At 37.7% G+C, this 121,896-nt stretch overlaps 1 protein-coding gene and 1 pseudogene across 6 annotated transcripts; both read right to left on the reverse strand.

Annotated features, from left to right (window-relative positions):
- Window positions 1–13,337: 13,337 nt before the first annotated feature.
- On the reverse strand, window positions 13,338–120,633 carry Kidins220 (kinase D interacting substrate 220). Of its 6 annotated transcripts, none has more exons than XM_046441206.2 (30): window positions 120,464–120,633; window positions 112,570–112,713; window positions 105,254–105,352; window positions 104,219–104,317; window positions 101,329–101,427; window positions 100,878–100,976; window positions 95,649–95,747; window positions 93,118–93,315; window positions 91,368–91,466; window positions 88,201–88,299; window positions 86,505–86,603; window positions 84,493–84,670; window positions 81,529–81,693; window positions 80,436–80,615; window positions 79,435–79,600; window positions 76,058–76,209; window positions 75,587–75,876; window positions 73,341–73,481; window positions 72,064–72,307; window positions 71,834–71,922; window positions 70,194–70,338; window positions 63,750–63,912; window positions 37,218–37,396; window positions 35,573–35,799; window positions 33,387–33,500; window positions 32,619–32,675; window positions 21,681–21,812; window positions 20,419–20,517; window positions 18,712–18,948; window positions 13,338–16,411 (listed from the first exon to the last, which is right to left on the reverse strand). In XM_046441206.2, exons 2-30 carry the CDS (start codon window positions 112,675–112,677, stop codon window positions 15,149–15,151), a joined length of 5,319 nt encoding a protein of 1,772 aa, XP_046297162.1. In that variant the 5' UTR covers window positions 112,678–112,713; window positions 120,464–120,633; the 3' UTR covers window positions 13,338–15,148. The 6 variants fall into 6 exon arrangements, with proteins under 6 accessions (XP_046297162.1, XP_046297161.1, XP_046297164.1 ...); XM_046441205.2 differs by having other exon boundaries at window positions 100,878–100,979; XM_046441208.2 differs by lacking the exon at window positions 32,619–32,675.
- On the reverse strand, window positions 43,738–46,700 carry LOC124090805 (ADP-ribosylation factor-like protein 1; annotated as a pseudogene).
- Window positions 120,634–121,896: the final 1,263 nt, after the last annotated feature.

Here is a 121,896-nt window from a genome sequence, read left to right on the forward strand (position 1 = left end):
TGTGCAACCCGCAGGAACAACCAGTAAGTGGAGAGCTTCAGCCGAGGTGTCAGCCTGTACAGGAGTCGGTTGGATTCGGATTCTGCAGGGCCTTGAACAGCTGTGGAGGGTGATTAGATTTGATACTACACAGGACAGTGCTGAGCAGGAGGCTCCTTCCACATTGCTCCCCAGCCTGGAGCCATAGGGGAGAGGCTGGAGGCCAGTGACTTGCTGGCTCACAGCAGGTAGAGGGCTCCCAAGGTGACAGTCTGCAGAGAGGCTGCAGAAAGAAAGCTCCGCGCTTGGCTATTGATGGGCTGAAGGCCTGAGGGAGCAGAGGCAAAGCGAACACCATTTCTGAACCTGGGTAACAGGGATAATCATGGTGCCACGGCAAGGAGGAGGACACAGCCTGGACAGTTGGTCTGAGGTGCGACAAGTTCTCTTTTAGGCAGGCTGTGTGAGGTGACAACCAATGTCCAGGTGGACAAGTTCAGTTGGTGCCAGGGAAGGGGAGGCCTGAGACCCCAGAGTTCTGGGTCTTGCTGAGCACTGGTTTGTCCCAGTCTACCCGTCACAACGTCAATGCCCAAGCCACACTTGTGATCTCCTTGTATCCTTCCAGACTCAAAGTCCTGATTTTGTTCGGTTTCTAAGCAACTTCCCAAGCTCCTACTCACAGTCCTCGTGCTGCCAGCTCCAGGGGCCTGTGTCAGGGTTTTCCAGCTTGGCCTAGTAGAAGGGTAGACTTGTCTGGGAGCCCAGGGAGGCAATCAACCTAAAAGATTTTTTTTTTTGCATATTCCTTCTGATTATAAAAGTACATGTTTCTTGTATATAACTCTAGCCTAGAACTTTGTACATAAAAAATGTAGATCCACACTCTTGCACATGTAAGCACGTAAGCACAGGTAATCACACATTCGTACATCTGGAGATTTGTAAACACATATTCATACAAACATGTCCATGAAAATTGGAAGCAACCTAAATAGCTAATAATGTAAATACATAAATTATAAATATTTATACAGTAGACTATTTTCTGCAATGAAAATTAATGAATCGCAATGACATACATGGTTAGAAATAAGCCTCACAAACAGAGCCTGTGAAAGAGGCAAGTCAGGTTAAGCGAGCAGCATGATTTTATTTACACAAGATCAAAGCCAGGTAACATTGCTCAAGCATAAATATGTAGGTGGTAAAACCATAAAGGAAAGCAAGGAAATGATTATCACAAAAGTCAAGGCAATGGCACTTAAGGGTACTTCCAGAAGAGGCACCTAAGACACTTCCAAGATGCTGGCAGCTTCTGTTTCTTAGCCTTGCTGAAATAGCGTTGATGCTTACCTTATTATTCTGACATAGTAAGAAATATCTACTTGGCCTAGCATTTGCAGCTTGCCCACTATAGGCCATCCTTGGTTCTGTTTCAGCCAACAAACCAATCAAATTTTTAAAGCCTTCAGAACTTCCCAAGCTACAACATTAAATGCAGATCTCTGTTCGGTAAGCTTATGTCAAATAATTTGGCCTGATCCAACTTTATGTCTCTTTACCATTATCCCACACTCTTAACATCCTCCCCATATGGACTTCCCAGATTTCCATCTGTATGAATTAGAAAACTCAAGTAGTTATTTTGTATTGTAGCATATTTTCTCATGGGTCATACTTTGTACCCCACCTTTAGGAACTTCCTGAAATAAACCCTCCTGGGTTTAAAGATCTTGAAGCAAAGAGTAGGGTGGGGTCCTGAGAAGAATCAACACTGTCTTGCATAGCAACTGTCTGGGGGAGGCCTTTATCAATTCCTCAGGCAGTGAAGAGTTAGTCCCATTGGATGTTAGAGTGCATCCGTTCCACAGCAAAGAAGACATCAGAACATAGGTGCTCAGAACCAGGGCTTCATCAGGGTCTTCCCACATGTCTCCATTCCAACTTTCAGGATCCCAACCTCTTGCAATAAATGCCCTCACTTTAACAGCAGACACCCTGAAAGACAGGGAGTTCAATTTGCAGTGCAACTCAGCCAGTTGCAGGGTGAGATTCTGCATTTGATTTTCAGCAATCTCAGCTCTCAAGCTACAGGAGGTATAGCTTTCCTTGAGAGCAACATAGAAGTTTTAGGTCATTTGTGCAGCATTTGAAACTTTTTCTTTCCCCATTTTGTCTGGCGACACTAGGAACAACCAGCCAATTTCATTACAGTTGTCAATTTGTCAAAAATTTTAGGAGGTGTCATATACACACTCACCCAAATCTTACACTTTTTGTAAATGGTTGATTAGGAGCATCCAATGATGATATTTTGCATATCTCTGTTGCCACCATACTATGGACTAGTAGTAGTCTCTTTGCTAATGGAAAGAGCCACAGCATCTTTAAATCTAATAAGATTGGAAAGATAAAACCACACTTGCATGAATTTTTCCCCACCCCAAAACCTATTCAGCACCGTTCAGAAAACTCATCCTTAAAATTATGTTCCTCTGGCTGAGGCTGGGGCTCAGCAGTAGAGCGCTTGCCTAGCATGTGCAAGGTGCTGGGTTTGATCCTCAGCACCACATAAAAATAAAATAAAATAAAGATATAAAAAAATTATGTTCCTCCACTCTCAATACCAAAGTCAGGTTCTTTAGAGAAACAGAACCAATGAGGGGTGTGTGTGGGGGGGAGGGGGTTACTATAATTAATTGACTTGTGTGATTATAGAGGCTGAGAAGTCCCAAGATCTGCAGCTGAGAAGCCTAATAGCCAACAGAGCTGATGTGTAGTTCCTGTCTGAGAACCAGGATTGAAGGGGTATGATTTCCAGTCCAAAAGCTGGACGGCTTCAGACCCAAAAGAAACCAACACTTCAGTCCAAGTCCAAAGGCTAAAGGACACCACTGTCCCAATTCCAGCGGCCAGGCAGCAGGGAGTCCCTCTAACTCAGCCTTTTTGTTCTATTCAGGACTTCAATTGATTGCATCCACCTGACCCAGTCTATCAATTTAGACATAATCTCAACCAAAAACACTTTCACAGACACAAAAATGTTTGACTAAATGGGCAACCCCTGGCCTAGAAGAGCTGACACATGAAATTAACTATCGCACTAAATTTCAGGCAATGTTTTATATTCATTCTTAATTCTGCTAAAGGTGGGGAGCAATGGCAGAAATAACCCAAAAGCCATTTACAAAATATTTGAATTTTGGTCACTTTTACTTTTCAGTTACAATTCTGTGGTGTGCTCTAAAATTTCACAATACACACCAAAGAAAAACCCAAAATGTAAAATGGCATGGTGAAAATGCCCTCTCAGGAGAAGCTATAAAATGATCTTTATTTCCATAATCTATTCTTCAGCTTTCTATTCTCTTTACCATGATTTCCATGCAGTTTATACTTACACGAATTTCCTTAGCACCCCAAATCAATTGATGATTATTTTGTAATTCTGAAACCTAATAGAAGTCATAAAACACACTTGAAGTTCTAAAGTACTTGAATGTTAAAATTATTGTTATGTAAAGAATTTGTTAAAGAAAGCTATGTCTTCTTAGGATTCATGGAGGAACTCACAAAACAGACGATGCAAGTACTGCAGACTTCTCACCAACGCAGCTCTGGAGAGGGCCAGGCGGAGGGCCTTCCCTGCAACAGAAGTGCCCAGGGATCTTCCTGCTGATTATCACCCTGAGGTTCTTCTCCTACCTTACTGGCTCCTGGTCTAGATCCCTCCCTCTTCAGTTTTCTTTTTTTCTTCCTTTTTAAAAACGCTTACATTCTCTTTTCTGTACATGAGTACTGAGCTTTGTATGTTGGAATAAAACTACATGCAAGGCAAGCGTGAGGCCTTGGGTTCGATCCCTAGCACTACATAAAAATAAGCAAATAAAAATAGAGATATTGTGTCCACTACAATTAAAAAAAAATTAAAAATTTAAAAAAAAAAGATTTTGAATCAGGGTAGGTACCCATCAACTGATGAGTGAATAAAGACAATATGGCATATATACACAATGGAGTGTTTTTCAGCCATAAAGAAGAAAGAAACCTCATCATTTACAGGAAAATGGGTGAAACTGAAAGGTGTTATGCTAAGTGAAAAAGCTGGACTCAGAAGCACTAGTGTCATGTGTTTTATCTTGTATGTGGAAACAAACAAAAAGGATGACCTGAAAATAGAGGGAGGATTATTAGGGACTGGGAAAGGCGGGACTGGGGAGAAGGACGGACATGACACAACGTGTGCCTGTATGGAAATGCCACAGGGAGCCCCAGCTATCTGCACAATTAATGTGTGTTAACAATTACAATAAAAATCAGTGTGACTACACTCACGGTTCTCTCTCTGCTCTCCCTGTGCTCCAGTGATCTCTTGCACCACTATCTTACCACCATGGTTGCTGTGGTTTTATATCAAGTCCTGGGATCAGGTAGCATGTGTCCTTCCTGCCTCTGCCTCTGTCCTGCATCTGTTTGTCTCCCTGTTTATGTGTCTTCGTGAAACATTTCCCTCCCTCTCCTTCAACATAAAAAAGTCCATAAAATTCACAATAGTAGATCAAATAATATTTTAAGCAAAGCATTCTAGTTTGTAATAACATGACCAATCTACAACTTCCTCCCTGCTCACAGAAGGGCCGAACCGAGGGACCACTTTTCTTCTCACTCCACTTGTCTGTGACTGTCCCTTGAACACCAAGTAGGGGTCTGAAAACCCGGCCACAGACCTTGTTGGATAGACAGAAAGGCACAGCAAGGGTAGCAGTTCACGGGCCCTTGTGCTGCATGCTGGTTGGGGGTCCCTGCCCTGCTCTGAGTGTCCCTGGCAAAGGCGAGACAGGGAATGTTTGCAAAGTGACTTCTCCTGCTTTGGCACGCTGTGTGAGTGCTGCTTAGGCAGCACCGGTATCACAGAATCACCTCCCCTTCCTCATTTTTATTTTTTGTAGATGAAGGAAGTGAGGCCAACAAACAAGTGACCATTTAATAAATAAGTCAGGCCTGGTCACTCAGCTCTGTGTTCAACCACAATTTATTGGCCAATCGACCCTCTAATTCCATGATGGGTTTGATCAAATCAGTTATCTGGGAAGGCAAAATTTAAACACATACGCAGAGACCCATTTAAAGCTATTCAAGTTAGTTATGTGGGTACCAGTGGGTACCAGCTCAATGGAGGGGACCCTGTCAGCAACGACCATGTAGCCAGAGGGATATGGAGAGAAACTCAGATTCAGGAGGGCCTTGGGTCTGGACTCCCAGCTGTAGGCAGTGAGGCACAGGAGTGGGGGTGTCATCAGGGGAAGCAGAGGATGATGAGAAAGCCCGGCACTGATGCTACCAAAACGAGGACTCCTGTGCGCTCAGTGCTTCCACTAGCCTGGCTCCCAGGGGCACTGTGCAGAGCAGAGCACTGCAGGAGTGGGGGGCGCTGCAGGAGTAAGGGGTGCTGCAGGAGTGGGGAGCATTGTAGCTGGCACCTCAGTCAGCACGGCCAAGTGTGCGGAAGATCCTAACGTCAGGGGTCGCTCTGTTGACTAGCTGGGTGACCTAGGGGAGGGGGATCTTAACTCCTGAATCTTCAGTCTTCTCCCGTATAAAGATGCTGCTGCTGATGGTCATTTAGAGGACAGTCACAGAAATCCAAATGCATTATTATGTAAAAGCTTTCACTTTTGTGCCTCTCTGCAGTCACTCTCCTGTAACTGAGGGTCGTCAGGATACTTAGTTTATGTGGTCACAGGACTTATGAATCCACCCATGTGACAGGCAGCTCTGGCTCAGGGCAAGCACTCAAATGATCAGAAAGCCGATCCTATGAAACTGAAATGTCGCTAGACCATCTCAACCCACTGTCATTGTTGATGTAACTGATGGTTTCTTGGCTTTGGTGACAGTTTTGTCATCAGGAAGGGAAAGGGTACTCATTTTGCCTCTTTTTCTTTCCTTAAACACAGTGACCAAAATCATTAAAAAAAAAACTCTACAATGATTTTTAAGTAGATATTATCTATTAACATTTATTGAGCACTAATATTGTTCAATAGTAAAGCGTAAAGAGAATACATACAGTGACATTTAGGATTATAATCTCACACACCATACTGACAAATGGGCATGATAAAGGGCAGGTGTAGGAGAGCCAGACAACAGTAAGACTGCGTAGACAATAAATATATTCAGCATTATGCACAAACTTTAAATAGTAGTTTAATCCATGAATAATAGTGGGATGAGGGACATAAAAATATAGTCATTACTTTTTTAATCAAAAATTAAATGTTCCAAAATAATTGGTAGGGATAAAGATGTTTGGTGTTAAAAATATCAAGATTCCTTTTCTCTATAAATGTAATTTACATGGCTATAATTTTTTAAAAATATTTATGTTTTAGTTGTAGTTGGACACAGCACCTTTATTTTATTTACTCCTTCTTATGTGGTGCTGAGGCTCAAGCCCAGGGCTTGAGCTCCATCGCTCCATCGCTGAGCCTCAGCCCCAGCCCATGGCTGTAAATTTTTAAGAGACTTTTCTAAAACAACCCTTTGAGAAAACCCAAAGCCTATTTCTATTTTTTCCATATTTTTATTGGTGCATTATAGTTGTACATAATAGTGAGACTTGTTGTTACATCTTCATACATGCACACAATACAGCAATATAGTTTGGCCAATATCATTCTCCAATATTTCCCCTTCCCTCCCCTCCTTTCGCCCCAGTCCAATTCCTTTCCTGATCTCCCTTTGATTTTCATGATATCCTCCCACCCTCACCCCCTGCTTTCTTTTCCTCTCTAGCTTTCACATATGAGAGAAAACGGGATCCTTGACCTTCTGAGTTTGACTTACTTTGCCTAACACAATGTTCTCAAGTTTTATCACTTTACTGCAAAGGACTTAATTTTTCTTTATGGCTGATTAAAACTCCATTGTACAAATATACCACATTTTATTTATCCATTTATGTGTTGATGGTCACCTAGGCTGGTTCCATAGTTTGACTATTGGGAATCGTGCTGCTATAAACATGGTTATGCATGTATCACTGTAGGAAGATGACTTTAATTCTTTAGGATAAGCACCAAGGAGTGACACAGCTGGTGGTTCCACGCTTAGTCTTTTGAGGAACCTCCACACTGATTCCCTAGCGCCTGTCTAATTGACAATTTCATGAACAGTATAAGAGTGCTCCTTTCCCCCACACCCTCTCCAATCCTTATTATTGCCAAACCCTATTTTAAAACAAGTAGATAATGCTGCTGGTGATGTTATAACAAATAAAACTAAAATTCAAATATATCGTGGGAATATGTAAGAATTGACTTTTCCATAACTGGTAAAGAACATTAAGAACAAATATTTTCTCAAGAGTGGGCATTATGTAGCTACACTGCTTGGGCCTGAATCCTGGCTCTACCACTTAGGAGCTGTGTGACTTTGCAAAACCATTTAACCCTCTTTGTGTCTCAGTTTCTCAAAAATGAATTGAGCATAGTCATGACTATTGTTATAAGATTGTCATGAAAACTAAATTAGCACGTATGTATAAATGTCTAAGAATATTGTCAGGCACACAGGTATTTTATTATAATAAACATATAATGATACTTCAAATATCTAAATGAATGCAGAATGACAAATAACTAATAAAATACTTAGCATAAAAAGTTGAATTTGAACGATCAGCTGATCATGAGTCACCATTAACCCATTATATTGCTAAAGATACAACTGAATGTGACCATGCCATACATTAATATCATAATTTATTAAATCCAAGAAAGACACTGTCACATATAGGGTGTCTTATTAATTTAGGGACCATTAAGAAAAATATGCTGCCATTGCTTCTATTGATTGTAAAACACATTCTACTTTCAGACAGGTCAAAATGTAAAAAGAAAACCCCAATGCATCTTAGAATTAAAAGAAATTCTGATACAAAACAAACAAAAAAAACCAACCCTGGGAAGTAGTTCATAGAGTTAGATGGCAGAAGAGTTTGTTTGCAATCAAAAGTGCAGACCGTGCCGGATTGCCCACTGCGGGGTGGGGCTGTATTTCTAGGACAGGAGTGCTCAGTCGAGGAGGGTTTAACTTCTCACTGAGGACCATCCCTGCTTCAGATAGGGATAGGGCAGGCAGCTGGGGTGAAGGCTACCAGATGCACAACTGCTACAGAAGCCACCATGATTCACCATTGCCATTGCTAAGGGCTGGGGAGGGCCAGGGGTTAAAGAATCCATAACAATAGAATGTTTATATTATCAATATTTGTAATTAAATCTCAAAATCAAGCAGATTCTGGGTGGATTTGATTGTCTGAGAGTTCTTTGAATGAAAGGAATTCTAGGGGTTGTGAACATTTAAGAGACATCAACAGAAAGAATTAATTGCCGCTACTGTTTAATACTAGAAGACCACCATGTTTAAAGGCTATGGATAATTCATGTCAACTCTCAGTGCTCACCTGAATGGTCCCCTTCCTCCAGCACACATGGCCACACCCAGCTTCTGAGTCTCCCTTGATGCTCACAGGGGCCGGTGACATAGGAAGCCATGTGGACAGGAGCAGAAAGCATTGGGTGTATCAGGCCAGCCTTGGCCAGCATTAACATCCCTGCCTCCCTCTCTTCTCCTATGGATTGACTGAGCGCAGAAGGTGGGCCACAGGGCTCCACAGCCTTGGAGGATGGCACAGCCACAAGACCAAAGAGCCAGGTCCTTACATCTGGATGTAAACTTAGGTAATACTGAATTTACACAAACAGGAAATAAACTTCAAATGTATTCAATCAATGAGATTTGAGGATTGTTGTTACAGTGGTTTGCCAACCTCAACACGATAGATTTTCAAATACACAGCGGTCCATTCATTATAAAATATTTGATATGGAATCCTAGGTCAAACTTGATCAGTGGTTTGAGATGGGAAATGGCAGAGATGGGTGGGGGTGGTCACTGAAAGTAACAACTAGCCTTAGGTTAGGTTTCAGGTTGAAAAACTGAACTACATAGGGTAAACCTCCATCTCAGACTCTGCACTGGTCCTGATATTAAATATTCTCATTACATATCCCATTTGGGGGCTCAGAGAAAACTTGCCCAACATAGCTAAGTTGAACTTCAACATATTTTAACATGTATTCATATTTCAACATTTGTATTAGAACATATTCTAATGTAAAATACAAAATTGAACCATTTTAGTTTGATTCTACAATTATATTGATTTATAAGGTCAGACTCTCTATGAAGGACCAACCAAAGGGCTTAAGGCACACGAGAGGATTTTCAAATACATCCAGTAGGACACCTCACCTAGCACTTTAAAATGACAAAGCTTATCAAGATGGGCTGTGGAGATCCATCCTGGGAGCCTTTAACACAGCATAGCATTATTTCTTGAAAGTTCACTGGAATCACCAATAGGAAACTTATGACAGGGTGGGTATAAACTGAGAGGGAGGGGCCTATAAAGAAGTAGGGCACAGAGAGTTTTAAGGCATTCACCATCTGGGAACAGAGTCCCCAGCTTTGCTGCCTTGGTTTAGATGTGCTTCATTAAAATTCACTTAAGCATGTGCTGACGTGCACGGGCTCTCTGAATTTTTCTTTTTCTTTTTTTTTTTTTTTGGTGCTGGGGATCGAACCCAGGGCCTTGTGCATGCAAGGTAAGCACTCTATCAACTGAGCTATATCCCTGTGGCTCTCTGAAATCTAGGGTGTGGCCTGAATGCTTGCTGAGGTTTGGCATTCTCCTGTGCTACAGGATGAGCACAAGGCAACTGGGGCAGGGGTGGGGAGACTCCCAACACAAAAAGACTGAACTCAGGTAAAAGAGGGAGAAAAACGCAAAGAACTAAAAAAAAAAACCTCTCAAAATAAAAAGTTTAATTTGCATTAAGTATAACAATATGCAGTCTACATATGCTCAGAAATACAGCTAAAAAGTGCAAGTGTCAAGAACTATGATAATTTTGAAAATAACCATCTAACTTTTTATTAGATATCTGACCAAGAAGATGCTGTGAGACCTGATATGTCAGGTTTTGTAGGTTATTTACATGCTTTTTGCTATACATTCGGGCTTTTACCTGAAATTTCATAAAAGGAAACTTCATTAAAACTAGTTTAAATTCTACAACTACTGAGAACAAAGAAAACCGGTAGAGGTGAACAACTCTCTCATCCAGTCAACAGGATAGCGTGGCCACCAAATGGTGGACTGTGTCTTCTTCACCCCATTTGGTGAGGAAGGCGGCTTTGAGAAGTTAACCGAACAGTCAGGAGAAATGAGAGGAAGTGTTGCGTGGGTCTATGGGCAGGGTATTGGGATCTAGAGTCCCTTTTGCCTTGAAAGAAAATGAAGTAAATGAGTATAAAATGTTAAAATTAGAAAATGGTAGTGAATAATCAAGACAAGCTTAATTATTTCAAACAGCTTCTTAATTTGGATAAGGAGTTCACAGTCCTACATTTTTAAAACAATTTATTTGTGTTTTACTAATTCACTTTAATGTTATTCCATGTCTTGCTAAAAGCCCGGCAAAATTAAGAAAGGACTCCTAACACATCACTAAAGTAAACTACACTACAAAAGAACCAGAAAGGTCAGGACCTGGGTGTATCCATGATCCACCTGACAGCTGATCACCAAAGGCAGATAGGAACATGTGCTCTCACTGCCTTTATTCCACAGCATGATGTCATCCGTGCTTCTTGCTAAGTTAGGGAGGTATTCACTCCAGCTAGGTTTTATTGACTTTTAAATAGCTGTCCCACTGCTTTGGAAAAACAGATGGTCCCTCTTAGGATCTTCCAACTTCACAATGGTACACTGGATGGAAAACCCTATTTGGAACTTTCAATGTGGATCTTCTCTTGGGCTAGATGTGGCCACACACTCCCCCACGATGGATGTTCCGCAGTGGCAGCAGCCGCTCCGCCCAGGTAGTCACCTAGGCCACGGTGGACACTGACATTCCAGTCACGCTGTCGCTAGGCTGTGATGTTCAGTAGTTCAGGACTGTTTGCTGCACCTTGACACAGGAGTCACTGTACAGTGCTCCTACCAGGAAGTGATCCTGCCCCAAGTCAAGGAATATCTGTGATCATTCTTCCTTCTTGACTAGCTCCCCCCCCCCTTTTTTTGGTACTAGGGGTTAGACCCAGGGGCATTCTATGACTGAGCTACATCCCTGGCCCTTTTTGAGACAGGGTCTCAAGAAATTATTGAGGCTGACCTCAAACTTGCAATCATCCTACCTCAGTCTCCTGAGTCCCTGGGATTACAGGAGGGCACCCATCTATTCTTATACATTATTTTCCAGAATGCTTCACTGTACTGGAAAATTAGGACACTGTTCATTCTATAGCCACTGAGGCCCCACTCAAAAAGGGTTTCAGCCCAAATTCCAGAAAGTGCCTGTGAAGCGACCTGCCCACAGCCCTGAGCTTCAGACACTGAGGAAGGTGTAGCCGGGCTCCGGCTTGCCACTCCTTGCACAGAAACACTTTGACCATGTAGATGACCATGGTTAATTCCTAGCAATCATTCTAGATGCTTCTTGTCTATGGGGAATAGTAGCAAAAATACAAATTCTATAGTTGGTAAGAATTGTTTTTCAGTAACTGGCTTATAACCAGTAGACCTTGAAAACTTTTTTTTTTTTTTTTTTTTACATACCTGTATTTAAACTGGATCCTCTGAAGATCTATCTATCTCAAGAACAGCATTTTCTTCCTAGGTATGAAAGGGTTTAGAATTACGTAAGATTTTTAAGTCTCTATTTAATCAATCTCAACCAGGGATTCTCAACCTTTGATAAGTGATGAGCCTTTTAAAAACCATCCATTGCTGGCTCACTGTTATGGATAAATTTCTACTTTCCCAGTTCATTTGTATAATCATGGCCTATGCTTACATTCTGAGGGAATGGCAGGGGGCACAACCACCTGGAAACTAATAATGCAAGCATTTCGGACAACTTGGCCAGGCCCTTCCACGCTGCACCCGTCACAAGCAGAAAAGCACCCCTACTTGTTGCTTCCCTGTGCTGGTGTCAGCAGGTCCCCAAGAGAAGCTGGGGGACAAAGGAGCCTGCTGCCCAGTCTCAGGTGTTTGCCAAAAATGCCAATTTTATTGCCCTTCCCTCTGCCTGTTTATTCCCAAGGTCACTCACCCAGGAAGTAAAGAGGGCCGTGCCCTTTAGTCCTCCCTTGTCCTAGCAGTGCAGGTGAGTTACTCAGGAGTTAGCCAGGAATCCATGAATTCTTAAACTCTGGCATATTTCTAAAACAGGCTGAGAATTCCTGGTGTAGCCAAAAATTATGTGGTCTTAAAACATTTTGAATTTAGTATTTTAGCCAGAAAAAAAAAAGGATTTAATTTCATTCAAAAATTTCTAACAATTAGTATTTGTAAGAAAAAAAAAATCATGACAAGAAATACATTGTACTGCAGCACTACAGCATGCAAAAGAGTTCTCAAGAAGAGAACTGTGAATATATTCTAAAATTACTTGACTAGGCAATTAAAATCATTCTGACCACTACATAAATAAAATTTACAGAGGTAAAATATATAACCTGAAGACAAATTTTCCTTTTAATATTGAAAATGTTGGTACGGCTATGAATGCTTAAATTTCCCAGTATAAGAAAGCTGATCCTTAGAACACTCAGCAACGTGAGTGTTGAAAAATATCAACAGTTTCTTTTCATTCCCAGTCTTCTCCCTTGAAGAGGCTGCACTCAGAGGTAGCACTCCGTAAGGCCACAGTGAGCACATCTGGCTTGAGAGGGTGCTGCACCAACAGACCTGAGGCCTACGGTGGGGGGAGAATGATTCCTAAAATATAACACTCCTAAATGAGGCAGAACCTCAGGGATCAGCAGGACTACAGCATCAATTTTCTATCATTTTTCATCCAGCTTAAAGCAGAATTGTGCATACATGTGAATCAGACTGAGCTCTGCATTATAAATAGATACAGACACACATACACATTGACACAAACTCAAAGGGATGATGGTGACTCAATAACCCATCTGGTTTGTCAATTTCTGCTCAGTGTGAAAAAGCAAACTTGTCCTGAACATTCAGTAATAAGCTGATATCCTCCAGAGATCTGGATAACCTGCCCCTTGGAGCTGCAGAAAAGCACCATCTAGTGCTCTTGATATCAACATGTTCTTGGTCCCTGAAGTTTCTGGAACACACCATTGAGGCACTGGGCCCTCAGAGCCAGATTCTCTCAAAAAGACTCACAGAGGCAGTTTACAACACTCTGCCAACTATGTGACTGTATGTGAACCTAAAGTCTTTACAAACTTTAGACATGAACAAAACACACACACAAATTACTTTATTTTTAATCAAAAGATGAATCATCGTCACTGTAGTGAGCATAAATCCATGAGTCAGAATAGCATGCAATTTTTTATTATTTTCTAAATCTATTTGTACACTTAATACTCCAGTATTAATTTCACGAACAATATAAAGAATATCCTCCCCAGTGACAGTAAACTGCAACCACTCACCTAAAAAGGAACAAAACTCTGCCTCTGAAATATTTACTAATTACACAATATTGAAAATGAATAAACACTGTAAATGTTAAAATATTAAAACTTTAACATGTCTGCCTTTTTAAACATTTAAAATGTTTGTTAAAAGATCATGCAGAATAAACACTTCATGAAAATGCTCCATGACACTCAAACATCAAGGCAATGAAACACAAAAAAGCAACTATCTGCACAATGACTGGGCACATAAATAATTTAATCAGCATAGCATATTAATAAAATTGATTAAGTGATAAACATCACAAATATAACACTAAATCTAGGTCACGCATCTGTGATCTCACCATCTACAATCCTACCTGTGACTTAGGATCTACTGCCAGATTAATTCTCCATAAAGAAGTTATGTTAAACCGACAAAAAATTTTAATGCATGATGACAGGCTATACTTCTCTGGTCTATACAAAACTTAAATGTGATCATTCTCTTCACTCTGCTAACAATAAATGGAAAGTATAGAGTTTCATAGTCATATTAGTTTTACCTTTTTTTAAATTCTTGCTTTGTTACATGTCTTTAATTTTTTTAAAATGCATTTTATTTTTTATAAATTTTCCCTGGAATTAACATGCTGATTTAGGAACAGATGAAGTAGACAAATTCTGCCCTAATTTAGAAATTATTCAGTTTTACCTAATATTGCCTTGCTATTTGTCACTAACCTGATTTCTTCATGCGCTCATTTCATTAATAATTAGTGCCTATTATTCATGTACCCCTAATTCTCCAGAGAAAGAATTCATGTTTCTTTCCCTCTCACTGCTAAGCTCACTAAGAAAAGTTGGGCATAGGTGAGAAGAGACTAGGGTGGCTTCTAGGGCACAGGCGGATGGTGCTGGGATTTGAAGAGAACTCAGATACTATGGAGGTAATCAGTCTGCCCGCCCTGACCCCCAGTCTCCGAACAGCTCATAATGGCCTACTTATACTACTATGGGTACTGTTGGCTCACTTTCTTGTCAATTTTTAAAGCCCTTCTTGTTATATATTATATGGTTCTACTTAAAATTTAAACTTCTTTGATAAGCAATTTGACACTATATAGAACACTGATTCTCAATCTACTAAGTATTCCTTCACCTTTAATATCTGGGATACTCTAAAATATGTAAATTCTTTCCTAGATTAAACCCCTTAAAAACAAAATTTGCTTTTCTGCTTCATCTAACAGCATGATTTTCCTTAAATGTTTGATGAATGAATATTCTACAAAAGGGAGCACTAGTTTTTTCTTTTGCAAATTAAGCCCTTTAAATTCAATAAAACATTTCTGATCTATCTTTATAGCATGATCTTGTCTCAAAAAGTTTTATGGAGTTATGTGCCAACAAAAGACTTTTAAAAGTAAGGTTTTATGCTGCTAAATATAGAGACAATAGAGGCTGGCTGGTGAACTGCCATTTCTTAGGTGTCCTCTGTTGTAAAGCACGTACTTCTTTCACCAAAGGCTTGACCACCTATTAACAAACTATAAATGAAATGCATACAGGTGATGTACATGATGGTTTCAAAATATAGGACAATTTTGTTATAAGTATAGTAATACTATTCCACTTTTCCTTGCTTTTCTTAAAGAATGCTTTCTCTTTCTTCTCCGAAACCTGTACTATCAGAAGGTGCCACTGTATGGAGCTCCGGAGAATCTTTCGAGAGCCTTGTGTAACTTGAACGCTGGCTACGCTTGTGTGTCATGCTTTTTAGATTTTCATTCTGAACAGCAGTTGGGTTGGGACTGGATCCAGGCCTCAGAATGACTTGAGAAGTCTCCCTCATTCCCTCCATTTCATCAAAATTTTGATTGGCTCTATTAGCTGGAGCAGTGTTGTTGTTCAGGGTCATGGTACTCGGGGTTCGATTCAGATTATAGGTCTTCTGGCACGCAGGCCAGCTCTCTTCAGGGCTGCTAGCTATCAGGCTACATTCAGAAGGGCTTTTCTTGTCTTCTGAGCAAATGGACATCCGAGCTATAACTGGATCTTGCAGGCCACTCAAACTATGTGGTATTCCCCTCTTCCCACTATGACTGTCATCTTCCAGCTCGATGAGGTTTGCCTTTTCAAGCTGAGAATCATCAGCTGCTTCATTGTGCAGAGAGTGATTGGGAGAACTTTCGTTGGATCTCACTCCTGAATCCGATGAATCCTTTTTGTCAAGGAGGGCATCAGATAAATATTCCTTAGCTTTAATGAAGGTTCTGATTGGCTCCGTGCTGTGTTCTGGAGACTTAGATGCTCTCTCTGCTTTGCCTTCAGCTTTTTTCTCTTTGTCATCTTTAAGCAGTGGAGTATTATCTGATTCTTCTGCACCAGATTCATCTTCATCACTTGGAAGTTTCTGATAGCGCAGTCCACTTCCCTTAAGCTTCAGATCTGTCTGGAAGAGACTGGACCTTTCTGAGGATTTCTTGCCTAGAAGTAGCTTACTACCCGACTGGTCAGATTTTTCATCCTCTTCAGTAATAGGATCCAGGGGCGAGGCATCATTAGTGGAAACCCCTGATGATGAATAATCTATAACGTCCCCCCTCTTCATTAAAAATGATTTCCTCCCATCCTCTTGCTTTGGCTCACTTTCCTTCCCCTTTTCTTGTTCTAGATTAGAATGAATAGAGCCCCCTGATGAACTCTGACCCATGTAATACGTGCTATGTGGAGAAGATCTGCCACTAATTGTTGTAGACCCTGTGCCCCCTTCTAATTGGGACATTTGAGCAATATATTCTCTATATGCATCTCTATACTCGGCCTGCACCTTATCAGTAAGCTTTGAAATTTCAATACTGGAATCCTGGGAATTGAGACTCGAAAGACTTGGGGTTCTGCGAGTTTGTGACTGTGAAGACAGAAAAAAAAAATTAAGAATTCAAATAAGCAAAAAAAAAAAAAAAGAAAAAAGACATAACACATCAGCTTAGAAAACATATATATACAATAACAATTTTAAATCATCAAAATACCAAGTTCTTTTAAAAGAACTCTACCTAACACGTTAACAAAAGTGTGAACTTACGACTGATTCTACTGTTATTAGGAAGTTTTATGCAAATTTTAATAAAAGTAATTTATCATTAATATTTAAAAGTATAATTAAAGTTTATATTAACAAATAATATTAGCATTTATTTTCATAATGTTACATTTTCAAATTTTATTTCAGGTAAAGTCACCTCACTGATAAAAACTCCTCTTGGAAGAAAGAAGGACAATGAGAGTTAAGACATATCTCAAGACAAAACACTTGCGTCTTCAAGGCATGATAGAAGGAACCTGCCTCAACTTGTGAGACATGGAAGTTTCTGTCAAATTTCAATCCAGAGGAAGAAAATGTACTTCAAATGCCAAAGGGGAAGGATTTAAAAGGAATAGAGTGTAACAGAGAAGACAAAGATTTCTAATAACTGCAATGAAAGCCATGAGGCCAGAAGCTGGGCCCTAGTCAACACAGAAAATGAAATAATTTTAAAAGTCTGACTTCCAAAATAAAGTTTCGGGATTAAAATTGCTTTAGATCCCACGAAAGCTAATAAATGAGCAATCTACAAAGTACAGACTAGGAAACAGCAGTGGGCTATGGAAGAAGAGGCATCACAAGAGTTTAGAAAGGGGCAAGAGCAAAGCCTGATCCTGGACAAGAAGCAGGGCAAAGCCTGCTCTGTGGAAGGTCCTGGACCCTTGAGAGGGCTCCGGACACTGTCAGACAGGAAGGACAGTGCCATCCTCCATCCACAGTACAGCTGTTCCCAAAGGCAGAGTGTGGCCCCTGACAATGCTATCTCCCCCACCCACCTTCATCCTCCCAAGAGCGCCCACGGAGCTGCCAAACCTCATGCAGGAGAAATAACAGTACTCAAGGCAGCAGCACTCAGGGGACCCAATGTTCTTCTACGAAGCCAGGCGTTAAAGAGATGCGCAAAATAATCCCATTCTCACTAGATTTTGTTTTGTTTTGGAAAACAGCCATTCTTCGGAAAAATATTAATTATCTTAACATGTATTTAGTTTATTTTTAAATAAATTAATAAATATTTAGAAAAAAATTTGGTTTATATTTTTAACACAATAAATATTTATAGTAAAACATATAAACAAAATTCTTTGGGGTCCTCGATGATTTTTAAGAGTATAAAGGGATCCTAAGAACACTTTGAGGACTGCCGCATGAATGGGAAACAAAGAACTTTCCGGGTAAAGATGGAAATACCAGGAATAGTAGAGCTGAGGCTGAGATTTCTTAAGAAGTTTTAAAAGGAATCCTAGGGAAACGAAAGGCACTATTGAAACACAGATAAAAGAATAAAATGTGGGCTTTGTTTATTATAAAATACATAATTTTACCTGTGTTAATATTCAATAATAAAATGGTTTCTCAACTTAAATAAGATAAAAAGAAGAAAAAGGATGAAAAAAGTATTTTTACTACTAAACAAAACACTCTTAAGAGTGGTGGCCCTGCCAGGTACTGCTCTTCCTGAACACTACTCCCTCGTCAGCAGAGGTTCCTTATGATTTTGTTGTTTTCCTCCCTTGCCAGCTTCTGGACCCTGCTGTTTTCCACTAGTTCCTCTTCTTATTCTGCTTACTCCTCCTCCTGGGTCTCTCACTTGTATTTCAGTTCTTGCTTCTCACCTGTCCTCCCTTTTCTAAGACTATCCCAAGGGAGATCTCACTTATGTCCAACAGCAGGTGACAAAGGGCAGACAATACCCACAAGGAGTGTGTGTATCCTGGAAAATCAAATTATAGGCTGGGTTCACTGGGAGGACGGGGCTAACTGTCAATGAAGATGTGCTTCAGGCAACGATGAACTGCCCTCCCAGGAACACAGCAAGGGAAAGGCGAATCTGCAAGCACCCTCAGCACTGCAGCCCAGTCCTTCTTACTCTCCACACCATCGCCCTACTTTATTTTCACAGTTCTTGTCAATTTTTGAAACGTCTTATTTTTCCCTATTTTACTGAATGTCCCTTACTAGGTGAACACAGCTGCCTGAGAGAAGGCACTCCTCTATCTTGCCCACTTGGGTACTCATTAAGCATTTTCAGAGGTGACTTTATTAGCATACTACTGTATTCTCAGTGAATCAAATACTGCCCTTATTCTTCAATATTATGACATATGCCATGCAGTAAATACCTGCCAACTTAGATTACTGTGACGCGGGGCGCCTTCATCTAGACCAAGTGTGTTCAGTTCTTCAAAGCTGAAGTTCAGTGTGTAAGGAGTCTGACTGGAAAGTTCAGTATGAGGCAATTCGCTGTGTGAAGACCGACGAGCAGATTCCCCATGAGGAATCGGAGCACTGGTGTTTTCATTAAGAAAACGGGGGTCTTCAGGGACCACTTGGTTTTCTGCATTTCTCATTTCTAATACCTTAACAGAAGAAAAGACATCATGTCTACATTGACAAATCACAATTAAAAGCTTTACAAATAGTTTTAAGAAATATAACAATATAAAGATATAACGGGAATGAGAAGGCGCACATACTCTAAGTGAATTTCTAATGAATTTGTACTTTAATTTAATAACACTGAAAGAATGGCAGAAATCATCTAAAATATATACAGTTCTTACTCTTAATTTGTCCATTATATCATTAGTTTAGTTAAAAATCTGAGAGCAAAATGAGTTGCACAAAATGCAACTGGAGTGTGTCAAAGAAACCCAGAGCTGGGGTGTAGTCAAAGCATTAAAGGTAGATTTCAATCAGAAACTATTGCAGTGAGGAAGACGGCCTCAGTCTAGAGCTGGCTCATCACAGCAAGGCCAAGTGGAAATTCACAGCCAAGGAGCAGGGAGGGTTTGGTTGTAAAGAGGATTCTGACTCAACAGATTTTACAGAATGCTTGATGAAGGCAGGGGAGGGGAGGTTGGTAGGCAATGAGGAATCTGATCAGATACCAAAAGCAATCACATGTTGAGGCCAGGGGTTCCTTCTAAACCAATTAACAGGGATTCTTGCTAGAACACAGCCAAGTAGGCCTGGTAATGCTGGACACTGAGGGTTGAGGCCTGGAGGGCACATAGGGGCCTGATTAAGTAGGGAAAAATGAAGGTACTTTGGATTGTGCAGAGGGGAGGGAGGGGAGGGGTGGGGCTGTGGGGATGGGAAGGACAGTAGAATGAGACAGACATTATCACCTTATATACATGTATGATTACACTACTGGAGTGACTCTGCACCATGCACAGCCAGAGGAATGAGAAGTTGTGCTTCATTTGTGTACAATATGTCAAAATGCATCCTACTGCCATGTATAACAAATTAGAACAAATTAAAAAAAAAAAAGTCCATGTTAGTTAAAAATAAATAAATAGAAACAGAGAGAGAGAGAGAGAGAGAGACAAAGACAGAGACAGAGACAGAGACAACAGACAGACACACACACACTTTGGCAAGTGAAAACATGGAGAGTTGGAGAGTAGTCTCTTCCTCAGATTTCTGGGAGAAATGCCCCAAAAGGCAAAGATTGCCACATACTGCTGTGTGTACTCTACATAACACAGGATGTTACACAAGTATAAAATTCAATTTAAAACACTTTTTGTGTAGTGTTGGGACTTGAACCCAGGGCTTAGTACATACCAGGTTAGTGTTCTAGTGTTTGGGTGCACCCCCAGCCCTTTATAAATTTTATTTTGAGACAGTGTCTCAATAAATTGCCTAGGTTGGCCTGGAACTTGTAATCCTCCTTGCCTCTGGCTCCCCAGTAGGTGGGATTACAGATATCACCACCACACCAGTTTAGGCCAGTGCTTGTTGGTTCTGGTTTTATACAATGTTGTAAATAATTTAATGTTTTAATAACAGTGTTATCCATATCATAATAAATATCTTACTGTGCTTCTGAAAAGGTGCCAGTCTCCAAAATTCATACTCATTTCTTTCTTCAGTTCATCAATATTACACTGAGCTAATACCCGGCCATTTATGTTTGCCTGAGTAAAAATAAAATCAAGTATAAAGACAAAGTGCAAAATATTCTGAATCACTAGTGATTAACAAGTACTCTTATATTTGGTTTTAGAGTCATTAAAGACTACAAAGGTTGACCTCTAAAAGGTTATCATCCACAAGATAGTAACAAACAAGCTGAATTTGCATAACAAAAGCCACTCCATCTTTTCCCAAGTGTCAAACATTCAAATAAAACATCACCCTTCAGAGATCACCCACACGCTAACTCTCCCAGCTAACTCCAAAACTATTTACCCTGCCATGGGTAGCAAGAAAAATGTTAGGGTATATATATAAATGTAACCGTGGAAAAACTGACTATATCTGGACTTGGTTGACCTCAGATAGGAGATGACTTCCCTGCAACCCCAGGCATCATCAAACTGTGTGGCAGAAACAGGATCTCAAAAGAGACTTCCATGAATGCATTAGCCTTGCAAGTCCAAAGCTACATGCTTTCATTCATTGTGACAGGATCATAAATCTTATATGTCACAAAAATGTGAAGTTGTGGGAAATGTGTTGCTAGTGTGACCTACTCTGATAATTTTATTAAATATACAAATATAATTACAGGCCGAGTATTCTTATCCAAAACACTTTTGACCAAAAGTATTTCACATTTCAGAGTTTCCAAATTTGGGAATACTAGCATGGGCTTTTGGCATTGAGTAGTCCTAACCTGAGAATCTGAAATCTGAAATGTTCTGAAATCTGAAACTTATATTGATCCCCATGTCCAAGAAGCTTCAGACTTCAGAGGATTTGGGATTTTGGGTTTTTAGGTTAGGAACACTTCAACGGTTATTCTCAAGCCTCATGGGAAAAGATGTTCACCTAAATGTGCAGTCCTCTAGAGCTTTCAATTTCTCATCAAGGCATTTTTTTTTTTTTACTTATTTTAGGGCATTTAAAAAAAATAGCATTGTAACTCAGCTACTTTCTTTTGTCCATTTGTAAAATAAGAGCTAAAAGGGCAATTTTAGGACACAAAATCATGGCTCCTGCTTTTCATTTACAGCCTTCCTATTTCAGCAGATAGCCCCTCTTTGAGAGGCTTGGTTTGAAGTACGCCCGCCCATTCAGGGCCTTGTCTTCCACACCCACAGGCCGTCTCCATTGGGCATAAGGATGTGCGTATCACCTTTTTGATGGTAGCACAGTACTGAGGCAGCATGCTCTGGTCCAGCCCTTCTATTTGTTTCAGTTTCTCACATACTGCATCCACATTCATGGAATTCAATGACAGCACGGTTCCTGTGCCTGGGCCTGATCCCTAGATAGGTCAAGGAAAAATGCATGTATGAATACCATCTAATGCCAGATACATGAGGTCATGTGACAGAAAAATCATTCAGTTACATTTCTGAAATAAACACAACAAATGCATGTAACATGATACGGAAACACCACTGGGAACAGATTTAGCTACTGTTTTACCTTAACTAGTAGCTTTTATTATAGCAGACACAGCCTGATCAAAACCACTTTTCTAAACTAGAATATGGCCTACACCAAGTTCTCCAAGGTTTATAGCCTATTCTCAAGAGAGAAGGGTCTTCAATAAGAGAAAGGACAGCTGGTTATAGTGGTATACGCCCATGATCCCTGCAACTCTGGAGGCTGAGAAGGGAGGATCACAAGTTCAAGGCCAGCCTCAGCAATGTAGCAAGAACCTGTTTCAAAATAAAAAGGGCTGGGGATGTATGTGGCTCAGTGGTAGAAGAGTGCCCCCTGGGTTCAATCCCCAGTACTGCAAAAAGAGGGGTGGGGAGAGAGGCGAGAGGTTAAAAGGAAAAAAAACATGAAAAATTAGTGATGCTTATATTATAGGACTACAAAAGATCAAGGGATCTAAAACTTTCCCTTCTAGAATATGTACAATGATCACGTAACTCTCAACAGTATTACTGCTAAACACATGTGAAAGTAAATAGAATCTAGAGCTATTCTCATTTAAAAAGAAAAGTCAAAATAATAATTCTAGTGCTCACATGAAGGAAAACATCTGTTGTGATGACATACTATGGACTCGCCTGTGGTGCTCCCTTCAATTGTGGTTATGCACATGGAGGCCCAGGAGCAGCATAAACAGCGCTGGATTTGGACCAGAACCCAACTGATGAGGTTTTATAATTTCCTATTTTCTTTCATACAACTATTTTTGAAGACGTTTTGGGAACTATAACCATAATACAGAGAAGATAAACCAACTGATATAAAGGATAAAGATAATGGCATTTCAAAGAATCTTCCTGTTTACTGTTCAATCTAATCTTCAAATGATAAATAAGGTTTAGCATATCCTCAAGGGTATATTAATTTATTAATATTTTCTACTGCTTTTATCAGTATCTGGACAAAAAGTAGACTACTGCGTAGTTAAAAATGCCTGTTAGGCACTTGATAAACATTATTTGTCATGTGAAAACATAACATAGTATTCTTACTACTAACTGACAAATACATATACACACAGTATAGATACAGCACATGCAAATATTACATATAAGCATAAATACAGCCAGGGAAGCAGACGCTATTGAATAGACAGTTGGACTAGTAATTTTCTAAGTGTTAGGAAGTCTTATCAAGTTTATGAAGTATTTTACAGGCTCATAAAAGTTTATAAATTAATAACCTAGAATACACATTTCTCTAGACACATTTACTTAAGTTTGTTTTAAATTGATTACAAATTTAAAATGTTCCATATATTATACTGTCCAGGGCTGAACTGCTTTTAAAATATGAATGGCAAAACACTAGTTCTTCCATAATTTAGTTTTAATATCTCTATACAGAGTTCTGTTTTCTGCCTTGATGAGTACAGCCAATATTCAAAGTGTTAAATGTCTACTATCTACTATGGCAATATTTTCTATGGATTTTTAGTGCCAAACTTGTTTTTTAATTTTTTCTTTTAAACAGCTTTACTGAGAAATAATTCACATGCTATATAATATTCTCATTTAAAATATTCAATTCAATGATTATTAGGTTAATATTTATATCACTGTGAACCATGACTACAATTTTAGAACATTTTCATTACATGCAATATTTATTCTAGAAATTTTATACCAGCAGAATCCTATGTGACCTTTTGTATCTGACTTCTTTTTCTTACCATGATGTTTTCAGGGTTCATCCATGTTGCAACATGTAACAATCAATATTTCATTTTTTTTATTGCTGAATAATATTTACTCTGTGTGTGTGTGTGTGTGTGTGTGGTACTGTAGATTGACCCAGGGTGCTCTACCATCAAGCTACATTCCTAGCCCTTATTTTTAGATTTTAATATTAATTAACTAATTCTAATTAGGTATATATGACAGCAGAATGCATTTTGATTCACTGCATACAACTACAGCACAACATTTCATTTCTCTGGTTGCACACGATGTAGCGTTGCACCATATGTGCAGTCATACATGTACCTAGGGTAATGGTGTCCAACTCATTCCACCATCTTTCTTGCTCTCACCCTACCCCATCCTCCCCTTTGCCCAACCAAAATTCCTCCATTCTTCCCATGCCCTCCCCCTGATTATGGATCAGCATCCACTATCAGAGAGAAGATTTGGCCCTTGGTTTTTGGGGATTGACTTACTTCATTTAGCTTGATCTTATTCTTAAAGTTTGAGACAGGGTCTTGCTAAATTGCCAAGGCTGGCCTTTTTTGATGCTCCTGCTTCAGCCTCCTAAAATCCTGGGATTACAGGCATGTGCCACCACTGTATGACTACACTTATCTTTTAAATAATCTTTAATTCTGTCTTTCAAATGATTTTATTCCTCAACCTGTTACCTTGTTCTGGATACATTTGCTTTTTTTGTTGTTAAAAAAATCACAAAAGAATAGTTTAAGCAACATAATAAATGATTGTTGTGCTGGATTATAACTCATATATGAAATAAATATTCATACTCCCTACTGATATAATACTTAATACTTTTAGAAATCCAATTAATAAATGTGAAGAGAGAAGCAGAAAATGACCACCAGTCAAACATCACAATAATGGAGGTTGTACTCAAGATCCACCAAAGGATGTTAAAAATCATGGGTAAGAATAAATAGAAACAGGACATTTTTGGAGTTTCCAAGTATCTACTCCAAAATATTTGTTAATATGTAAAGAAAAAATAAAGCCTTACAGTGTTGAAACCTGGTAGATGTCACCTCAACCAAGTGACCCAGGTTAGCTTTCCCAGTGGCAAGGCTTGTGAGTGTCAGGAACCCTCTACCATGAGGCACTGGGAGGCCATTTTGTGGTCTTCTTGCCATGCACAACCTCTTTCCAACCATGCAGAAACATCAGAGAAACTCAAATTGAGGGAGGCCCTATAAACTAACTGACCAGTATTATTCAAAAGTGTTAATAAATGTTATGAAAATGAGGTAAGATCAGAGAACTATCACAGATTAGAGGAGACCAAGGAGAAATAACAGAACATAACTGGAGAGGCTCCTGACCAGAAAATAATATAAGTGGAAAAACTGATGAAATGCCAGCAAGTCTTGGTGTAGTACATAGTATTGTACTAATTTTAATTTCTGCCTCTGATAATTGTGGAATTATAAAATTCATTAATATTAAGGGTATACCATTTTTACATCTTTTCTTTAGGTCTAAAATTATTTTTATAGTAAAATATTGTTTAAAAAATCCCAAGAGCGACCTGGGGACATAGCTCAGTGTTAGACAATGTATGAGGCCAAATAAAAAATTCCAAAAGAACTCTCTTTCAGATTAAGCTAAGACAGACAAGTGTAACAGAAATAGACCATATTAACTCTGTCAACTAGGGTAAAAAGTATAAAATGACAGACATACATGCAGAATAAGATTCCCATAATTCCATCAAAACTACAGTCTGACTTTTGATTATCTATTTATATAAAGTTGGGCTTTATCAAGGGAGAAATTATCAATTAGCAAAACTGTGTTATAATGTTTCTTTGAATAAAGAAAAACCAGTAATTACCTGCCAGGTCTTTTTTCCTAAAATAATCATAAATGATAAAATTATTTTGAAATCAAACAAATCTTATAACCAAAATAATGATTTTTGGATAGAAATTCCATTTTTTAAAAAAAGGAGAAAAGAGTATAAAAGTGATAAGGAAATAACAAAAAGCATATTCAATAATTCAGTAGGCAAAATTTTAATAGAAACTAAATATATTACTTTCCAAATACAAAAAATAACTCAAATGATATATTTTAACATTTACCATGCATTCTTACTTAAAATTTACCTATTATAAGTAAAAAACAGATCACTTTGGCATATTGATTTTATAAAGGAGAATTTACTTTTTAAAATATTTTCTAATTTGGGGACTGGGATTATGGCTGGGTGGTACAGCGCTTGCCTCACATGTTTAGGTCCTGGGGTCGATATTCAGCACCACAAATAAATAAGCAAATAGAGTGAAGGTGTTGTGTCCATCTACAACTATAAAAAATATTTTAAAAAATTTTCTAAATTGTAAAGTGCAATGTAGCAAATGTTAATTTAAACTGTTAAATATAAACTTCAAAATGTGAACAAATTAGAATTTCTCCAGGTATAAATAAGCAACAAAATATTAAAATTATTTTTGGGTAAATGTTTCATTTTATATTGTAAGTAGATTAAAATTGTACTCTGAAATGTTATCATCTTTGGTAAATTCATTAAATGAGCTTAAAATTGATTAGGCAGAAATGAATGCCATGCAAAGGCTGAAAGCAACTGTTAAAATACATCCGAGGTACCAGAACAAGCAGAGGTTTGTTAACAGCCAAGCATGAAGAGGCCAGTGACTGCTTTTAATAGTCTAGTAAGGAGAGAAGGAGAGCTCACTCAGAGTTGCTGTACCTGTCTCTGTCTGTTAAACCCAGAGTCACTCGGCTTTAAGGAAGGAATAAAACAGAGTGAAGGACACAAGGACAACATCACAACCACAAGCACTGTGAACCCAGGCAGCACCCTTAGCATGCCTCATATTTCCCCTGCACTTTGAACAAACCACCCCGACAGCATCACAGAGCAGATGATGCATACATGCGTGCACATGCGTGCGCGCACCCACACACGCTTATTTTCATTAACATGCACCTGGTAATTTTAAAGTTATAAAATTTCTCCAAATTTTTTTCTATTTTCTATTTAAAATTCATATTTTCTATTATTAATCATGTACCATATAGTCAAAAAGAAAACTGGGAAATTAAATCTGCTATAAAAAGTCAATATTCCTCCTATATATAAGCTTAGAACTTAAAAACATTTAATAAAAGGGCTTATTTAGCTTATTATATGATTAAATTATAAAATGAAATATCATGTGGATAAGATCAAATCATGTTATATGCATATAAGAATATGCCACAATGAAATCCATTATTGTGTATAACTAAAATATACTAAAAAGTAATTTTTAATTGCCAAAAAAAACCCCAAACAAATATCTAGCTGCATTGTAGTTAATTGTCAGAGAAACACTTTTAAATGGAGGTTTGTTTCTTTGGGTATGTAGATCATAACAGATGACCTATAACACCATATCAAAAGAAAGGCCTTAAGAGTCTCACAGTCCAAGAAATCACAAATGTGATGGAGAGAACCCACATACTATGATGAACATAGTATTAGTTACATGAATTTTTTAAAATTCTAATTCAAAGCAAATAACAACTGCTGTTAATTTTTTTTATATGTATTTAATTGGTGGAAAGTACTCTTGGTATGTTTAAAACAGTCTAAAGATGATGACAATATTCTTCATTTACAACATCACTTTAGTAAAACAACAGTCAGGAGTTCTGCTGGTCTAATGTCAGATGTCTTTCTTTTAACATAATATCTGGAACTCATCATGAGAATCCCATTTTTACATTTATATTATCAAGCTGATTATAAATAAAATTTCAAAAAAGTGACTATCTATGGATATTTGCAAAAATATCAAAAAAGGAGTGCTAATGAAATTATACTTCACTATAACATACTCAAATCACAAGGGAATGCTACTCTTAACTTAGTTGGAAAATGTAATCTCCAAAGTAACTGAGAAATAATAATCTTGTCAAAGTTGACAGATAAAGTTTAGTACATTCCAAGGGAAATATTTTTTAAAACACAGGTACTACACAATTACAATGAATATGATTTGTTATTTTTTAAACTTTTACATGTACTCTCAGCTATAAATGGTAACATTACTGTAATATTTCTGGTGAATTTAATTGAAGTTTATCAATTGTTTAGGAAAAAGGTTTCTTAATTGAAATCTGACAGGAAAGACTTTGAAGCAGGAAGTAAATACACTTTTTGCTACACTTTAATAAAGGAAAAAATGAACTGAAATTATTCAAATGAAAACTCGTTTCTAAAAGTGTGAATGATGTCCACGTTGGTTTTGCCACCAGCTCCCAGGACCCCTGTCCAGAGCACCTGGTCTAAGTAAAACCTATTGTCCCAACTCCTTACCCACAGCATCTTTAACTTTCTTGTCCAAGTCTTCTCCTGAACAATAAGAGACATCTTGGTTTGGACACATACTTTGAAAACAGGATGTAAGTTCTAAGCCAGTGGTGGAAATATGAATTGTCTACAAATGAGCCCCATCTTTTTTTACTTGGTCACTCCATGAACTGGATCCTGTTTAATGAAAATCAAGACCTTCATTTTTAATGCCTTTATTAAACAATAGTTTTCTTCAATCTCTGCATGTAAGAGCACAGTGGAAGCTGAGTTATTGTATTAAAGCTGCATTTGTAATTCTGAAGTTCTTTATGTTTAAATTTGGTGCTATCTATTGTCATGCTTTTTCAACAAGGCATAAAGTGATCTACAGATGTCTCAAAATGTCAAGAAGACAAGAAAGAATGACTTCTTAATATTGCTAACTCCCTTCAAGGCCACAGCCAGCCGTAGAGGGCAGGACTTCTAGCAGTTGTGTTACCTGCCGTACCCTGGCTGGCAGTGCCTTGCATGCTCAATTAATGTGTGCTGAACAATGAATGATCACACAGGCATTGCGGTACTCCAGGCTCCGTCAGTCAGGGAAGGGTAAAAGGATAAAAAATGCCATGTTATTCCTTCCTTTGAAAAATGTTTGTCAGTGAAATTCTGTTACCACAGGAGCAGCGAACTCTAAGTCACTCTAAGTCACACCACTCTTGTGGTGACTACATAGCACAATGCCATGGGGGAATGGGAGAGAGACCTGGCCCAACCCAGCCTTCCTAAGCTGTCACCAAATGATCTCAGTGCCACTACAGTTGACCCTTGAGCAATAAGGGGATTAAGGACACCGACTCCACACACAGTCAAAAATTCAGAGAATTTCTGACTCCCCCAAAACTTAACCGCCAATAGCCTGCTGTTGACTGGAGGCTTACCAATGACGGCTGATTAATACATTTTGGTTGCTGTATGGATTACATACATACATGAGCACCTTGAGAGATCACCTTTTACCTTGATAAGCAGCTGACTGGACAGACAACTGCTCACACCAAGCTGGCCAGCATCCCACAGTATTTTAAGCAGAGTGTCCCAACACTTGAGCTCCTGACAAGAGCAACAGGAGATTGCTACAACATTATTGCAGTAAGTATTACGGTTAATTTTACGTAGTTATGATTTTATACTGCATCTTTACACTTTTTACATTTCTCTCATTGCAAATGCACCATGGATAGTCTTGGTATGCATAAGTTTGAATAAATTTTAACTATAATAGATTTGTATATATTTTGTGGAAGTAAATGATAAAATAGACTTATCTATGCATACTTTATGTATTCATGATACACCATATTTTCTTAATTTTTCAATATTTCTAGTTTATAGTTTGTAAAGTTTTTTCAAAGTGTTGCAAATCCCAATGAGCACATAAATGGACCCACATAGTCCAAATATGTGTTGTTCAGGGTCAACTGTAATTCTCAATGAAAACTGCACTAAAGAGGCTAAACACACCAAGTAAAATTTCCCTGAAAAGCTTTCAAAATTTTAAAGTACAGTCATACATGTGTAACATTTCAGTCAACATGGGACCTCATATTATTGGTTGGTCCCATGATGTTGTACCATCTGGTGATGTCATAGCTGTTCTAGTTTGTATAAGTACACTCTAGGCTGTTTTACACTACAACAAAATTGCCTATTACTGCAATATTCAGAGCAAACTGCTCTCATTAAGTGATGCATGACTATTTAAGTATTCAAAAAAAAAAAAAACCTAGAAATTCTTCTAAATTCTAAGAACACAAACCAAATTACATCTTTTGAGTCTAAGAAGTAATAACAAGTAAACTGTCTTGAGTGTACCTAGATTGACTGGAGTTATTTGTACACTGCTCCCACTACTGAGACAAAGGTTATTTAATCTGAAATTTTTAGTTCTGAGTCTTTAAAGCTCTGTGGAGTTTGGCTTTGGAGTAGTTGTAATAATAATAATGTACTTAAAAGTATGCTAAGGCTGAGTAACTTTTAACTGAGACCTAAGAGGAAGGTGGGCTTTTTCTAGATTAAAAAAGTTGAGAATCAGAGAGGTGAATAAACTTGTTCAAGGCTAAGAGTTCATCATCAGCATCTATTTAACTCAAAGACCAAAGCCCTTCTTCACCCACAACAGAAACAGGGGCAAAGCAGGCAGCAGGGTGCTGGAGAACAACAGGCTGGGACATGGGACATGCTCATTCTGGCCCTTTATCTGGCACTCCCCTCCTGTACCTCTAGCTGAGCCTCACAGGGTTCAACTGTGATGGAGTCATTTACGCTTGACTTCAGGTTATTATTTGTCCCTGAGGAAACCTCAGGAGGAAAGGCAAGTCCAGGTGGGGCCAGAGGTCTGCTCTCCCTGATTTTATGAACTAGAGTTCTGATGAGACTTCATTTCTAAAAAAGGCTTCTCTGCCTAAAAGGTGAAAATAACTGGTTCTTTTCAGCTCTAATATTCTGGGGAGCATATCTTAGGTCTAATATTTTCCCCACTTTTTCAAGATTTGGCACTTAATTTTTCTCAGTCATAAAATTCTAGGAAAAATATAGCAAGCATGGAAGCGTATATTTGAAATCCTCACCTTTGAGAAACACTTGCATATGTCTACGTGTAAGTCCTTGGCTGGGCTTCACAAGGTATAATCTGAACTATGTCATGTGAGAAAACCCAATTGTTTTCATAAGAATATACTTTATAATGGCTTATCAGAAACTCTTTGTGGTTAAAAAAAAAAAAAAAAAAAAAAAGATGGGTCTACCTCTATTTGAAAAGACCAGAGCTGGCTAACACTTTTTGGTCTGTGAGCAGCCCTCCCCCATCAATAGCACATGCTGGGGATAGCTGACCATGTGGACATGGTGTCCATCGTCCATACTGTTGCCTAAGACAGAACTGGAAAGCCTTAGGAGCAGAAGGACTAAATATTTTTGCACTGAGAAGCCTTTTGGTCCCCAACAATGTTCCCACATACAAGTTCTTCACATTTCCACCACTGTTTTCAATATACCTTTGAACTACATGTCTACTTTTTACGAGTTTTTTTACAAAACACATTTTACATGTTATTGTCATTGTTAATTTCTTAAAAGCAAAGAAAGCGTGGTAAGTACCTAATCCAACTATGTCAGTTACAAAACTATGTTTTACTATTATAAAAACAACAAATAGTTTGGTTATTTTACTAAACAAAGGCACTAAATACAGGCAGAGTACCTTTACACTTTGTTACTGGGCTTCTAACCATGTCTCAGATACTGCATTATTTTACCTTCCCAAAAACTCATTTTAATTTTGCCTAATGCTCCTTTTCTGCTGCTAAAAGAAACTACTGACACTTCTGATTACCAGTGTGCCCCTACACTTTTTGGCATGGTAATAGCTACTGTTTCAGCATATCTGTGCCATTAAGTCTATCAAATTCTTCACAGTCACTTATTTTCATCAAAAATTTGCTGAGGAATTTTAGCTCAGAGAATTGCACTGCATGCATGAAACTCTGTATTAAAGGCTCTCGTACAAAACAAAACTCCACTCTTGCATATAGCAGTGATGATCCATGGATTTAAGATTCCCTAAGCATCCAAAGAGAACTATTATGGTTTGCTACATCTATCATTCGTGGATAATTGAAGTTACTCAAACACTTGAGCTGAAATGTTAATGACTTAAGAATCGTCAACCCCTAAAAGCAAACAAAATGGTTCTTCTTCTTTCTTACTAACATAAACTCAAAGGAAACTAAAGTTTAAAAAACTATTGCCTACCCAAATGCATGCTTTAAGTCAAAAATTGCTGATAACATTAGGATGCAATATTTCACCCTCTGACTCAAAGTACTATGCCACATTTCAGCATAATTTTAGATTAAATTGATCATATTTACTTGGGATAATATATTCTGTAAATAAAACAATAAAAGTTATTTCCTCTACAAAGTTTTTGTTTGTTAGTAAGAACCTGCCTTAAGGTATTGAGGGGAGGTTTGAGTAACATCCTTTACATGCTGAACCAGCTCTGCATTTGTCTGGAAATTTTATTTTAATAAACAGAAAGAAAATTAGTACTGCACAAAGACTTAGACTACCTGTGCACACACAGGTTAAGAGACTCTATTACCTATGGATGCCCACATTGAGAATATGCATTTTAGGTGCATACTATCTGGTTCATGTCTTCTTATAGTCTCAAAGGTGATTTTAGATATTTTCAAAACTCTTCTACATGTGCATTACCAGCTATATTCTTCACAAAAACAATCAAAGGTAAAAACAGAGCTCAACACTAAGAAACAAACACCTGAATGCTTCTGATGGCTGCTGGGAAAAACTTATGGGAGAATAAAAATCCTCATCCCATGCCAGTGATAAAAAGGGAAAAGCAGGAGGAAGTAAAGGGTAAATATCAGCTTTTTAATTAATTCATGAGCTATAATTATTAGTATTCAGCTATTCTGCACTAGCTGCCATCACACAAATGCAGAGTTAGTGAACTGCTGCCGTGGCGATTAAGATGTCATTACTGCTGCAGAAGCAATGAGATGCTAGGTTCCACACCACAAGACTACTCCATTACCCTCGAGGAGTCTGTGGGTGAAGGAAGCCCCTCAGCAGCATCCTCCTTGATAACTTCCTAACAACATAAAACAGGAAAGCATGGGTGAAACGGTGCAGAGATAAGCCAGACTCTGATGAATGAACATGATGTTAAAATAATAATACATACAACATTGAATCGTTTCTATGACTAGATTTTCCCTTCATGACATTTTAAAATTTAATTTAAATTATATTAACAGGGAGTTTGTTTTTACTTGTTACTTAAACTAGTTTATCATCAGGAACTCCTAATATATTAGGCAAAAATGTATTTTGTTTTGGATTAATTAGATTCAATAGTACCTTTGAGCGATTTCTCCTTATCCTGTTTAGTTTGTGACATAAGACTGAAATGTTTTCATTGCCTGCATCTATGTTTTTCATGGTGCTAATACATAATTATGCAGATATCACATATGTATAGCCTTCAAAAAATATTAGAAATTATTAGAGGTAAAGATTTAGTCTTAAAAGTTTTGGTAACAAACATTAGTTTACAAGCCAGAAATCTCTGGTTGTAAAAAACTTAACATTAATCACTGAGATTGCTAGTCATTTTCCTTCTACAGATTTTACCAGAAACGAAAACAAAATACATTTTGTGTTAGTAATAGTCTTACATTTCTTAAAACTATTTATAAAATAAGTTGCACTCTTTTACTCTGGAAAGGAAAAAAACCCAATTTATAGTGCTATCTATGTTTATTATGAGATTAATATTTTAGTTACCCTTTTACATACTTACTAGGCCATTGTTCTGATCTCTGGGCAAATTCGTTTTTACTGATGGACGTGAGATGAGATGGTGGGAACTGCCAGGGTAATACCTTGGCGTGTAAAGGTATGGGGCAAAGAATGGCTATGGAAAAACATGTAACAAAAAAGGGCATGAACAATTATAGAAATAAAAGTGTAATGAGAGTTATCAAATGAAACTAACCAAACACAACTCCAAAACTTTTAGTGCAAGTGACAAAAGAACAAAAATGCCTCCCTCATATTCTGTAAGATATAAAACCAAAATTTAAGACATATTTTTTACATTTTATATTATTCATTTAATTATAAGCGTTTTTAAAGAAAGCAACTGAAATTTTGTACCTTACAGTTTCGACATGTTTAACGTGTACAGACTTGTCAAGTGGCAGGTTCAAAGTGATTACATATATTAAGTCAATGTCTTTTTAAAAAGCAGACTGGTATCTTATTAGAACACTACTACTTACAAAAAAAAAAAAAAGATTAGCCCAAATAAGACCCAGAAAAGTCTGGATCATATGAGAACACTCCAGTATGAAATTCAGGAATAGCATCACTCCAAGTTCCTGGAGCTTCCTTATATCCTAACCATCCTGGAGTGTGCTCTATTTCTAAATAAGTAATTATGTTTCTTAAAAATAGGTGGAGAATCCTGTTTACATGAAACCCAGAACTACGGCATTTACTTTTAATCAGCTTCACATATCAGATTATCTGGGCAAAACTACAATTCACTCGGATGTTACACTAATATAGCATCTTCCCCCACCTTCTTTACCTCTGATGGTTTAAGAGAATTATTCTGTTTTTAACTTTGAGACTAAAAACCTCAAATAACTATAGCAATAACTACTAAACCTAAAAAGAAAATTAAATGTTTTAAAAATAATAAAATATTATTAAAGCATTATCATATTATTGTTATTGTTTAAGTTAGTAAATATAAGAAATTGGCCTAAATGATCTGATAATTTTTTTAAAATAAACTTCTTGGTCTCAAAACTTCAAATGGTATTAATTGAATGAGTTTCTGTAAAATTATAGCCAATTTTAAGAATGTGATTAAAAATCTGCATTTGACATTGCCTATTACATGTTAAATTTTATAAGGAAAAATACACTATAAAATGTTATTGTTCTATCTTTGTCTCTTTGTCCATAGGAAAAAAGGAATAACATTCCTAGGGTAATTAGGTATTCTGTTCATAAAGAATTAGGTATTCTTTATGAACAGAATGCCTAATTACTAATATGGCCAACAGTTTTTAAAAATTGAAAATTTAATTTAAATTCTGAAAGTCCTTCTTTTGCCACATTTATTTTAAACTTCTCTTTCTTCTTAGCTCCTATTACATTTATTTAGCTAGGCAGTTGAAGTCTGTGAATACTAGCCCCTATATTTTCTTGAATTCGACAAAATAGGAAGATAACAAAAAATAAGGAATTGCGATGGATCTTAGAGTACAGTCCAAGAAACATAATTCTATGGTTCATGCTCCATTTTCTGATAGGAAATATTAGTGTTTAATGTCATCAACATGAGAATAGATAAGCTGTAGGCTGAGCCCACTAAACCTCACAGTATTTTAACACCATTGATAATTAATTATACTCTCATCTTCTCATTTAAAAATTGCATATTTATATTAAGTATATAAGACAATTTGAAATAAAACTAAAAACAGGCTATAGTGGTATTAATTGGCGATTACACCTGAGTCTTACAAACAGTATTTTCCCATTATTATCTCACATTTCAAAAGTATAAATCTTAGTAAGTAGAGGTATAACAAACTACTATAGGAATTTAAGTTTATCATTGTTGTAAATGCTAGAATGAATTATACAAGATATACCAAAGGAACATTTGTTTATAAACAAGAAGAAATACATTCCTTTAGAGCACAGAATAGTCACTGCTGTGGTGTACACTTTCTTATCAAGAAAATGAATAAAAAGCATCTCTAATATTCAGACTCTTTTGAGATCTGTAATATGCTAAACTCCAAAGTTCTGCTGATTTTTAAAAACATATATTTTACATTTAAACTTTAGTTTCCTATTTTAAAGCCAATGTACAGTTTCAAAACAATAATAGAATCCACAAGAAGAAAAGTCCTGAGATTTTCCTGAAACAAATTCTTAAAAGCAAAGATACCACTGTGTCCTTACCCTGTTGTAGAAGGGATGCTGAGGACCCGTCATGCCGCTGTAATAGCTGCTGTGAGGTTGTGGTGACACCACCCCACCTGCAAATGGCCCGTTGAAGGAAGTGGAGGAAGAGCAGACAGATGGGGGCTGACTGTAGCCCGAGGGTGCCCGAGGAGGAGCTTCATGTAGTGGAAGTGGAGGGTATGCAAGTCCTCCTATATTGATCTGCTCTCTCGCAGCACGGACATCTGAAAGATTCCACCATATTCCAGAAAGCCAAAGAAAACAGGGTAGTGGTTATTAGTCCAATCACCATTCCAGCTTTCTTTACTAGACAGAAACATGGCTATATCACTCTTGTCAGGGATTCCAACAGGAAATAGACAGAAATCTTGAATGTCGTACTGATCTTTCAGTTTAAAAAGCTCAATTAATGTTTATAAAAAGTTTTTCACCATTTGAAAAGTCACCAACATATGGATTCTGCTCTTAAGTTACCAAGCCTGCTAATTCTTCTTTTTAAAGATTTTTTTAAGATATGTTAACAATTCTTATAATGCATGAAGTATTACCAACTGTAATAACCCAGATTTATCTAGTATCAACACAAAGTTAAATAAGACTACAGGTTTGTAGACTCAACCCTGTCCAAACAACAGATTCCATAGACCCAAACACACATTTTACATCAGGCTTATGACTAATACCTATAAAAACTGCAGTAGTAGTTTATTTTTAATTATGTACACATTTATGGGGTATACTATGCTACTCTGATACATGTATCTATTGTGTGGGATATTAGCATATCCATCACACCCCAAACATTCATCATATCTCTGTGGTGAGACCATACAAAATCTTCTCTTCTAGGTATTTTGAAATAAATGTTAAGTTATGGTTAACTATAGGCACCCTGCTACTGTGTGATCAAAGTCAGAACTTTTTCTTCCTACTTCGCTGTACCTTTGTACTCACCACGTCTCTTCCAGTCCCTTTCTCCTTATCCTCCCAGGCTCTGGTAAGCACTGTGGACTCTACTTCTCTATGAAAACAGTTTTCCAGATTATACATGTGTGGGACCAAGCAGTGTTTGTCTTTCTGTATCTGGCTTACTTCCTTACATAGCGTACTAATTTAATTCCTGGAATACTCAAGGATAAGCCAGCAGAGCAGAAAGTGTGTTTCAATAAAGTTGTGGTATATATGTGTATATGTACACAGTGGTACCCCAAGAACTTCTTCTATTTCAAAATCTTAATGTTATGATCCTCAAGTATACAAATTTAAGTTAGAAACTTAAAAGTAATAGAAAGATTTCCTTAATCTTCTGGAAAGAGCCCTTTTAGGAACAGAAGACTGGTGACAGGAAATGATAATGGATTGACATCTAAATGTCACAACCATATGTGAATAAAAATCTGATTCCAAAGTTCCAAAGTAAGAATTTGGGGAGGAGATTATAATAAAGTAAGTTGAAACATTTTCTTAACATTCCCAAAAGAATAAGACTCCTAGTCCTTAATGGCAGTAATTCTCCTGTGTGATGCTTGGTTCAAATTTCTTGTTTTTTCTTGAAGCAAAATAAACTTATATGGCAACATAGAAACAGGGAAACATCTGAGGACCTTAGGGAAGAAAAATTAAATGTACTATCAACACCCACCTGCAATAATCTCCCGTAGTTTGGGATCTAAGTTTACAGTGCAAGGCAGAAATGTCTTTACATCTCGAGCCACAAGAACTGGGGTCCTTGAAGACAAAAATACTTCGAAATTTCTTATATCTCCATCAATTTCAAGTAGTGGTTCAACATCTTTAGTTGTTGGAATATTCTTTGATATTCTTCAAATAAGAAATAAATGAAAATTTTCATTAATGTCATTATAAGAAACACAAATTCTGTACAAATTAAAAACTTGTTACTTACACAACTAACACATTACAGACTTGTTCTTATTTAAAATTGTTTTTTAAAGAAACCCAAAAAGTGGTATAGTTACAAAATTACTAAGGTAACAAAGAACGAGGTCAGAACCATATTGTCTTTAGCCAAAGGCAGACTTGACAGGGAAACACAGGTAGAACAGTAACACATGTGCTAGGTATGCCACACACTAGTGGCTACCTCTCAGGGATGACAAAATAAGTTATTGGTGTACAGATGAGGACATGGGCCTCTGACATAGGAGAGAGAGTCATGGCTCTGAAACTCATGATTTTTAAATAGACAATCACTGTTCTTCGCTTTGCAGAACTTTTTTTTCTTTTTCCCCCCTAGTACTAGGAATTGAACCCAGGACCCTGTGCATACTAGGCAAGTGCTCAAGCATTGAGCTACACACTTCAGCCCCCAAATAAAGAACTTTCAAATAAATTAGACAAACTGGAAAAATGTTAGCACAGGTTTTTCTTAAACAAAAAGAAGATTTTATTTCCTATTGTAAAAGTATATATGCTTACTATATAAGCATTAATAGAGAGAGAAATACAGAAAAATGGACTGGGAAAAAACACATTTATCAATCAGACACAGTAACTGTTAATAAAATGTATTAGTCTTTTATTAAGTAGAAGTTTGTGGAGAGTTGCGTTCAAACAGAAAGTAAACAATGTTGTATGAGATAGAGATTCTTGAAAGTAAAACAAGTAACACTTGTTCATTAAAAATACTTATTACACATTCTACATCAAACTGCGTGAAACGTTGCTTTTGTAGGTTCAAATGGTGACATACAGATAACTCTGCAGGGTCCACCCAGCAGATGCCAGGCAGCAGGCTGATCTGAGGCTGCACTGGAAAATGCACCAGAGAGAGACAGAGATGAAAAAAAAGGAGAGAGGGGCTGAGACAGGAAGGTGGATGAGGAGAACGGGAAACAACCCCAACATTCACCAATGGGAGAATGGATAAAAGATGGTATATTCATACAACAGAACACATCCCAGCAATAAAAAGGAGTGAACCATCGATACACACAACAGCATGGGTAAATCTCATTAAATGATGCTGAGTAAAAGAATCCAGCCAATAAAGAATGCATAGTTGTTTGTTTTCATTTATATTAAAGTAGCAAGTATAAACCAATCCATAGCAAGCAGGTCAAGGTCCTTGTGAAGTTGGGGATGAGGGAGGCAGGTAGGTGACAGAAAGGGATTACAAAGTACCAGTAGGAAACTTCTAGAAATGATGGATTTGTCCACTTTCCTGACTGATGATGTTGATTTTGTGAATAAATAAAAATATTAAGCTAGTAAAACTATACTGTTTATTTGTTTGTTTGCTTTTGCAGAACTGGGGATTAAACCCAGGAGTGCTTCACCACTGAGCTACATCCCCAGCCCCTTTGTAAATTTTGAAACTGTGCAATTATTGTAAAGGTCAGGCGAACGTCGGAGGAAAAGACCACCAAGAGACTGTCTCATGCAACAGCAAAGGGTTTATTGGGGGTCCAGCATGCTGGGGCTCCAAGCCTACCTCGAAGAGGTAAAGAGCAAAGAGCCCCAAGAACAGCTTGAGCAGAGCTTATATACATTCTTTGAAAAGGGCAGGGACTTCACATACAGCATAACAAATCACCTCACACCTCGGGAAAATCAAACAACAACTCTAAAACATGAATAGCACATTCACTGGCGGGAACAAGTTAGGTAGGGGTGATTGGTCAGTACAAAAGGGGTATTCGTTTGAACTGATTGGTTAAGCCAAGAGGGGTGTACGTGCTGAACAACATGGTTTCCCAACAGGTTATCAACTACCATAAACTACTGGGAGGGTTATCTGGCATCCCAGGTATTTCCCTGTCTCATGCTGATTGGTGGCTGCTAGGGGGCTGCTATGGATCCCCACCTAGCCTGACTGAGTCAGGGACACCTGGCGCAGCAGATCTCTCCTATAGATAAACAACTTAGCAGGGTGGGAATGTGCCTAGGAGTGCTCTGTGGGTTTTTCCAAGGACAAAGGCCATGTCCCTTCCTTGGACAGCTTTGCTCTGAGATAGAGGCTGGTTTTTCATTATAAAATGGCAGTTTGCCATATATCAATTGTACCTCAAAAAACTGTTTCAAAATCACTGGCACTATCTTCAAAGATACTCATTTCCCAATCAAGAATATGAACTGTTAGGCTGTATTAAATGAGTACAATTTCAGAGGAGCAGTAAGGTTTTCATGCCCAGGCTGGGGTTGTGGCTCAATGGTAGGATGTTTGCCTAAGCATGTGAGGCACTGGGTTCGATCTTAGGCACCACATAAAAATAAATACATAAATTAAAGGTATTGTGTCCATCTACAACTAAAAAAGTTTTTTAAAAAAGATTTTCATTCCCTTCAAAAATGAAATGGGAATCTTCCTTAAATAATTGTAACAGTTATACTATTTCTTTGGAATCAGCACATTACCACTCAGACCCAGTACTCGGCAAGAAGCCAAATATTAAAAGTCATTTAAGGAAAAATCTAGAGAACAAAATTAGCAAACGAAAGAATAGGGTGCTGCTGAGAAAATAAAGACAGTAATTCTGTCTAAATGAATTTCAAGAAGTCCTTCTGTAGACATACATACCTGCATGAAACAGAAAAAGTTTTCTGAAATGGGATTACTTTTAATAAAGTAAAATGGCATTCAAACTGATTGTTAGATAAACTTAAAGTGGATGGAAAACCCAAAGATTGACTGCAGAAGCATCATTTGCAAAAGTGACCAAAGTATACCAGAACATAAATAGTTAAAAGGTAGTTCATCTATTTCAGAAGTTTAACCCACAGGGGGTAGGTGGGGGGAGAGTAGGACTAGAAAGATTTAGATAAAAACACACAGCTGACAAGTCACATGAAACAAATTAACTGCATTTAAATGCCAGCGCTGCTTAGGCCTGAATGCGAACAGTGTTCTCAATGCCATGAACAATGGTACTGCTCACAAGCCAGCTACTACTGCCGGGTTCCAGATTGAAGTCTCTCTTCTAACCTTCTGAGCTCAATGCATTAAACTCTTCAGCTAAAAGAGATAGTTATGTAAATTATAATCTTTTGGCAGAGGGCCATCAAAATCATATGGGCCTTTATTTTTTAGATGTTTTTCTAAAGGTTAACATTTAAAGAATTTAAGTAACTTCACTTTTCAATTAAAAATAAATTTAAATTTCCATTATTATGAATCATGTGAACTACAGTTGCCAGCAGTTAAACAGCCCACAGAAAGCATTTAAAAACTTGGGCATCAATGAGCTCCTGGTAAGTTTAAATGCAATTTCTTTCTATGCCACCAATGGAGCAGCACTTGTTAATGCCAACATCAATGTAAGTTAAAGCATTTTAATTACAAATGACAGTGATTTGTAGAAGTCCTTATTAATTTCTTGTAGAATTTACATAAACCATTCAGATCACTTCCATCCAAAATGAAGATTAAAACACGTGGAAAAAAATTCTATTTGAAAAATATAAGTAGGTTCTTAGAGCATAATTTATGAAGAAGGTATTGTTTATCATACTTTTTCTGAAGAAAACTGCCTAGTAACGTCATTAGTTAAAAGGAAGTTAAAATTTAAGATAAATTTTTTAATCTCTCTTTTTTTTTTTTTTGTGCTTAGGAACCAAACCCAGAGCCTCACACTTCTGGGCAAGCAGTCCACCAGGAGCTAAACCCCAGCCAATTTTTCTTTAAAAATTCTTAAATGCCTTAGAATTTTATGACCTTGAAACAAATTTAATTTCTAGTAGACTCTCAAATACCTTCTACCATGGATTGCCCACTTATTCAATACCCTCTATGCCATAAATAATGGAGATTCTGGGAGATGGATGGAACACACAGATAGAAAACAGCCACTGAGCACTATAGTTGAAGGGTCAGGAATAAACAGGAACATGAAATTCACTTGGATGACTACTGCTATCTCTGGAAATACAACCAGAACCCCTAGACTCCTCAGGAGCTAAAAATCAGCTAAAAATTGTCAGCTGTGTGTTTTATCCACCCCACCCACCCACCCCGTTTTCACCCAGTTAATATCCTGTATATCAGCAAAACTTGCCCCTCATCAGGTTGGTCTTCTGAGAGCAGCACATACTCCTCTACTACAGGCCCAGAGCACATATACTTCTTGCATATTACATATCACAACTGGAACTGAACGTTCACTAGTAGAATTATCTTCTTAATGTCCATATCCTTCTCCAAACTATAAGTTCCATCAAAGCTGGGAACAAGTTTGGTTTGTTCACCATGGTATGAAAACTGTCACAACACTGTTGTTCAATAAATATTGGAAGAGTAAATAAATTATGCACAAAAAAATATGTTTTTCCTAAAGAATTCTATTCTTTCAGAATGAAATAATTTTCACTTGTATCTTTTCTGATACTGACATAGCCTTGTGCTTGGGAAAGTGCAGGTTGATCCATTTTGAGTTAATTTTTGCACATAGTGTGAGTTGAGGGTTCAATTTCATTTCTTCTTATGTGTGGAAATCTAATTGTGCCAGCACCATTTGTTGAAGAGACATTCTTTCTATGAAGGAAGTGACACTCTTGTCATTTGTCAAAACTTGATTGGCCATAGATGTTTGGGTTTATTTCCGGACTCTCAGTTCCATTTGGTCTCTATGTCTCTCCAGTGACACAGTGTTTTGATTATTACAGCTTGGCAATGAGTTTGAAACTGGGAAGTGTGAGCCTTACAGTTTTGTTCTTTTTCAAGACTCTTTCAGTTATTTGAGTTATACCTTGCAGTTTCATATGAATTTGAGTATCAGCTTTTCATTTCTGCAAAAAAAGGCTACTGGAAGTCTGATAGAGATTGTGTTGAATCTGTAAATTACTTTGGGTAGTACTGACATTCTATCATTTAGTTTTCCTATTCATAAACATAGAATGTCTTCCTATTTACCTAGGTCTTCTTTAATTTTAGTGATTTTGTGTGCATGTGGTTCCAAGGATCAAACTCAGGACCTTGTGCATGATAGGCAAATGCTCTACCACTGAGCACTGCCAGCCCTTTAGTATTGCTTTCTAGTTTTCGGGGTATACGTCTTTAATCTCCTGGGTTAAATTTTTTAAAATATTTATTTATTTTTAGTTGTAGTTGGACACAATACCTTTATTTAATATGTTTATTTATTTTTATGTGGTGGTAAGGATCGAACCCAGGATCCCTCATGTATGAGGTGAGCGCTCTGCTGCTGAGCCACAACCCCAGCCCCTCCTGGGTTAAATTTATTCCTAGGCACTGTATTTTTTAAGATGTTATTATAAATAGAAATTCCCTTTCAGACTGTTCACTGCAAGTGAACAGAAATACAATCGTTTTTTGTATTGATCTGTACTCTGTAAATTTTGCTGAATTTATTAGTTCTTATGGGATTTCCTTTGGATAGCATTACGTCATCTATGATTAGAAACGGTTTTACTACTTCCTATCCAAGCTGATAGGAATCCTCTCATATATTTTTCCTATCTAATTGCTCTGGCTAGAACTTTAGTACAATGTTGCATACAGTGGATGGAGAGAGGGTATCTTAATGAGTTCAGGCTGTTACTACAGAATACCACAGATAGGTGACTCAAATGGCAGACATTTCTCACAGTTCTGGAGAACTGGAAAGTCTGAGATTAGAATGCCAAATGGCCCAGTTTTGATGTGGGCCTCTTCTTGGTTTGCAGAGAACTAAGTCTCTCCTCTTGCTGTGTCTTCACATAGATGAATGTGGCTCTCTTAGTGTCTTTTTAGTAAGAGCACAAATCCCATCAGGAGTTTTCCACCCCACTAACCTCACCTAAACCTAATTGCTGCCCAAAGGCCCAACTCCAAACACCAGACATTGAGGTTAGGGCTTCACAAATGAGTTTTGGTGTGACACAAACGTTCAGTCCACACACAGCTGGCATCCTTGTCTTGTTCCTGTTTTCAGGAGTGAGCTGTCAGGTGGGGGTTTTTTTGTGTTTTTTTTTTTTTTTTTTTGGTTTTGGTTTTGTGTGTGTTTGGAGTGGGTGTGATGTGTGGTGCTGGGGACTAAACCCAGGGCAACCCAAGCACTTTACCAACTGAGCTATATCCCCAGCCCAGCTATCAGTTTTTCACCACTGTGCTTTTCATAAATGCTCTTTATCATATTTCTTAAGTCTCCTTCTATTACTAGTTTCCTGAGTATTTTTTTTAATTTTTTTTTTAAAGAGAGAGAGAGAGAGAGAGAGAGAGAGAGAGAGAGAGAGAGAGAGAACTCTTTATTTTTTAGTTTTTGGCAGACACAACATCTTTGTATGTGGTGCTGAGGATTGAATCCGGGCCGCACGCATGCCAGGCGAGCACACTACCGCTTGAGCCACATCCCCAGCCCTCCTGAGTATTTTTGATCAACATACTGGATGTTGTCAAATGCCTTTTCTGCATTAACTGAGCATCTCTTGTAATCCTTTTTATTTCCTTAAGGGTGGCAGTAATGTCCCAATTGCTAACTTTAATTATTTTTTATTGATTTTTTAAAAATACGTGACAGTGGAATGCATTACAATTCTTATTACACATATATAGCAAAATTTTCATATCTCTGGTTGTATATAAAATATGTTGACACCAATTTGTGTCTTCCTACATTTACTTTGGATAATGATGTTTATCACATTCCACCATCATTGGTAATCCCCTGCCCCCTCCCTTTGCCTCCCATCATTCTGCCCTAACTAGAATTCATTTATTCCTCCCATGTGCTAACTTTAATTATTATCTTGCCTTTTTTTTCTTTATCAGTCTAATAAGAGATTGCCAACTTTATTTTCTTTTTCCCTTCCTTCCTTTTTTTCCCCCTGTCGAGCTAGGGATTGAACTCACATTCATGCTAGGCAAATGTTTACCACTGAGCAATATCCAAGCCAACATTTTTTTCTTAAAATAGACTTTAAAAAATTTCCTCTAATGTGAATTTTTTTCTTCAATGTGTTGTAAATTTCAGCAAACAAAACCACTTAGGATTGTTTTTACTATCTACGTCATTGATCATCTCTACTAGTGTGGTAAAAAAAGTTCAGATATTCATATTTTGAATGTACTTGCTATGATTTCTTTGATTAGCATTATTTTATTTAAGAGTTAGGCTGTGGGGCTAGGGTTGTGGCTCGGCAGTAGAGCACTCGCCTACCAAGTGCAAGGCCCTGTGTTTGATCCTCAGCACCACATAAAAATAAATAAAATAAAGGTATGTGTCCAATTACAACTAAATAATAATAATAATAATAATAATAAACAGTTAAGCTGTGTGTGTGTGTCTGCTGTGAGTGTTGGCAATTTCAGGAATATGTGGTATACATTATGAGACAAGCTACTGACCCAGAAGTTTCATTTTGGCTCTTACTTCTACCTCCAGCAAGTGATCTCAGGCAAGCCAATCTGCAGAACCTCGGATCCACATTCATAAGATGAAGGCAATAGTACCTGTCCCACCTATCTCACAGGGTCAACATATGTACATATTTTAGATACCTATAAAGTACTATAAAATGATAATAACAGATAAAGTTAGCAAGATTAACCACCAAAATAATTATCTCAACTTGATGCCTATAACCAAATCCTTTTAAATAAAATAGCTAAAAGGGCTCAGGTAAGCAAATAAAGACTATATTAGCCACACTATGTTCCTAGGCTACTCAATTAAGACCAATCTTGTTTAACTCACTTTAGGTGTAAAAATAAGAGTTAAGGTATTTATTAGTGTTTACACAAATAAGTTGCAACCATTAATTCAAAAATAGAAAAGTTTTTCCCAAGAAGAGTGCATTCTTTAATAGAACTATGGGAATAGAATTCCATACAAACAAATATATATATTTTAATATAAGAAAACAAGGAAGTAATACCTACATCACCAAAACAAATAATCAGTTGGTTCAATCAAGATGATTTATCTTTCCAACCATATCCTTATCATTTATTATGCATTACACCTGGCATGTGTCGACAATCACATAACTTTAACATTTAGTAAAGTGAAGCACACCTGTTTGCAAAATGATACATGACACAATCACTTCAGATGATCAGCAACTGAACTGCTATCTGCTCTTTAATGTTTCCGTTCATCATTCTACCACCTCACAAAGGCTAGTGACTCTGCTTGCTAAAGTTGGCAATATTTGTCATTTTCAGCCCTTCAAAGCAGGTAACCCAAGTGAAGGTGCTATCTCTGGGAGAGTTACAGCCTGTTCCATGTTCTGCTTATTTGCAAATATCACTAAGATGGCTTTGAAGTTCTTCACCTTCTGATATGGCAACAACTCTGATTTGGAAATGCCAGTTTGGTATTGGTAACAGCTGTCTACTATATAAATGACTGCATCTATGTTTGGATAATAACATCTCCAGTATGGCTCTGTCCTTCTAAATTCCAGACTTGGATCTTGGAACTTAAAGAAGAAGAAGAAAAAAAAGAAAAAGAAAAAAAAATGTGTGTGTATATAATAAATCCAAAAGTAGGAATAGTGGTAGTGACTTTTTCAGCCTATAATTGCATAAATATTGTGGGTTTTCCAACTCATCTAACCCTCAAATTAAAACCCTCATTTCCTAAATTCCAAACAGACTGGATAAAATACATGAGAAGAGTCTACCATCAAATAGCTGTTGCCCTCATCAATCCTCGGAAACAGCTATTTTGAGCCACCTCTCCTCATCCTGACCTCCAGATTGAGCTTCAAACCTGGACTTCCATATTACTCATCAAATTTGTTATCTTTTCAAAGAAACAATTCTTGGTTTCATTGTTTTTACTGTTACTCTGTTTTGCACTTTATTATTTCTTTCCTCCTACCACCCTTGAGTTTCCTCCTCCCTTGCTTTTCTTTTTCTGATTCCTCAAGGTTTAAAGTTAGACTATGAATGCAAGATCTCTTTTCTTTTTCTCCATCCTTCCTTCCTCCCTCCCTCCCTTTCTTGGTGGTGTTGGGGACTGAGGCCAGGGCCTTGGGTATGCCAGGCCAAGTGCTCTACCACAGAGCTACACCCCAGCCTACTCTCTTCTTTTTTAATGTATGCATTAACAGCAATAAATTTCCCTTTCAGCACTGCCTTTGCTACAACCTGTAAGTTTTACTCATCTCTAAGATCCTTGGAAAGATGCTTTGATAACTATTCCATGAGTCACCTTTCACACATTAGCCTAGAGGTCAGAAAATAGACACCTCACTATACCTAAAGTAATAAAAGTAAGAAAGTAACCAAAGCTGAAATTGTCCACACAGTCTATCCAGAGTGAATACTGCTCAGTAGATCAAAGAAGCAAAGCCTCACTGGCAGAGAAAGCATAGAGGCACCTGCGCACTTGAAGCGGCCAGCTAGGTGCTCGAGACAGCCCTGGGAACAGCGTCAGGTGTTCTCTCTAGTATTCACTGTCCAGAGCCTACACAAATAAGTCAGCATTTCACAGGCATCCTATTCAGCACCTACACTAGGAAACAAGCACAGAGAATAGTCACAACAATACTTCAAGTGTGTGCGTTTCTGGTTTTAAAAAAGGCTTTTGCAAGTATTTAATGTGTTTCGCATTGTTTAATTAAGGATGGTCTAATTAGGGTTAAATAATGCAAACCTTAAAGGTGCTTACCTAAGTTGCCACAGAAACGACTGACAGAGCTTAACAATATTATTCTTTTACTTACTAGAAGAACTTCACATTTTTTAAAAAATATTTTTTAATTGTTGATAAACCTTTATTTTATTCATTTACTTATACCTGGTGCTGAGAATCGAACCCAGTGCCTCATACATATCAGGCAAGCGCTCTACCACTGAGCCACAATCCCAGCCCAGAACTTCACATTTTAAAACATTATTTTCCACTAAGGGTATATATTTCCAAGATAATCTACTTGGCCAAAACATTAGGGCCCAAAATTGCTTTTTTCATATAAATGGGGGAAACAAGTAGGCATGCAGTTTAAAGGATAAATAAAATGTTCAGTATGCAAACTCAGGAGAAGGCTATCACACACCAGTTTTCTCCACAGCGACACTCTGGCTAGGCCCTAGCTAGGTGCTAAATACCACACTGTGGCAGAGGCACCACGTGTCCATGCACACCTGAGCAGCACAATGGCCTCTCCTCCAGGTGATGCTCACTCTCCCAGGTTAGAACTAACCAGAGAAACAAAGAGGTGTTTAAACTGAGGTAGGATCACAACAATTTTATAATATCCTTCAGAGCAGCCCATTTTTCTAATTACATTTGTTTTAAAATGTTATAATTTGAATAAATTGATTTATATTAATTCCGCTTTAGTTAATAAAATTCTACAAAAGATTTCATTTGAAAAAAGGTTTCCACTGATGGTAAAACTATAAAAATAAGTGCATTACAGGATGATGCCTGCTGGGAGCCATTAGCCAAGTAAGTATGACAATTTCCTTGCCAGCGTACCCCATGTTGCAGTGACATTGAATGTACTTAACCTTGCTCAAGGACCAAGGCAGATTAGGGTGTTCCCGGTTTTAAGATAATCTTGTTTAGGGCGTTCCCAGTTTAGGTTCCAGGTTTAAGGTTTAAGATTATTCCTGCTGGGAATAGGGCGTATCCTGCTGCCTGAGTTCCCCTTGAGTTCTCACGGGATTCAGACAGTATATTTTGGAGATAGAAGCCCAGTGGAGGTGGATTTGGGCAGAGAACGTGGATTTGGGCAGAGAACGTGGATTTCCCCAGAACGTGATTGTAGACGGCTGGTGTGAGTTCGGGAATAAAGAGTTGCTGTTTGAATCTACAAGCTGTGTGGTGGCTCGTGATTGTGTGCCCAGCCAGACTGCGGCATTTGGTGGCCCGTGCGGGGAACTTCTGAAGCTTGGAGGTAAGTGAAATTGCTCGCCCCTGAGGAAGAGCGAAAGAATGGGTGACCAACTCAAAAAACAATGTGTTATTGTTTTGATTTATCTTGTTTTTGTTTCAAGCTGCCTATCCCTAGAAATTTCTCAGGCAAACTGGAAAAAATGGTTGACTAAAGGTTTGAAGTTTGTCGGCCCTGAGGAAGAGAAAATTGATACAACGATTTTTTATTCCGTTTTTGTTTCATTCAGTTTCGGCTTTGTTTTGTGCTATCTTATTGGGTTGCGTTATCTTTATAGTAGATTAGAAATTAGTAAAAAACAAACCGAAAAGATGTTAAGTAAATTGTTAGAGGTTCAGACCATGGAGAAAGACATTTTAGATCAAGCAAAAGAGAAGGTCTCTCGAGCTAGTCAGACAGAGGAAGAAAATTTAAAGGAAAAGGGGTTGTTAGGAAAAAGGCCACAACAGGAGGCTGTTACTAACTCCATTTTATCACAAGAGGGCATAATTCAACCAACAGCCCCACCGATGGAGACAGCTGAGTGGCCCTCAAACCCCGTAGTTGATAAATGGGATCCTGAGACAGGACCTCAAAGATTAGCATGCCCTGTACTTGAACAGGCAGGAGGGCAGCGAATTCACCATGCTTTAGATTTTAAAACAGTGAAGCAGTTAAAGGAGGCTGTAACAACCTACGGGCCCCAAGCTCCCTTCACGGTAAGCATGGTCGAGTCCATTACTAACTTGGACATGACGCCAGCAGATTGGGCTAGCATGTGTAAATCTGTACTAAATGGAGGACAATATTTGTTATGGAAGGTTGCCAATGAGGAATTTTGTGCGGAGACAGCTAGGCGAAATGCAGCAGCCGGTTACCCTCAAAGAAATCTAGATATGTTGTTAGGAAAAGGACCTTATGAGGGTCAACGGCAACAAATTGAATATGATCCTGCTATATATGCACAAATTGCTGCAGACGCAGTTAGGGCATGGAAGACTTTACAAGGACATGGAGATTTACAAGGTCAGCTATCTAAGGTAATACAGAGAGCTAATGAACCTTACGCTGACTTTGTAGATAGGCTAATTCAAACGGCTGCCAAAATTTTTGGGGATACAGAACAAGCAATGCCATTAATAAAACAACTGGCTTATGACCAAGCAAATCGTTGCTGCAGAGAGGTTATTAGACCATGGAGACATGAAGATTTAAACACATATATTAAATTATGTAGAGATATTAATGAACAAGGGCAAGTCTTGGCAGCTGCAGTACAACAGGCTTTAGATGCCAGGCCAAAAACATGCTATGATTGTGAACAAACAGGACATTTTAAAAGGAATTGCCCCATAAGAGGAGGGTTTAACAAAAGTAGGTATCAAAGGAATAGAATACCGGGTATTTGCCCACGATGCCGTAGAGGGAGACATTGGGCTAATGAATGCCGTTCTCAAACCACCATAGAAGGTACTCCCTTATCAAAAAACGGACAAAGACCAGGTATTTATCCAAGATATCGTGGAGAAAGGCATCAGGCTCCATTGCCAAAAAACGGACAGGGGGGCCCAATGCTCCGGGGCCCACAACCACAAATATACGGGGCAGTGGAGGATCCCAGCAACACCATCAGGGTAGTGCCCAGGACACATTGTCCATTAAATCCCTCATCAGACAAACCCGAGGGAGCGCAGGGTTGGACATCTGTGCCTCTGCCAGAGCAGTATTAACTCCAGAGATGGGAGTTCAAATCATTCCCACAGGAGTAAAAGGACCTCTTCCCCAAGGAACAGTAGGCTTATTATTGGGACGTAGTTCATCTACATTAAAAGGACTTATGATAAGTCCTGGGGTAATTGATCCTGATTATGTAGGTGAAATAAAAATTATAGCTAGTTCTCCAAGAGGTATATCAGTAATTTCACCTGGAGATAGAATAGCACAGTTGTTAATAATACCCAGCCTACATAATAAATTTCCTAGTCATAGTGTAGAAAGAGGTTCCAGGGGATTAGGCTCCACAGGTGTAGATTGGGCTATGTTGTCTTTAAATTTAGATTCTCGCCCAATGCTAAAACTAAATATTCAAGGTCATGAGTTCAATGGGCTACTGGACACAGGAGCTGACCTTAGCATCATATCTCGTCAAGAATGGCCAAAACATTGGCCATTACAACAAGCCACTCAAACGCTTCGAGGCCTAGGAGTGGCGACTAATCCCCATAGAAGTGCAATGGTATTAGATTGGAAGGATCCTGAAGGATGTGAAGGAACTATACAGCCATATGTATTGGATCATCTTCCTATAAATTTGTGGGGACGAGATGTCCTAGATCAATTAGGTTTGACGTTAACAAATAATATCAATCCTAATGTGCCCACTACTAGAGCTAGACAAGGCTTTAGGAAAGAAAAAAGATTAGGAAAACAAGGGCAAGGTATAACAGCACCAGTACAAATAGATCAAGGAACAGACAGACATGGGTTGGATTTTCAGAAAGGGCCACTGAGACAATCAAAATTACTTGGAAATCAGAAAGACCAGTGTGGGTTCCTCAGTGGCCCCTGACTAAAGAAAAGATACAAGTAGCCCATGATCTGGTCAAACAACAATTAACGGAAGGACATATACAACCTTCCATATCTCCCCATAATACTCCCATTTTTGTCATCAAAAAGAAATCTGGTAAATGGAGATTATTGCAAGATTTAAGAGCCATTAATAATGAGATGGTTGTTATGGGACCTGCTCAATCAGGGATTCCTCAATTGTCTGCTTTGCCAAAAACCTGGCATGTTTTAGCTATAGATATTAAAGATTGTTTTTTTTCAATTCCAATTCATCCCGAGGATAGTCCACGTTTTGCATTTACTATCCCTGCATTAAATCATGAAGGTCCTGATCAGAGATATGAATGGAAAGTACTCCCTCAAGGGATGGCTAACAGTCCAACTATGTGTCAAATATATGTTAACAAAGCAATCCAGCCACTTAGAAATCAAAATCCTGAACTACAAATATTTCACTATATGGATGATGTATTATTGGCACATAAAGATAAAAACATATTGCTGGAATGTTATGCCACACTTACAAACTTATTAAAAAATTATAATCTAGAGATAGCAATAGATAAAGTACAATTAAATTTTCCAATTAATTATTTAGGAGTTCTACTATCCTCAACCATGGTCCGTCCACCAAAAATTCAAATACGAGTAGATCAACTCAAATCACTTAACGACTTTCAAAAGTTATTGGGAGACATAAATTGGATAAGGCCTTATCTAGGTATACCAACAGGAGAGTTGGGACCTTTATTTGATATTCTAAAAGGTCCATCAGATCCAAATTCACCCCGCATGTTAACTCCTAAAGCAAGAAAGGCATTAAAAATTATTGAAACATATATGGAAAACATACATTTGGATAGAATTGATATAAGTTTGCCTTTATTATTTATTGTACTACCAACAAAAAATATTCCTACAGGAGTATTTTGGCAAGAAGGTCCATTATTGTGGATACATTTACCTTATTCTCCTAACACTATTCTTACTAGGTATCCTGAGGCTGTAGGACAATTAATACTCAAAGGAATAAAAGCAGCGAAGGGAGTGTTTGGAATTTCTCCCAATAAAATTATTACTCCATATACTATGGATCAAATTGATGAGTTAGCTAATGAGTTAAATACTTGGGCAATAATCATGTGTAAATCTAATGTTTCATTTGATAATCATTTACCATCTAATCCTTTGTTGTCTTTTTGGTCTAAGCATCCTGTAGTTTTTCCTAAAATGACAAGAAAAACACCTATCATGAATGCTCCAAATATATTCACTGATGGGTCAAATAATGGTACAGCAGCAGTAGTTACCCCTGATCAAACTTTTACATTTTTAGTACCCAAACAATCAGCTCAAAAGGTAGAGCTTAATGCAGTATTACAAGCTTTTGTGATGTTTAAAGATTCTGTATTTAATTTATTTTCTGATAGTCAGTATGTAGTTAATGCTATAGTATCTCTTGAAGATGCTGGTAGGATTTCCCCTTCTTCTACTGTTTTCTCTTTGTTTTCCACTATACAAAGTCTAATCTGGGACAGAAAAGATCCATTCTTTATAGGACATATTAGGGCACATACAGGATTGCCTGGAGCCCTTAGTTTAGGCAATGATTTAGCAGATAAAACTACACATGACATACATATTTTCTCTACATTTGAAGAAGCTACAAATTTTCATAAAAGGTTTCATGTTAATGCTAATACTTTACAAAAGCGTTTTAAAATAACTAAGGAACAAGCCAGACATATAATAAAACAATGTCAAAATTGTGTGACATTTTTACCACAAGTTAATCTTGGAGTCAATCCTAGAGGACTGATACCTAACCATATTTGGCAGATGGACGTCACACACTTGCCAGAATTTGGAAAATTAAAATATTTACATGTTACAGTCGATACTTCTTCTGGATTTTTGATGGGCTCCCTTCATGCCGGAGAAAAAACTAAAGATGTTATAGCTCATTGCTTACAAAATTTTGCCACTGTGGGCGTTCCTAAACAGTTAAAAACCGAAAATGGTCCTGGCTATACCTCTACCTCTTTTAAACAATTTTGCTCATCATTTGGTATTACTCATATAACAGGAATCCCATACAATCCACAGGGACAAGGCATAGTTGAAAGAGCTCATCAAACTATTAAAACATACTTATTAAAGCAAAAAGAGGGAATTGGAAGGGGGTATATATCCCCCAAAGATAAACTTAAAATAACGCTTTTTACTCTAAACTTTTTAAATTTGGATTCTTCAGGACTCAGTGCTGCGGAAAGGCATATGTATCCAAAAAATGTACATAAGCCTAAAGTACTTTGGAAAGATATTCTAACAGGACAATGGAAAGGTCCTGACCCAGTGATTGTCTGGAGTCGGGGGTCTGTTTGTGTTTTTCCACAGGGAGAACAGCAGCCCATTTGGATTCCAGAGAGATTAACTAAAACAGTTTCTACAGATCGAAAAGAAGATGATTTGACTCAAATCCATAACAGTTGATATCCAGAACTCCAGCTTGGCCATTCTTACATCTGCGACAGTGATTAACCAGGATGCTTTTTTCAATAGCTATTTTATTATTGCATTTTTCCACATCATAAGGTTCTATTTTTATTTTTTGAGCTCATACAAACCTAGGTTAATGTTTTTCTGATCAGTTTTATTTTTTGACTGTGGAGTTTTTAAACATTGCAATGGAGATTTCACCTAGGTAAAGCTACAAGGCCTTTACTATTTTCTTATGTGTTGTACGTTTGTGTACACTCTTGTGTTTTGTGTTGTATGTCTGTATGTGCGTATGTCCATATTTCTTGTATGAGGAGCGCTCATGAAAAAATGGATCCGAATTATTATTATTTTTTTTATTCACGTGATTTAAATGGTTTAATTTAAATTAGGTAAACAGCTGTTAAGGATTGTTTTTAAAGGTGGTTAACAGATCTGTTTGTTTACTAGTTTAAATTAGGTAAAAGGCTGTTAAGCATTGTTTTTAAAGTAGGTTAACAGATCTGTTTGTTTACTTTCACCTTTCCTTTTCATTATATTTAATAATTCTTTTCAGGATAATGTCTCTTTAGCATCATTGCCAGAATTCCTATCTCCATCCCAGTGCCAGTGAAGAACTCAACAAGTAATGCTCAATCAAAGAGTCAACTTACTTTGGGAGGAAACGGATTTTGGGAGGAAATGGACATATTGATAGATTCCTCTGCTTTGAACTGCTTGCAGAACTTGCCTGGACTATGTAACTATCGTTTGATGGTGTCACTAGTGATGCAATTTTTATTTCCTTACCAGCGCACCCCATGTTAATTGTGATAGTGCTGACATATCTTTGCTGATGGTGTCACCAGTGATGCAATTTTTCCCAAGGAGCCGTCAATTGGCTTGGTGTCGTGGCATTTCTGTATCCTCCTCCCTTCTGCTAGTGATGGTCTAAAATTTGGGGGCCAATGGCTTATGCTGGACCGGTAGTCAGTGACGGGTATGATCCAATTGCAGTGGTATCAACCTAAGACAGGAGGCTGACGCCTAAAGGTCAGTTTTCCGATGACGGGTAAGAACCATATGTTGAATTGGACAACCTACCAGGCACGGTCCATAAGCCACATTAACCTCACTCCCCCACTGGCACCAAGGCCAAATTTGGGGGCCAACAGAGGTGAGGCAAAGAACCTCACCCCCCCACTGGTGCATAGACCTATCCACAAGTATGGCTGTATGCTGGACCGGTAGTCAGTGACGGGTATGATTCAATTGCAGTGGTATCAACCTAAGACAGGAGGCTGACGCCTAAAGGTCAGTTTTCCGATGACGGGTAAGAACCATATGTTGAATTGGACAACCTACCAGGCACGGTCCTTAAGCCACATTGCTTGTTGTTTAATTAATCAGAAGGGGGGAGATGCTGGGAGCCATTAGCCAAGTAAGTATGACAATTTCCTTGCCAGCGTACCCCATGTTGCAGTGACATTGAATGTACTTAACCTTGCTCAAGGACCAAGGCAGATTAGGGTGTTCCCGGTTTTAAGATAATCTTGTTTAGGGCGTTCCCAGTTTAGGTTCCAGGTTTAAGGTTTAAGATTATTCCTGCTGGGAATAGGGCGTATCCTGCTGCCTGAGTTCCCCTTGAGTTCTCACGGGATTCAGACAGTATATTTTGGAGATAGAAGCCCAGTGGAGGTGGATTTGGGCAGAGAACGTGGATTTGGGCAGAGAACGTGGATTTCCCCAGAACGTGATTGTAGACGGCTGGTGTGAGTTCGGGAATAAAGAGTTGCTGTTTGAATCTACAAGCTGTGTGGTGGCTCGTGATTGTGTGCCCAGCCAGACTGCGGCATTTGTGCCCAGCCAGACTGCGGCAGATGCCTACCCAGTTACAAATGTAAGTGATCAGATAACAGCAACTCAGATGACAAAACAAAAATTCAAATCTAGAGCAAGAGATGATTTAAGTAAAAAGAAGCAAAATAATTCACAAGTGATTCAATATGAAAATAGTATTTGTCATTAAAAAACACAGCCTGATTCTGGTATCCAGAGTCTATGGTATGCTATCAATTTTTAAATGCTCAGATGTAAGTAAATGAGATCAAATTTTTATAGCTGTTTGAGGCAACACTAATAATACTGCATGTTGAGACCAGGTGATAAGATATCCATCACTTAATCATATATATGGAAACAAATGTTTTGTAATAAAACCCTGAATAACAAGCAAAGAGAAATCAAATATGAATATTTGAAGCAAAGTCAACTAATGAATATTTGAAGCAAAACCTTAATTACACAAAGTATCTTAAAATATTAGTATTTATATGGCATTTGCCAGTAAATGGATGGAACTGGAGACTATCAAGCTAAGGGAAATAAGCCAATCCCAAAAAACCAAAGGTTAAATGATCTCTCTGATGTGTGAATGCTGACTCACAATAGGTGGGGGAGGGGTAGGAATGGGAAAGACAGTAGAATGAATCAGACATCACTTTCCTATGTTCATATATGAATTCATGACCAGTGTAACTCCACATCATGTACAACCACAAGAACAGGAAGTTATACTCCATGTATGCATGATATGTCAAAATACATTCTACTGTCATGTATAACTAAAAAGAATAAATTTTTTTTAAATTAGTATTTAATATTTTTAAATCTAAATACAAACTAATAAAAAGATGTTTTTAAAAATCTCTTTTTTTCAAATCCACCCTCTGCCCAAATATTAATTCAAAAGATTTCTAGGAGAGAGCTGGGGCATAGCTCAGTTGTAGAGCACCTTCGCAGCATAGGTTTCCACTAAGGGTAACCGAGGGAGGAAGGGAGGAATTAATTAATTTTAGGAAAAAAAGCTATTAGCAAACTTTAAAACCATACGACATGATTAGATTCATTTGCCTATGGTCATGATTCTCAGTGCTGGTTAATGTTGGGAGGGAGAGAAGTAGGGAAAGGAGGTGAGTAAAGAGAGAGGAGAGGGAAGGAAGTACATGAAAATTCAACCTTTCATTAAATCATTTTCCCTTGTTTTTCTGCTATGGAAAGGGGGAACAAAAAGCATCACAAAAAAACATTTCATGGCCAAACGTGCTGACGGTGTTTGCAGTGCCACACTCCCATCTTGTGGACTTGCTGAACATTGCTAACAGAAGCCACTTCTGCAGGTGGTCTTCCATTAGCATTAGCACCTCATGTTATTTTAGCCTTGTAATGGCTATCGATTTTTGTGGCATATTATTCTAGTTTTTCTTGTATTTTAAAATGGTTTAAAATATTTTGATTTGAAAATCTGAAATCACAAACCTCCACTGAAAAAATTAACTTCAGAAAAAGAAAAGTTAACTGATCTCTGAAGGCATATTAATTTGGGGTGGTAAATTTGAATTCTTCGATAATTAGATGTGTCTAAAAATATACTTACAAAATATTTTGCATTATAAAAAATATATACAATAATAAATAAAATAGTTAATTTTATATATTAAATGTATTTTTTAACATATTAAAACCTATTTTAGAAAAACTGACCTTGTCACTTGTTTCTAAAAAGCTTTAGTTAATATATTTGAGTTTTTCTTGTTGAAATTAGAAACACACAACTTTGGAACATTTAAAATTCTTTGTTTTACATTTTGCATGAAATGCTAAAAATGACATTGAGTTAAAAGTTCAGAAAATATTTTAAAAATCAATTTTTTCTATAGAAAGTGAAAGAAAAGCTATTGAGAAAGATACCTAGGAAAAAAATTATAGCCACTTACTAAAAAGAAAAATAGTTCAAAGGATTAAATAAACAGATGTACCAGCTGTTAAAGTACTAAATTACCACAAATGATATTTTTAAAGCTTTCCTTACAAAATCTACTGCAGTTACTAGGCATTTATTTGGAATTTTCTACAAGTTGATAAGAAGCTCGCATTTTTTTTCCAATAGAAATGACAAACTTAAATTATTTAGAAAAATTTCTACCTGAGGTACCTTCCTACTGATATGTATTAACTATTATAAATATTTATGGGCTTATCAATGAGAATTGAATAAAATATATCTGGAAATAAAATCAGTTTAATCTTGTGTTTCTACTATCCATGTGGCTACAAAGGCTGGCTCCTGGCTCTGAAAAACAGGCCTGGAGAAGCTCCACACAGTGGCTGCTATGTCTCCCTCCTGCTCCGCCTCCTAGGCGATAAGGAGAATATATTAAAGTGCTTAATCCAATGCACAGAACATACAGAGGGATCAAATAATATATCAGCTAGTACTTTTTCTAGAATGTGCCCAGCACAAAACAAACTCTGTATATGTTTAATGAATGAACACAAAATGTTTTATCCTTTAAAATCACACTGAAAATCTATAAGAAAAAAATTGAAGGAGGGAAGGATCCATCTAAGTCTGCCAACACAAAGCAACTCTACCATGACCTTCATGAAGGGATTATAAACATGAGAACCTCAGAAAGGCAGCTGAACTCAAAGTTACAGGTAAATGCTCAAGAAAAAATGACTGTGATTTTAGCATCACCTGACAAAAAAGCAGAAGCCATTCAGTGTGAGGTGAAGTACCCAATCACCATTCAATTTATATGGCCCACGACCTTATTATGTACCTGGGACCTACTGGGGGGACAACATAAGAAACATTTTATCCACATTTAGAACCAATGAACCAAGTCTAGACTGACAGTGTTCTTTTTCAAAATGAAGTGAGTCTTCTCTTCCTCAATCCAAATGTCAGCATCAGATTTCTTCATTCTTTCATGAATACTCACTACTGTCTTCTCTATACCAAGTCACTGTAAAAATTTCAGCAAAAATGTATTTAAAAAGCTACAGTGCAAAAAGAGCAATGCAAATATTTGTAAGAGAGTACCTATGGCAAGCATCTTAGTACACAATGGACACATCTCAGAGATGTGGGGTATCTGGGCTTCCTGAGATAGTGGCAATTAAGATGAGACCAGAATAATGAGGTGGGATGGAGAGGAGTATGGGCCAGAGACAGGAGAGTGTGGAAAAGTGAAGAATAAGTGAAAAGAAAAAAGAACTGGTGAACCTTGCTAAGGTTGCTTGAAACTCCAGTAAAAACCTGAGTCATGCGTGGCAATTTTTGAGTACTTATTCCCCTTTATTCTTAGAACCCAGTGTGTTATGCAAATTCCATCATTTCCACTTTACACTGCCACACATTAAATTCAGTGTTACTCTAAAAGTAGTTCATCAATTGTTCTACTGCCTATAATATCTTCCTACACCTAGAAGTCCTCAATAATACTAAACATCAGCTTTCACTCTCAAGTAGGGGTTTAAGTACTAGGAGGGCAGATCATGAAACCGGCTACAAGGAAGAAGGCAACTTTAAAATATGATCCAAAAAGTAGGCCCTAAACCCACCATTTTATTAGAAAATAAAGAATAAAGTGACCCTGAGACACCAGAAACTATTTCGACAGGAGAGATACACAGGGAAATTGGGCCTATAAATTCTGACAGATGTACAAAATAACTACAGGATTTTCTTTCAGTGCACTGAGGTTACTACCCAGCTCTGACATAGTCATGGAGTGCCACCCATGCCATTTCCTCCCACTCATTTCATCTTTATTATGAGCTAAGTAGTTGGCAGACCATTTTCTGTACCTCTCACTTATCTTAATTTTCCCACCAAGATTTACTCCTATCCCTTCCCAGCAAGACATTCATAAAATATGCTTCTCTTAATCAACAGAGTTTCCTAGGACAAGTCTGGACAACCAAATAGTAAACATTACAGCATCAGGGAAATGGACACCATTTTTTCTTTCTTATTTTAATGTGGGTTTTTTAAATAACTTTATTTTATTTATTCATTTATTTTTATGTGGTGCTGAGGATCGAACCCAGGACCTTGCACGTGCAAGGCGAGCGCTCTACCGCTGAGCCACAACCCCAGTCCTGACACCATTTTTTCTTAACCCTGCAATGAAACTTCATTTCTCTCAGAGCAAAAACCAAAGTCCTTATAGTGATCTTCCAGAAGTGGCCCATGACCCCAGAGATACTTTACTACTGAGACTCACTGCAGTCTTTTTTTTATTTTTTATTTTTGGAACAGAGTCCTACTAAATTGCTTAGGGTTCTCACTAAGTTGCCCACACTGGCCTTGAACTTGTGATCCTCCTTCTTCAGCTCCCAAGTTGCTAGGATTATAGGCATGTGCCCCTGTGCCTGGCAAAACGATGTTCTTTGTACTACAAGACAGGTGAGACAAAATTTCACAAACTAACTAAGGTCTAATTTTTCACGCCATTCAAATTTAAAGTTTAAGTCCATATGAAAAGGAAACAAGCCTGTGCGAAATCCACTCCAAATGATGAAGAGTAAAAATGAAAAAAAAAGAAAGAAAGAGCAAAAAGAGGTATGAGATGACTGGAAACAATCAAATTAAGCTTTTGAAAGCTTTGTGTGAACACCAGACGGAAACATCCTAAGACATGACATTCATTCATAAGACATGATGGAATAATTTTAAAATATTAAATAGGTCTAAAGGCCAAAACTTAGACATCCACAGTATCCATTCAGCAAATAGCTATTTTAATGAAATGGAAAATGGCTACCATTCTCAAGCTGCCTCAAAACTTGTCCAATTGTTTTTTTTTTTTTAATTAAACGAGTAAAAAATGAAATATGTTATCTTTTACACAAAATGATTCTGACCATATCATCCTGAGTAAAAAAAAGACAGATTAAGCAGAGCCAAAATAAAAATTTAAAACATTATCTTCACAAAAACTATACTTAAATTGATCTTTTAAAAACCTTTATCGTTGCTTAAAATGCAAGAAATAAACTTTTATCCTAAAATATTTTAACAGTCATCTAAAGTGCTGCAATAAAGTCAACAGAAAATCTATCTAGTTTTTATTTTACTCTCATTCTTCTTACTAAATGTATGTTAACAAAAAAAAAAAAAACCCTCTCAAATGATCTAGACAAAAGCTTTTAACTCAACACATAATTGCAAGAAAATTACAATAATTGTACCAATTAAAATAATCTTGAATGAACAGTATGTCATCTTAATGTTCCAATGGTTTATAGAGGGATCTACTTAATTAGCTGAAATTGCTTTCCAGTGTTAGTATCAAATGTCATTTGTTAAAAGTTGAACAATTTAGAAAATAATTTAACAAAGCAATTTTACCAAACACCAAGAACCAACATTTTCTTTCTCAGATGAATAAAGCAAGCAGATGTGTCATCAAATTGCTATAAAAATAAATGAGGCTTTTTATGGATTAAAAAAGTAAATTTTACTACTAACGTTAAAAATACTATTTTCTGATTGTTTTTACCAAATCAGATTTCTTTAATAAAATAAATGAATATCAATTATATACTGCTGCTTTTTATGGCTGTAAATAAAACTTTTTATTATTCAAATGACAAGCATCAAAGAACTCAACCACAGCTAACTAGAAACAGTTATCTAAATTACTGTAACATCCTCCAATATATGGTCTTTCAATATGCTGATAAAACTATCTTCCTATAGTTTTTCATTCCAAATCATCTCATTATATTTAATTATCTTAAGTCAACTCCTCATGAATCCTCAAAGATTACTTTCTACACTTTTTCTTGGCCTGGCTACAAATATTCTTCGTAAGTATTTGTTAGCATATAAGACAGACTTATTTCTCCAAAAAGAAAAAAGTCACCTTGAATCCAACTGACTCAAGGACTATGAGCTGCAAGGGCTGAGGTAAAAAACCAGTCTCTTACTGGTTTCATCACAAAACAAAGTTGACCTCACGATTCATTATGCCTCCAACACACGATATTCTATATTGACTTGAACAACAACAAAAAAATCCCTTACAAAAAATTCACTCTGAGGTATTTTTGTTATATGATGAAAAATGCCCACACCCCCCAAAATAGTTATTTCACAAATATTCTATTTTTTATAAGCAGGGTACAATAATTACTATTACCTTCAAACTATATGTTAATTATTCTTTACTATAAAATACATTTCAATTAATTTAAAAACAAATTTTTGAAAATTTTCTACAAGGCTCAAAATGCTGGAAATTAGGATGAAAATTTTTAAAAGGTCAGGCAATTTTCTATTGGCAAAGAACAGTGGTTTTAGACTATGAAGTTTTAGACTAAGATTCAATCTGATACCAATTAAATTTAACTGCTAATTGCATAAGCCGTCTTATTTTAGCTGTCCTCCAGTTGCTTCAAATGTGTTTTCTTTTAATCAGAATTCAGGTTCCTCAAAACTCAAGCATTTTGTAACTTTTGGAGCCTACCATTAAGATAATGGCTTAATCCCCCCAAACCAAAGGTTGAATGTTCTCTCTGCTAACCCACATCAGGGGGAGGGAGAGAATATAAATTCAGTGGATTAGATAAAGGGGAATGAAGAGAAGGGAGGCGGGGGGAGGCGGGGATAGGAACAGAAAAGACAGTGGGATGAATCTGACATAACTTGCCTTTGTACATATATGACTATACCACAGTGAATCTCAACATTGTGTACATCCACCAGACTGGGATCCTAATTAGAATAAGTTATATTCCATGCTTGTATAAATATATCAAAATAGATTATACTGTCATATATAACTAAAAAGAATAAAAATAAAAATGATAATGTTTTAGATTATGAAATATGTAAACTGAGGCACACACATATGAACACCCTGTCCAGTATTACTCTGGTGATTATTAGCAGAGTAAGGACTGGAGCGAAGGGACCTAGACTTCTGAGTCATTGCTCTGTTCACTAAATCAGGCTGCTGGGCTCTGTGATAGGTGCCATCACAGTGTGAATTCACTTTAATGTGATGCCCAGCATAACGACATCATGGACCCATTCTAACCACCTCTCTGAACTTTATAAAGAGACAGAAATATATAAGGCACCAGGCAGAGCTTCCGGTGCTCGGGAAAAAAGGCTGGCGATGCTAAACAACCTGCCCTACTTAAATAGTCCTGTGAGAGAATTAGCTCCCTGTAAGTATTCAGATTTCTTAAAAACTAGAAATGCATTGCTAGATTAAAGCATTAGTCTAAGAACTATGTCAATTCTCAAATTACTTCTGCTATGCCTTCCGAAGTCATCCTTCCAGTTTGGATAAAGCTTTTTTTCCCTAACTTCAAATTCAGTACAGTTCTAAGGAAGATTTATCCTTTTCTCTGACATATTCTTATTTATACACAAATGATAACACAAATTTCTCAAGGATAAATGAAAGTTCTCAAAGGACTGTTGTTCATGTTAAATAGGGCTTTATGAGAGCATGAGAAAAATAAGTCCCATGATATTGGTATTAATTATTATTAAGCAGTAATACTTTTTAAAAATTTTTAACTATTTAATAACTGTGCTTATCTAGCAAGCATTCATAATTTCACAGCTTCTGTGTTCTGATAGACCAATTTTTTCAAGAAATAAAGTTAGTAATTACCGCAAAACCAAAGGAAAAACAGACTCATGTGTCTCATAATACTATGATTTCCAAAAGATCAAAGACCAGAAACAATTTGGTGCCACCTTCACAAGCCTAAGGGAATCATGTACTACTCTACCTGCTGCTACTGGAACACCTGCTAAATCTGGTACTCTGGGTTTAATCTACTGATCAAACTACATAAATTATATAGCAAAACTTAGAACAGCTCAAAATCTTTAGATAAATATAATAACAAACTTCTAAAATTCTAAAACCAGTTATTTACCTAGAAAACATTTAATAAGATGTGCATAACAATAGGGATTGGAAAATTAGGAAAACCATTTGCTGACAATACTTTAAGGGAATAAAAATTACTTGAAATCTTAAAAGTTTTAATATATGAGCTATATGCTAAATATTTTGTTAGATTTAATATTTCATTTACATTTTCAAAACAGTTGTGATTAACCTAATTATATCAAACTGTATAGTTCCTTTGTAATATCTTTTTTTCTAAAGAGAGAGTTTTTATAGAATAGGAATAGGAATTAAAGTTTTTAAAGGTATTGAAGTGCTTTTGTAATAAAAAGCACTGACTTTATTTTTGAATTTGATAAGAAACCAGTAACTCTAAAAACTTTACATACCCGGAAAAGGAAAAATAAGTCCAAATAAAGATGTAAATTTTACATGAAAGAAAATATACCTGTGCTAATACCACTCCAAAATTATAATGGAATTAATAAGTAGTTGAATTCAGAAGTATTCATTTTATACATGATTTTGTATTCTCTTTGCTTTATGTATGGTTAATTTTATTCTAAAATTTCAACCTTAGATGAACTTAAATACAAAGAAGTCAAACAAATTACCTTTCATAGATGGTTTTTAATGTCATTTGATCTGGAACACCCTCGGTCTCTTCCAAATACAATATTAGCCATGAAGTCCGATATGGCCACTGCTCAGTAAGGTTGATCCAGCTAGCAAGCCTGTCCCAATTGAAACTAATCTGATTGGCTCTCAGTAATCGCCCTTTGAAGAACACAGAAACATTTAAATATTAATATATGTGCAATATTATGTCAAATAAAACACTTAGTTATTCACAAATAACTTAAAGTTTTAAAATTTGCCATATGGTTATATTACAAATTCATAACTAGTATTTATACACTAAAATTCAGATTTTAAAGACAAAGACTTAAGCATTATTTTATTTAATTCAAAATTATTTTTTGTTTAGTTTGATATTAGTGAAATACACTTCTTTGACCACATACATGCTGGCAAAAATCTTTCAAGCTGTGTATCACATAATCTCAATGCTTCCTACAAACATACAGTGGAGCATCAATTCACCCACGGCAATCCCATCCTTTAAAGTACCATCAGCTAAGATCCTACGGATCCAAAAACGCTAGCCCACTGTTTTACCATGGCTGGATGTGCAACCCCGTACACTTCCATTTTTATGTACTAAGGGCAGCCTATGTAAATGACCTAACAACTGAGCTGTCTACGTATCTAACAGAACAAGCCTGCCTGCTGCTGGAGTTTTCCGAGGACTCTTGTTCCACCACGGGTGGCTGCGATCCTTAGACTTTCACACCAGTGCTTCATTTCATTGCACTGTGAGCTTCACTGTCATTTGGTAAGGATCCTGAATTGCTGGTATTTTTGCTTTTTTCTTTTAAGATACTGTTAGTTTTATTTCCATTATCATCAATTTAGTTTGTCTGGACTAAGATAGCTATTTGCTTCAGTTCAAATATGAAGCATCCCTCTTCTTGCTGCTAATAGATATAGATATATAAACCCCAACCCAATTCTTCCCATATCTCCAGTCCCTCATTCCTTCAGCAAATTTGCTTCTACATGCAAACTACGTTTTCATTCCTGAACTCTTTTTCCCTGGAAGGTGAGGTTTGGTCTGCCAGAACAGCAACAGGGTCATTACGTTCTATAGCTTATGAGCTATGGTCATAAGCATTTGAGAGCTATGAAAACTTAAGAATTTCATAATCGGTGATAAACTAATGCTGGGGATAAAATGCTTAACAAAATAGATTTGCTCCCAAACTACATGAAGCCTATTCTCAGTGGAACAGACAATAAATCAAACAAAAAAAAAGTATGAAATGAATTAATCAAAAATCATAACAAAAGATGTGGAGATCTACTCTCAATAGAAAAGTACTCATAGAACTAAATGTTTACAAAAAAAAAAAACAGGCAATGAAAAGCAGAAAGTTAAAATACACCTGCAACACTGTTAATATACTTAGACTAAAACTTCTGAACTGAAAAATCTTTGAAAAACATTAGAAGTTAATTGCACTGGTAAGTTACAGAAATGTAGGGTGAAACTTCATCCCCTAATGGCTGGATTTGATCCTCAAAATAACCAGTTGCTTCATTTGAGTTTTAAAATTCACTCATTGAGCATGTTAGTGACTGATGACAGAGACATCATTATGTCTACATTCTAAAAGAACTCAAGACTAGATTGAGTAAGAGAAGGAGAGAAAATCAGTTATAAAACCATGGGACGCACACACACTGGAAGACCCAATCAGCACAATCCAGAAGCAGCAGCTGGGGGAAGGCCGCCCCAGGGGAACCTCCCGAAGGAAGCTCGGAGAGAGGAGCAGTGAGCCCACTGAGGAAGGGTGGAGGAGAAGCCCAGGGACCCGCCTGGGCTGAGCTGTGAAGGAACTAACTGATCACACACACAACTGGAAAAGTGTAAGTGGAAAAAAAAAGCCTTCTTCCTTAAGAATATACCTACCCTGAATTAGTTAAGAAATAAGATTACAGCAAGAGAAAATTCTGTTCAGTGAAGGTTTTTAAGATTATTTTTAATTTAATTCTCCAACTTTATCCATAAAATAAAGCACGTTGCACAAAATAAAACATGCTTTTTAAACAGGAAAACACTCAAGTAAATACTTACCAAAACTTATCTACTGAAACCCCAAATTCTTTTCTGATATGAGCCTGTCTGTCACAGGTCTTTTCTAAGAGTGACAACCATTTGCACAGTGCTGACAGACAGCATGTGTTTTTACATAAATGGGAATGGCATCTTCAAGAGGCTAAGGAACAAATCCCAGGCTCAAACCCAAGACCTGTACCTTGTCCTGCCCTTCCCAATAAAATATATTTCCTTATACACTTCCAATTAATTTTCCCCAATTACATGTAAAATTCATCATGGAAACAATAAAAAATTCCATTAAAATACAAAGATTTCAGTCTGTAAGTTCAAGAGTTACTATAATAATTTTAATTTTAAGCAATTAAACAAATGGCATTCGATGCTTTTATGAAATGGAAATTTTACCAAGAAATCTTTAATTTTCAGGCAGGGTTAGAGCTGATGAAACATAGAATAAAAATATTTCTGGTGTGATAGTATAAAAAGTTTCCCATTAAAGACTAATATTAGATGGGGCTGGGGTTGTGGCTCAGCGTTGGAGTGCTCGCCTAGCACGTGCGAGGCCCTGGGTTCGATCCTCAGCACCATATAAAAAATAAATAAGTAAATAAAGGTATTGTGTCAGCCACAACTAAAAAATATTTTTTAAAAAAGACTAATATTAGAGAAGTTCTTAGATTTAAGATGTGGTTTTGTTTCTACTCTGAAATATATAAACATCAGTATTTTTAAAATGCAAATCTCTGTATCAATTGTTAAATGATATTGATAATTTCAGCCTCTTTAGAGTGTCCCCAAATGTCTAACATATAAACATAATCCGAAGTTCTTCCTACAGATTTTAGGCCACTGGTTGTCTCTCTCACACCACTTCTACCCCTTTCCTCTTTTACTCTCCAAACTCCAACCACTGTGACCTCCAGCTATTCCTGGAGCCCTACCTCAGGGCCTTTATACTTGTTCCTCCTTCTGCTTAGGAAGCTTTTCTTAAGAAATATGTAAAAACTTAGTTCTCACTTCATTCAGGTCTCTTTCATTCATTCACAACAGTGTGTCCCAGATATTGTGGGTATTAAGGAAACAGCAATAAACAAGAGAAGCAAAAATCCTTGCCATGTGTTTTACATTCTTCTGAGGAGAGATGGGCCAAAAAAAGGTAAACGATAGAATGTACTGAAAGACAGAGTGAAATCAAGCAGGAAAGGGACAAAGCAAGGCAGGTCGATGAGGGGAGGTCATTCTGTGTAAGACAGTGCAGGAAGAGCTCACTGAAAAGCAGACAATTAAACCAAAATTTTAAAAGAAGGAAGAAAACCCAGTATGCATAGATCTAAAGAATAATCAATACAATTTTCATTTCTTCAAAACAAAAGTGGGAAGCCCTTAAGTGGGAACATTCCTGGCATTTTCCAGAACAACAAAGGAAGCCAGCAAGAGATAAAGGGAGGGAGAGGAGGAGAAGAGGTTGGAGGGGAGAGAGAAAGACAGATCCTAAAGGGCCTTCTAAGAAACTGTAAGGACTCGGAAGTTCACTTTTAGGAAAATGGGGACACATAACAGAGTTTTAAGCAGAGAAATAACATGACAGTTTCAATTTATAAGAATTACTGTGACTGCCACATCTCTAGACAGTAGAAAGAAAAAGATAAGAGCAGGGACCAGTTAGAAGACTGGTGCAACCATTAAATCAACAGCGGTGAGACACAACAGTACATCAGGTAAGGGCAGACTGCGACAATGAAACGCGGTCAGACTCTGAATCAGACCAACAGTAAAAAACTAACCAACAGAGGACTGGGACGTAGCTCAGAGGGGGAGTGCTTACCTAGGCCCTGGTTCAAGCCCCAGTACCCCAGGGGGAAATTTTTTAATAAACTGGAGGTAGACAATAAGGTTTTATTTTTCCCTCAAGGGCGTAGGGAAAAAGTTGGATTAATACAAATAAATAAATAAACAGATGCTGAAAAAGCATTTGATAAAATACATCACTTCTTCATGTTCAAAACACTAGAAAAACAAGGAATAGTAGGATCATTAAAAAAAAAAGTTGGATTAACAAATGGGAAAGACTGGATTAATTTGGGGGCAAAGAATAAAAAGCTCAATTTTGGACATATGAAGTGTCAGACATCAAATGAGCAACTGGAGAGCTACAGGGTGAAAGATACAGATTTAAGAGTCTAAGGCATACAGTCTAAGGTATTCAAGATGAGACAGGATCACTAAAGGAGCTGTTCTAGGCAGAAGAGAAAGCTCCGAGAGCTAACTAAGGCCAAGGGTGTCCAATGTAAAGGTAAGGAGAGAGGCAGATAACTACAGTGTGCAAGAGGGAAATATGGTACATGCAGCTCTCTGGAAGCCAGAAGGCGGCAAATAACGAGGACTGAGACCTGGCCCCTGGACTTGTCATATGGAAGCCACCTTGAAAATGCAATTGTGCTCAAGTTCTAAAAGCAAATAGTATTGGAGCCTGCTTAGAGGATGAATAGTATGAGACCAGGGACAGTCAACTCTTTCAAAGAATTCTGCTGAGAAATGGGACAAGAACTAGAGGCAAGGGAAGGGAGGGAGAACTCTTCTTGGAAAGGGAGAACAATCTGTGGATTCCACGTGTGTAGGGGTGCAATCGCCATTTCACCACCATGTGTTCATGGCACTATCCTTATGAGACATGACATGAAGCCTCCAGTCTTTCCACTCAGGGCAGGGACTCTGTCATGCTCACTGCATTATCCCTGCAACATCTAGACCAATACTGGCCTAAGGCAGATCACTACATATTTGTTAAATGAGTACAAAAATGCTTTTGGTAACATAATGAACAGTCCCATTGTTAAACATGGCCTAGTGAGGTTGAGACCTCATTTAAAAAGATTTAATGGTCAAAAATATTATAATATATCAGATACAACCTCACTTGTCTTTTTATTTCTGCTGTGCTGGGGATTGAACGCAGGGCTGTGGGTATGCTAGCAAGTGCTCTACTGCTTAGCTACACTTCCAACCCTCAAAGCTTCACTTGTAACACAGTTCACATTATGAACCTCAACCTTAGTATAAAATATAATGCAGTTTAACTATCAGAGTCAATACTACCAGTTAATACCATGCAAAGTAAGAGATACACTTTACAAACTGAATTACAAATATTTATATGACTGACCAAATACTGATTAGTAATTAAGTCTTAACAAAATGGAGAGCAGAATTCTATGCAAAGAATTTAGTCATAGGGCAATAATCCTCAATTTTGTTGTCAATACCTTTTATTCAAATATTATATGAAAATAGCATAACAGTATATAAAATCTAAATTTCAACATTTTAAATTATAAGTATAATCAATTACATAAATCAGCATAAAATTATCTTTATACACAGGGAAAAATTAAACCAGAGACAAAATAAACAATTTTTAAAACCATCTAAGATTTCATCTCACACCAGTCAGAATGGCAATTATCAAGAATACAAACAACAATAAATGTTGGTGAACATGTGGGGGAAAAGGTATATTCATACATTGCTGGTGTGAATGCAAATTGGTGCAATCATTATGGAAAGAAGTATGGAGATTCCTCAGAAAGCTTGGAATGAACCACCATTTGACCCAGCTATCCTATGCTTCATTTCTACCCAAAGGACTTAAAATCAGCATACTTCAGTGATGTAGCCACATCAATGTTTATAGCAGCTCAACTCACAATGGCTAAACTATGGAACCAACCTAAATGCCCTTCAACAAATGAATGGATAATGAAAATGTGGTGTATATATGTGATGGAATATTAATCAGCCTTAAAAAAGAATGAATCTTGTCATTTGCCTGTAAATGGATGGAGCTAGAGAATATCATGCTAAGCAAAATAAGCCAATCTCAAAAAACCAAAGGCCAGTGTTTTCTCTGATAGGTGGATGCTAATTCACAATGAGTAGGGTGGGGGGCAGAACAGAATTACTTTAGGTACAGGGGAGTGAAGGTAGGAGAGGAGATATGGGGGTAGGAAGAATAGTAGAATGATCAGTCATTATTACCCTATGTACACATATAAGACCGGTGGGATTCCACATCATGTACAAACAGAAGAATGAGAAGTTATACTCCATCTACATATGATATATCAAAGTGCATTCTACTGTCATGTATAACTAAAATTAGAACAAATTTTTTTACAAAAGAAAAATAATAACAGTGTAAAACTAATGGCCGATTTTCATCTCAACTAACACTGACTTATCAGATCCATTTGATACAAAGCTGTTATTCAGCAATGTAAAAATATAAATCTAACACATGCCTTTGCTTCTCAAATGAAACCACTTTGTTTATTTTAAAGCTTACTATCTGTCAGAGACAGTAAGAAACAAAATTCACCTGTCACAGATACGATATTAAGTAATCTTCTCATGGTCTGGGGACTGATATCACTGAACCAGTCTTCAGTAACCAGCAATTTTGTGAGATCAAAGGACATCTGCCGAGTGATGGTCCTCTGCATCTGCCTTCTTCGGTAAGTGTCCTGAAACAGAATATCATCAGTAAGACTGTGCCCACACTTCCAGTCTGAGAATACAGGGCTTTTTAAGAAGTTAATATATGTTTACAGCAACAGCAAAATGCACTACTTTAGTCAAAGAGGAGGATGATATGCTAATTAAGCATTATTATTACCACCCCCTGAGGAGAAACGTCACGGATAGGAGTCGCATTACTGACAACTGCATCCTATGCTACGGTTTAGCTTCACATGTACTGTGGTTTACAGTTGTACAGTCAGAGAAAGCTCAATGCCTTTAAGATAATTAGCAAACAGAATCCAGTAAAGAGAATTATATTCAAACTCTGTGGAGGCTCAGTATTACAGGAAGCCTAGAAAAATAAAGGAATTATGCCCGTTTCCAAGGACTCCCAGACACTGGCACTTTAACTCTCCTCACAGAGCTCCATAAGAATGAAAGGCACTCTGGGGGGGGGGGGGCACTAAGGAATTCCATCTCACACAGCATGGTCCCTCACCTAAGTCCTGGTGTAAGAGAACAGTGGATACAACCACCAGGTGACCAAGATTCCAACTCCCAGGGGAGACATTCAAAAGATTATCGTAGACCCCTCTGAATTTAGTGCTATCAAATGTCATTTGTCATATTAACTCCCATCCACAACCAGGAAGGGTACAGACATAAAATCAAATGGTCAAAATATTACCGGACACATTAAAAAAAAAAAAAAATTCAATTATCTAAATTTAATAGTAGCAAACCAGAAAAAAGACAAGGTGCTAGATCAAGTTAGCTGGCCCTAAGTGGCACAATTCCTGCAGGTAGACATCTTCCTGCCTTATCATATGTAGACAGACATGGAACACACTCCTGTTCCACATAAACAAGATGGAGGCAGACAGGGACAACCAAAGTGTCAGAAGAGAAACACAAGGTAGAAGGAAAGGGCACAGAATCGCTACGGGTACCACAAAGGAGCAAGTACTTCCTGCAAATCTCAGGAAAGAGGAAGGAAGGTTAGAAGACAAAGCCAGGAGCTTTGTCTCACTACAAACCTTTCTCCCCTACAGTTACAGTGGCAATAGGAACATCTCAACCAGGGGAAGTCATTAGGTGTACTTTAAAATCTCACTCTGAGCTTTCTATTCAACTGGCTTAGGATCTGGGTCAGCACTTGGGCTGAGACTGTGCTGGGAGAGAAGAAGGGCTCCTCCCATTTAGGGCTGCCAGGGATGCAGATGCAGACACTCCCCAAGACACTGCAAGGGAAAGAAAACCAGCAATCACATCTAGTGTTTGGCTGAAGAGTTTTAGGTAATACCACAGACGGTTGAGGCGGCATCTTTAATCTCATCTGAACAACAGCAATACACACAGCGCTGATAACAAACTGGACTGGGGGTGCACTCAGTGTTGAAGTGCTTGCCTGGCATGTGCAAAGACCTGCTTCCATCCTGAGTGCTGTGAGACTATTTAATTAATTAAGTAAATCTAGTAAAGCAAATGGCATCTTACCCGTCTATTGAGAGCTGTCCTGCTACCAAGTTTTGTCATCTCCCCAAGGCTGTTTTGTGAAACTCTCCTGTCAGCATCTTCCTGAATCCCTGAAAGAATGTACCAAGAGAGTACCATTTGCTCTCTATGTATTACAAAGGTATAAAATACTAATAATATTTTTCAAGGTAAAAAAAAAAAAAAAACGAACTACAAAACTCTTTTAAACACTTTAGGAGCTTGATCTTTACCTGTAGTATCTGAGCATGAAATGTCACCATTTGCTGTTGAAGTTACAAGAAATTTCCTTGCATTGCTGAGTCCACGACTATTAAGGAAAACAGGTAAGTGAACTATGTTGCGCATATAGTCGTGCCCGTTTATATTTGAGTCGCGAAGCACACTACTGAGGTTCTGGTTGATAGCCTTTATGATAATATGTGGGTCACTTGCAAAAATGGCAATAAAAGGGCCTTTTGAAAACAGAACTCGGACCTGAAGCAAAAGAAACGTACAATGTGTCAGAGAGTTTAAGTTACCCCAAGTAATAAAATAGCTTCTCGATATCAGTGCTTTCCTCTGATAACTATAAAACAGAATTCATTTTTTTGTCACAATGTATTCAACATGAAAACAAATTTTACTGATGGCTTGATCTGGGTTTGTCACATCTAACAGCAACAAAACCTGAAAAGAAAGCAACACAGTTCTCCATTGAAGCACTGCAGTCTACACAGGAGGTAAGATCAACACAGGTGAGAAATAACCGTGAACATGTGAGGTGCAGGCACACCAGCCCTTGCTCATACACTGCTGCTCTTTATAAGACACCTTCCAGGGCTGGGGCTGGGGCTCAGTGGCAGAGCATTCGCCTAGCATGCATGAGGCACTGGGTTCAATCCTCAGCACCACATAAAAATTTAAAAAATAAATAAATAAAGATACTGTATCCACCTATACCTAAGAAATAAAAATATTTTAAAAAGATACCTTACAGAAAGTCAGCAAAGTGCCTCTCTTTAACAACAACAACAAAAAAAACCCTGCACATTCTGTAGATTCCTTACATTATATCAGAATCTATTCATAACTATTTGCAAAGCAAAGGTTGGTTCACACTCTAGACTTAAGAGATACATTTGTGGTTTTCCTCAAACTGCCTTTATGTAAAAATTATGTAAATGACTTCACAATAAACATTTACTCTTGCTATGTCTCTGCATAAAGAATGGTTGTTTCCAGGGGCTGAGGCTGTGGCTCAGCGGAAGAGCGTTCACCTAGCATGTGCAAGGCCCTGGGTTCAATCCTCAGCACCACATAAAAATACAAACAAATAAAAATAAAGGTATTGTGTCCAACTACAACTAAAAAAATATTTTTTAAAAAAGGAATGGTTGTTTTCAGAGGAAAAATCAGGAGAGAAAAATGGTACTACTCCCATAACAAGCACATTTTCATGAAGTCATGTTATCCCCCCACTGCCAGGCTATAGACGACAATGACAAGCTTCAAGGCACTTGAAACATACTGTGTCCAGCATCTGAAGCACTTTGTCCTGCTCACAGGCATCGAGTCCATCAATGATAACCACCAGCCTTGTCTGATTCTGGGTGAAGCTGTCGATGGTCTTAGCCATCTTGGCCATCAATTCCACTTCACACTTCAGAACCTGCACAAAGCAAAATTGACAGAAAGCACTGAAGATATGAGAAGGTAAAGTACATTCCTTGAAAAGCATGACAGAATGTCATCCAGTAGGACGAAAGAGAGGCACAGTCCTTGCTGCCACCTGTAGTCCCACTAGAAACTGTACCCAATACTTCACAGTGCACCCAGCGAATACACATAACTTAGAGCACTTCACCTTCAAAATGACCCTAGGATGTTGATGCTGCTGTAGCCACTTAAAAAGGACAACCATGGGGAGCTGTGGCTGTGGCCCAGTAGTATTGCAGAGCACTGTCTCCGTCTCCAGTACCACAGAAACAAGCTAGTGAACAAATGGAAAAGGACCCCCTAGGTGAGCAACTGGCTTGCCAAAGCCACAGCTCTGATGCCAAAGACTTGGATTTGAATGCAAATCCAAATATCTACTGATTGATTACCAATTTCCACACTATCATTGGCATCTGAATGACATGGTTGACTCTGGCCAAAGGAAGTAGCTGTAGAATTCTAGAAAGTCCCTTTCAGCAGGAAAAGTATGGTCCTATTTTATGTTTCCATGGTTCAGTTTGCTATTTTTTAAAACAAATCTGATTACTAGGCTCTAGTAGTAACTACACCTATGGAATAATCTACTAACTCCTTTGAATAGCCTATAAAAGTCTACTTTATAAAAACATGCCATTGTGATAATCTTTTTCGCTCTAAATATATATTTCCACAGGAAAATATAATAAAACTACAAATGTAGTAATGTCTGGTTTATGGTTCAGCATAAAAGCACTTTGGAAGTCATTACTCCTAGTGTGTGTGTGTGTGTGTGTGTGTGTGTGTGTGTGTGTAGTTGTGCATATGTGTGTAGCTGGATATTGTATGCGTGTATAGTTGTGCACATATTTCTATGTACGCATGTGTAGTTACGTGTATGCATGTGAAAGACAGCAATGATACAGAAGATGGAAGGGACTTCAAAGACTTCAAAGCAAGGAATGTTTTGGGTAGGTTTTGGTTATGTCTTATCCTGAAGACCACAACAGACACTTTATTAAATATTTACAGATGGCAAAATAAGCACATGAAAAGAAGCTACACAACATATGTCATCAGGGAAATGCAAATTCAAATAATGATATGCCACTACACACCTACCAGAAGGGTCAAAATCCACAAGACTGGTTACACCAGATGATGACAAGGATGTGGAACAATGGGAAGTTCATTCATTGCTAATGGGAATGCAAAATGGCATAACCACTTTGGAAGACAATTTGGTGGTGTTTAACAAAATTAAACGCACTCTTGCCATCCAGTGATCATGTTCCTTGGTATTTACCCAAAGAAGCTGAGACATTTCTACCCAAAAATGTGCACACAGATATTTATAGCAGCTTTACTCTTAACTGCTAAAATCTGAAGCAAAAAAGATGTCTTTCAATAGGTGAATGAATAAATCAACTGTGGTACATCTGGGCAATGGAATATTATTCAGTGCTAAAAGACGACATGCTTCCAAGCCACAAAAAGATATGGAGGGCACATAAATACATATTACTAAGTGACAAAAGCCAATCTGAAGAGGCTCTGCACTGTATGATACCATTGATATGACATTCTGGAAAAGGCACAACCAAGAGACAGTATAAAGATCAGTGGTTGCCAGTGTTAGGTGGACAGAGAGATACAGGTGGATTGCAAAGGCTTTTATTGACAGTGGAAATACTCTGTATGATACTATACATCATTGTATATTTGTCCAAATCCATAGAATGTACAACACCAAGAGCAAACCCTAAAGTAAACTACAAACAGGGTGATTATGATGGGTCTATGTAGATTCATCAGTTTTAACAAATGTATCACCGGATGGGGATGACAGTGATAGAAGAGATGGTGCATATGCAGGGGGTGAGGGGCAAATGAAGTATCTGTATTTTCTTCTTCATTTACCTGTAAACCTTAAAACTGCTTTAAGAAAATAGTTTTGAATAAATAAACACACTAAATGCAACACCTTAACATTTGAAGATCATATTAACTAAAGCCCAAATGATCATGGTAGGAGTAGCATATTCATGTTACAATTTTTTCTAATATTAAATGAGTGCTTACTTTCATGAATCCTTCACTTTTCAATTTGTGCATTTTGGAGGCAGCATTATGAAGGCGTTTTCTTTGAGAATTCAGCAGAGAGTCCAATACTTGCCACCATGTACGGCAGTTAAGCACAAAAGCCAGCCCCACTATAGATGCAATTGATATGAGGACAGCATTCACTGTCATGTGTTTTGGGTCAACTCTGAATATGGCCAGCAGAGTGATCCCAGCAATAATGCAGCCAAAGATAAAAAGGAAGATGACAAAAGATGGGAGACAACATGTTTTTTTCCATTTCTTTTTACCTGTAATACAACAAATGATTTTAACAATTATTAACATATCAAGTATCTAGAAAAACCCTAATCATTACAGTCACAGCATGGATGATTCTGATGTTCAATTCATGTTTTCATGAAAATAAACTGAACATTCATCCATCTTAATGCTCTAGACATGAACACAGAAAAAGGAATGGAATCCTACCCTGAGCATCTTCAGTCTTGAATACTCGAAAAAGCCTGGTTGCCAAAAAGCCAAACTCTCTTTCACAGGCATCTGAGAGGGTTGCAATCATCTCAGCCAAAGAAGTTTCTCCACCTACACTGGATAGCCTATTGTAATCTGTAAACAAAAACCTGGGGAAAAGATCAAACAAAACATGACTCAGCTGTCTAAAGCAACAATGAACTTTTTAAAAAATATATTTATTTTTTTAGGTGTAGATGGACACAACACAATGCCTTTATTTTTATGTGGTGAAGAAGATCAAGCCTGGGACCCGCCCGCGCTAGGCGAGCGCTCTACCGCTGAGCCACAATCCCAGCCCCCAACAATGAACTTTAACACCGTCAAGCTCTACATCCTTTACTTTTTTTTTTTTCAATGTTCCTTTCAAAATATTGCTTTTAAAATTCTGAAGAGGGAATAACCTGTAAGTAGGTATCTTCTGCTTTCAACATTTTACATACTTCTCTATGGAGGGGCGGAATAAATGCTAAATGTAGGAGAGTTACATAAAGTAACTCAAGGGCAGAGGGGAAACAGCAATGACGGAGCTTGGACAAAGAATATCAGACACCTGAGTAGAGCTCACTGTTCTCCATGTGAGAATACAGCCAAAAGAGCTGCACAAAGCAAGCTTTCTAATACCAACTGAAGAGACTGGAACAAAAAAAAATATTCCTTAGAGTCATTAAGTATTTTGAACCCATTTGAAAACTCAAGGTTTTCAAGCATCTCATTTTATTTATAGCTTTGACATCTAACAAGGATTTAGAAATAGTTATAAAACATTGTTTTCATAATTGCTCTTCAAAATAACTGAATTATTTGCATCTTGAGTTTCTGAATAATTATTTCTATATTAGTTCCTTGCTCTCCTTCCATCTCTAAATTAAACTCTCATCTCAATCCAGTAAATAAGCATTGCTTTCAAAATATAATTTAGGATCACATTATACTATACTGTATGGTCTTGGCTGATACTATTTTAATTGTTCAAAGTTTAAAAAATATTCTCATTAAAGTGTTTTTCTTGTTTTCTATAAAAATGATTACCCATGTATTTTATTCTATTGTTGGGTCTTCCTTTGATCTTTTTTCTTTTTAAACTTCTCATTTCTATTTTTTTTTTTTTTTTAGAGAAAGAGAGAGAGAGAATTTTATTTTATTTTATTTTTTTAGTTTTCGGCGGACATAACATCTTTGTTTTTGTATGTGGTGCTGAGGATTGAACCTGGGCAGCACGCATGCCAGGCGAGCACGCTACGGATTGAGCCACATCACCAGCCCCTTAAACTTCTCATTTCTAAACTTTTTTCTTAATACTTGATCCAACCTGCTAGCTACAGTAGTCCTTCAATACTTGTGGGGACTGTTCCAGAACTAGCTCAGATCCCTTATATAAAATGGCATAGCACTATTTTCATAAAACCTATACACATCCTTCCACATACTTTATTTTTTTTTAAAGAGAGAGACAGAGACAGAGACAGAGAGAGAGAGAGAGAGAGAGAGAGAGAGAGAGAGAGAGTTTTAATATTTATTTTTTAGTTATCGGCGGACATTACATCTTTGTTTGTATGTGGTGCTGAGGATCGAACCCGGGCCACATGCACGCCAGGCGAGCGTGCTACTGCTTGAGCCACATCCCCAGCCCCCCTTCCACATACTTTAAATCATCTCTAAATTATGTGAAATACTCAATATAATGCAAATGATTATTATACCGTTTAGGGAATAATGACAAGAAAAAAGTGTGTACATTTTCAGTATAGGTGTATTTTTAAACCATGGTTGATTGAATTTACCCAAGAACACAGAGATCTGATTGCTCTTGTAAGCTTTTACTTTTATTTTTCGCCCTCATATTCACAGTATGGATATTTCATTTGATTTGGTCTTTTTATTTTCATCTTCAAATTACACATATTTTATCTTTAAAAATCCTTAATCCCTAGCTGGGCTTGGTGGTGCACACCTGTAATCCCAGAAACTCAGGAGGCTGAGACAGGAGAATAGTGAGTTCAAAGCCAACCTCAGCAAAAGCAAGGTGCTAGACAACTCTGTGAGTCCCTGTCTTTAAATAAAATACAAAATAGGGCTGAGGATGTGGCTCAGTGGTTGAGCGCTCCTGAGCTCAATCCCTGGTACACCCCCCAAAATAAAAAAATTCTTAATCCTTAAATACACTTTTAATTCTTTCCTTAATTTTTAAAATTTGTTTAATTAGTTATACATGACAAGAGAATGCATTTTGACACATCATGCATAAATGGAGTATAACTTATTCTGTTGTACATGGTGTAGAATTAGAACAGTCATGTAATCATATACGCAAATAGGGTAATAATGTCCCATTCATTCTACTATCCTTCCTATGCCCATACCTCCTCCCCTTCCTTTCTTTCCCTAATTCTTATTGAATTTCTTTTAATTTTATAACCTTTTTTCTCCCTTCTTTGTCATTTTATTTTCATCAGGAGCCCTATATCTTTCCCCTATTCCTTGGCTTAAATGTTTTTCAATTTTCTCATAAATTTCCTATTTGATAAAATAATTTTAGACAGATGAGGAAAGAGCCTCTCAGAGAAGCAAGCTGGGTTTCCTGAGGTTACACATTCATTGAAGGAGGTATTGGGTCTCCAGACTGGAGCTCTTGATGCCAGGACTCCATCCTCAATCTAATGCTCTCTTCAGAGTGCACCAAAGGATGATAACAGGTGACAAGGGAGGAAAAGGTTTATGCACAAATAATATGTGGCCAAAGTTAAACAGGCTTCTTTATGGAAAAATGATTTAATATTGGGTTGTAGCTCAGTGGTAGAGCACCTGCCTAGCACGTGTGAGGCACTGGGTTTGATCCTCAGCACCAAATAAAGAAAATAAAGATACTGTTTCCATTTACAACAACAACAAATATATACACACACACACACACACACACACACACATACACACACACACATATACAGAGAGAGAGAGAGAGAGAGAGAGAGAGACTGTAAATTTCCTAAATGCATTTGACCAGGAAATGTTTATGCTTTCACTTTGTTCATATAAAAGGTTCAAAGTACTGAGCATTATAAACTTTATTAAGGGCTGGGGATGTGGCTCAAGCGGTAGCGCGCTCGCCTGGCATGCATTTGGCCCGGGTTCGATCCTCAGCACCACATACAAACAAAGATGTTATGTCTGCCGAAAATTACATAAATATTAACATTCTCTCTCTCTCTTTCTCTCTCTCTCTCTAAAAAAAATAAAAATAAAAAAATAAACTTTATTATGTAAATTTTTTTTAATTTTTTAAATTTTTTTCGCCTTATCTAATAAAAGTTACTCTGTCAAAGGGACTGACCTACCTCACAGGTAAAGCTTTCGTAGTTTGCTCTGGCAATTCAGGTGGGTTCACAAACATCAGTTTGAAGAGGAGTTCCAAATACCCAATGTGTCTTGCCAATCTGGTACTGAGGACCCAGGCCCAATTCCACCTCTCTCCTTCCCTTCGTCCACCAAAATAAATGACAACTGAAATGCACAGTTTTTAAAAAGTATTGAAAACAATCATTAGTGAGATGGTTTCTTTTCACCAAATAGTCAATTATGAAGTAACAACAGCTAAGCTTACTTAACATTTTATGGACAGTATTTCCTAACTACTCCTCAAAGAATTCCTCAATTAACACCAACCCCCCAACAAACAGAAGATGTGTGAAAAACCGAAAGGAAACTGACTGAAATATGACCTAAGAATTACAATCGGAAAAATAATGTCTTAAACAGAGATATGCTCACAGTTCAGATTCAAATGTAAACAACTTTGAGTTTATCATAGTTTCCAAGTGTTGAAGCTGCCAGTTCCTCCAAAGGTGAATCTATTTCCTTTCTTGCAATGGAAGGCACCCCAAGACCAGAGATTTTGTTTTTCAGTGCTGGAAATCAAACTCTTGCCTTATACACACCAGGCAAGTACTCTACCATTGAGCTACATCCCCAGCCCTTATATTTTTTCTTATTCTGGTTTTAGAAAATAAAAATTACAGTGATTGTCAAAATGCTTAAGAGCATGCTAGTGATGCCTACGAAGTTTTCTCTTCAGAAAAGACAAAAACGGGTCATTAATTAACATGTATGAGAGTAATTCCTGCTTCAATATTAACAAGCACACTAGTTTTTAAAGGTACTCTAGCCATGCTGTGAACAATGTTCCTCTAGGCCAACTTAAAAAATAGTAAAAAAGATCAATTTTTTCATCCAATTATGAAATTCACATATAGGTTTTAAGAGACAGATACAGATAATGTTTTACATTAAAACAATTAGTTTTGATACTTTTTCCATTTTTGAAAAAGTAAAGACTTACTGAAGAAAATATATAAGAGAGCCAGGAAGCTCAATGACACTGCTATTCCAAGATTTGGGTCAACCGTAAAAGCAAACAGTAAGCCAACACTTCCACACAGTAGCACTGTAATAAATACTATAAGCCATGAAAACTGAAAAAGGGGTTCAATCTGTTGTCCTGCAAATGTCTTCATTTCATCTGAAAGAGAAATTAATATAATAACTTTATTCCTGTTTCAAGAAATACAAATTTTAGCTTGATTTTCAATTTTCACATTTCCAAGATAAACTTTTATTAGGCACTAAGTCCCTAAATAGAATGCTGTTACTCAATCATTTGAACCAATGGTCTCATTCCATAAACACAGCACCTCATTTTCCAGAGCCTCAACTACCTCTTACCCACTGTCCTGCTTCACACTGAGGATACACAAAATCCTTTTCTATCTGTCACGATTTTATTGATATTTTTGTGTTTTGTATTATATAAACAATAATGTACTGTTTCCATATGCAAAAGTAAAAATAATACTCTGTGTCTTCAAACTACATTTCACCAGCATTCTTCTCTGATCCCCTGACCCTCTCCCTCCAATCACACTCCAGAATCACAGCTCTTAAAGGTGTGTGGAGCCCAAATGCACACCATGCAAGCTGTTTTTTCTATAAAACTTGGAGCAATCTTTACAGGCAATACTAAAACCTGTCCTCAAAGAATGAGTACATTTTGCCAAGCAAAAGGTGTGTGTGTTGGGTGTGGGGGGTTAGCTGTGTAGGAAGCTCCTGAAAGAGGGACCAAGTCAGGAAAAATGTCTGGTCTGCTGACCCAAAATGTCTGGTTAACTGCAGCAGAGTGCACCAGAGGTGCAAACTGACAAGAACGTGAAGGGCCTGAGGAGCCTGCACCAAGGGTTTGACCTGATGTTAGCACACGACTGGATGTTTTTGAAAGAAAGCACCAAGGACCATGGGGAGGACAAATGAGAGGGAAGTAAAACCCAAAAAAATTCATTTTAGCAAATCATGTAACATACACACCCATACATAGAGCTCTTTTTCTTTACTACAGAGAAAAACTTGTTAAATAAACAGATTTTGTACATGTACTTTACCTTCTAGTTTCTTAAGTAAGAAAGATTTTCCACTTCCCCACTGTGCATATAGTCCCACACAAATGGGTGGCTGCATGGTAGGTTCACTGAGAATATCTGCCAGGGCACTGCTATATAAATCATAGCCAAGCATGTCACCATCTGTTTCAGTAGGTGACAAGTGTCCTGTAATTAGAAACACACCAGACCCTTACTTAAACTGTGGTATTACCTGTTGGAAGAAACATCAATTCTAAACTTATTGTGAAATGTTTAGATCTCTGTAAAAATAGGTCCAGAGACTCCGATGTAAATACCATATTTCATGGAATTTAAGCTACCTACCAATACAAGATACATTATTTTTATGTACATCTAAGAAAAAAAGCTACCAAATTGTGACAATGCTTTTTTATCCATCACTTACAAGACACATTCCAACTTCAGAGATATTAAAATATGGAATAATGTGCATTTCGAGTCAGTAAAATGAAAATAAAAACACAAACTAGGTAAGGTGCACACCTATAATCCCAGTGATATGATACAGGAAGTAGATGCAGGAGGATTGCAACTTAGCAATTAAGCGCCTAAGTCACTTAGTGAAATCCTGTCTCAAAAAATAAAAAGGGTTGGGGATGTAGCTCAGTGGTAAAGGGCCTCTGGGTTCAATTCCCAGTACCAAAAAAGAAAAAGAAAAAAGAAAAGAATCCTAGCTAGACTGGTGGCACATGCCTATAATTCCAGCAACTGAGGCAGGAGGATCAAAAGTTTGAGGCCAGCCTGGGCGACTTATTGAAACTCTGCTTCAAAACAGAATTAGAAAAAAAGAATTGGACATAACTTTCTTATGTTTGTATATGAATATACAACCAGTGTAACTCCACATAGTGTTCAACCATAAGAATGGGTTCTAATTAGAATAAGTTATATTCCATATTTATATGTATCTATATGTGTGTCAAAATATACTACTGTCATGTGTATCTAAAAGAACAAATTTTTTAAAAAAAGATTTAGAAAAAAGTTAAGGGATATAGTAGCCCAATAGTAGAGCAGTTGCTTAGCATGTGTGAGACCCTGGATTCAATCCTTAGAACCAAAAAGAGAATACTAAAAATAAAAGTCAATGGGTACAAATCGTTCATTGTAGTACTAGTTGGTAACAGCAAAACATCCAAATGTTCATCAATATAGAACTGAGCATATTATTAGAATTCTATGATGAAAGATTATATAATAATTAAATTACGACAGTTCATTATTAAAAACTTTTCTAACATAACATGGTCTGATCTTTTTTTTTAAGCTATACACATAGTATAAAACATTTTATACGTGTTTTTTTGTTTTGTTTTGTTGTTTTTTGATGCACTGGTGATTGAACTCAGGGGCCTTCTACCACTGAGCTATACCCACAGCTCTTTTTATATTTTTTATTCTGAGACAATGGCTCACCAAGTTGCCCAAGCTGGTCTTATACTTGTGACCCTTCATCTCGCCTCCCAAATAGCTAGGATTACAGGCATATGCCACAACACCTGGCTTTAAAAAATCTTCATAAATATAAAGAAAAGCCTGGAGGGTCATTCAATTAATTACAAGTTGGAAGGTAGAAGACAATGAAGAATTTGCTTTTCTGCTAAATTCATGTCTTCATTTTTCAAAATTTAATGACTGTGTATTACTATTATAATTAGACTAATATTTTAAAACTCAAAAAGACATAACACATTAGAATCATAAAACAAGATATGAGTAAGAAGTCAAACAGGAAAGTGATAGAATTCTACTATCTCCTATTGGTTTCTGGAACATTTTTTTTTTAATTTTAGTAAAAAAATAATTCTGTATTTCAAAACATCATATATTAATGATTACATTCTCATGTGTATCCTTTTCAGTTAAAAGCTACTTTAGGCCAGGCATGGTGGTGCACGCCTATAATCAATCCCAATGGCTCTGGAGGCTGGGGCAGGAGGATTTCAAGTTCACAGCCAGCCTCAGCAATTTAGCGAGGACCTAAGCAACTTAGTGAGACCCTGTCTCAAAATAAAAATAAAATGGGCTGGGGTGTAGCTCAGTGGTAGAGTGGTTGGAGTCCCTGGGTTCAATGCCCAGAGGTGAAAAATAAGAAAATATAAACACAAGTACTTAAGATTCAAATGAGACAACATTTTTTTCTGGTTAGGCAGATCAGTTAAAAAGTCATGGAGAAGGAGACAGTGGATATGAAACAAACTTTGGAAAAGATGGTTTTATTAAGAACAGAATATTCACAGGGATAGAGAGCATGGCTTTTTGCAGACAAAACAAAGAGAACTGTAAATCCCCATGCTTCCTCAGATAACAGAGTACATCTGATGAGAGCACAAAGTAACCTGGGGGAACAATGGGGGAAAGACTGGGGGAGAAGCAAGCTGGGTTTTCAAAAGTCTTAAAAATTGACTGATGGGGGCTGTGGCTGTGGCTCAGCGGTAATGCACTTCCTGGCATGTGTGAGGCACTGGGTTCGATTCTCAGCACCGCATATAAATAAATGAAGATAAAGGTCCATCAACAACAACAAAAAATAAATAAAAATAAAAAAAAAAAAAACCTGACTGATGACTCAGTGTATGTAACTTAGAATGCTGACTACAATGCAAGATACTTTTAGATAGGAAGGACTATTCCTCAACAAATAATAACTTTTTAAACTTCAAATTCTCCAGTTAATGACACCTCCAAAAAGTTGGCGTTTTAAAATTTTTTCTTAGTTTTTAATTGAACATTCTTTATTTAAAAGCTTTGTCAGGGGGGCTGGGGATATGGCTCAAGTAGTAGCGCAAGCGCTCGCCTGGCATGCGTGAGGCACTGGGTTCGATCCTCAGCTCCACATAAAAATAAAATAAAGATATTGTGTACACCTAAAAGCTAAAAAATAAATATTTAAAAATAAATAAATAAATAAAAGCTTTGTCAGGGACAAAACCCAGTACTTACTGGCTCCAAATATCTGAGTTAAAATGCTTTTCTGATGGCTACAGTCGATGTTATAAGGAGTCTCGCCAGCTTTGTTCGGCCTATAAAGTAACCGTCCATCTTTAGGATTTCTTAAAAGAAGTTCTGCCAGTCTCCGACTCCTTCCTCGAATAGCGATATGCAAGGGAGTATCTCCTTTCTATAAAATAGCAACAGGAAAACTGACCTTTCACATTTTCATGTCTATTGCAAATAGACAACAATTTTCCTGCTTCTACAAAATACCAGAAAGTCTGAACTTTTTGTATTTTTCAGAGTATATACATAATAGGAATTTTTATCTCTAGCTTCCTCACAATTTCTTTAGATTTTCTCAAAAACTATTTCTGCCCTAGCCCTCTAGAATGAAGGCCATCTTCCTCCTCATTGCAGCTTACTGAGAAAGGACACAAGCTTTCTCCCCATATTCCTCCCAGGCCAGGATCTGCTTCCTCAGAATCCTTCTGCCATCCAAATCTTCATTGCCCAAGGACATCAGTCATCTTTCTCATCAAATTTGTAGTTCATTTCACAGCTTTCTTTCATCAGCTATGACCTTTGGTCAACCTCCCGTCCTTAGGTCAGCCCTTAAATTCCATTACTCTACATTCTCCACCTCTGAGCCCTCTGTCAATCTGTCTTTCTCTGACCACTAGAATCTCTTCCACTCTCCTCATCTTTCACTTTCCCTAACATCAACCTACCTTCTTCTCCTATTAGAATCCCATCTGTTAGTGGTTATATCCAATAATAAGAAAACTTTAATATAAAAAACAAACGACCTCTTCATTCTGCAAAATGCTCTTCTATTTATTCCTTCACAAATACCTCTTGCCAACTACTAATGACCCCAAATTTAAATTCCCAGTTCTCGTCCACTGTGATTACTCTGTGACACTAAGTGAAACTGACCTTCAACATTCTTCCTGTGGCTGCCATGGCACAATCTCATCTTGATTTTTCCTCTTCTTTCTCAGGCCTACTTCCTCTCTAGATTCCCTTCCCATGTTCTAAATGCAGCACAATAACTGATCTCACTACTGTACACAGCACTTTTTGCACTGGGTGTCTTGGAGAAAACAAGACAGTTCTAGCCTTAAACAGCTAACATTATAAAAGGAATAAATGAGTAAACTATAATAATACAATAAAATAAATAGAATAAGCACAATAGAGTAAACTATGATAACACTCAGCATAAAAGAGGTGAATTTGGACCATAACTTTCATCATTCTTCACAATGATTATCTTTGTTACTCCCAGGCAACTCTCATGTTCTGGAAATTAACTGCCGAATTTCCATTCCCAGACTAAATTTCCCACCCAGATTCTAGTCCCTCGCTTCCCACAGCTTCCTGAATGTCTTATCAATCCTCAAATTAAACATATCTGAATCAGATTTCACCCTCTTCATTCCCCCACTCAACTCCATTTCTCATCTCAAACCTGTGAGAAGGAAAAACATTAGCAGTAGCACTTCCACCAGACACAAAATTTCTGAAAAGACAAGGAAAACATGAATACACCTAACATTCTAAGCCTGTTTAAATTGAAAGCAAACTAAAACCAGGAATGGATTCTACATAAAGTATTTAGCAATTTGGAGGGATTTCACCATGAAAACTCTATAAAAAAAAATATAGTAAGGACACACAGCGGAACATTTCATCTCCTGTTAGTGAATGTTAATGCCAATAAGCTTTGAGGGTCTATTCTCTGCAGACCCTTTGGCCTCTTTCCTCTGCAACATGCTCTATCCTTAATAATGTCCTCCTTGTGTCAAGGGCAGTGCCCACACGGGTATGAGCCAAAGAAGGAAAATATGAAGCAGCTTCCCCAACAGGACGCTGAACCTACCCACTCCTCAGCACAGACACCCCAGCAGGTCATCTCTCCTACATACAAGAAAATCAGACTCCAGTGAGTCTACCAGACATAGAGGCCAGTCTACCAAGGCCTCTCCAGAAAGCACACCTCTGCACAAATGCTTTACCTTATCTACAGCAGACACCTTGGCTCCTTTATCTAGCAGCAGCTCTACTACTTCAATATTCCTCATCTTGGTGGCCTTTATCAGTGGTGTTTCACCATCCTGTGGGCACAGATAAAAAGGTTTATCACATTCACAGCTTACTCCTAAGTGTTGAACATCAAACAAACGTAGCTGTCAAGATATATCTGACAATGGTTAACAGGCTATATTTACAATGTTCTCAGAAAAATACACTTTAAAAACTAACAAGAAAAATGAATTTCCTTTCACAACCACATACTGGTACTAAATAATTGCATCACTTAGTCAAATATGGGCTGTACTCAACTTGCTCCCAAACAACACTTGCTGCAGTGGCTGCTCCAGCCAGGTCCCCAGGCTCCAAATGTGACTCTGGGCAGCCTCCAGAGAGGTTACACTCCCCCACCAACTAACACACAGTCCACCTGCCAATTCCGTGTCTAGAGTCTGTTTAGAAGAAACATGAGAACCCAAGGAATATATATAACTCAAGGAATTTGTATAACAGGAAAAAACATTTGATGCTAGCAACCTGCCTTGGGAAAACTTAGAAAGAGTTCATGGTAGCCTCCAGAATCAAATGAAGCAAAACAACAGATTACAATGCAGCACTAAATTTGGAAAGACAAGAAACTAGACAGAAGCCACAAAATTACAGTAGTTGACATGGGTTCCAGAAGAAAAAGAAACAAGATCATCAACAGCTGAGCCTGGTGGTGCTCACGTGTAGTCCCAGCGGCTTGGCAGGCTGAGACAGGAGGATGGCAAGTTCAAAGCCAGCCACAGCAACAGTGAGGTGTTAAGCAACTCAGTGAGACCCAGTAGGGCTGAGGATATGGCTTAGTGGTGAGTGCCCTAAATTCAATCCCTGGTACCCACCCCCTCCCAAAAAAAAAGATGATCAAGGAGCCACCCACATGGGGCTGGGGTTGTGGCTCAGTGGTACATTACTTGTCTTGCATGGGTAAGGGACTGGGTTCGATCCTCAGCACCACATAAAAACAAACAGAAAAATGAAGGTATTGTGTCCATCTACAACTAAAAATACATATATTTAAAAAAAAAAAAAAAAAAGAGCCACACAAAGAAGCAGATATCCCAGGTAATTTTTTCCCCCAGGGAACTGAAGTGACCATCACTGATTTAGAAATATGCTGGTCCAGGTAAAGCAGATGAAATAGGATGGTCTTATGGATGAGTCCATAATTTTGCTTTATTCATTAAGAATTCCCACCATTTCAATCCAGAATTCCAAGTATATTTTTCCCATGGAAAACGATTACACATACGACTAAATATAATCACCAAAGTCGGATTTAGCTTTGTATTCTTTGTGTTTTGTGTAAAATAAGCTAAAATGGCTGATTTGAAGAGCCAACAACCATTCACAATGGTCTTTAAAAGAAAATATGTTCTGCATTCCAAACAGGAGCCTGAAAGAATTTGGGAGAAATGCCCACAATTTATGAATAGTTGATAGTACTTTCTGAAAAGTAACAAATTATACACTGTATTTTGTTATGAATGTAGAACTCTCCGAAGAATACAGTTACTCGTCAATTTAACATAGAATAAAATCAATATAACACTAAAATCAAACACAATGATTGAAAAAACAAGCAGTACTAATATTCAGCATTAGTATTGCTAACAGAACAGAAATGCTAATTTATACCTTTGTGCATATTTCAGTATCAGGATTGCACTGTAAGATGTCTCTCACCATGGTTGCATTTCCCTTTTCAACAGCCCAATATAGAGCAGTTTTATTGTCCTACATAATTAAAAAAAAATCAATAATCACTTTATTTAACATAAAATGTTAAAAACTGCTATCTATAAATATAAAATATCATTAACATTTCTACCAGAAACCATTGCAACAGGTGTCATGGTGGAAAATGATATTAATTCTTTTGCTATCTGGGATTTACTTTTGAGAAATTCTTCATGAAAGAAGACAAGGAGAATATTACTTGACTTAAAAGTAGCAATCCCACATAGTTAATAAATTACACTTTTGTAATGCAATCAGATTTCAGAAGCATGCAAGGGGTTAGAAATAATCAATACCTGAGCTCAGTAACCTAGAGAAGTCACCTAAATATTCTGACCCATGGATTTTCATCTGTAATATGAAATGAGTATACCTGCCCAATTTTTCTAAGAAAATGCAAAGGACATACTTTACAAACAACAGGATTACCATCTTTAGCTTTCTTAATCTCCACATTCCTTGCATCCTATACTGTCTTGATTAGATTCCTGAACATCCTATCTAAATCAAAAACAAAAAAAATCAATCCACACAGACCTGAAAAGAAGAACTAGAAAACAAAGAAACACTGATTAAAACAGAAAATAGGATTGACAGATACAAAGTAGTTTGGCAAAACTAAAACAAATGATCTAGAAACCATCTTTTCATGAAAATATTACTTTAATCCAGAAGATAATGACTTCTTATAGCTGCTACATTACATTTACTATTCCAAAATGTCTCCAGTGGAGTTCTCATTCTAAAATGATCACTAGCTGCCCAATTTCCTTAGTGCATCACTCAAACCTCTGCCCCTACTTCCTTTCCATTTCTATCCCTATCTTCTACCCCAATACCCCAATAATACCTCAGTGTCAACTGATTTATTCACTAGCTATGGAACAACCTTTAACTTTTACATTTTCTTTTATTATTTCCCCAGCCTTTGCCTAAAATACCCAGCCTTCCTTTTTTTCTATCTATTAAAATCAAACTCATCTTCAAATTTAATACAAATTCTACCTTTTTTGAAAACCTTCTTTAATATTCTCTTTCCTTACTGAAGACTCCCATATTTGAACCTTCCATTAGATAAACAATCAATCATATATCATCCTGTCACTTCACCTTTTATGTTTATATAAAAGCATAAAAATATCTCAGTGGTATACACCTGTAATCCCAGCAGCTTGGGAGGCTGATGCAGGAGGATTGCAGGTTGAAAGCCAGCCTCAGCATTTGCAGGGAAATGGTTGGCATTAGAGCAGATTATGCTAAGTGAAGTTAGCCAGTCCCTAAAAAATAAATGCCGAATGTCTTCTCTGATATAAGGGGGGGTGACTCAAAATGGGATAGGGAGGAAGAACATGAGAAGAACATTACCACTAAATAGGGAAGAGAGGTGGGAGGGAAAAAGAGGGAGAAGGGGAATTGCACAGAAGATGGAAGGAGACCCTCATCGTTATACAGAATACATGTATGATGTTGTGATGAGTAAAAGAAAAAAAAAGTGTGTCACATTAGACTGGATAGACAGAAATGATGGGGGGGAGGAATAGGGAGGATAGGAAAGGCAGCAGAATAGAATAAACATTATGACTGCTGTATGTATATAGGTGATTCTATGACCAGTGTGATTCTGCAATCTGTACAATCAGAAAAATGAGAAATTATACCCCAATGATTCAAATGTATGAATTGCCAAGATCATTGTAATGCCATGTGTAGCTAATAAAAAAATAAAGAAAGAAAAGAAAGCCAGCCTCAGCAACTTAACAAGGCCATAAGCAACTCAGTGAGACCCTGTCTCTAAATAAAATACAAAAAAGGACTGGGATGTGGCTCAGTGGTTGAGTGGCTCTGGGTTTAATTCCCAGTACCAAAAAAAAAAAGCATAAAAATAAACTAAAGCAGCCAGAAAATATTTGTTTCTTAAAGGCCAAGGTCCCATGTTAATTTCTCTGTAGCATGAGGCATAACAGTTATTGATTTAAAAAAAAAAAAAAAAGACTTTGGATACAAGAGATTTTTGGCTGCACAATCCCAGCAACTCAGGAGGCTGAGGGAGGAGGATCAGAAGTTTGAGACCAGTCTCAGCAACTTAGCAAGGCTCTAAGAAACTAGCAAGAAACTGTCTCAATGGGCTAGGGTCATGGCTTAGTGGTAGAGCGCTCACCTTGTATGTGCAAGACCCTGGGTTCGATCCTCAGCACCACATAAAAATAAATAAATAAAATAAAGGCATTGTGTCCAACTACAACTAAAAAATAAATATTAAAAAAAAAAAAGAAAAAGAAACTGCCTCAAAATAAAAAACAAAAAGGGCTGAGGATGTAGTACAGTGATAGAGTACCTCTGGGTTCAATCCCCAGAACCAAAAAAAAAAAAAAAAAAAAAAACAGGGCAGAAAGGCAGACTATCCAAAATGGGTAACCAAAACAAAATTTCATAATTCTAAAGCTCTTGAAGTAGTAGATCTATTCACAAGTTTAGGCAAGGCTTTTATACAATCTAGATTTTTTTTTTCCAGTGCTAGACATGGAACCCAGACCTTGCACATGGAAGGTAAGCACTCTACCACTGAGTGAAGCCCTGAGTCCCTGTCAAAAATTAATAACCTTTCTAGCCTTGAGTTCTGACCATCTGAAGCAAAGTTCACAGGCACTTCCAGGTGGTCCCAAAGAGGTGACCAGAATGGGAAAGAAGAGAAAACAAAACACAAATGAAAGAACAGCAGTACATGAATGAAGAAAACGAAACAAGAAAAACACTTAAAAACAACAACAAAAAAGAAATCATATACTCAAATGCCACTGTCTCGATACCTCAGAAAATTTCAGAATCAAATGTTTTTGTTAGTAAAACCAGTATATTCTAAAAACATGAGCTTTTGATCGCCTTCAATCTGAAAATAATTCAACATTAACTCAGAAATTTTGTAATAATAGCATATTACCCATGAAATGTACTACAGTTTACAAGCTTTCATCCCCATAGGAAGGCTGGAAGAATAACATTATGATCAGTCAATATATACAACCAATTATGCTCCAAGATAACAACTGCACTATAATCATACATACCTGTCCTCTAATGTCTATATCAGCATATTTTTGGAGAAGTGCACGAACAATTTCAACGTGACCACCTCTGACAGCACCAATCAGTACAGTATCCCCACTCTAAAAAGACAAAACACAAGGTTATTTGATGAGAACAAATAAGAACTGTTCTGAAGTTAAGGTTATTCATTTATTAATATGATAGATTTGTTTCAAATATTTCTTGGAAAAAGTCTCTATTTCCAAATAAGTGAAACTTCTGAATTAACTGATAATAATATCTGATATCAATAGTCTTCAGAGTAAGGGACAGAGGATGGTATGCCTCAAAACAAGGACTTGTGAAATTTCATGACAAAAATTTAGGAAGACAAAGTACCAAGACAAGAATTTATTCTCTCTGAACGTAATTCACAAACTTTAAATAAAATAATGCCTTAGCTGTCAATAAACCAAATGAACATTTGGAAATTATATGATAAAAATTCCTTGGAATAATGCCATATGAAAAAAATAGTCATAGATTCTAGAAAAAGGATTTTGTAAAGCTAATACCATCAGTGGTAAAATAGCCACATTTATTTAAGGGGTAAGGGGTAAGTCTGGTCCTCAGACTAGCATCCATGACTATTTGGTCAACTGGACAGTAATAGGCCAGTAGAAAAGACTGCTTCATTCCCCAGCACAAGACTCAGACCAAGGTGACTACCTTATGAGCACAACTCTTTGCCTTGAAATTGTATTAACAAAACAACAGGCATTTTTAATCCTATTTTCGCATTAATTCAAATATTATTTTGGCAATGGACACAAATATCTTGTTATTTATTAATGATTTACAAGTCAGTTGTAGGCTTTTAAACTGGGTGAGCTTAAAAGCTGTGACTCGATTCAATCCTGAGCAAGCCCCAATGGGCTGTGAAGTCAACACGACATCCCTGAGGACTGCTAAGTTTAACACCATGGTGTGTTACAGTAACTGGCTCATTAACAGCAGAACCAAACTAAAGACAGACAGATTTTAGTTGAGAACGTTACCATTTAACACAAGTGAGAAACACAAATGACTGTAACAATTTCATTGCTTACAATGTGCCACAGACCATTCTAGGCACTGGGAAATAAGACAGACAAGGTCCCAACTCTGAGCAAATTTAATCAAGCAGAGAAAGACAACACACAATAAACAAAAAATAAGATAGCTGCTATACAAAAACATTAGAGTAAGGTGACAGAAAATGACTGGATAGCTACTTTGGATTAAGTAGCTTCCTTTCTGAGGAAGCAGATTTACATTGAGGGAAAACGACAAGGAGACTTTAGATGAAGCTGGGTATGTAAGTGAGAACTCAGACAAGAAATCAGGACAAGAGGAAGAACTGTGAAAATCTTAACTGTAAAAAATGGTACTTTAAGTCCTAGGATAATGAATAACACCATATGTGAAAAATACCCACAGTGATATATCAAGAATAGTTACAAGGCTAATTGTAACATGTGACATTCTTTTTTATTTATTTCTTATTTATATATGACAGTGGAATGCATTACAGCATGTGACACTTTCAATAACAAAACTGACAAAAATAAAAAAGGATATTCTTCAAAAAAAATAAATGGTTTTAAATGTATTAGTTTCAAAGGTAGAAATAAACTTATCTTTAAACAAGTACATATCATGCATGAGGAACTGGAAAGAGAAGAAGCCAGCAATGAAGGTAATCTTCTACCCACATCACCGCTATAAACAAATTTGAAATAGGTAACCTACCCTGTCAGGTATATTTACGTATGTTCCAGCATCAAGCAGGTCCTGTACAATCTCCGTATGTCCCTCCTTCGATGCAATCATTAAGGCTGTATTTCCATCTTTATCTGTTAAGTTTACATTTGGATTCCTCTTTAAAATTTCTTTTACTGACTGTGTGTAGCCTCCTTTCACTGCCACGATAAGTGCAGTCATTGAATTCTAAAAAAAAGTCCAAGAAATTAGCATACCTAGAAAACATAATTGCTGTCATAATCAGACAATTGATGTTTTCAAATAGCCTATTCTTAACAGTTATTTCCGATAATGAAATGCCAACATAATCAAATACATACCAAAAAATGACAGGAGGCATACTTCAAGTTTGTGAAATATGTAATCCTCTAGAGTCATTAGAATTAGTAGGAGGTTCAGTTCATTTAAATGATAATCATACACTGGACTCATTTTCAATGAATGAACCCTCTTATTAATGTGATGAAGTTGCAGTTGATAGAATGACTCAGAATTAAACATTCTAAATTAAATAACTGAAAAAAGGTGAATCAAATTCTAAACTAAGAATGCTTTATAATAAGCCTATAGGAAAAACTGAAATAAAACAATGAATTTGGGCTGGGGATGTGGCTCAAGCAGTAGTGCGCTCGCCTGGCATGTGCGGGGCACTGGGTTTGATCCTCAGCACCACGTAAAAATAAAATAAAGATGTGTGTCCACCAAAAACTAAAAAATAAATATTAAAAAAATTCTCTCTCTCTCTTTAAAAAAATGAATTAATGCTATGGAATATTTCTTTTTTTTTTTTAAAGAGAGAGAGAGAGAGAATTTTTTAATATTTATTTTTCAGTTCTCGGCGGACACAACATCTTTGTTTGTATGTGGTGCTGAGGATCGAACCCGGGCCGCACGCATGCCAGGCGAGCACGCTACCGCTTGAACCACATCCCCAGCCCCGCTATGGAATATTTCAAGAAAAAGCATAATGTATGTTCTTCACAGTAATCTAAAAACCACATTTTCAAAAATAGATAAAAATCACTTAAGTAATTCTAAAAATCACACATCTCATTAAGCCATAATTCTCTCACATGTGAAAAACACAGACTTTTCAAATTCCTTGGCAGTCCATCATCACATAGACAAGCCACTCATCCACTTGACAAGCTGTCCAGAAACGAGTCAAGTGGAAGGCATGATGTTTGCGGCTGCCTACGAATCGTGCTGTTTCCAAACAGCATGAAAATACTATATAGTCCTTAAAGGTCAGCAAATAGGGGCTTGTGACAAGATGGAAAACAGGAGGAAGAGTTGCCATTATTCCAGTGCAAGGTGGAGAGTTTACTCCTGTTTAATGTAGCCGGAGATTTGGTAGTATATCTTCTCAGAATAATTTATTGTTCAGCTCACACAAGGTAGTTATGTAAACAGCAGTCTACATTATTTTAACTGTTTCTTTACACGTAAATCTTGGTATCCTGTATATTCTTATAAGCTCAAAGAAAAAGCAATTTATGAGGCTTCTCTGGTCTTCCCAGTACTAATACCACAGGCTGGGTACTCAGCTGGTGCTCAGTTAGGAATTAACAACTGCTAGTCAGTAAGCAGTATTAAACTAATTTTGAACTTTCTAGGTTTTAACAGCTGACTTCTGATTTATTATTTTTTTTACTGAAGAGGGAGAATAAAGTACAGCTAAAAAATTCAAAAAAATTATAATACTATTTTAAGTTTTTAAGGAAAAAGCATTTTAATAGAGCATAAGCTTTTTTCCTACAACTAAGATTAAAAAAACTATTCAATTTGGGGCTGGAGTTGTGGCTCAGTGGTAGAGCACTTGCTTGGCATGTGTGAGGCACTGGGTTCGATCCTTAGCACCACAAAAGAAATAAAATAAAGGGGGGCTGGGGTTATGGCTCCTGGTAGAATGCTTGCCTAGCATGCGTGATGCACTGGGTTCGATCCCCAGCACCACATAAACAAATTAAATAAATAAAATAAAGGTATTATGTCTAAAAAAAATAAAGGTATTATGTCTATCTACAACTAAAAAAAATTAAAATTAAATAAAATAAAGGGATTGTGTCCATACACAACTGAAAAAAATACTTTAAAAAAAATAGTCAAGGGGTTGGGGTTGGGGTTGTGGCTCAGCGGTAGCGCACTGGCCCTGCACACTCAAAACCCTGGGATCGATCCTCAGCACCACATAAAAATATATGAATAAAATAAAGGTATTGTGTCCAACTACAACTAAAAAATAAATATTTAAAAACTATTCAATTTGAAGAGTTTTTCAAACAATTAGATTACTGAAAATTATACTTAGTAGTTTTAGCCTCTCAAAATTTGTATGCATTAGCACCTGATTCTTAAAAGTACCTGATTCTTAAGTTTTTCATTTTATAACATACTTAGGATAATAGGGAAAAAAATGCTTGTTTTTCTAAGAACTGGAAGGAAATATTTACAGGCATATACTAAGGAAAAATATTCTCTCTCCTAAAACCAGGGGTTAAGATACGAAAGATACTTACAGCTCCCTCTTGATCAACATCAGCTCCCATGGCCAATAAATGCTTTACACACTCCAAATGACCCTTTCGGGCAGCCCAAACCAAGGGGGTGGTTCCATACTATCAAACAATAAATGTAAAATTATCATCAGAAGTATACTAAAAGAAACTAGATTACAGCATGAATTCTGATGAAATCATAATTTCAGTGTTCTTTAGATAAGTTTTTGTAGCAGTCATAATTGTAATTTTAGATAAATTCTACGTCCCCCATTTTACTTTTTCTGAATAGGTGGTAAATCAGAGAATGTCTTTTAACCAACTTTACATATTTAGTATAATCAATGATAATTTTTCCATCATAAATTCACACAGTGGCTAATTTAACAAGCTTTCACTTCTTCCCATATCTTATGAAACAGAATTTACAGTGCAACAGTCTACTAGAGGAACAAAGAATAACAACCATGGGCCCAACAGTTCTATCAATATGGTTTCTTTACACATAAATCTTGGTATCCTGTATATTCTTATAAGCTCAAAGAAAAAGCAATTTATGAGACTTAAATGGTTAATGCACATATCCTTCTTACAGAATCTGTGCAATTCATAGTATCACATTTTCACAGATGAGGAAAGTGAGGCCATTACCAAGGCTGAGGTCACAAAGCTTAAGAAGTGGAACAAGATCTATGAACCCAACAAGCCTGGCTTCAGAGTCCACACTCTTAACCGCCATCCCACATCAGCCTCTATTCTTGACCACTTCAGCCTACAGAGACTGTGCTCAAATGGACCTTTTTTCTGGAACTTGATTCAAAAGACATCAGAAAACCTAAATCATGCATAAGGGAATGTTGAGGCTTTGGGGAGTCTGGACATCAATAAACAAATGAAAACCCATGAAGACCTTTAAGAACAGGGAACCTACAGGTGGGAATCAACATTTAATGAACTCTTTACCACAGCCCTGTCCATAGGATGTTCTGTGTTGATGAAAATGCTCTATAATTCCATACTGCCCAACACAGCAGACACTAGTCATCATGTCTATTATGTACTGAAATGTGGCTAATGTGACTGAGGAACTAAATTTTTAATTTTACTCAATTTAAGCCTAACTAGCCATACGTACCTAGTGACTATGACACTGGGTAGCACCTCTCTACAAATATGAAAGACACCCCATCAACAACATTGTTGCAAGCTGTAGCAGCTGGCACTCTCCCTTGATGAATGTGACCTTGTGACAGGCAGAATCACAGGGCTGCAAATACGGCATATGGGAAGGGAGGCCTGACAAAAAGGAGAAAGGCCATAAAGAGAACAGCTGTCACCATCACTGCCTCCAAATAAACTCAGAGAGATGGAATAAGGGCTACAGGAAGAACTTCCCAATTTTACTCCTGCATCCACAGTCTTCGCCCAGAATTAAATTCTCTTTTCTAGCCTGCTCCTTTGTGGATAAAATTTTTTCTTACTGAAATGCCCTCCCCTGCCCTACAAGCAAGATCCTAGACCTGCCAATGTAACACACATACCCATTTACCACTCATCAAGCCTTCTTTAAATATTCTAATTATAATTAAAATCTCATCCTGTGAAAACCTATTACATTTGATTTTCACAATCCTTGGAGAACTGTGGAAAGCTGTATGCCATTGTGCCTGCTCCCCTCCCCTTCGCACCAGTCCCCGGACCTCACTCATAAGTTCAGCTGACATCTCCCTTGAAACATCACAAAGAGCTCTTAAGATCCAGCAAGACCTTCTTTGCCATGCTTCCTATCTACTTCAAAACAGCTCTGCAGCCAATCACCTTACTAAGCCTCTCTCTTCTCTTCTCCTCACATTCTGGCCTCTATTCCTCCTAAACAGAATACCTTGATGCACTCTTGATCCCATCTTTCCTTCTTCACCCAGACCCTTACTTAGAGATCTCCTCCCACATCATCAGTCTTTTCCTATTCCCCCTTCCTGTTAGGCTCCCAACTTAAGTTCTTCCTCTTTAGGTTCTCCTGTCCAAACAAACTTTTCCAAAATAAGCTACCCTCTCAATATATATATATATATATATATATATATATATATATAGAGAGAGAGAGAGAGAGAGAGAGAGAGAGAGAGGGTAGCTTATTTTATATGAATATATTAAATATATTTACATTCATATTTATATGAATATAAATATATATTAATCAATATATTCATCCTTGCCCTTTCTTTCATACTTTTCAAAATAATGGATAATGCCTATTTCTAATTCCTCACCAAAACCCCCTCAAAAACTAGTTTTTACTACAAATATTACAAAATCAGTATTCCTGAGTTCACCAATAGTTATCTGAATCCCAGATCTATTACGTATCTTTAACTCAGTTCTTTCTTTTCCTGAAAGTTCTGCAGTGTTCTGAACTTCTGACTATATCTTTTGGTACAGGGGACTAAACTCAGGGACACTTAACCCACTGAGCCACATTCCCAGCCCTTTTTTGTACTTTATTTAGAGACAGGGTCTCACTGAGTTGCTTAGTGCCTTACTAAATTGCTGAGGCTAGCTTGAGCTTACGATCCTCCTGCCTCAGGCTCCCCAGCCACTGGGATTACAGGCATGTGTCTGGCTGTATCTTTGACCTTGAACATCTAATTCATTCATCGCCTTTGACTTGTTTGCCAGCCAAATTCTCCTTCCTCTGGAAACACTCCTAATAATCAGCCCTCTAGTCATCACAATATATTACTATGAATCTTAGTTATCAAATCCATGTTCCCAAAATTTCAAGAACCACCTCTATGCAACTCCTTCATCACCAACAGCCCAAATCTCTATGCCTACTACCCAGCGGGACAGACACCTTTAACTATTGATGCACCATTGCTTCAAAGTTAACACATCTAAAAAGTAACTTCATTTCCTTTTTTTAAAAATTACCATAAAAACCTATTTTTTGTCAGAATAACAATACTCCCTTGGTCTTTGATGCATCCCACTGTTCACTATTAAGTGATGATTTTTTCTAAAATACCAGTTTGCATCAATTAACTACTCAAATTCTCCAATGTTTTTCATTATCTGCAGGAGAGACAACCACTTCCTCAGTAAGATGTTCAAGGCCGACCGGAAGCTGGCTCCTTCTAGGGCCATGGCTTCCTCCCACAGCTCCTCTCTTCACACCTGGCTCAGCTCTACCCACACTGGTCTGCTCAGCATGAGCAGTGAAGTCACATGAACATGCCATATGAAGTCACGTTCTGGGGCTTTCTGCTCTTATTTTTTCCTATGCCTAGTAAGGTTTCCTCCCATACTGTCCATAGATATAAGTTCTGCCCTTTCTTTAAGGCTACACTAAGTGTCAGTTCTTCTATGGATTCTCCTATCTTCAAACTCCTAAGTCACCTGACACTTAGCTTCACATTTTATACTCCCATTTATCTACCTGCTTCTCTAAACATAGAATATTTTTTGTTTTTGTTTTTGAATCTTCTGTATTAAGTGTGGGGACAGGACACTGCACATAGCAGGTAGCAAACATCTTCTCAAAATGCTAAAGAGTAACAGATTGAGTAGCATCATAAATTATTCTGGAGGGCCTAGAATGTCAGGTTATATATAAATAATTTTCAATAGGCCAGAAGGAAAAAATAAAGGTTTGTCTATTAACATAAGAAGACAAAAGACAGAACTGTGCCCATTTTACACATGCCTCAAACCTCAATCTAAAGTAGCCAATATTCCTAAATGCCACATTATAAATGTTTGAATAGGCTTACCCTCCTCATTAACCTATTATTTTATGGAATATTTTTTAAAAACCAAGGCACAGAAACCATAAAGTATAAAAATAAACTAATCCTGAATACACTACTTGAAGATTTATATGTGTACACACCTGTATGACCACCATCCAGATCAAGACATTGGTGATTCCCAAGTAAGCAATAATGTGTATTTAAAGAAGATAATGCTCAGAATCTATTCCAATTACAAAAAAAAAAAAAAAAGTCTTCAGGAAATAACTACTCTTTTCTATGTTCAGATACACAGTTATTAATCTGAAAAGAATATAATCATCACAACAATAAGCCAAGCTCTAAGTTACCTAGTGAAAATAATGGAGGTAAAAAATGACACCCCCCAAAAAAAAAGTGAGGAGCATATTCCTTATCTTCATGAAATGTACTCTCCAGTGGTAAGAAAGACATAAAAATCAATCATTATGAGACAATAGTTTGTGTGCACTGATGGAAGGATGCATAGAAAGCACTGATAGCACAGAGAAAGGGCACCAAGGAGGAGACTTAACCAGGCAGGTTAACAGCTCAAATGAGCCTTGAAAAATAAACAGGAGTCCATCAATCAGAGGAGGTAATAATATCATTCCTAAGAGAGGGAACAGAATAAAGGTCACAGAATGTGAGACACGCTGTTGTATCTAAAAACATAGTGTATATAGAAATGAATGGCAAGAGTTTAGCCTAGGAAGACAGACTAAAGCCAAACTGAGACATCTGGGCTTTACCCAGAAGCAGTGAAAGTTACCAAAGCTCTTCAAGAGCAAGGAAAAATAAGAGGATTAGACTAGCATCTATTCAATGTTTGAGTGGAGTGTTAAGGGTTAAAAAAAAAAAAGGAATAGAACAACAACATAGGGAGCTTTTTAGAGATGAGCCAAGCCTCCAGAATTAATAGAAGCTATGGCAGATAAGGAGGAAAGGACACACTGAGAAAGAGGTTCCCTGGGAAAGAGCATAGGAGCTCAGGAAACCATGTCATTTGGCTAGCTTGCACACAAGGTAGTTGGGGTACAGGTAGCAGGGGAAAAGGGAGAAAGGAGGCACAGCCTATTGCATCCATAATACCAGGGATAGTCTTTAGGATCTTAAGCACAAGAGAGAGACAACCAAACCTGAATTTTAGAAAGATCATTCTTGCAACAATACAGAGAAAGCAGACAGGACTGAAGGTGGGAGGAACAGTTATAACAGAAAATCTCAAATGATGAGAACAGTGAATCCATTATCCCTGTCTATCTCCCTAAGAATAAGGAATGCAACAAAATAAACATCAAAAGGATATTTAGTAAAAATACATACAAGGGATTCATCCATGAAATATATATCTATCTAAAAATACAATGATATACAAAAATATGAGATACATTAGAGCAATTACACTTGAAAATGTTTATAACTTAGATACCTCAAGTGGACATAATACAGACTGGAATCTGGCCACATCCTACCAACTTACCTTATCAGAGCAGTTGACTTTAGCACCATTTTGCAGTAAGATATGCACTATATCTGCATGACCTCTCCCCGCTGCCCAAATGATTGGATAAACACTGTACTGCTGGGATGGACAGATAGATAGGAAGGAGGGAGGGATAGAAAGAAGGAAAAAGAAAAAGGGAGGGAAGGAGGGAGAAAAAGAGAAAATCTTTTAGGTGGATATTCACAAAACACATCTGCTAAGTAAAGTTAATGTTAACATTCGAGCTCTAAGATTTACTTTTATGTTGACAAAAATTGAGAAATAAACTTAGCTTATAAAATTCTTATTTTGTTTAGAAATCACATTCTGTATTTAATATGACCTAGAAAAATCTCCATCCACCTGGAAGTCACATGTAAACAGTCTAATGCATCCCTTAAGAAAATTTACCCCATAGTCACAAATGAGCTTTTTTGTTACTGCTTACCAGACCAGTGACATTTGGATTGGCACCATGAGAAAGAAGCAACTCTACTACTTCAGTACGACCTTTGTAACATGCCCACATGAGAGCAGTCCATCCCCCCTAAAGAAAACAGGAGAAAAAAAAGGGCAGGATAAAACTGGATATTTTCCAAGCATAAAAACACTACCACTAATCAAGGTACTTCTGTGTATATCTTTATGAACCATTGTTTCATGAAGGTAGTACTATGTAATTTTACAATATTCCCAGAAACATACATAATTGTACATGAAATGAGTCAAATCTCTTACATTCCCAAATGACTCTAAAGTTTATGCTATATCACATATATTGAAATAGGGAACATTTTTGTTGGACAATTCCAAATTTCTACATTAATTTTGGTTACTTAAAAATGTTAGGGAATTAATTTCAAGAAACAACACCTAAATTTGTAAAAATCAAAAGACTGTGGTTAATTATAGAAATAGTTTTATATTTCATTAAACTCATTCAGCTTAGTGCCTACAGAAAGACTCCTCCTGAGGGCTGGGGTTGTGGCTCAGTGGTAGAGTGCTTGCCTAGCATGTATGAGGCACTGGTATGTAAGGTAGCTTGTTGTTTTGCAGTAATTTTGTAGTAATTTTGGCTACTTAAAAATGTTAGAGAATTAACACACCTCGGCACCACATAAAAACAAATACAGATATTGTGTCAACAGACAACTAAAAATATATATATTAAAAAAAGAAAGAAACTTCCCCAGATTTCTTGACAATATATCGTGGAATTCTTTCTGAATCCCACAGGACCCCAATAATCACTCTCCTCTCCTTGCACAAGTCCCAGGACTCTGTCTTCCCTATGTTGGTAGCTACTACCATCTGCCAATCCTTTGACGTTAAGTTGCAACAATAACTACTGAGAGAGACAGGGTCCCCAGTTTCCCCAACTTGTGGCATTTTAAAGCCAAACACAAAGATCCTTTAAATGTTAAAAATTGTATGATCATTACTTTGGGGAAATAGGAGAAATCGGGAAAACCAAAAAAAGTTTAACAAATCATTCTTTAGAAATCTTATCAAAATTTCTAAATCTTAACTTCCCTGCAGACGTATATAGAAGAATGATAGAGGAGAAAGGCTTTGGAAAAGGCAGAGCTGGACTCAAAACCCACCCACACTGACTGCTTAGTACTGCTTAGTAGTTCTGTGACTTTGGACAAAGACTCACCTCTTCCAGCCCCAATTTCCTCAACTATACACTGAAAATAAAAATCAACCTTTAGTTCATGGGATTGTCTAAGAAGTCAATTAAATGATACAGAGGCCATAAAGCACCTAAAAATGACAGTCACAGAACTGGTACCTAATATATTCATCACATGGTAAACTAGTATGGTCCCTTTAATAAAATATTGAGAACAACAAGATACCTTATATACCAATAAAGTAAGAGCACCACCTTTTACTCTCAGCTGCTATATCCATCCTTTGCCTAGGCTACTGACATTATTATCTTCTCTCCCTAAACTTCTATTGATTAAACTCAAACATCTTTTTGGAAATTATACAACATAAACATTTCTCTGAATATGTTAGTGAGCTTTCCATCACTGTGACAAAAACAAAAAAACACCTCAGATCTGAGATAAACTCCTTGAGAAGGAAAGGTTAATTTTGGGTTTGTTTTGTTTTTTAGTTATAGATGGACACAATACTTTTATTTTACTTGCTTATTTTTATACGGTGCTGAGGATCGAACCAGTGCTTCTCCTGTGCTAGGTAAGTGCTCTACCACTGAGCTACAGCCCTAGCTCGAAAGGTTTATTTTGGCTCATGTTTTCAAAGGTTTCAGTCCACGGTCACCTGGCCCATTGCTTTTGGGCTGTGGCAGTGGAGCACAGCACATCATGGGAGGAGCACACAGCAGAGACCTGTGGATCTCATGGCAGCAGGAAGCAAAGAGATAGAAGAAGGGACCAGAATCCCAATGTTCTTTCCAAGGGCACATCTCCAGTGACCTGACCGCCTTCCACTAGGCCCCACCCCTTAAAGGTTCCACCACATCCCTAGGGCCATAGCTGGGAACTAAGCACTTAACACTGCAGTCTTTGAGGGACATTTTAGATACAAAGTATAACAGTATCTTCTTATAAAAGTAAGTATACCACCTATTCTGCTATGTTTTAAGAATACAAGACTAGAGAGAGAAAACCCATACATAAATCATAATATGCTATTAAGTGCAAAATGGGGAAATGCAGTAGTTTTTTTTTTTAAAGCTCAGACCACCTGTACTTCATAAAGCACCATCAGCTAAGTAATAATTGTATTATATGTCAAGGCAGATCATCTCATTCCTTTCTTCTCCTATTAGAATTAACTTTTAAAAAGATTAAGCATTTTACAGAATAACACATTTTACTTTTATGCTTTAACCAGATGCCAAGATCAAATAAAAGCTAAGTGACAATTAAGGACCTCAGCTTGTTAAACTTGTAATGTGCACAGATAGCAAGCCTGAACAAAATTACATTTTATAAACAAAAGTACAAGTATTATTCTGAAAGTTATAAGTGACAAAAATATTTTTAAAACTCTACAACATCCTTCTTAAAGTTGTGTCTAAAGGCAACAATTTTTCAAAAGTTATAAAATATCGACATGTTGAAGAATAAGTTTTTTTAACAATATTTCAGAATTTTAAACTCTGAAATAAACTAAAGATGGTGCGTTCTAAAAGAGGGACATTATTATGCTTGGGTTCAAAACACCCTTGAAGGTCCAATCCCAAATCCTGAAGTCATAATGATATCACCTCACACATAAAAACATAGGACTTCACAAGTATCTGTTATTCCTGATAAGATTTCAGATAATTAATATCATAATAAGGAAAATGTACATACCATATCACGGTGCTCCAGATTAACCCCACATTTAAGCAGTTCTTCCACAATGTGCATGTGCCCTTCTTTTGATGCAGATATAAGTGCTGTCCAATTATCCTTGAACACATAAAAATAATGGTGGGTTTTAAAACCAAAAATAACATTCCAAGGTGAGGGAAAAAAAATTTGAATTTACATACCAAATGATCATACCAAATTGCCATGACGCAGCCCACTTTAAACTTTTATAAAATAATGCTAAGTTTCTCTTAAGAATTTATCTACCTCTATCACTACTAATGATGCAGAAATGGTTTCACAAAGCTTGTTCAGTCTTCTCACTGGACTTCTAATCGCATACAGTGTTTTTTAAAAGGGAGAAAAGATGAGACCACCTAAACCTCAAGGCTAATCCTGTGGCTAGCAATCTTTACTATAAATTGAAATTAAAAAGCCTATAATCAGATCTGAGAGCACATACACAGGCCATTAAATTAGAGTGAGTCCACTACATAATAAAAAAAAAAAAGCTATCCTTTATTTTTAAAACAAAGGATACAAGTATACTATTTTAACCTTTATTCATGAGAGCAATTTAAATGATCATTCAATTTGAAAAAATATGTAGCCATGTGACCTGACCCTCAAAGTGATTCTAAGAATTAGAGCTAATGTAACCTTTTGGAATGATGATTTATCCCCCAGAAGTGACATCAGAAGGGACCACCTCTGACTGTTATCAAATGTGATACTTGCAGTAAAACATCATTAGGGGATATTTTCTAGGCAGGCATTTAACTGTATGAACATGTGCTCTCTATTCAGCCATCACCATCTACGTAAGAAAAACAAAAAGAGCTGACATCCTTCATTTTGAAAGCAAACTTTTTTCTCCTAAAATACTCTTTAAAAAACTGATGTAGCACACTAGACAAAGTTAAGATATACCTGAAAGTACAAATTTAATCAATTACTTTTGAATCATTTCTTAAAACTGAAGAAACACAGTTAAAGGAAAAAAAAGACCAAAGAATAAATTATGTTTATAAATACCAAATCTTCCAAATTGCAGTTAGCTCCATTCTTGATCAATTCTTTCACTATTTCCAGATTGCCTTGCTGAGCAGCTATCATCAGTGGAGTTTGGCCACACTGGAGGATATAAAACACACCGGGATGATATGCTTTCACTGCAACACTACAGTTAAATTCACCACACTTGTATTTTCATGAAGTATGTTAAGGACTACTTGTTTTTACTATATTTCTTTCATTTAGAAACAGCTTTAAACCTTTAGTTTTTTTTGTTGTTGTTGCTTTGTTTTTGTTTTTTTGTTTTGTTTTGTTTTTTTTGTGGAGTGGGGAGGGCTACTGGTGATTGAACTCAGGGGCACTGAACCACTGAGCCACATCCCCAGCCCTATTTTGTATTTTATTTAGAGACAGGGTCTCACTGAGTTGCTTAGTGCCTCGTTTTTGCTGAGGCTGGCTTTAAACTCACAATTCTCCTGCCTCAGCTCCTGAGCCACCAGGATTACAGGTGTGCATCACCGTGCCCAGCAGGACATTTACTTTTGGTTTACTGCCAATTTAAAAGTCAAAGAGATAATTAAATCAAATTTTTTTCTTTCCATCATGTTAACAATCTGATTTTGACACTATGAATTCATTCAAACTCAGTAAACATGCATAGCATTAAGATCTGGAAAGTTAATTCCCACAATGCATATAACCAAATATGCATCATTCCAAAAGGCTACATTAACTATTGTAACCAAATACTCTAACAACTGTTGAGGGCCACAGCCGAGTCGGGATGACGCATGGCATTTTTGCCAGAAGTAGTGGTTGAGAGGTGACGCCAGCAAGTTCTCACGGAGTTCCCGTTGAGTTCCAGTTGAGCTCTCGCGGGGATTCCCGGAGAGTTCCCATTGGTTGGGGAAGTGCCGGAGGAGGGATATTTCCGGTTGCTGGTTCCTGGATGAGTCAAGTGGCGTTCGGGAGAATTCCTGGGAGCGTGTGTGGAGTGTGCTGGTGGAGTTCAGAAATAAAGTTTGTTCCTGCTTCAGTGGCTCATGATTTGTGCCCAGCCAGACTGCGGCAAACAACATAGGCAAAATATGATGTAGAATGAGGTTTTAATCACACTTGTTTTATCTAAAGCAAAACATAAAAGCAACACAAGTGCTACTTATACAATACACATATGCAATTTAAGCCTTTCCTTACAACCTTGACTCATTAAAATTAAGTCTGGGCTAGTTGAGTCAATGTTTCCAGTCTTCCCAAAAGTGAATGCAGTGGGTAGCTCCATTGGCCCTGGAAACAGGGTAGGGTCCTGCAGCTGGCTCTGGGACAAGTCACTTTCTCCACTCAAAGTGCAGTACATATTAGGAAATCACCAGACAATTCTAAAGATACTAAAACAAAGGAATAAGAGAAAACTTTACACCAAAACTTAAAAATACTTATTTATGCACCTACTTATGTGGATGTGTACTGTGTATCAGCATGGAGGAAAAATCTGTAATTTTTTTTTTAATGCCAATTTGACGTCATTTCTTTGCTTCAAACCCTTCAATGTTTCCCCACTGATCTTCTGGATAAGAACTCACCAAGGCCTACAGAAGCCCTGAATGACAGAGAGACAGGCCTGCCCTGATCCTGGGATTGCCCTTTACCATTTAATCCTTGCTTGGTGATACATTTTTATTTGTGTGATTAACAACTGATTTTTGTCTATCTTCCCTAAAGGCTCTATACTCCCTGAGGAAATGTATCTATTTTGTTCATGTGTATAATATTGTACATGGAAAGACAGTGAAATGAATTGAACATAACTTTCCGATGTTCATATATGAATACACCACAGTGAACCTCCATATTATATACAACCGCAAGAATGGGATCTTAATTAGAATAAGACATACTCCATGTATGTATTATATATCAAAATATTCTCTACTGTTGTGTATATCTAAAAAAGAACAAATAAAAAATATATTGTAATGGAATATGAGGGACAGTTGACACCAACCAGGTGCTCCAATTTTTTCAAGTATATAAGTGAGCCAAGTCTTAAAAAATTTAAAAATCAATTAAGAGCAACACAGAAACAAGCAAATGATTATAATAATAACTGTCAAGTACAATTAAAAACTATTGCAAAGATAATACAAATAAAGAGTTTAACACAAATACTGGTACTAATAAATGCAAAAGTAACTCACATTTAAATATAGACATTCTTAGTAAATGATTGATACTAAACTATATATGGCTACCACATCATTCAACTGGAGTCATTAGGGAAGGAGGGGTTACAAATAAACAGATTTTACAGGTGAAAAAGTTAATCCTTTAAACATTAAATTTGATAATCACCATTCTAAAAAGAAGTGCACATACTGCTACTTGTTAAACAGATTATCTTAAAGATTATGTTTATGGTTCTGAGTCAGAGTACAGACATCAATTACTATACCACACATGCCTCTGTCAGCTCTAAATTGTTCAGTGTATACTCTACAGCGTGTTTTTCCCTTCTAATCTACTCAGATGAAGAGTGAGATATCAAAGTCCCTGGTAAAATACAGAAATTAAAGCTAACAAAATGAATCCAAGACACTAAGAATGCATGAATTTTACATCACCATTTCCAAAACAGTAATAGCAAAGACTCAGAGGCACATTCTGTTTACATTCTGGAGTCACTGCTGCACCTCAGATGGTTCACACAGTTAAAGAGTTTCATGAAACAAGATCTTCAAAAATAATGTAAATGTGCATTAGTACCCAAACACAAAGAAAGATGGTATAAACCTGATTTACTAGAATTACATGCCACATGACTTAAATAGTCACAATTTTCTCTTGCAGAAACTCTGAACTGTCTTCCAGTATCCAGAGGAACCACATTTGGCTGGGGTGGCAATGTGCTGGCTAAAAAGCCCCCCTTGTGGCCAGAAATGATCCCATGACACTGCTCTTTGGCTGTGAGGGGACTAGTTCAGGTGGCTTATATCCTTTTTCTAATTTCTTGCCCAATATGCAGACAGAATGCTGAAGTTGAGGTGAGTAACTGGGACAATAAGGAGTGGCCGGAAAAGTACAAAAAGCCTGGGTCCTTGAGATGTCCTGAATCCACCACACCAGTCTTGGACTGGCTCCTCTGTTTGTAGCTTGTCATTATATGAGAACAATAAAACCTTCAATTTTAAACCATTGTCCTGAGAGCTATTAGACACAGTTCAAAGCAAATCTTCACTGGTAAACCTTCGTATCCAAAAAAGTAAAAGAAATTCAAGAAAGGTTGCCATAAAGTTTTATTAGATTCCAAGAGAAGGATAGCTACCTTATAAATTATCTTAAAACAAAGCCTATCTTTGGACTCTCCTGGTTCTTGCTTAACCAATCCAGTAACTACAGTTGCAAAAATAAGGACTAACTTATTATGTTATGACAACTTCACCATTCCACCTGAAAATGAACCACTGAAGTTCCCTTCCATATCTAAGCCCAGATGCCCCCATCAAACCCTGAACCTAACTCTTTCCAAAAAGCACAAGATTTCATAATCCACAACCCCCTGTTAAGGTTTGAGTGTTCCCTTAAGTTTGTGTGCTGGAAACTATACGGGGAGCCACCCGTGAATTACATGAGGATCTTCACTTGGTATCCAGCCATGGAGATTTAGGTTTTTCCTTGGAAACTATCCTGGCTCCCCCAGCAGGCATTAGATTGCCCAAAGCACATGACCTCTATCTCTGCTCTACTAGGAAGATCCCCTCTTGTAGCTCTGGAGTTGGGCATAACCCATTGGGAACTGGACAGCCCACCTCCTACCTTATTTGGCAAAGAATATTCCATGAAAAACCTTTGATGTTCCGCAGTATAAAAAAAGCAAGCCAGGGCTCCATTTTGCTTGCCCACTCTTTTTCCAGTGTGGAAGCTCGATCATTAAGATCGGCAAACCTGTCCCACGCCAGCTTTTTAAAAGTACTTCCTGTGTTCTGTGGTTCTTTCACCCTTCTGTCTTTATTAGCCTTTATTTCACAGCCAACCCATTCCACGAAGAGGAACCCCATTTCCACCGCCTGCACAGGTCACTGGCAGGAAAACTTAATCCTCAAAGCAACAGTGTTGGGGGGTAATGAGGTAATGAGATCACAACCCACACAAATGGATTGATACTACCATTGTGAAAGGAATACGTTCCTAATAAAAGGATACAAGAATGAGTTTGGTTCCCTTCCCTCTTCTCTCATTCTCTTTCATGTTCTCTTACCCATGGAATGGCTACTGTTATGTTGCCTCATCAGATGCCATCTCCTTGATCTTGAACTTCCTAGCCTCCAAAAGCATGAGCAGTGAACTTCTGCTGTTGAGAAATTACCCAGTGTGTGGTATTCTATTCTGAATGCAGAACAGACAAAGGTATCCCTGCTCCACTACACAATGACCTCAAGCCAAGACACCAAACACAAAACTGAACACTCAGCCCAAATTCAAAGTCCTAACAGGTACCATCATTTCTTTCAATTTCTCAAAAGACTACAATGCAGAAACACCCACTATTCCATCATCTTTTTGTTCTTTGTAATTCCTACATTCCAATTTCTACTTAATTTTCTTTAGCAGCTATTTATAAACACATACAGTATATCTCTTTAAGTCCCATTTCATTTTCCTAACCAGTAGAATAATGTCCAGCCTCAACTCTACCTCATGTACAAATGAAAGCCGAAAGTGACTTTGTTCTTTCCAAAAATAAGTCTTTCCCTGCTCAAAAAGGGCAAAGATATGCCATCATTGAGACTATTTACAAAGCCAAGAAATTTATCTAGTTTATCAATAAAGTAGGAAGAAAACAAAGGAGGAGGCTAGAATTTACTGATTATGGCTGATTATATTCTAAGCACAGTTTCAGACTATTTTATCTACATTACTTTATTAAATTGATCTAATATTTAAGAATCCTTTTCAGAATAATTAAAATACATTACTATGAAATTACTTAAATACTTTCAAGAACAAAATAGAAGTGAGAAAATTCAAAAAACTTTTAAAAATCTATAAAGATTAAATTTTATAAGCTGTTGGGCAGTGGATGTAGCTCAGTAGTACAGTGCTTGCCTGACATGCATGAGATCCTGGGTATTATCCCCAGCACTGCAAAAAAGAAAAAAGTTGTAGATGTAAAGTGCTAAGAATTAAAAAAACAGAAAAAGGCCTTAAGAAAGCTACTTCAGTGAGACTGTATGACCAATGTGATTCTACAATATGCACACTCAGAAAAATGAGAAATCATATCCCACCTATGTATGATACATCAAAGTATATAAGTGCATCCTACTGTCATGTATAACTAATTAAAGCCAATTTAAAAAAAAAAAAAGAAAGAAAGAAAGCTACTTCACCCAAAATCTTCACATGGAGCCAAATATCAAGGGGTTTTGAATTAAAATTGACACAATATTAAACTAGCTATAATGATAACTAGTTGCCATTGAATGCTATCTCATGTATGATGTTATATTAGCTCAATGCCAAAAATGCTTCATTCCTTAAGGCAATAAGAGTAATATAATCTTATACTTACTGATGTGCTATTTGTCTCCTTCCCAGTGAAGGTGTTCTTTCAGTATTAAGAACAAAAGATTTCTTTTCAAACTATTTTGTTATTCTAAATAAACTAATATATACTAATAAAATACTTCTTTAGGTAATTCTTTTATAACAATAATCGCCAAGTTTTAATCTTATCTCTTTATGATAATTCTTGACTATTCATAATCAAAAAGAGTTAACAAATGTTAACGAACTATATTATATTTTGTTCAACACAAAAACATTGAAAATATAGGCATTATCATTAGATCAAATCCAGGGCCTCATGCATGCTAAGCAAATGCTACTATTGAGCTGCACCCGCATCCCCATGGAAAGTTGTCCAATATGCAGAGCTTTGGTTTTGCAAGATCCAAACATTCTGGAGATCTGTTGCACAACAAGGTAGAAATACTTATGATGATTCAACTGTATGTTTAAAAATTCAGATGGGCCAGGCGCAATGTCACATGCCTGTAATCTTGAGAATCTCAAGTTCAAGATCAGTTTGGGCAATTTAGTAAGACCCTGTTTTGAAAATGAATAAAAGGGGCTAGGATACAGCTTAGTGATTGCCTAGCAAATGGGAGGGCCTACATTCAATCCTTAGTACCACCAAAAAAAGGTTAATAAATAAAATTAAAAATAGTTAAGATGATAAATTTCATATTATGTGGGGTTTTTTACTATAATAAAAAACAAGTATTTTTTACATGTGTATACACAGAAATGCATAAGGACACATATAAATCCAAGTACATACACATATTTTACACATGTACTTACATTAAAAAATTATTCCTTATTCAGCTTTTCTGCTGACAAAAAAAAGCACTATTAAAAGTACAGTTCTATGAAATGTTTATTTTCCTGAGGTTTTATAAAATACACACATATTTTGCCAGTTACAAAATTCACACAAAAAGTTTATTCATCTTTAAAACGGCATGCCAATTAATCTTCAGATTGGCTGTACATGATAAAATAAGATCAACATTTTGTACTCATATCAATAAATAGAAATAACTAATTTGTTAATGTTTATGAATTAATTAAACAATAACACATAACTTATTTAACTCTCTTTTAAAGACACTGCACTTAAAATTTCCCAGTGTGTAGAATGAAAAATTAAGGACAAAAGTTAGGACTCCATTGAAGAAAATATTTTTAAATTCCTAATTTTTGTCTGTTTAGTCTACTTGTAGGAAGAGCAGGTCTATATGCTCTCTAAAGCTTCCTAGAAACACTTTAATTTTCAAAGAATCAAACTTCCTGAATATTGATTATTACATCAGGGTAAAATCAATCAATTATCAACCTACATTCATTTAATCATTTATATAAGTTAAAATGTAGTCCAAAAACATGGACTACATCGAGTATTTTCAACAATAATGTCACATCATAAGTCCAATAAGACATGGCTGAGAACTGCCATTCCTACTCACTTCTATCCTGAGCATAGTGCCTGCGGGTTAGCCAGGAAATATCTCTGAAAGAATTTAATTGTAAGGAGGGCATAGTAGCACATGCCTGTAACCCCAGAGACCTGGAAGTCTGAGGCAGAAGGACTGCAAATTCAAAGCCAGCCTTAGAAACTTAGTGAGGTCCCAAGTAATCTAGTGAGATTCTGTCCGAAAATAAAAAATAAGAGGGATTGTGATGAGGCTCAGTGGTTAAGTTCCCCTGGGTTCAATACCCAGTAACAAAAATAAAAAACAAAAACAAAGAACTTAATTATAGAAATGTGGCCTTACCTCATTTCTCTCATCTACATCTTTGCATTTTTCAAGAAGAGCTTTCAAAGCAGGAATGTTTTCTTCTTCCACATAATTTATTACACTCTGTGATATCAGAACTGACATTTTCACAGAAAGCTATAGTTATCTTTATTTCAATACCTGTTAAAAGTAAATTAGACAAAAGATGTATAATTTGTGGTAGGGGAAAAAACTAAGTTCTTATGAAAATATTATCAGTCTTAACCAAGTGGCAAGAAGAAAAACAAGGCCCCATAGCTGAGCAATTAAAATGCTGACATGATGTCTTTTCCCAAGACTCACACTTATCTCAAACTTAATCATTCAAACTCAAACTCCAGATACATCCCCCAAACCCTCACCATCAACTCAGATACAAAGACATGATTCACTGCTCCTCTTACTGTCTGTATCTCAGTACATGGCAGCTCCAGCTCCATTCTTCCAAGGCCAAAAATCTTTGAATTGTACATGACTTCTCTTCCTCTTATATCCTACATTCAATATATTACCTACATGTTTTATAGGTAGAGCAAATATTTCACATTTGACTATCACACTACCACACTACCTCCATCACTACCACACTGGACAACCACCCTGACCTCACCTGAACAAGCACAGCTTCCTTCCCTTGCTTCTGCTCTGCCTGCCCTTCCCACTATCCACCACAACATACTTATAGTGATTGTCTGAGAACATAAGCTGGACCAGAGCTACTAAAGGCTGAAGGAATGTGGGGGTGGTCAGGAAAAGAAGCTGTTGGTCCAAGAATGCAAAGGGCTAGTTAGATAGGAGAAAGAAGTGTCATTAATCTATTGCATAGCATGGGGATTGTAGTTAATAATAACGTATATTTCAAAATTGCTAGAAGAGTGAATTTTAAATGTTCTCACCACAAAGTACTGATAAGAATGTGAGCCTGATGTGATCATTCCACAATGTATAAATATGCATGGAAATATCACACTGTATCTCTCTCTCTCTCTCTCTCTCTCTCTCACACACACACACACACACACACACACACACACACACAATTAGTATTTATCAACCAAAAACTTAAAAAACCTTAAACATGTATCAGAATCATCTGGAAAGCTGAGAGCACAGATTTCTGGGCTGTATCCTCAGAGGTTCTGACCCCACAGTTCTGTTCCTTGAATCTGCATCTTTAACTCTCAGGTAATGCTATCACTGCCAACTAAAGAACCACACTGGGGGCAGTACTGAATCAAGAGGGCATCCTCAATGGCTTCTCAAAGCACTCAAAGATCATTTTCATCTGGCAGAGGACTCTAGGTGGCACAACCTCTCATCTCTCTAATACCGCTGATCTCATCTCCTCTCACATTCTCTTGGTCACTTCACTGCATGACATCCAAGCACTGTCCCCCAGGTCTCTGCACTACACTTCTGTCTGCCTAAACTCTTTTTCTACAAGACATGCACAAGGCTTGCCCCTCATCTCATAAGATCAGAAAACACAACGTGATGTGGGATATAGGAGAAATAACCTTCCACTGCTCCACCATGGCCCTGCACTCCCACCCCCTTGTCCTGCTTTATTATTCTCCATCACTTATCACCATCTGCTTACTATCTGTCCACCTCCACTAGAATGTAAGTTTCAACGGAATGGGAACTTCATTATATTCAACTGGACATTCAAGTGCAAATAAACAAACCTTAACCCATACTTTGTACCATAAACACTGCTATCTCAAAACCGGGAGTTGCCCTCACCCCTATTCTGGGTCTGTTTCTGCCAGTTAGCTCCTTCCATTTACAACTCCACCCTCATAACCCCCCTACCAAAGCAACCATCCGTCTCTTCACAGCTGCACAGCTACCATTCTCTATCCAGTGTACCTCCTAAGTAAGGAGATGAGGTAGCCCCACTCTCAGTGCCTCCATTTAGGGCTTTATCATCTACCCTCATTGGACTCCTATGGATGCAAGGGGAAAAGTAATCTAGTTTAAACAAAACAGATAAATGTACTTCAGGGATACTAGTTTACTTCCCACAACCAGACAATGGAAAAGGTATGAGCTACTGGACCTGAATGCCAGCAGCCTTCTCTTCTTTATTGGTTTCGTCTATTTTCATCCTAGACCAACTTCTCCATTAATGGGAACATGGCTTCTCACAGCTATTTAGCCTCAATCAAACAGCTTCTAACACTAGAGATAGCAGTTATGCTTTGTTACCAGACCCAAAGTCTTAGGAAGAAAGGTCTGACTGCCAGGTGTAATAGTACACACCTGTAATCCCAGCTACTTAGGAGGCTGAGGCAAAAGGATCACATGAGCCCAGGAGTTCAAGGCCATCCTGGTCAACACAATGAGATACCATCTCAAAAAAATAAGATTTTTTTTTTTAAGGGGGTAGGAAGGCCTGAGAACCCAGACTGAGTTAGTTGCCAGCCCAAGACCAAACAACAATAGACACAAGGTCGGGAGGGAGTTATGAGCTCATACAGTACTGACACTGTTTCTAGAAAAGAGGAAACCAGCAGCATCTAGGCATCCATCCTAAAATGTCTACAACACATCTCTCACCTAGTTCATGCCCTTCTCACCAGTCCTGGTCTCTTCAACTTGGTACCCTGAAGCAAGAGCCATCTACTGTTGTGAGCAGTAAATAAATCACCGCTTTAAACTATATAAGCATGGATAGTGAGACAAAGCTTCTAGGAACCCTTCGGTGTGAGAGTGCCTAGAGGAAAACCATTTGCAAGGTGACTCCTGTTGACAGGGAGAATTCCGTGCATTCATACCTATATAAATAAACACACAGGCAGGGTGTGCTGGCACACGCTTGTGATCCCTGCAGCTGAGGAGGCTGAGGTAAGAGGATCACAAGTTCAAAGCCAGCCTCGGCAAAAGCAAGCTGCTAAGCAACTCAGCAATACCCTGTCTCTAAATAAAAAAACAGGGCTGGGGATGTGGTTCAGTGGTCAAGTACCCCTGAGTTCAACCCCTGGTACCCCCCAAAAAATATTTCTTAAATAAACAAATACACACACAGACTCTCACGCTGTTTGTTAGAGCCACTCCATCGGAGTTGGTTCACCCACTGAGCACTGTTTTCACTCACAATTGAGTCTTTATCTTTATTTTTATAATTTTTTTCTCCTCCAGTCAGTTATATAGACTGTGCATCACCTTTGGATACTTAAAACATTTTTAAAAAATATTTATTTTTTTAGTTGTAGTTGGACACAATACCTTTATTCTATTAATTTATTTTTATGTGGTGCTGAGGAACGAACATAGGGCCCTGCGCGTGCTAGGCAAGCTCTCTACCGCTGAGCCACAATCTCAGACCCTTAAAACATTTTTTAAAAGGTTATTTCTAGGCTGGTGGGGGTGTACCTCAGAGGTATAGCACTTGACCAGCACACACAAGGCCCTGGGTTTGAACTCCATCACCACTAAAAAAGGTTATCACTTTTATCCTTGCTTTAGACTAAGATTACACAAAAGTATTAATAAAACACCTTTTTAAATCTTTTATGTTGAATTTGCTTTGCCATAACTCCCCAAAGGATGTCCTTTGAACTAATCTTTTATGGAAAAATGACCTATTTTGTCATATAATTATGTGAAAACGTATACAATTCACACAGTTCAGGTGCTTCTGAACTTGTGAAGTTCTATCAACAGTCCATTGGCAGCCTAAAATCTGCAAGACCCTGTGTTATGGATTCTGACTGACAAGCTGGATAAGACATTATTCCTGCCTATGGAGGGTCAAGTCTCTTTAAAGAACGAGGGGGCACAGGGAAGGGTAACAGGGGAAGAGGAAAATTCCTGGAAATAAAGTTGGCAAAACATTCGTAGTTGTTAAGAGTGTCATGAACACTCATGACATCATTCTCTCCTTTGTGTACTTTGAGGGAAAAAATAATATAGGAGGCCTTGTGGACCATCAACATTATAAGCTTTGAAATCTGGTAATCTCTGCATTCCTCCATTCTTTCCTTCCTTATTATTATAATTTTCCTGATAGTAGGAACTTCACAAGTTCAGAAGCACCTTAAACACTTCCTTGCACATATTAACTGATACATGGATGCTGAACTGAATTTGATCAAATCACATAAATACATTTATGTTTAACAGGAGAAAAGAGTTTGCCAAAACTGTAGGCAACAAAATGACTCCCATCATCCAGACTTCTAACAATAAGTGAAGCAGGTTTGCTTCCAAGTGTACCCAGTAAATCAGATTATGTTCTCAAAGGTCAAATCTCCCTATCCTTCCCTCAGAGGCTTCACTTCTGGTCAGTCCCACTTTCTCTCACTTGTAGCAAGCTCTATTCTTAGCTATCTTAGAATAAAAACCCTTGGGGCTGGGGCTGGGACTCAGTGGCGGAGCGCTTGCCTAGCATGTGTGAGGCATTGGTTCAATTCTCAGTACCGCATATCAATAAATAAAATAAAGATCCATTGACAACTAAAAAAATTAAAAAAACTTCAAGCCCATATTCATACTCCTCTTGTCATTCCCAGAAATCCTGTCAGTTTCAAGTCATTCTCCCCTTTACCTTCACTAGCATCTGACTTGGGCCCAACGAATCTCTATACAGTCTTCAACTTTCAATTTCAAAGTCAATTCTACAGTGAGACTTCCCTGTCAAGGTCCTACCCCTCCAGAGCAAGGTGAGGGCCTCCTCCTCCTCCTCCTCCAACATTTGCTCAGTGCCTGACACATTGCCTGAACATATAATAGGGTCAGCAGACCTTAGGTGAACAAAGAAAGCCCAGAGGGCAGTCTTGTCTGTTTTACAAGTATGTATTGGGCAGTATTATGTTCAAGACCATGCTAGCCTGCAGTAGATTGCAATTGTTCCCTCAATAAGGTTACAGTACACCCTAAGACATCTTCAGGAAAACAGCATCACTTTAGTTTTTCATTTTAGTTTTTCATTTTACAGATGACAAAAAAGGTTTGCATAAATAAGTACTGTGCCTAACATGATACAAATAGCAAGTGGTATAGAAACTAGATGAACCCAAGCTGTAATTCAAAGTAGAACAGTGCTCTGAGAGTTCTGAGACGTTTCTGCTCCAGCTGGGGAATCATGGAAGCATCATGATTCTGTGTAGATCCCTGAAGAACCAGCAGGTCCACTAGGTGAGAAACGAACAAAGGGCACACCAAGCAAAGGGAAAAGGCTGAAAATAGATGACGAGGGTGTAGATGAGTGGTTATATGCTGTCTGCCCAGGATATGATGAATGATAGGACTGGGATGTTTAAGTGTGAAGTGAGAGCCAACGCCAGAAAGTTAAGGTGGGTTAGATCTGTCATCTCTTCGATGATAAAAGGCTGTCTAACCCTAGAACCTATTACAGGTCTAGAATAAACAGAAACTTAATAGAGAATTATCAAACTGAGTAACTGCAGAGGTATACTAAAGATGTATCTTCTTTGCTCTCCCACATCCCTTGCTATCCTCAACAGCTACCTTCAGCCACAACCAGGGATGGGTATACAATCACTACAAGTGATGCTCAAAAAGATAAGTTGGGCCAACGTAGAATTGGAATTCAAAACTATGCCAGTTATTAGGGACCATGTATAAAATAATGCATTTGGGGCCAGGCACGGTGGCTGGCACACACCTGTAATCCCAGCGGTTCAGGAGGCTGAGGCAGGAGGATCTGGAAGCCATCAACAACAAAAGCAAGGCACTAGGCAACTCAGTGAGACTCTGTCTCTAAATAAAATACAAAATAGGGGTGGGGATGTGGCTCAGTGGTCAAGTGCCCCTGAGTTCAATCACTGGCACCCCCTCCCCACCCCCAAAGAAGAAGATGACGACGGCGGCAACTTGGGGCTGGGGTTGTGACTCAGTGATAGAGCCCTTGCCTAGCATGTGTGAGGTACTAGGTTCAATTCTCAGCACTGTGTATAAATAAATAAAAAAATAAAGGTCTGTCAACAACTAATAAAAATATTTTTTAAAAGGCAATTTTGTGCCAGTCAGCAGAGAGAGAACTCAACAGCTATGAATAATCAAACGAACTCCTCCTTAGTAAGAGAACAAATGTGGCCCCCAAGAAAGATGCAGAAGATTAAATTGCCTGGGATCCTGACTTCCCACATGGTCTTGAATGTCTCAATTTCCCTGAGGTTTCTGTTCCTTGTCTTCTACATACCTCTACTACAGTAGCTTATGAGTAGACAATCTGACAGTTCTTGAGCAAAAGCACAAAGAGAAGAATGACACACTCATATGCAATCCTATAAAAATTAAACCTCCTAGCAGCTCAGACTAGAAAAACACACAACAAAAAATAGAACTATAGGACCAGTCAGGGATCCACCAAAATAGGCCACAGCAGAAGGATTGGGCAGTGGGAATGGAGAAGATATTAGCTTGAACAATATAAAATCCCCAATATTTGACCTGTTTGATCCACCAAAATATATAGAAGAGATATTCTGAATGAAAAAAATAAGTAAAAGAAAGCATATGGCTGGAGAAGAAAAGAAGGGGTCAGAGATGACTAGATGGCACATGCACATGACTAGAGGTTGGTTTTGCTCTTAATGAAAAAAGAGCAGCCAGGAAAAAGAGGAGACGTACCTCTGCATGGTTATGCTGGCTTCCTCCCTATCTCCCCAGCTTGATGAAGGAAGCTGTGTGGTGCTAAAGGTGAACAGCTCAAAAAAGGTTGGGTTGAAAAAATCCATCCAGTGTTTGGAAAAAACAGACTTTGAAATCAATCACACAGTGTGTAGAAAAGGATTCTCAAACTGGTGTGCACTAAAATTATCTGTGAAGCTTGTCAAATACTATACACTGTCTCCTTCCCCACAGAATCCCGTTTAGTAGATCAGTGGTAGGCCCAGAATCTAATATTTAAACAAGCACCCCAAAATGATTCTGATTAAGTAGCCCACTCTGGCAAAGATAGAGAACAAAGAATACACTTTGACGCAGCAGTCTATCAACCGCGAACTCACTCCAAATAACCTACAGATGTCTGGTTCTCAGTGTTGCCAAAATGTGGGCAGGGACTAATCTACTAGAATCACCCCAAGAGGTGACTCCTGAGCCACACCCCACGTCAAATGAATAGTAATCTCTGAAAGGCTAAGAGAGCTGCATTTTAACAATCCCTCTAGGGAGCAGAGATGGCTCCACAGTTATTAATAAATACTTTTAATTTTATTAAATCTTTTCTATATGTCAAAACAACCTCAAAGAATAAAAACCCCAAAATCGCTGGCTGACAAATCTTGGACGCCTGATAACCAATGGCTTGCTGGTAGTTTGCAAGGCGTTTAAAAGCCTGCACAGGACAATGGAGCAATGGAGCCCGGAATAAAGCAGAGGAGAAAATAACACCACCTCGCAAAGGAATCCTAGGAAAAGAAACCTAGACCGTCTTCCTTAGCTGCACCTGCTACAGGAATCCTCGAGGGAGTGGGTATGCAAGCATCTGCTCCGCAGAACCGTTTTCCTAACAGCTTTCACCTCCGCACCCTGGAAGACTGACCAGCAGAAACACCCAGTCCAGGGACCTTTCCCGCGTCCAGCCAGCGGTCACTCGCCCTGAAAGCCTCACCGAAGCGCCCCGCCCAGCCTCGCTAGCCAGCTCGCGCGCAGGACCTTGCCCCCTCCCCTCCCCGCGAGGCTCGCCCCTTCCCCGTGGCCTGGACACCGCCCTCCCCGCTCGGCTCGCCCCTTCCCCGTGGCCTGGACACCGCCCTCCCCGAGCGGCTAGCCCCTTCCCCGGGGCCTGGACACCGCCCTCCCCGCTCTGCTCGCCCCTTCCCCGCGGCCTGGACACCGCCCTCCCCCAGCGGCTAGCCCCTTCCCCGCGGCCTGCGCACCCCTCCACCGCGCTGGCCCCGAGACGGCCCACACTGACCGTCTCACAACGTGGCCTGAGAACAGCGCTCTCAGCTCGGAAGAACCCGTCCGCTGGGCCGCCGGCGGTGTCAGAGGACGAAGGAGAAAAAGACAGCGGCTTTAGACGCGTCGCCCTCACCACACCCGGCGGCCATTTTCCGTCTGCCCCTGAACTGACAGATCACGTGGCTGCAACCCGGGCGGAGCCTTGGGTGGCCACGCCCCGGGGGCGTGGCGGGAGGAGCCCGGCGGAGGCGGGGCTGGAGGGGCGGGCGCGGCTGAGCTCGAGGTGACTGCCCTCGGCGCTGGCTCTCTGGTCTCCAAATGGGCGTATTTTTGACAACTGCCCAAGCAACATTTTTTCACTGTAAATGTTTCTCTTCCTATTATAGTTAATTTATAAACCCCATCTGCCCTTACAGTCAAGATTATTCATAAAAATAAACAATTAAACTTCCAATGACAATGCAAATGGAGACCCGCTCAATTCCTCCCAGAGTCCAGAAGGCAGATTCTGTGCTGCGGATCTGCCTGAGCGCACACAGCCTCCTTCGCCACCTCCCCCACCCCCGCCTCCTCCATCCTCCTGGCCCTGCAACTCCCGCCCCCATCCTCCCTTCCATTTTCTGTTGCTCGGGAGTCTGCAAAAGGTACTTGTGACTGTCCAGAGACCAAATGTGATGGACAGCTTTCCATCCATGGAAAACTGGATGCGACTCCCTTCTACAAATATTCCCTTCGTTGTACTTACTAATTCTCCTAGTTTTCCTCCCATTCTTCTGGCTGTTCCTTCTCAGATTCCACCTCCCTTAAACTTGTGAACAAGCTGAACTCATCACCTTGATACTGCCCGTTATCAGTGGCAAGTCCTGCTTCTCCATGTGTTGAAGTTTGAACATTATAGAGAAGCACCCCGAGGCAAGCATATGAAGAGGAGTCCTTTGTTCTCCTGCTTTTCCTCCTTATCTCTTTCCTTTAGGCCCAAGGATGGCCAAAAGGTGGGAAATAGGTGGGCTGAAGGGGGAAGGGCAGGATGGAGTAGACAAGGACACATTAACCTGTAGAGAGGGAAAATTCCTGGGACAGGTTACCTTGGCAACAGGTTGGAGCAGGGGCAGGATCTTGATAAGATCCCTCAGGGACAGTCTCCAACTTCCCGGATTCACTCAAAATTGGCCTCCTTGATGGACCTGACTCGATTTACCTACCTACTGACTGCCTGTCTAACTCTGGCTTCAACCTTCCCCACCCAGTGTGATCTGTCTCTGGTGTGGCTAGTCTCAGGTGACCTGGCTCCCTACCCCACAAAGAAGACAGGAAGTTTGAGGTCATTTTACATACTGGCTCCCATATTATCTAATCGGACCACCCCTGACTAGGAACATTCATCCTCTCTGATGTATTTAAAGGTGCCCAAAGCAACACACACACCAGGACTACCCTATCCCCAAA

The sequence above is a fragment of the Marmota monax genome, unplaced genomic scaffold, assembly GCF_021218885.2.
Source record: "Marmota monax isolate L192 unplaced genomic scaffold, Marmota_monax_Labrador192_F-V1.1 WCK01_AAM20220418_F8-fsc00010, whole genome shotgun sequence".
Taxonomy (NCBI): Eukaryota; Metazoa; Chordata; class Mammalia; order Rodentia; family Sciuridae; genus Marmota; species Marmota monax.

What these genes read in the sequence shown, in the direction of transcription:
- Kidins220 (XM_046441205.2), bottom strand. Translation starts at nt 112,677, where the DNA reads ATGTCAGTTCTGATATCACAGAGTGTAATAAATTATGTGGAAGAAGAA. An exon ending in ATGTTGATCAAGAGGGAGCT is followed by an intron (nt 93,316 to 95,648) that starts GTAAGTATCTTT and finishes ACTTTTTTTTAG; the next exon opens with AATTCAATGACTGCACTTAT. An exon ending in GAGATCAGAACAATGGCCTA is followed by an intron (nt 32,676 to 33,386) that starts GTAAGTATGTAA and finishes TTATGTTGTTAG; the next exon opens with GAAGTTATCAAGGAGGATGC.